General features: G+C 35.0%; 4 protein-coding genes and 1 pseudogene across 7 annotated transcripts; 4 read left to right on the plus strand and 1 right to left on the minus strand.

Moving 5' to 3' along the window:
• The first annotated feature begins 3,514 nt into the window (after positions 1-3,514).
• Positions 3,515-5,665, plus strand: LOC128208684 (uncharacterized). Its single transcript, XM_052912232.1, has one exon. The coding sequence runs from the start codon at positions 3,515-3,517 to the stop codon at positions 5,663-5,665; it is 2,151 nt and encodes a 716-aa protein (XP_052768192.1).
• Positions 5,666-9,962: 4,297 nt separating this feature from the next.
• LOC128208685 (kinesin-like protein KIF16B) lies at positions 9,963-66,892 on the minus strand. The gene is made up of 23 exons (XM_052912233.1): positions 66,846-66,892; positions 64,983-65,052; positions 62,284-62,397; positions 55,498-55,614; positions 51,148-51,180; positions 45,892-46,072; positions 45,244-45,313; positions 44,693-44,765; positions 43,550-43,617; positions 37,238-37,344; positions 31,200-31,406; positions 30,791-30,888; positions 30,224-30,301; positions 26,889-26,963; positions 24,989-25,123; positions 23,454-23,505; positions 23,037-23,174; positions 22,564-22,646; positions 22,064-22,203; positions 18,726-18,779; positions 12,048-12,268; positions 10,808-11,053; positions 9,963-10,204 (listed from the first exon to the last, which is right to left on the minus strand). Exons 1-23 carry the CDS (start codon positions 66,890-66,892, stop codon positions 9,963-9,965), a joined length of 2,649 nt encoding a protein of 882 aa, XP_052768193.1.
• Positions 66,893-70,007: 3,115 nt separating this feature from the next.
• Positions 70,008-99,252, plus strand: LOC128209343 (endoplasmic reticulum membrane-associated RNA degradation protein-like). Of its 4 annotated transcripts, XM_052913341.1 has the most exons (31): positions 70,008-70,111; positions 70,320-70,523; positions 70,930-71,084; positions 71,750-71,851; positions 72,104-72,196; positions 72,451-72,548; positions 72,907-73,028; positions 74,726-74,840; positions 75,086-75,188; positions 75,437-75,466; positions 76,049-76,117; positions 76,276-76,443; positions 77,003-77,083; positions 77,326-77,396; positions 77,936-78,046; positions 78,225-78,312; positions 78,803-78,975; positions 79,441-79,557; positions 80,516-80,599; positions 81,066-81,175; positions 88,732-88,886; positions 89,569-89,625; positions 90,309-90,377; positions 93,026-93,089; positions 93,722-93,802; positions 94,056-94,126; positions 94,801-94,912; positions 95,050-95,137; positions 97,164-97,336; positions 97,716-97,832; positions 98,939-99,252. In XM_052913341.1, the coding sequence occupies exons 2-25, from the start codon at positions 70,352-70,354 to the stop codon at positions 93,754-93,756; spliced, it is 2,442 nt and encodes an 813-aa protein (XP_052769301.1). In that variant the 5' UTR covers positions 70,008-70,111; positions 70,320-70,351; the 3' UTR covers positions 93,757-93,802; positions 94,056-94,126; positions 94,801-94,912; positions 95,050-95,137; positions 97,164-97,336; positions 97,716-97,832; positions 98,939-99,252. The 4 variants fall into 4 exon arrangements, with proteins under 4 accessions (XP_052769301.1, XP_052769302.1, XP_052769303.1 ...); XM_052913342.1 differs by lacking the exon at positions 89,569-89,625 and having other exon boundaries at positions 93,722-94,126; positions 98,939-99,251; XM_052913343.1 differs by lacking the exons at positions 89,569-89,625; positions 90,309-90,377 and having other exon boundaries at positions 93,722-94,126; positions 98,939-99,251.
• On the plus strand, positions 83,165-85,690 carry LOC128209344 (uncharacterized). The gene is made up of 2 exons (XM_052913345.1): positions 83,165-84,373; positions 84,588-85,690. The coding sequence occupies exons 1-2, from the start codon at positions 84,341-84,343 to the stop codon at positions 85,386-85,388; spliced, it is 834 nt and encodes a 277-aa protein (XP_052769305.1). The 5' UTR covers positions 83,165-84,340; the 3' UTR covers positions 85,389-85,690.
• A 10,320-nt stretch (positions 99,253-109,572) lies between the features above and the next one.
• On the plus strand, positions 109,573-113,041 carry LOC128208686 (uncharacterized; annotated as a pseudogene).
• The last annotated feature ends 15,132 nt before the right edge of the window (positions 113,042-128,173 follow it).

Raw genomic sequence — 128,173 nt, forward strand, 5'->3', positions numbered from 1 at the left:
TACTTGTTTGATAACAAAGTACCCTTTATCAACAAGTAGACTTTTTCAACCTTCCAAATGTTTTGACAATACAAAATAATAGTTTATTTTTTGTAAGCTTTTAAATAGGCAAAATAACAATGAGTAATCAGTATTAGTCTATAATATTTACGATATCACGCAATTTATTTTTATTTAGAAATTTATCTCCCTTTCGCTTTTAAGTTTGGTTGGACATACTTTGAGGGGAAAACACAACTCAATTGTTTTGGGTTACATCTTTAAAAACTTAGATGAAAGATCTAATATCATCCCGACCCAGACGTTTATAAGTCTGTGATATCATATAACTAAAGGTCACACAAGTTTATATGTATACATAAAAAGTATAAACTTGTGATAATGACTGTTTTTATTTCTAATTGAATTTCATTGTTGCTTGTAAGAACATTTTTTACATTTCATTTATTTGATGTTAATTTTGGCCAAAAGCATGTATTTCCTGGTATTGCATAAAACACTGAAACCGAAACTGATATTAATGCATTGTGACAAACATTAAGGTAGTTATATCAATACTTATAAATCATTTAACTTGTATGGACATCTGATTCTTAATGGAGAAAGGAAGAAAAAGAGCAAAATCCAGCGAGTTGTAATAATTGATATAAACATCAACTTTTATTGACTTTCGTTACGGAAATAAATACACGTTTTGTTCCCATAATTTTGAGTTATAGACTTTTGATATAACAAATTAACGATGTTATTTAGTAATGATTTATTTTAAAGTTTCGACATAAATAATTTTTACCTAAAATCATTCATTGCATTCAATAAATGAACAAATTTAACGTTAAAGTTGCCTTTATTGCTATGTTTTACCATGTTCCATGTTTTTTTTTTATTTATTGTTTTTTTTATTTTATTTTTATTTTGATTGTCAAGTATAACATTTGTATTTTAATCGTCTGCTTCTGAGTATTTGTCGGAGTGCTCTTACCCACGAGTCTCGAGACATTGAAGCCATAGCTTTATCCCTAGGTGTAGAACAAACATGTACCCAACCTATATATCATGTATACTGGTAGTGGGCGTAGTAATAATAACAAATTAAATCAAACCAGTACCACACCGATAGATTATGTGTACTGGTAGTGGTTGTAGTAATTATTAAAAGATAAAACAAATGAGTACCTTACCTGAATATTGTGCATACTGGTAGTGGGTGCAGTTTTATTACTTGACAAAAAAACAAGAATCCCGCCTGAACAAGTAATATCAGGAAGTCTTCTGTGGAGCAAGCCTCAGGACCGGGTGATGAATGTTGGGGTCGAGGGGGTCATCTCGCTCGTCGAGGAGCGGAGGGGATGGAGCACGTCAGTCTGTACAGATATCACTTCCTCATTCTCCTGGATGTAAACCTCTAGTTGAACCTCTGTGTGGTGAAGGTCAAGGACATGCTCCGACTGGAATGGAGTAGGAAGTAATATCTTAAACCTATGGCAAAAAAGAATAGATTCTTTGTTCTGTAGATTGAAGTCATATCTATGTCTGCTGTAAAAAAAATCCGTCCTTTTGTAGTTATTAAACAAAATCAGTGTTAGTATGCTGGTAGTGCATTGCCAGGGATTATTGAAAATTGGATTAATCTTATTGAAGCTCCTTATCAACATATACACAACAGTGTCTTTCATCTCTTCTTTCATAATAAATCTGATAAAAAACGAGTTCTGACAAAATTAAGATTTTGCATTAATAAATTATACCCTCATTATTCATAATGACTTTTATGACATTTTATGTGGACACTATACAAGGACAAAACACAAACTAATACATGCATGCACCAAACAGCGCAATGTCATCTAAAACCATCAGAACCTCTAACCTTTTTCTCTTGCTGTGATATGAAAAATAAATGCTTTTTGAATTGAATTTGGATTTGACTGACACACTTACAAAAAATATGATGCTAAAGAAGTTACATATGACAAGATATTGCATTGTCCCAGTGATTTAACCCCCCCCGTATAAAAGTTATGTAGAATATCATAAATCTAATGCTTCCAAACTTTCCAAATGAAAAAAATAAATTATCGCTCAGTAAAAACTACATATAGCACATCCCTCATATGAAAATGGGCTAATAAAATTTTATTTTTGGCTTAATAGTATTTCATTCCGAAATTGTTTATTAGTTTCGGTCTAAAACGCCAAGTCAGTAAAACAATGTAACACATAGTGTTTGTCATACCACTTCTTCAATACAAGGAGACGTACTTGAGGGCCATAGGCATGGTAACTTCCATTCCCTTTCATAACATCAAAGAGATGTAAAAATCGACCATCTGTTGCTCATGTAAACAATTAAAAGTCACAATTTGATGCAAAGATCCATTACCATTAACCTAAAAGTTGCCACTGTTTATAAATCCGCGAAAGCCATTTAATTCCAAATTAATACACACACCCCCGCCCCCCCCCCCCCCCCCCCCCGAAAAAAAAATTCATTTAACATGGGGATAAAATAGTGGTCATGAGCAGGAACCTTTACTCTTGTCAATTACACTTGTTATAGTGTAAGACCCACGTTTTGAGACCAAAACATTATGTATTAGTCTAAACATATTTAATTTTACAACCATTGTGAAACAAGCTATTGCAACATCGTTGTCACAATATTGTGCGAAAGTGTTGTCTTGTGTGGTGGGGGAAATCAGAGAAACCTAGAAGCCGGGAATCGAAACTGTGTCGCCTTGGTGAGTGCACTACCACTGTGTTAACCAGACAACCGTATACCTTTTTATAGATTTTTTTTATGGGGGGGGGGGGGGGGGGGGGGGGGGGGGGGGGGGGGGGTCAGGGGGGTGGTGTGTCAACAGTCTGGTTATTATATTCAAAGCAAATAGTGCCAAATAGTATTGAGTATCTTTATCAGGTCATTTAATATGCAGTCAGAAGTGAAGTTGTTGCACTATTTCTTTTTTGGTAATCAAAAAGTACATTTCCTGCTCTAATCTTCACCAAAATTCTATTTTAATTATCTATATGAGAATATAATTCTAACAGAGTAAACAAGAATTGAAGGAATTCTGGAGGTGTAAATGGGTAAAATGAGTTGCTTAAACTACGAAAGTATTTTTCATGAGACTAGGGCCTCGAATTAAGCCAAGTTTATAACAAACAATGTTCAAATATGTATATATATATATATATATATATATATATATATATATATATATACATAAAATTCATTGGGGGAATTCCCATTGTAAACCAGAGGAGTATAATACCTCTAAACTTTAAATACTTTGAATAGCAGATTTGAAATATGATCTCATTTAACATTTATCTTTCGACAATCTTGATTTTCAACACATTAGCAGCTCATAATTTTGAATCAGAAAGGAAGTTAAGTCAACGCTTGGAATACGAAAGTAAAAATTCATTCACTAGAAGTGATATCAATAAAATATACAAATTAAATAAGTTGTAACCACAAACAACTTGTTTTTATAAAGCTCATTTTACTATGGATAGTGACAGGGAGAGTGAGAGACTGTTTTCACTGCGGCTCTCCCGGGTGATGGGGGATATTGGAGTCAGCAGATGGATGATAAGAAGGAGGAGGAAAACACATTTGAGGATTGAACCTATGAACAATGTTGGTTGTTTGTTAAGTGATATAAATAAAACTACATACGTATTTGGTAGTCAGAGTGAAGGCACCACAACACCTGAGATGGAATCTGATACTGACTTCTTGCTTTGTGATAACAGAGAACATGTGGCTCTTAACTTGGCAACCTGGCAGTATGGAAAGCCAAATCTGCTGGTGTTAAAGAATGAGCTCACTCCACCTCAACACTGCTACTTACAGAGACTGAGAGATGACTGCCCACTACCAGAAGTTCACGCAGAAGGTCCTGATGATGTGCTAGATAGAGAGGGTCGAGTTTTATTGGCTAATACAAGGGTTCAGTATCAGGATATTATACATAGTTTTAGTGAGTCTGGTGAACTAATCCTACATGGCCCATCAATGTCATATGATGAAATGTCTGACCATGTCTATGCATACCATTGTAACCAGCTGCCAGAGGAATGCCAGTTCATGTTCCACAGACCACGCCCTGGACACTGGCCAAGACCTGACACACTAGCCAGGGCCAGGGAGGTTGGAGTCTTCCTAGTGCCACAGGGATACACTGAGAGCCCTTCTAAACAATCAATGTGTAGATCCAAAGCATTCATGATTCCTTCAAAGTTAACCAGTTACCCTTATTCAAAATGGCAGTGGAGGATTTCAACTTCATTGATGGAACGATTTCTAATGTTTGATTTTAGTCCTATTCAAGTGAAAACATACACACTGGTCAAAATAATTAGAAAAACTTTATTCAAGCCTGAGTTTGGGGACAGATTTAGTACTTTTCACATTAAAACTGCAATGATGTTTACAATCGAAAACTATCCAGCTGAGATATGGAGGGAAGACAATATTGTAAAATGTGTGTGTCTACTTTTGAAAACACTAAAACGATGGGTTAAACAGAAACACTGTCCTCACTTTACAATCTCTGGAGTCAATCTGTTTGTGGGAAAGTTGAACTTGTGGGAGCTTCCAAAACTGTGCAGCATTATTTCACATCTCATCAACACAAAACTGCAGTGTTTGTTTTACACTCGTATGGACAATATTGGTTTGAGATTGCTACAGAGCTCTGGTCTTGAAAATATATCATATGAGAATGTTAGTACAAGAACCGAGATCTGTATGGTTGTTCTAGAGGAACTACTTTTGACAGAACTTGTTCACTTTACATCAAAAATGACCGAATTAATAACTGATAAGTCAGTTGATGACATTGAAAGCCACTTGTTTATTCTACATAGTATGTTAGACTCCCCAAGTGACATTGAACAGGAAGTAGTTTGTATGCTGACCCCATTCCTATGCAGCACCCTTGCTTCAATCCTGGCTTCAAGGTGCATCTATCTGGGACAACCAATCACACAGGATATCTTCCACTGGTACCAGCTGTCATTTGACTTAGACCTTATGTCCAGTAGGCTGAAGTTTGCCTCCATGTTGTACTGCAGCAGGCAGTATGAGGAAGCTGCAGAAGTACTGACTTACTGTGAAGGGCTGCTGGGACCAGAAGTGTGGCAGAGCTGTACACATGATGGAAGGAAATGCCTGAAATCAAGCACTGAGTTTGAAAACAAGTTGATATTCAACTCAAACACAGAGATGCGGAAGAAATTCACAATGATGTGTATTAACTTCACAAAGGAAGAAATAAACTGTATTCCACAACATCTTGCATTTGAAATGCTGATAAGTATAGAAGGTGAAGACAGATTACTATTTGACAAGTGGAAGAACAATGTAGTCACTGACTGTGTCCCATTCCTTTATTACTTACAGCATCTCACATACTGGGAGCTACACCAACACCAGAGAGCGCAAACAGCGTTACATAACCTATATGAGTATACAATGGGGACGGAACATGGCCACATTGACACAGCCCACAACATGCTGGGCCACTGCTATGAACTTCAGAACAGGCTGGACCTGGCGTGGATGTGCTACAACAGATCAATGGAAATCTATGATACAGACAATGTTTCCATTTGGCATGCAGCCAGAATACTTCATCAGTTTTTACAAAGTTGATATAAACATTGATTGAGGTTTTTGATCTGAGCTTCCAAACAGATGGGACCTGGCTTGTATGTGCTACAACAGATCATTTTGAATTTATGACAGATCCCATCTGGCATGTAGCCAGGATACTTCATCAGTTTTTACAAAGCTGATATCCACATTGAAACAGCCTAAACATGATGGGTCACTGATATGAACTTCAGAACAGACAGGACCTGGTCAGGATGTGCTACAACAGATGATTTTGAATTCATGACAGAGTCAATGTCTCCATCTGGGAAGTAGTGAGGACATCAGTTTTATGTGTATTAAAAGACTAAATGCTTATTTTCAATTTCATGTCTCATATTCCTTTTAACCACACACATACATATACATGTAAATCGAATTTTGTATATAATTATGTGTTTTTTATGATGTATATGGAAAACTTAGTGTGTATATAGTTATGTGTTTTTATTATGTATATGGAAATCTTAGTGTGTATATAATTATGTGTTTTATTGTGTATATGGAAATCTTAGTGTGTATATAATTATGTGTTTTTATTATGTATATGGAAATCTTAGTGTGTATATAATTATGTTTTTTATTCTATGTAAGAAAGAAGAATAAAAAGTGAAAGATACAAAACTTTGCTGAATATTGTTTGCTTAAATCTAAGGAAAGGAATGCTAACTTGGAAATAATTATCTTCCTTGTGGGTAGGTCTTTATGCATGAAGGCAGATGGGGTTAAAATTCTAAACCCATCTTCATCCATAGAGTGAGGAGTTCATATAGTTTATATAGTGTAACCAATTCTAGCGCAACTTCAAATTAAAACAAGACGCCAACGCCATATTAAAGCCGGATTTTTATTTGACGATGAAATTTTGCAAACAGAGGATTTGAGATAGTGACCTAGTATTTTTAGTTTTCGATCTGAGGTGACCCATATTCACAAATGTTTAAGACAACAAGTAAACAAATATTCTGAGCAAGTTTCATAAAGATTTGACAAAAATTAATGAATTTTTATGGCAGTGGAATTCTTTCTCCTAAGGCAGTAACTCTGTAATTAGCTGAAATAGAATTGCAATTCCTATACACTGCACTCCCTCTCATTATGATCTATCACTGTATGAAGTTTTATTAAATTCCATCTAATAGTTTTCAAGTTATGCTCCGGACAAAAAAAGGAAAAAGGGAAATAACTCTGTAATTGGCTGAAAAAGAATTGCGGTTCCTGTACATTACACTTCCTCTCATTATGATCTATCACTGTATGAAGTTTTATTAAATTCCATCCAATAGTTTTCAAGTTATGCTCCGGACATGAAAAAACAAACAAAGGGCAGTAACTCTATAATTAGCTGAAATAGAATTGTGGTTCCTGTACACTGCACTCCCTCTCATTATGATCTATCACTGTAAGAAGTTTTATTAAATTCCATCTAATATTTTCAAGTTATGCTCTGGACAAGAAAAAGTAACAAAGGGCACTAACTATGTAATAAGCTGAAATAGAATTGCGGTTCCTGTACACTGCACTCCCTCTTATTATGAACTATCACTGTATGAAGTTTTATTAAATCCCATCCAATAGTTTTTAAGTTATGCTGCGGACAAGAAAAAGTAACACAGAGCAGTAACTCTGTAATAAGCTGAAACAGAGTTATGGTTCTTGTGCACTTCACTTCCTCTCATTATGATCTATCACTGTAAGAAGTTTTATTAAATTCCATCTTATAGTTTTCAAGTTATGCTCTGGACAAGAAAAAGTAACAAAGGGCACTAACTATGTAATAAGCTGAAATAGAATTGTGGTTCCTGTACACTACACTCCCTCTCATTATGATCTATCACTGTATTAAGTTTTATTAAATCCCATCCAATAATTTTTAAGTTATGCTCCGGACAAGAAAAAAGTAACAAAGGGCAGTAACTCTATAATAAGCTGAAATAGAGTTATGGTTCTTGTGCACTTCAATTCCTCTCATTGTGCTTTACCATTGTATGAAGTTTTAATAAATTCCATCAAGTAGTTTGCAAGTTAATGTCTGGAAAAAAAATTGACAGCAAAAAAACAAATAACTCAGTAATTAGTTTAGGTAGAGTTATGGTTCTTGAACACTGTACTTCCTCTCACTGTGCTTTACCATTGTATGAAGTTCCAATGAATTCCATCCAGTACTTTTCAAGTTATACTCCGGACAAAAAAGTAACAAAGGGCAATAACTCAGTAATAAGCAAGAATAGAGTTATGGTTATTGTACACTGCACTTCCTCTCATTATGCTCTACCATTGTATGAAGTTTGATTATCATTGGATAAAAACTCTTGATTTTATTACATAAAATGAAAACTTTAACGCAAAATTGTTAACGCCGGAAGGCCCGCCCGCCCGGTTTTCGCCATTCTATAACACGTAATTTTTTTATGAAAAATCCGGCTAATCAGTATTCTCGTGTTACATTACAGTATTCAATGCATTCACACTACAAAGCCACTTACATTATTTTCCTACATTCATAGATATGCAGACAGGAAAATATCTCACACACAACAAAGGCTTTCAAAACCATATCTTAACATTTACATCCTTAAACTATTGAATACAAAATTTACATTTCACAAAAACTGCACATAAAATATAACAACCTGCAATGTGTCTGATAGCCATGAAAACAACAGGGACAAGATCTGGCCCCAATATCACGAAAATACTTAAGTCAAATCTCAAACTCAGTCTCAACACATTTTACCATATAGCATCAACATTTATTAATAACACATATGGTTTTTTTACAGTTTTATAAGCGCATTCTATCATAGAATATGCTGATAAAAGCCTTTGGTCGAATTCCAAGGGAAATATATTCTACAGCCAAAAATGTATTTGAGTACAATTATGTAATTTCTTTATAAAATGCTCTAGTGTATTTTTGCTCTAGAATGAGTTTTCTTTGAAATCTTGACAAAGTCTTTTTATCAACACATTGTATAAGAAAATATGCATCTTAAAAGTATAGAACATGCAAGATTTTGAAGAATATTATGCTTTTATATGGTGAAATGAGTTGAGACTTAGTTTGAGATTTGACTTAAGTATTTTCGTGATATTGGAGCCTGTAGTCAATGGCAATGGCAACGAGTACCTGAGTACTACATCAACTGTCTGAGTGCCCGGGTACTATTTCACTACTCGAAAATTCCAAAAATAAGAAGTATGAGATTCACCAAATGCACAATAAATAGATGACATACAGACAATCTAACAGTACTGGTCCAGTGGCAACAAGACAATGGACAGTTCCTCTAATCCCACACACAAACATACAAACCCCAGAAACATACCACACACAAACATACAAACCCCAGAAACAGACCATACACAATCTTACAAACACTACAAATGAACCACACACAAATGCTACATACAGACCATGCACAAACAAACATCACAAAGATACCATACCCAAACATACAAACACCACAAACAGTCCACACACACATAAACATACATTCGCACAGGCAAATAATGAAAAAAATAACATTTTACAATTTGATTTCGGAAAAACAAATTCTTATTTTTCACAAGGTTAATCTCAAATTTTCAATATAGCATTTTAAACTGATTTTCAAGGGCCAATAAATATAATACGTAGTGAATTGGGTCAACGAAAATGCTATCATCCATGAATTAAAGAAAAATATTCATTAATGCAATATGTGCACCAAGAATCATCGTTCTATGTCTAAAACTGTGAGAGTAGCCAAAATGGACAAGGGTAAAAAAGAATTCAAGGGCACACAACTCTATGACAAAATGGTGGCACACCACAAAATATATGCCAGGCACTACTTCACTACTTGAATACTTATGGGAAAACTTCTTTCAATTACTGGTGTCACAGGTTCAGAAAAGAAAGCAGCCAGTCTGGGGACCAAACCGGGGACCCCCCACTTACAGGGCTGGATTATCCCCTTACATTCTCTCTGACCAGTGTGCAAGTCGGTACGTTTACATTCTCTCTGCAAACTGGAAGTTTGTCCTTAAATTTCATGACACCAGTACTAGTGCTAATAGTGAACAATTTAACACTGAGAGCATGTTATGATATTGCCAAACATGCAGTGCTGTCATAGTACCAGGTCAGAAAAGGGAACAGTCAGTCCAGGTCTAGAACCTTTAACCCCTTCTTACAAGTCAAGTGATCAAACCACTTAGTCAACTTGCCCCGATAAATCACATACTTCCTGACCTATGCGAGAAAGTACCAGCACACCGGGAAATATCTACATACATTATCCTACTTATGGAACTATTTTACCTGAGTAGTTATATCCTGCAGATGTGCTTTGTCAAGTTCTTTGTATTCTTCCTCCATTTCCTGTATCTTCCTGATTCTAGCCTGGATTTGCTGCTGCGTCTGACCATAGCTGTCTTCTATGTCCTCCTGTTGAAATGCGAGACTTTCCTCCGTCTCACGATACGACATCCTGCGGGAAAATTCCTCCTGATCAAGTTCAGCAAGCTGTTCTTTAGTTGACACCTTTCTGCCCTCTGCAGAATAAATAACATGGAAACAAACTAAATACATGTATTATAATTAATTAACGAGATCAGAAATTGTATTAGATTTAAAGGTTATATTGTAATTAATCACGTGTTATCCATTCTTTTTACATTATTATTGCAGTAAATAGGATCAAGCAATAATAATTGGCAGCATATTATATGTATGTGTATACAGAGATGTATGTGTACATAGAGGAGTGTCAAAAACATTTTTCTTGAGTTTAAAGCTGCACTCTCACAAATTGACAGTTTTGACATGTTTTAAATTGTTAATTAAGCATCAATGCCTTCAATTCAATCATAAAAGATAACTCAAAACAGAACAGATCTCAGTTGTTTAAAAAACTGTTTTCCTGATTTTTACGCAAAAGTTTGCTCATTCCAAGACAAAAAATAAAAAAAAGTTGTCAAAACACAGTTCAGCTGTGAGAGTGCAGCTTTAAATAATAGGAAAAGTTGGTTACTTTTACCTTGGACATGAACTTATTTCTGCAATATTGGATTTGATGGCTTGCATATAGGCATTCATATTGCTAGTATTAATTTGACTAATATAAAAAATACACTTTAAATTATAGAAGACATTACCTCTGAATACTGTCACATCTTTGGCCAAAATCAGCCCATCTTCTTCATCTACCCCCGGGTTAGGCCCCACCCCCATTTCCTTGTGTCCACTGCTTAGCCCATCATCTGACCCCACACAGGTCGTCGTTGTGCACAAGGGATCTGTTTGTATTGATATCGACCCCTGGGACCCCTGTTGTTGTTGTTGTTGTTCTAGTTTTTGCTGTTCACGAAGTTTCTGACGCTCCCCATCTAAATGTTTCTGAACTGAAAGACAGAGCCAAACATTCAGAAACAGATTGCATTTGGACTGTACAAAAACAGAAATAGGTTCTATTACTATTATTGTTACGACACTATTAAATAGCATACAGGAAATTTGAGTCTTCTGTGATCGACAATATACTGACAACGTCTACTTTGTTACATGTTTTACAGGTCATGGGATTTTTAAGATGATTTAAGTTTCTCTTAAATCTGAAAATTACTACAGGGGTATTTCTGCTTGTTTCAGTTACCTCATAATGACATTCAAAACATCTCATCTTCAAAACTGAGGCCACAACAAGTTAATCATTTGTTTTACTTTTTTTTTCCAGAAAAATAAGGAGTGAGCAAGCAAAAACATTTTTTTTAATTTTCAGCAAATCAGTGGCGAAAGCACAAAGCAAAAAAAAAAATATAAAAAAATATATTTCTAACCAAACATATATAAAAAAGGTTCTCAATTATAAATGAAAGGTTTTGATTGTATTACATAAATATCGCTCTCAATATGGCAATCAGATCCAGTGCTTCACAATCAAGTTTCATTGCCACTGCAACTTAAACACACATATATTGTAAAGACGGCATTCGAGGTGAGTAACTGAGTAACACGCATATATTTAAATACCAAAAAGAACAGTTATTGTATTTATGCCCATCTTAAGTCCAGCCTACTATCACAATAAGCAAAATTAGATAGTTTACGGTTGCCGGATCAGATTTTGCCGGACACAAGGAAATATATTCTCTAAAAGTTTGCTGATTAGGAATGTATATCATGAAAAAACCTCTGAGTAGACTTCACAGGATTAAATTCTAGGTAAAGAAACTAAGAAAATAGGGGAGATTCAGACGTAAACATGCAGCCAATGAACATTGGGAAATTAATAAATAAAGCGTTTACCGAATTTTATGTGTGGCACATCCATCAAACAATTGATCAACTGGTAGTGGTCTAAATGACATGTATAATGCAAGTACATTTTTAACTTACAAGCCTCCCTCTCCTTTGCAAGACTTTCCCGTGCGAGCTGCAACTCTTCCTTTGCTTTTTCACGTGCACGCTCATTTTCCTCCACAAGTCGTAAAAGCTGATGTTTCTGGTCCTCGATATCGGCGCGATGCTGCTCATGCGCTGCGTACATTTCCTCTTCCCGAAGTTGACGAGCCTCTTCTGCACGCTCGTGCTCACTTTTAAGTTGTTCAAGTTCTGTCCTGAAATTGAAATTAATATTTACTTAAAACAAATGACATTTTTACAATAATTAATATATATTCCGATAGTTATAAAAAAAAGAGATTATTATTTGATTTTCAGTGATTAAAATAGATTTATCCATGAAAAAAGAACAACTTATGCTAATGTCTTGCTTATATTCACGTGAAGTCTTGCTTATATTCACGTGAAGTCTTGCTTATATTCACGTGAAGTCTTGCTTATATTCATGTGAAGTCTTGCTTATATTCATGCGACTGTGAGTCAAAATTACTTATTTTTATGCTATAATATTTATGTGAAAATATTGCTTTTATTCATGTGATAGTCTTAGTTATATTTATGCGACTGTGAGTCAAAATTTCTTATATTTATGCAATACTAGTGTCTTGCTTATATTCACGTGAAGTCTTACTTATACTTATGCGACTATTAGTCAAAATTACTTATAATTATGCTATAATATGTATGCAATACTAGTGTCTTGCTTATATTCATGCGACTGTGAGTCAAAATTTCTAAGATTTATGCTATGATATTAATGCGATAGTCTTGCTTTTATTCATGCATATTCATGTGAGAGTCTTGCTTATATTTATGGTTTAATGTTTAAGCGACAGTCTTGCTTTCATTCATGTGCCAGTCTTGCTTTTATTTATGTGACAGTCTTGTTTTCATTCATGTGCCAGTCTTGCTTTTATTTATGTGACAGCCTTGCTTACATTCATGTGACAGCCTTGCTTACATTCATGTGACAGTCTTGCATATATTCATGTGACAGTCTTGATTTTTATTCATGTGACAGTCTTGCTTATATTCATGTGACAGTCTTACTTATAGTCATGTGACAGTCTTGCTTTCATTCATGTGCCAGTCTTGCTTTTATTTGTGTGACAGTCTTGTTTTCATTCATGTGCCAGTCTTGCTTTTATTTAAGTGACAGCCTTGTTTTCATTCATGTGCCAGTCTTGCTTTTATTTATGTGACAGCCTTGCTTATATTCATGTGACAGTCTTGCATATATTTATGTGACAGTCTTGTTTTCATTCATGTGCCAGTCTTGCTTTTATTTATGTGACAGTCTTGTTTTCATTCATGTGCCAGTCTTGCTTTTATTTATGTGACAGCCTTGCTTATATTCATGTGACAGTCTTGCATATATTCATGTGACAGTCTTGCTTTTATTCATGTGACAGTCTTGCTTTTATTCATGTGACAGTCTTGTTTGTATTCATGTGACAGTCTTGTTTATATTCATGTGCCAGTCTTGCTTTTATTTATGTGACAGTCTTGTTTTCATTCATGTGCCAGTCTTGCTTTTATTTATGTGACAGCCTTGTTTTCATTCATGTGCCAGTCTTGCTTTTATTTATGTGACAGCCTTGCTTATATTCATGTGCCAGTCTTGCTTTTATTTATGTGACAGTCTTGTTTTCATTCATGTGCCAGTCTTGCTTTTATTTATGTGACAGTCTTGTTTTCATTCATGTGCCAGTCTTGCTTTTATTTATGTGACAGCCTTGCTTATATTCATGTGACAGTCTTGCATATATTCATGTGACAGTCTTGCTTTTATTCATGTGACAGTCTTGCTTTTATTCATGTGACAGTCTTGTTTGTATTCATGTGACAGTCTTGCTTATATTCATGTGCCAGTCTTGCTTTTATTTATGTGACAGTCTTGTTTTCATTCATGTGCCAGTCTTGCTTTTATTTAAGTGACAGCCTTGTTTTCATTCATGTGCCAGTCTTGCTTTTATTTATGTGACAGCCTTGCTTATATTCATGTGACAGTCTTGCATATATTCATGTGACAGTCTTGTTTTTATTCATGTGACAGTCTTGCTTATATTCATGTGACAGTCTTACTTATAGTCATGTGACAGTCTTGCTTTCATTCATGTGCCAGTCTTGCTTTTATTTATGTGACAGTCTTGTTTTAATTCATGTGCCAGTCTTGCTTTTATTTATGTGACAGCCTTGCTTATATTCATGTGACAGTCTTGCATATATTCATGTGACAGTCTTGTTTTTATTCATTTGCTAGTCTTGTTTTTATTCATGTGACAGTCTTGTTTTTATTCATGTGACAGTCTTGCTTTCATTCATGTGCCAGTCTTGCTTTTATTTATGTGACAGTCTTGTTTTTATTCATGTGACAGTCTTGCTTATATTCATGTGACAGTCTTACTTATAGCCATGTGACAGTCTTGCTTTCATTCATGTGCCAGTCTTGCTTTTATTTATGTGACAGTCTTGTTTTCATTCATGTGCCAGTCTTGCTTTTATTTATGTGACAGCCTTGCTTATATTCATGTGACAGTCTTGCATATATATTCATGTGACAGCCTTGCTTATATTCATGTGACAGTCTTGCATATATTCATGTGACAGTCTTGTTTTTATTCATGTGACAGTCTTGCTTATATTGATGTGACAGCCTTGCTTATATTTATGCTATAGACTTGCTTTAATTTAAGCGACTGTGAGGGAGCGTTGCCTATATTTATGTGAAAGTTTTGCTTTTTATTTATGAGACAGTCTTGCTTGTCTTCATGTGACCATCTATCTTTGATTTATGCGACATGCTTATGTTTATGCTAGCTTGGCTTCATTTGAACGCCAATAATTTCTTTTTCATTATGAAATACATAATTTGTCTATGCTCCTGGAACAAGCCAATACACTAACACAAGAATTGAATTCGTCCAATGTATCCTCCAATTTGGAATTCAGCTTAGAAAACATCCACAAAAATATATTTTTACTGATAAATAGGTCCTTCCACAGCAAGTGATCGTTAAGACACCAGAAAAATATGCCTGGATCTCTGGTTTAATCGATGTCCAAGATTGGTTTTTCCTGGCAATACTTTACTCTTTAAAGGTATGATAGCCTCTCTGTACTGAAAGCTTTTTCTATTATTTCCAACAAGATTGACAGTCCAATTACATAGAATCACAATACACGTTGCAAAAGACATCTTGTATAGAATATTTATCCAATAAAAAATATCAACAAATGACATTTTTATATTGACTTTTTAAATAACTGCAATGTATATAGATGCTAAACACTTTTCTCATTGTCAATTTTTCAGTAAAAGCTGTTGCAGCAATGTACAGCCGCAACAACAACAACAACAAAGCCGATGGTGACACTAAGTAAACAATTATTGACTTGCTTGATAAAATAAGCTAAATTCATGTCAAATCAAGTCACAATACTTCAGGAAATCACTTTTAAGTCCACATGCAAGTATTTCACATCAATAGGATTTCTAATCTTATCAAAATCTGTTTCATTAAGGTTTTATTTCGACACCAATCACAAAACTTTTCACAGGCGTTTGATAAATTTGAATTAACAGATACCTTTCAATCTTTTACAATGTTATAACAGTCGTTCTGTCAAAGAGCCAATTATAGAATCCTGTTTGCATAAACAAGAAAAGCTAATTGTATACATTCTCTTTTCTCATTTCAAATAAAAATCTAACTGAATTAAAAAAAGACAAAAGATGAACAATAATGTTTTTAATCAAAATCAATAAAGAAATATCATATGTACTATAGACTGATATACAAGCAGGGTTGTAGCTTAACCAGAATCGACGTGAAGGGTTGGCTGGCTAGTGGGAGGGAGGGGGGGGGGGGCAATCAGTGGCTTGCTCCAACATGATTTTTTTTAAATGCGGGATGCTTTCTACAATATCTTGGTTAAAAATACACTAAAAAACCCTAAAAAATGCATTCCTTTTTCATAAATATCATTCAATTAAGTGCTGGCCCTGGCCCCAATTTCTCGAAACTTCTTAAGTCTCTTATAACAGGATTAAGCTAAACCCACTATTTTTGTCTTTCAATATTTTGCGTTTTATATACTCCTTTAAATGTATTTAATACTTAAGATAGGAATTGTCATTACGATTATCACAATAAACCATTTTTCATTAATGAAAATTCACTGTAAGTATGTATTTTGGCTGATTGAAATAAGCAACTTAAACCTGTTAAGCTTAAGAAGTTTCGAGAAATTGGAGCCTGGTGTATTGTAAGTGCCTAATGGAGCTACACCAGTGACAGGGTCCCAACATTATTGTCAGCTTTGTAGTTTATGGCTTATCAGCTTCAGTGTAAAAATTTACTTAGAACAATTACATCTTTTGTCAATTTCTAACCTTGTCTCACCCATATTTGAGATGTTAGCTTAATTCTGTACTCAGTAATGGGCATAAAACTTTAATTTCTGTTTCAAAAGTTTACCCAGGTGTTTTAAACAAAATTGAGTAAGTTATCTAATACTTAAGACATTTTCAAAAGAAATATGATCAATATAGTAAATAAACACATAATTTATTATTCAATTTGCATTTCTACAATATCAACCCTCACGGATATCAGCGCAGAAAATTTGAGTAATTTTAAGATAATTTTAAAAGAAATATGATATCAATATATTAAATAAAACTGATTCAATTAGCATTTCAGTTCTACACTATCCACTCCGGTTTTAGTTCAGAACATTTGAGTATTATAGGAATCACACTTACTGAATTGATAATGCACCAGTCAATTGTAACCAGCCCCCCTCCCCCACTGGTCTGGGGAATAGCAGGGTCTTTGATTTTTTGTCCAGCCAAGCCCAGGTAAAAAACCAACCCTGCAGGGACGAACTGCTGGGTATAATCCCCACCATATGCCCCCGCACCCCAGGTAAGGACCATTCCCAGCTATTTTGGCACAAAGACAAAACCACTGCAAAAACAGCCCATTTCCCCATCTATCCCCTGTATACCCCCGGACCTGGGGGGCTGTGGTTACAATTGACATGTGCATAACAAAATGAAGTTGGTTAAAGTTTATTAGTGTAAATTTACCAAAATATGTTGTTATTCGCGATGCATGTCACGTACCATTATTATTTTGCTAAATGCTGCTTACAACCCTCCGTATAACCCTTAAACCTGCATAGTGGTCGAGATTATGTTTCATCTACTGGTCCAGCCTCTGTTTAAATCTACTAATTAAAATTATTAACAGCTTTCTGCCAATACAAAATAAATTATATAATACAGCAAATTTGAGAAATACAGTGCCATCCCATTTGACAAAATATAATTTTGACCACTATTAAAGTAAATGATAGTTATTCATTTTGCACTAGAACAGTTCTGAAGAAATCATGATTATATTGAGGACAATGGTAATAGGCTTTTAAAGCTATAACTATCACTGAATGTGACGCATACTCTTGCCTATCCACTTTTTAAAAGAGTATGTGTATTTTAAAAGAGCAAATCATATCAAATGTTGTAAATATATTACATTATCTTCTTAGAGTAATTCCATTAAGGATCAAGCCATCTATTCTATTATTATCTGTCACCGAAAAAAAGCAAAACGAACGCTCACAAAGTGACGAGGGACATATATATATATATATATATATATATACATTTATATATCATCCTTAAATACAGGAGCATATACAATTACAACTAAAAAGCACTAAAACTTGAAAGTTAATACCTTAAATATTCAGAGTGTGGTGTAAAATATCGTTATAAATCCTGCTTTTTTGCCCCAAAAAATCCAAATATGAATATAATCTGTTATCAACATGTAAACACTAGACAATATTGGCCTTAGCTCAAACATCCTATCTTTAAACACCTTAAATATCCATTTTAATACCAATAAATGAGCTGGTGGATATATGATTCCTGACCCTACAGGCTACATGGAAGATTCAAAACAAATCCATCTACAAAATTATGAACAAATACAAATGACATAGTTCCCCCATTATGTATGATAACTGAACAAGGCACTATCAGGAATAATCTCTGAGCTGTGAACACTGCTTATAGTAGAAGTCTGTTAGACTGCCGATTTTGCACTAAACTTGGCTGAAATATTGTCTGCCATCAATAGAACAATATGAACTGATAATACTGCAAGACTATAAGAACCCGGTGCCAACTGACTAATTTATCAATGAAACATGCACTAAGAAGTTTAACACTATTAGAAGTTAGTGCAAATTGGAATGAATGAATTAAACATTTATTCAACAGCTTTGATTTTTTTTTTAAACGAATAAACAAAACAGTCACCAAACAATTTTATCAGGAATATAACCAGGCGTACTATGTTTTAAAAGTTCCTGAAAGAGAACAACTATGATGACAAAAACAAAACAAAAAAAAACAAAAAAACACCATTACAACAACAATGACCACAATGATGATGGCGGCAACAACAACAAAGATGATGATGACCACAATAACCAGAACAACAACAACAACATAAAATTAATGCTAGTATGACAACACCTCAACTTTTTAAATGAGCACTTATGATGTAATGACACTTCAGAGAAAAAACATCAACTTTCCACAAATTTTCCACAAACAGGGTAGACAATTCAATAATAGTTCAGGAGTTACTGTACCTTGCTTGCTCAATCCTCTCTTGTTCACTCTGGTAACGTCGTTCAAGGTCTCGGCTGAAGTCATAAAGTAAAATAACTTAACACATAAAACCTGGACATATACATCTAAATCAGATTCATGTTAGCTCACAAATGTCCTTATACATTGTGCTCTTAAGCTCGATTACTAAGATAGCTATAAGCTGATATGGTCAGTTTTCTGGACAGAAACCAGTACTGGTGTCCCTTTTAACAGCTGCCATATAAACGTACCTCTGGTGGGACTCAAACCCATGATTGCTTTGGTGAGAAGCAGACAAATATTTAACCACCATACTACTCTTGTATTCTATCAGTTCATATGGGTATGTTAGTAACAAATTTCATGATGCAATGTCATAGAAAAACTGATATTTATAAACCTAAATTCAAAACATATGCTTTTTGATGTTACAATATGCAATTTTTCAACCTATGATACAAAGATAAAGTTAAGTTTTTTCATCAAGAGAGAGAGAGATCGCCAGAGAGAGAGAGAGAGAGAGAGAGAGAGAGAGAGAGAGAGAGCAAGTTTGTTAAAAATCATTAGAAATAATTAGCATTAGGGTTATAACATGCACTAGCGGATGAAGGTGTCCAAATCCAAGTTTATTTTTAATGTCATTATTGGAGAAATAAAATTAATACAAAAAGCTCAAAATGCACCATTTCAAACAAGAAATTGTTAAAATCTTCTTGGGGATTTTCAATAAAAATTAAGCTATTTTGGGTGTGTGTTTTTTTCAATCTTAATGATGTTGAAAAATTATTAGACTGTACAATATGTTGATCTATTAAGCAAGAATTACTTTTTAAAGTTGCACTATCAGCATGCATAGCTTTACTCTTAATTAAATAAACAATATGTATGCACATCTATGTATGAAAAGCATTAACTACATAATAACGTTGGACTAAAGAAATATAAGGTATAAGGGAGACAAATATATCAAACAAATTTAAATATTGAAACATTACTGATAGAGTTAGTGTTAATTACGTTAATCAAACAGGTTTTGTCTCATAGAATAAGAGCATGAATATTGGTATGTCTGTTACTCATGGATGTTTTGTCTAACAGAGTTAGCGCACATGGAATGCCCCTTTATTTAACTCATGCATCTTTCGACTGACAGTCAGTAAGCCCACATGTGCGCTTACTCTGTCAGTCGAAAGATGCATCATACCATTGGTATGATTGTACTTTACTCATGCATGAGTCAATTTTCACAAACTAAAAAAAATAATTTATAAAACAATTTGATGCATTTAATATTATAAGGTTGGTTAGTAGGTGACCCGATATGGGATATATGGGGCAAAGGAAACCATATCGAGTGAGAATGATGCTCGAACCCTTATATATGGTCTCCTTTGCTATACCATATCCGATGGCCTACAAACTCCCTAACGTATATATATCATGTCGACAACCTGTTTACATGTTTAAATGTTTCATTTATTTATCAGAATATTCATTGGAATGTGAAAATAGGCGCCATTTTGGTTCAATATAAATTTGGTAACCCAATATGGAAAAATATGGGGTCACCGCATAACCAATCCTGGACCAATAGCATTGCGGCATTCATGTTAGAAGCGTGATATAGTAATTTATTGTTATATCCTGTCAAAAACTTTTTATTCTAAACATAATTTAGATAATCCTATACTGCATTGAGCTCCTGTACAATATTTACAGTAAATAGAAAAACTGTTCCATCATAATTTACCTTCTCAAAAATGCGCATGTAAATGATATAACCAATAATAGATATTATGGCAAATATTCAGTAAAAAAGAATAGTTCTACAGAATATTAAACAAGTTACACTCCACTAAATATGATAAGAGATGCATACAAAACCAAACAACACTTTATACCCAATACAGCCCCAGCTTAGAAACCTTTCACCAAATATTAATAAAAGCAAAATTATCTACAGAGTACAAAGAAAGCCTCCCATGTTAGAAAAAGTGGGTGGGGTAAATACTCACCACAAATCTTGGGCAGCATAACTGAGGTTAAACAACAAGAGTACAGGGTCATTCACTTCCAAAGTAGCATTCATATACTCAAAATGAACAATAGAATAGCTCATGGATAAAGACCATGCATCATTAATAATTTACTAAGAAGCCTAAGTTTCAAATTTCTTCTTTTGACAGCATAACATGGTCATTTCAGCTCGAACTCAAATATGGTTTCCTGAGCCCTGTATATCCCATATGGGGTCAACTACTAACCATTTTCCCGAGTTTCAATATTAAATGCTCAATTCTTACAATATTAAAGGCCGAAGTTTTACAGGTATGAAATAAATAGTAATGGCTGTTTCTACTTCATTGATTTTTCTTTTAGAAAAATCCCTTAATTTAATTTTATTGAATTAACAAATCCTTCAACAATTAACTCACAGCTACACAAATAATTGATCTAATATAATGTTGGGAAGAATTTTGGAATATGATACACAACAATGGTAAGATTTACATGTCATGGTAACTTGGATACACAGAAACATAGGTTTGAGAGCATTCCTGTGGTCTATAAAGACATCATGCAATAGTCTGGTTGTATGAATATAAAAGGAACAAAAATGTAATTATCAGGCCAAAGAATAATAATATTGGCGTCTGATTACCCAACTGACACTATTATAAGTCACCACCTTAACATTTTTTTAAAAAATTTTTGAGGGGGGGGGGGGAGGGGGGGAGGGAGCGGGTATAATATTTTAGTCATTTGGAAATGATTAAAAAAAATGTCATTATTCCCAAAACACTCATACAGAGTGAAAAATATTATAACATTAATATTATGCTCTATACAGGCATCCATATTAATGACAAATAAATTGTAATTTAAAAATATTGTTTTTTTGTTCCTTTCATATTCTAAGGAAATATACTGAAAACTATGAAGTCTTACATTACAACATCTGAATAGCGCCGCCGACTGAAAACCAATATTTCCTTTAGCATGGTGTAGCCTAAATATGAAACACTGGCGGAAATTTATCATTAGCTAACAGACAAAAAACACGCTGTAAATTTTTACATGGATACTGAGTGACTGTATATTCTAATCTAGCAGAGTTCTTTTTAATTAACTGCATCATATGAGTTTTAAAATGCAAGAAAATTCTTGAAGTTATCAGATCTTATTTTGCTTTCTGTTTTCTTATTTGAATGAAAACTGAGAATGTATTATAATCTTTTAAAGGTAGAAATGAAATTATCTTGCATTCAAACAACTAATTTATACAGACCACTGTAAACTATTTAATTACACAATTTGTTTTAGTATGAATAATTACTTTGGGTAGGACCGTGCCAGTTGAGACTGCGGGCTTAGATAGTTTGAGTCATCTCCGCCAATGGAGCTGTAGCTGCTCGCCCGAGAGAGCCCGCTGTAGGAGGGGTATCCAACACCAAGCGTATTGAGGCTGCCTTGACTCTGAAATAGATACAAATCAACTTTACTTGTTTGTAAAACATTAGTGAAGTTGAGTTGCTTTCACTGCAGTGAAAATAACACCAGCAAATATAACCTGATATTTCACCTAAAGGCATATAAGAATGAGAGGTTTTCTCTTCTTTTAATGCCTCAATCCATACACACATTAGGACTCTGAGCGTTGTAACAAGAGGAAAAAGATATTTGCTGTTCTTACTATTCTTTTTCCATTGCATTTAACAATAAATACAACATCTGATTAATATTTATGCTTAACAATAAACGGAAATAATTGGAATTTGATATTTTACAATAGAAGAAATAAAATTTCCATATATAATTTTGCGCAGAATTGCATACTTGTCTGTTTTCCCTGAGTTTGGCAGCCTCAGCAGGATTATTGAAACGGAAGACCTGATTTCCCCCGAGTATCACATAATCTCCTGAAAACAGGGTAAAATTCAGTGATCTTGCTCAAACTATATACCCGTCTTATAAACGAGTCTAAAAAAAACACCAGATCTCATGGGCAAAGTTAGGGTGTCGTCTTATAAGCTGATTGCCTAATAGTCGGGAAAATATGTTGGTTTTAATTCTAATATTGAAAATTAACATGATTTAATTCACATCACATAAAGTGAAGATTTGTGATTTTTATTACAATAGTTCAAAAGAATAAGCTAAAGTAAAGTAGTATGTAATCTTTTAAAAAATATTGAGGTGATTGCAACTTAACATTGAAGATAAATGCTAAGAAAATTACTTATTTTACAACAAATTGTTCTCTACTCAACAAGCTAGAAATTACTTTCCAACTTATGCGTGTTTCTTACCCTGAGAGAGTTTTGTTGGTTGTGTACATTCCTGACCATTGACAGAACACAGGGCCCCCTGGCCGGGCCTCAGTATTACCTCCCCTGTTGCATTCTCTATCACACAGTGCTCAGTCTCTATGCCAGGGCCCTCCAAAACTGGAATTGAACAGTGGGGTTTAAACTCTTTTATACAATACAACAAAGAATTCCTATCCATCGTAATATGGACTTCTGCCAGAACCTGCATGATCAGTATATATATAGTTATATTACATTCACAATCAAGTATTATTAGCAGCAAGTCAAAGAATTTTGGCTGTTCTATCATGTCAACAACACAGAACAATCAATATGGTGTTAAGCACTTAACACACTCAACACTTAATATCCATCCTTTAAATAAAGATTGCCTTATATAATAACCAAACCACCGACCTATGTCCCTCTCTGCGTCGGCATCCCCTCGACCTACCAACGTCTCTCCCTCCTGAAAAGATTTGCATACTGGCTAAACTGAATTAAATAACCGTTAAACCAAATCCTTTTCTTTGCAGTGTTTTTTATTAAGAATATGGAACGAGAACAAGAGCCCCCCTTAATTAACTCGAAAACTCATCTGTTTTTATCAGACTAACAAGGGGCATAACCCAACAATTATTGAAGTCAGAGTTATCAGCTCACCTAGGTGTGTGTGTGTGTTGTCTCTGGCAACATTTGTACTGTGAATATCTATAACAGTTCTTGAGTTATGGTTAAGATTAAAGTTTTAAATTTCCTAATGGACTGGATGAATTTTCATTGTAATTATCTTCAGGTTCTGAAAACATGCATTGGAGTCATATATGTCCTCCTGAATCGAAAAGGCAGCAGTAATAATAATCATGTTTGTTCAGACTTATACCAATTGACATTCTTACAACCAAAATTTAAGACCAGTTGAAGGTTGTCAAGTTATATATGCAATTATAATAATTGTAAAACTCAGCTACTCATAGCTATATTTGTATAAAAAAAACTCTGTATGATGCAACGTTTTCAAAGAAAATCAATTCCACAGAGTTTATAGACATATTGCAAGTTGATTTCATCCCTACAAGAGCAGACACACAAGAATCAAATCAAATTGTCTCAAAATCTCCATAATTTTGCCCGATATAGACACAGTACTTTACTTCTATCAAAATCTGCTGGTAGACAGACAATATTCTCATCTATCAAATCAGATTCATGAGATTTCTTGAAACAATTTAAATTCTACCACCAGTCTGGCAGATCTTTTTTGTGGCATATGTTATGATAAATTTCATAAAGATAACAACAATACCATGAACATAATTGTCCAAATTTCTTGGAAAATCTTATGCTTAACATGTTTATTTTATTCAGCAAATTTTACAAAACAATAAACAGTTTATCATGATAATCCTAAACATAAACTTCTTTGAAAGTCCTGTTAACAGGAACATATTACACTATTTATACCATAACAAAAATATTGTGCCAAATTTTCAGATCCTGTAATAAGAATTTTAGGACTGTTCAAGGAATAGGTCCTAGAAGATTATTAATACTAATTGTTTTGTGACCAAAATAGATTTCAGCTGATCCATACATGTGAACTCTACCGATGGTAGGTAAAATTTACCGCTTTTGAGAACCTTCTAACGCCATACCGCTTTCCTGTCGAAATCTTCCACTATTAAAAGCTCTTTTCATAAATTTTCTTTTAAAAACCTCAAAATTCTATCAACTATGCTAAAATACCATATTAATCTGTCACTTTAAAGAACATGGTGCAATAAACAACTTGTCAAATCACTTCACCCTTCGGCCGAGATCGTTGCTAAGTAAACAGTACGGTACAAAAGACCACTAATCAGCCTGATTGGTTGTAAAACATTAACTATACAATTCGTTGTGCTCTTTTTTCTGAAAAACATGGGAGTCTAAATACCCGCTATTTCACATACCTTGAGATGGAAGATGACGATGCCGGTGCTAAGAACATCATCGTCCATGCCGACTAGGTATGGGAGCTGAGAGTCGATCATCACGCCCATTGAGCTCGACCGGTTTCGTAATCCTCTGATGCTCAAGTCAGACTCCTGGAGAAAGAGTTTTACAGTAAGCAACAGACAAGTTCATGTTTGTCAACTTGAAGAGATAAGATTTTGGGGGATATACTTTTTTGATGGAGAAAAAAAGGTTGGCATATTCTTGATGCTCAGTATGTTTTAAAGAATATCTTTATCATCTTACCTGTATTTATAAATACAATAACAACTACAGGGACAAGCCCACTGGTCGAAACAAAATGTTAACAGGCACAAGGCAAGGGCCCAAATGTTAATAAGCCTTTTAAACATTAATGTATTTATCTTTATAGAAGCATTAAAGGGACTAGACACCAGAAAATACCATTGCAAGAAAAGAAGAAAAATGTCAAAATCTTGGAATTACTGAATTTTGTGATTTAGGGACCATCTGGTGTTTAGTCCCTTTAAGATCTAAGTCATTGTCTACTCAATGACCTCAAATCTGTAATACATGAGCATAGCTAGCAAAAATATTAACATATAATACAGGTACAGTGCTCAACATCTAAGAATTAATGTTTACTAGAATTCTAGGAATCAGACGTGTCACTAGTGAAGTTAACCATTCATTTTTCTAGTCAAGGTCACCGTGACCTTTGACATTCTTGCCCCATGATAAAAAGGAATCATGCACTCCATGCACTGACCGTGACCAATGTGCATACCAAGTTTAAAGACTCTACAAAAAGTCATTCAGTTGATGTAAAGCCGACACTGACACAAACGGCAAAGCAGACGACATCTGACAAAGTGAAGGCTTCACAAAAAATACTGATTTCCAAACGTACTTCAGATGTCATCTACTGTCCAGCTACATGTATTTATTTTCTACCATAATAAGTGGAATGTAAACCAAATGGATATTTTAGCTTATGGTTGGTGTAAATTTACTGACCTTCATGATATCATGTGTAGAGGACCATTTACCCATCCAGGATTGGATTAGCTGCGCCGCCTACAGTTACCAGAAGCAATATATGATATACACACTAAATGGGGTTATTAAATTACAAACTGGTAGAAAAACTGAGCACCGATAAATAAATATTAGTTCTTGCAATTTAGATAAATGGTATATGGATTTACTCTAAGATTCAATTAAATTTCCATGATTCAATTAAGATTCCATAATTCAATAAAGTTTCCATGATTCAATCATGTTTCCATGAATCAATTAAGTTTCTATGATTCAATTTAGTTCCCATGACTCAGTGAAGTTACCATGATTCAATTAAGTTCCCATAATTCAATTAAGTTTTCAAAGAGCATTTAAGCATTATTAAAGTTTAGTATACCACTGAATATACCATTCTTATATTGTCAATGATAAGATGCAATCAATATCAGCATTGGTATCAATCTGTAAAGTTCTACCTTTTAACACTATATCACTGACCTGGCGGTCTCATAAAAAAAACCTAGGGCCTATTTTGTGCTTAGAAGAGATTTGAAACACTTCAACTGCACTTCTGAAAGTCTCCCCTGTATAACACAATCAAATCTAGAATCCTTGATCAAATGATCCTGGGATATTTCAGAAGCGCAATTTGACAAAAACATTCCCAATTCAAAATTGCAGAACTTTTTTTTTTAATTCTAGCTTTTAGTATAGCACTAAGTCTTGTACAAATAAAGCCTAAGATAAGATCATATATGTATGACTTGTTAAGTGCTTTCTTAGGTATATACAATATAATAATTACTAATCTGACAAATGCATTACCATCTAACTAGATTACATAAATGTAATTCAATTGTAAAAGACGCCACTCACCATTTCCTCATTTTCATGGAGCTTCTCCGCTATATCAGCATTGTCTGCTTCTGGAAGACTGACTATTGTCCCGGCCTGCAACAGATACAATAACAAACTGATCAATTTGAAATTTCAGTCAGTATTTTTATACAACAAGTTGCAACAATATAATCGGTCAAATGTTTTGGTTTTGACTGTTGCTGATGTTGTTGAAGCTTAGAGTGTATCACAGTTGTAAATTACAATTCTGATAAGCCAATAGTGACTTAAGAAAGCTTTGGTCTCTCACTGCCTTCAAGATTTGATTCAATTGAATCTTGTCACTTACACCACATTCTGGTAATGCACCAGTCAATTGTAACCAGCCGCCCCCCCTCCCCCCCAGGTCCAGGGGTATACCGGGAATAGCGGGGGAAATGGACCGTGTTTTTACCCTCCAGTTTGCCACATAGTACCGAGTGATAGTCCACCTAAATGGCCGTCAACGAGTCTTTTGACGATTTTTTTAATATGGCAGACTCGTGACGTCCACCATCCCAGCAAAAAGTAGCAAGCGGTCCTTGCGCAGAGAATCCTTGCGGCCACAATTTTGAAATTATCTCCATTATAAATTCAAATTTCTACGAAAATATTATTGCCTACTATTAAACACATATTAAGATATGTCAGTATGCCCAAAAAACATGTTAAGTTATCATAAAACACTTACAAGTGTCGATTGTTTATCAAGTATCCCGATATCGGTATATCTGGGACAAATCTGACTGGTTGTGTACATGTATAACGGTATTTGTGACCCATAATATATTAATGTGAAAATAACAACTCTAATGACAAATTTAATCCAGTTCAGATCACTGTCGGATAAAAATTGAACAACTTTGTCATTATTTTTCAACATCAATGCATATTATTTCAGTATATCATTTCGCCCGTTGTTAAATGGTAGAGAGTTGTAGCGTTACAGGGATACATAAGAAATATCAAAATAATAAAAAAAAGTATCCCTGATCGCTCATTATTGTAGCTATACCGAGTGACTGCGGTGTTTTGTTTCCACACCGAAAATAGTGGGGAATGCTCCTTACCAAGGATGTCCTCGGGTTGGCTAAACCAAAAGTCAAAGTCCCAGATATTCCCTGGACCTGGGTGCCGTGGTTACAATTGACTGGTGCTAGTGTATTGATGAAATTATGATGTCTTATGTGAAACAGGAACATTTTAATCGCAAATTTTGCATAACTTATATCCAATTAAAAAAATATTGTTTTCACGCAAAAGATGAAACTAAAGTGACCTTTATTTAAGCAGGAAAAAGTGGCATATTATGATCATATTTTGTTTGACTAATTGACAAATAAGTATTGACTGTAAAACAGTAGTATAATGCTCATTTAGAATCAAGTGCACATCAATGGAAAACTTAGATAAACGGTTTACATTTTATGTGCATACTAATTGCATCTACAAACGTTCACAACAAAACCTCTACAATTGTACATATTCACAGCATTCTTCTAAAATAAAAGATTAACTGGAAAAAAGGTACAGTATTTCTACAGTTGTACAATTACTCTTGTAAACAGTAGCATCACATCTGATATTAACACTTGTCTACTCATCACAGTCAGACAAGGGGCATAACCTCGACATATCAATTAGGTCAGAGTTATGGGCCTTGTTACACACATGTGAACAATTTGTTCCATTTCAAGTTTTTTGTAAATTATTAGAACTTTTTTATTGTTGACACTTATTTAAGTCAGAGTTAAGGAATTTCTTACATGTGTGTGTGAGCACTGATAGAAATGTTTCAAATGAAAATTTAACGGTTTAAGTTAATAATATTGAATAAACTAATAAAACGTTATTGTAAAAAATGACAACAATGGTGATATGACAAATTCATTTGATTTTTAAAAAATAAGAGCAGTTCAGAGTGAACGCCAGCACTAAGTCTGTTGTTGATTGTAGTCAAACTAAGGGCATAACTGTCAAACTAAGGGCAAAACTCAACAATAATTAAATCCAGAGTTATGGGTCTTGCCACAGATGTTCTTAGTTCTTATACAGACCGTTATTGAATACCAGCCCAGACAAAAATCTTGACATTAAAAATAAATGCACAGCAGAGCGACAACCAACATTCGTTTAATGTTGTTGTTTTTCTGAAAAACAAGAGATATAACTCAACAATTATTAAGAGTTATGGGTCTTGCTACAGATGTGCATACTGTCACTGGTAAGATGTAACCAAGTTTCATGTGAACATCTTGAGCAGTTTAAGAGTAAAGGCCAAGGTTAAAGTTTTAGCACACCCTAGTGACAATACAAAGGCTAGTCAATAACTCAATTTTGTTGTCATCGAAATTAGACAAGCTAAAAATAATATAAATAATACATTATAACAAACACACAAAAAACAGTTACTGGGTGAGGGCTACATGATATTATGTTCTACAGTGCTACAAAGTGGTTGTTTCCGAATATCTGATAATACACCCAGGTTACGCAGGAATACCTTTTCTGTGTTTTGGTCCCCTGATAAACTTGGGACATACAAAAATATGTCCCCTATTTCATCATGCTGAAAGTTGCTTGGCTGAAAGGTTTAATATTATTTTGTGCATGAAATATTTCCTAAGACTATGCACAAAAAATTCATAATTATATATTTTAGTCCCCTCAGTTTCATAAAATGCTGCCTTCTTTTTTTAAGAAAGGAAAATCATACTGACCCTTAAAGATTATTTTAATAATGATTATTCACTGTTAAAATTCTGCCATTAATCAAGGTTTATCAACAAATACACTCAAGTATCTCTTATAAATATTTACACAATCAGAGAATAAAACTGAGCTGCTCTCACTTACAAAAGAATAACAAACAAAATCATAAATGGTGATGCTTGTTTCAAGGTGTGAAAGCTTAATAGATTCATTGCACGGTCTTTCATGCATCTTACAAGCTTGCAATAAGCAAGCAACAAATGCAAAAAGCTCCAATGTGAAAAATTAACAGATTCATTGCATGGTCTTTCATGCATGTTACATTAGCTTGCAATAAGCAAGCAACAAATGCAAAAAGCTCCAACCTGAAAGCTTAATAGATTCATGCATATTTTAAGCTTGCAATTAGCAAGCAACGAATGAAAAATGTGTGACAATGCATGCAGTCTGTCATTTTTTTGTTGCTGTATTGTATTTTCTGGCAACCTATGTACCAAGTTTCAATTAAATATCCTACAATGTTAAAGTTTTGTGCACGTTCACAACGATCAACTATACGGACACCAACATTAACATGATCTTTTTTTTTTTCAAAAAATATGTGACCATTGAAACAAACTAACCTTCTGAGCTGATGCCAACATTCCATGGAGTCTTCCAATTTCCTTCCTGAGTTCTCGAATCAGCGCTACATTGCTGTCCTGCGACAGAAAATTATTAAAAAGAATTGAAATATTGATTGATTTGTACAGTCACTGTCAGTATGAGTACAACTACATGGATATTTTAGACTGTTTCTGAGTTATAGCGAACAGTAATGTTGTTCTACAATACCTTTGCCGTAAATGCTGAGACATTCATATATGAGAAAAGAGCTAAGAAAAAGTTTTAACCCTTTCAGAGCCAAATTTGTTGTTAAAAGAACGTATTATATTGTCCTATATCAAGTCAAGTCAATATTTGTTTATTGTTGGATATCATATAACAATTAAAACACAAGCTTAAAGTAAAGCATTTCTTTTATCCTCTACATTTCCTAAGCTCTTTACCAACAAAATTATTTAAAACAAATATTAACAGGATTCATCTTAAATAGTAAAGCATGTGTAACCAGACTTTAAAATGTTATCTAACGAATAGTTTATATATATATTTATATAGATATATAAAAACATTATCATCATTATTACCTCGTTTATGTGTGGTTTGTTGATGATATTTTTGGCACGCTGGGCGTATCGAAGTGTGCTAATACTTTCACTGTAATACTGGCTGGCAGGAGTAATGGCTGAAAAGTAGGTAAGGGAGGTAATTTCTGGCTATACAAGTTCTAGCTTATATGGGTTGCCTCCCTTTTGATATTTAGAAACTGGCTATAAAATCATAATTTTTACCAACATCAAAATAATTGTATATGTGTTCTTTTAAACAATCTTGATTTGGAACAATATATAAAATTTAAGATTATGTGTTTTTTAAGAGAATGTTAAACAAGTTTCAGACTTAATAAGTTAATGCCTCAACTTTATTACCAGTAATATCATCTTACCCAAAATATCCTTTAATATACCAGTAATGAAAAACAGACAGCTCACTTACTGGCAATCATGATGGATTTAGCGTTTCCCCCGAGGCTGTCTTTAAGCAACCAAGTAAGAACAGAGTCTCTATATGGAATGTAAGGCATGCGTTGTTTATTTGGTCCTGAGGGGGTGGAGCTAGCCTGGGACTCCCCTCCCCCACTGGCAGAAAAACTCTGGAGTGAGCCCATGTCATCTGTTTCCCAAGACAGGAGTGATCGCTCAGCTGGAATAGAGAGTGGTAGAAATAAAATAATCTAGCTTTGTGTAAGTTTGATAAAGTTTGGCACAGTACAAAATTAACTTTCAATGACTTTATTTCAGGCATAGATTTTAGAATGTATGCACAATTATATGACTTTTGATCTTAAAATGTGGCCTTGACCTTGAAGGTCAGCAAATGAGGTCTTTGGTCTGTATAATTGTGGGAAAAATCACTTGAAATTCTCCAGAACAGGACAGTTTGTTCTACTTAATGGCAAAATTATTCCAAATTCAAAATAATGTTACAGTTTGGGTGTACTGACTTGCTGATCTGAACTTTTATGAAAGCTGATTGAACAATTCTAAAAGCAACTTAACACTGAGTGACCATTAGTCATTCACAGATGGGACAAAACAATGATAATACCGATGTCTGTCAAAGGTCATCAAATATGCTGGATACCATTTGGCCATATCACAGTTGTCAACAAACATACAGCATAATACTTTAAAGCTTAACTCTCACAGATTTACCGTTTTTACAACTTTTTTATTTTTTGTCTTGGAAAGAGCAAATGTTTGTGTTCATATCTACAAACTAGTGATATAAGATTGCTGGTAAAAGATGTGATATAAGATTTTCATATTTCCGTTCGAAAATCAATGTTTTATGGCTTAAATGGTTTAAGAAAAAGGCACAAAACACTATTTTTGAACTTAAATATAAAAGTTTGCGATCTAATTTTTTTGTCAGCAGTCTTATATAACGGGTTTCCATGGATTTTTCGCAAAAATTGGCTCGTTCCATGATCGAAATTAAAAAAGTTGTCAAAACGTTCAATCTGTGAGAGTGCAGCTTTAAGATCAGAAAATTCACTTTAATATTATGGTACTTTCACAGATTTAATCGGAATTTTCACTTGTTAAGTCAATTTTTCTTTGTAAAATATCTTTATCAATTCTCAGAATATATAACATCATTGTAATCAGGGATTATGATAAAAACCAGTGAACACCGGATACAACCGTTAATAGGAGGGTCTCTGACCTCTTATAATGTGACTGTTGTCACTTTAAGACATCATAAATGAGAAAACACCTTTATTTACTTTTATTTCCAAATATTTTTATTCGGACATTTTTAAAATACCATCCATTTATTGTTCTTTGAAGGGACCCCACACTTGGGAGTTGAACACTTTGAATATGACACAATCCATTAAACCCATGTGAAAATGACAGTGTTGTAAAATAAAGCCCATTCACTGTCTGTTTAAAATCTTTCAAAAGTAAACAAGTGAAATATTCTGGCAGTTTTCCTGTCTCAGTGACAATGGAATAAATACTTCAAGAGATTTTGACTTATGTCGAAATGTAAGTGAACTGCAAAGTATGTTAGACATTTTGACTACCAGTAAATCCTACATATTTTCATTAAGGATTTTAACACTAAAAGGTTACAGACATGGACTGAAAATATGAAGTCATTCCATTTTTTATCAATTTCTGTGAACGGAAATTTGGTGGTCTTAAGAAAAAATGGAATTTCAGCACTTTTCCCAAACGATTGAGATCTCTTCTATTGAGAGATATCTTATATAAATAAATTGAAGGCATTGGTAACAAAAACAGCTGATTCTGAGACAAAATGTACAAAAAAAGTCAAAACTATCAATCTGTGAGAGCGCAGCTTTAAAGCATTAGTTAAATACAAAGTGGTCATATTAAGACTAAAAGAATTTTTTCTCCATTTCTGTGGGATAACTGTAATGTTATATTTAACATCTTTTACTCCCTTTCATAAATGTTTTACTTATGCCCCCTACAGGTCCTCGTTCCAACTCCCTGTTGTTAAACCATGACCTTTTTATACATGCCGGATCTATCCCCTTGAGTTTATTACAACGTTTTGTTTAAAAAGTTACATAAATCTATGCCAATATTGACAAAGTATTTAAGACATGGGTTTGTTGGCTTAGATCTATATAGGGACAGGAATGTACGCCAATTGCTTATCAATTTGTAAGTGAAATTTAGCAAACATGAAGTGTTTACTTAAAAAGTTGATACAATGAGAAATAATTGGACTCTTTCTCACCCAATATTGTACATTACCGCATTAAATTGCTTTTATTAGTACGCTATATATCGAGGGGCTTTTAACAGTACATTGACTTTTATCCTCTGCATGATTTTTCACCATGTTAAATTATTGTTTAACTACAACAAGAAAGCCATTAAATGAACACTTTTACTTGCCAGTTTGCTTGATATTTTTGTGAAAGGGGCATTACAAGCAAGTTATTAAAACCAGAGTTATGGGACTTGCTTTACATGCGCACTATTTTCTCTAGCAACATATGTGCCAGGTTTCGTTTGAATGTCTTGAACAGTTTCTAAGTTAAGGTCAATTATGTTAAGGTTTTGCATTTGATTGTGTGAGTGGTATTTTTTTTAAAAAGGTACAAAATATTGTGCAGAATTTTCTCCAGCAACATATGTACCAAGTTTCACTTGAATATCTTCAACAGTTTCTAAGTTATGGTCAAGGTTAAGTTTTTGCATTTAATTGTTGTGTTTTCAATAAAAGGGCATACATCAAAAATCATTCAAATTAGAGTTACAGACCTTGATTCACATGTCAGTATTTTCGGGCAAAATGAATACTGAATTTAATTTAAAACTGAGTCTCATAGACTGGTTGCTTTGACAACTTTTTCTTGGAATGACAATTTGAAATGGAATAGATATTTTGTGTAAATGTCTGGAAACCAGTGATATAAGACTGCTGACAAAAGAGCAGATCATAGTTTTTCATATCTAATTTTGAAAACTGATGTTTTATGGTAAAACACTTTAAGAAAAATGAAATGTTGGCAGATCTGTTGAGTTGTGAGTTATCTTATAGGAATAAATTGAAGGCACTGAAGCCAAAATGAGCTGATTCTAAGACCAAAAAATAAAAAAAGGTTAAAACTGTGAGCATGTGAGAGTGCAGCTTTAAGTTACAGCCAAGGTTAAAACTGTCAGCATGTGAGAGTGCAGCTTTAAGTTACAGCCAAGGTTAAAACTGTCAGCATGTGAGAGTGCAGCTTTAAGTTACAGCCAAGGTTAAAACTGTGAGCATGAGAGAGTGCAGCTTTAAGTTACAGCCAAGGTTAAAACTGTGAGCATGTGAGAGTGCAGCTTTAAGTTACAGCCAAGGTTAAAAAAATGCACTATTCTGAAGAATACAACAACACCAAGAGTATAACAATACCTCAACTTCATTTCTTCACATATCAGATGAGCTGATATATATATCAGGGACTTGTTTAAATCAACAGGTTCCAAAAGACAAAGACAATCCCTCTCCAAACTTCCTCCACCCAACCCCACCCCAATTACATGTACGCACTCCCCCTCCTATATGCCATCCCCCACCCCTACCCTCCTACTCCAAAAATGAACTCGAATGAAAATAAAACTTCTGCGCCAATTATTTCCTTAGGAAAATGGTTATTAGCTTTAAGGTATATACTTTTGATCTATTCTAAAAATATTTATATTTCAAATACTAATTCTTAAGCCTAAAAAGCGGAAGTGAAGAAATTCAGTCTTTTTTTAAATGCTAATATTTTCTACTTAATCACAAGAACCTGATAATAATAACAATAACAACAGGATCTGTATAATTAAGTCTCACTTGAGTCATTCCCTTAATAATCAAACTTATAATGCTTATTTCAAGCCCTTATATATATGCTTAAAAGCCCTCACACAAATTCATTCTTTAACAAAACAATACTCGGAGTGACAATTATACAAAATAAGGTTATTCACTACCATTAAAAATGTATATAAATATATACATATATACAGCTCTTTTTAAAAAATAACCGCCTGCTTAACGTTTTTACAAAGAAACAACTGTGTGCTTTTTGTCAATACAAAGTTTCGACAAGATTTCATTTTTCATATTCGCTATCAGATAAATATATAACAGGCAATAAAGAAAGTGATTTATCATGTTTGATGTCACTTCTCATTCCGATATTGTGTTAAAATATACAGGGTACTCAATATCCATTCATAAGCCCTTTACACCCAGGCATGATATTAGCAGTTTGGAATGGAATTATTATCATTTATTACATGTTATGAAGACATTTCATGGTTTATATTATATCTCTAGGTTTCTAAAGCTCATTTTTCCATTGAGCCATTAAAAGAATCCAGCCCACTTTTTTACAGACTAGCCACCTTTATTTAGCTTCATGAAAAACCTCCTATGGTATAAAAATACATATTGTCCTAACTTTCTTTATATATACTTATTTCATACCATATAAAAAGCGTATGTTAATGAAGAATTAATTATAACATTAATCATTTTTGTATAGCCTTCTGAACGATTATTATTCATGGAGGGAATGGGCTCCAAATGTCTCCAAGGAGGTTATTATTTCTTCAGCTTTTGTATATCATTCTGACCTACCAGATTCTACTAAACTTAGAGATCAGACACTAATTATCATTTTTAGTTATTAATCTATTCAATATTACGAAATAACTTGGGCTCTTAAAAACATATATTGAACAAATATCGAGTTTGAGAGATGTTTGTTAGACAAAATATGCCCACTAAATGGACTTTTGTTATAAATAGGTGGATAATAAATAAGTTTTCATGAACATCAAGGTTGAGAGAAACATTTCGGGTTTTAATCTGTGAACAAATTTTGGTAAGACTCAGCTCAGCATCACAGGTTACCTTAACCATCATCTACTGTTCATCATAGGGCACCCTACTCCTGAAGTTTTACAGTCTTAAGTGACAAGCCAATCTCTCTGTTGCTGTGCAAACAGGCCAATGTCTACAAACTACCAGACCTAAGGACAGACAGAACATATAAAAGCTCAATGAGAAAACAACTGACAGCTCAATGACAGAACTACTGACAGCTGACACCTCAATGACAGAAAACTGCCAGCTCTATGACAGAACAACACCCATCTTAATGACAAAAGAACAGATGGCTCAATGACAGAACTTCTGACAACTCAGTGACAGAACTTCTGACAACTCAATGACAAAACAACTGACAACTCAATGACAGACAACACCCATCTTAATGACAAAAGAACAGAGGGCTCAATGACAGAACAACTGACAACTCAATGACAGAACAACTGACAACTCAATTACAAAAACAACTGACTGCTCAATGACAGAACAGCTGACAGCTCAATGACAGAACAACACCCCTCTTAATGACAAAACAACTGCCAGCTCAATAATAGAACAATTCCCATATATTAACAACAAAAGAACAGAGGGCTCAACGACAGAACAACAGCCATCTCAATGACAGAACAACACCCATCTCAATGACAAAATAACAGATGACTAATTACTCAATGACAGAACAACTGACAGATCAATGACAGAACAACTGACAGATCAATGACATACTTACCAACAGTTCAATGATAGAAGGACTGGCAGAACAACTGACAGCTCGATGACGGACCTACCAACAGCTCAATCACGACACAACAGACAGCTATATAACAAAACAACAGACAGCTCAACCTGACAGAACAAATGGCAGCTGAATTTGCAGAGCAACTGACAGAAAGGCTAAACAACAAACTAACAGCTCTTAACGGACAGAGCAACTGATGTCTTGACTTATCTCTGTATTTCAAAAGTTGACATTAAAAGCTTAAAACACCATCTTCTTCTCCCTTCTGTTAACTCTCATTATTTCATGAACTATTCTTTCTTAATGATTGCCAGTCATATTCAGAACTCAAGAGCATTGTAAGTAGTACTTGAAGTAAGAATACACCCTCTTATAAATTACTAACCTAGAGTTTTGATGACATATCCGAGAGTGACAAGTGACTTGTTGATATTGGCCCCCTCTGTGAGTCGCTTCCTGAAGTCGGGTTTTGAGCTTGGATCTGCACGCTCACTGAAAAATACACCATTACAATATAACAACTAGGTTTGTCTTTTGCATGAAATTTTGAGAAAATGCTTCAATATATGTCCCTTTAAATATACTTTTTACATTAAAGATATTCCACCTGTCACAATGACGTTTAATTCGCATACATTGTGAAAAGACGACATGCTTTCAAAAAATAAAACCAACATTTTTTCTTTCTAATATGGGTTAAATATCTTAAGTAATTGAAATGCAAATGTTTGAACAAAAACTCAATCAAAGCAATTTCACATTCATATTTAAGCATTCGTGTACCTTTACCACATACCAAACTGGCCCTTTGTTACCTAGAACCCCTACTTACACAGGTGTTAAAGGGTACAGAGATATCGCAACATTTCTTTGACAAGTGCTGGCCATTTTAAATATGCTGCCAATTTCACTTTTGTAGCTAAGTAGATTGTATTTATCTGTTTCTGTGTTACCAAGCCACACCATGCTATTTAATATTTCACCCTTGATCCTAATCTGTGGCAATGACAGGCATATCAGAGAGCAGAAACTTGGATGAAGTTGCATTGTTGAAAATCAGAGAAGGTACTTTAAATAATGTGAAAATTTTGACAACTCAAAGTGTTTTAAAACAAGTCAATAAAGTAAATGGGCTTATGGGTTATGAAAGCAAGTGGTAAGTCACATGACTATCTCCCCATACCCTCCTCCCCCAACCACAAAGTAATAAATGATGTTTTTGAAGGAGGTTAAAAACAGGTAACAGATGCACCGTTGCCAGTGCTATACAAAGTACACTAGCCCCAACCCCATCCCCATTCCTCAACTGGATACAACAATGATAAACTTACCCCCTCCCCCATCCCCAATCCCATTCCTCAACTGGTATACAACACTGACAATCTTACCCCCTCCCCCATCCCCATTCCCATTCCTCAACTGGTATACAACACTGACAATCTTACCCCCTCCCCCACCCCATTCCCATTCCTCAACTGGTATACAACACTGACAATCTTACCCCCTCCCCCATCCCCATTCCCATTCCTCAACTGGTATGAAACACTGATAAACTTACCCCCTCCCCCACCCCATTCCCATTCCTCAACTGGATACAACAATGATAACTTACCCCCTCCCCCATCCCCAATCCCATTCCTCAACTGGTATACAACACTGACAATCTTACCCCCTCCCCCACCCCATTCCCATTCCTCAACTGGTATACAACACTGATAAACTTACCCCCTCCCCCACCCCATTCCCAGTCTTCAACTGGTATACAACACTGAAAATCCTACCCCCTCCCCCAACCCCATTGCCATTCCTCAACTGGTATAGAACACTGATAATCTTACCCCCACCCCCCATCCCCATTCCCATTCCTCAACTGGGTTCAACACTGATACACTTACAACCAGTCCCATTCCTCAACTGGGATACAACACTCATACACTAACCCCCACCCTCATCACCAGTCCTAAAATGGGATACAGCACTCATACACTAACCCCCATCCCCATTCCTCAATTGGGATACAACACTCATACACTAACCCCCAGCCCCATCCCCATTCCTCAACTGGGATACAACACTCATACACTAAACCCCAGCCCCATCCCCATTCCTCAACTGGGATACAACACTCATACACTAACCCCCAGCCCCATCCCCATTCCTCAACTGGGAAACAACACTGATACACTATCCCCCACCCCATCACCAGTCCTCAACTGGGATACAACACTCATACACTTACCCCCAGCCCCATCCCCATTCCTCAACTGGGATACAACACTCATACACTAACCCCCAGCCCCATCCCCATTCCTCAACTGGGAAACAACACTCATACACTATCCCCCACCCCATCCCCAGTCCTCAACTGGGAAACAACACTCATACACTAACCCCCAGTCCCATCCCCATTCCTCAACTGGGAAACAACACTGATACACTATCCCCCACCCCATCCCCAGTCCTCAACTGGGATACAACACTCATACATTATCCCCCACCCCATCCCCATTCCTCAACTGGGAAACAACACTCATACACTATCCCCCACCCCATCCCCAGTCCTCAACTGGGATACAACACTCATACACTATCCCCCACCCCATCCCCATTCCTCAACTGGGATACAACACTCATACACTAACCCCCAGTCCCATCCCCATTCCTCAACTGGGAAACAACACTCATACACTATCCCCCACCCCATCCCCAGTCCTCAACTGGGAAACAACACTCGTACACTATCCCCCACCCCATTCCCAGTCCTCAACTGGGATACAACACTCATACACTATCCCCACCCCATCCCCAGTCCTCAACTGGGAAACAACACCCATACACTATCCCCCACCCCATCCCTCAACTGGGAAACAACACTCATACACTATCCCCCGCCCCATCCCCATTCCTCAACTGGGATACAACACTCATACACTAACCCCCAGTCCCATCTCCATTCCTCAACTGGGATACAACACTCATACACTATCCCCCACCCCATCCCCAGTCCTCAACTGGGAAACAACACTCATACACTATCCCCCACCCCATCCCCAGTCCTCATCTGGGATACAAGACCGATACACTAACCCCCAGCCCATCCCCAGTCCTCAACTGGGAAACAACACTCATACACTATCCCCCACCCCATCCCCAGTCCTCAACTGGGAAACAACACTCATACACTATCCCCCACCCCATCCCCAGTCCTCATCTGGGATACAAGACCGATACACTAACCCCCCCCCCCCACCCCCAGTCCTCAACTGGGATACAATACTAACCCACAACCCCCAGTCCTCAACTGGGGTACAATACTAACCCACAACCCCCAGTCCTCAACTGGGGTACAATACTAACCCACAACCCCCAGTCCTCAACTGGGATACAATACTAACCCACAACCCCCAGTCCTCAACTGGGGTACAATACTAACCCACAACCCCCAGTCCTCAACTGGGATACAATACTAACCCACAACCCCCAGTCCTCAACTGGGATACAATACTAACCCACAACCCCCAGTCCTCAACTGGGGTACAATACTAACCCACAACCCCCAGTCCTCAACTGGGATACAATACTAACCCACAACCCCCAGTCCTCAACTGGGATACAATACTAACCCACAACCCCCAGTCCTCAACTGGGATACAATACTAACCCACAACCCCCAGTCCTCAACTGGGATATGACATGGAAACACTTACCCCAACCGCATCCCCAGTCCCCAACTGGGATACAATACTAACCCCAACCCCATCCCCAGTCCTCCACTGGGATACAATACTAACCCCCAACCCCATCCCCAGTCCCCAACTGGGATACAATACTAACCCCAACCCCATCCCCAGTCCTCAACTGGGATACAATACTAACCCCCAACCCCATCCCCAGTCCTTAACTGGGATACAATACTAACCCCCAACCCCCATGCAGTCCTCAATTGGAATATCAAATAAATTCCCCTCACACTGAGAAAAATATAGTATTTAATTCTTAAAAGCATCAGAATATTAGATTTCAAAAAAGTAGAAAACACATGTTTGAACTTAGTTCAATAACCTGATTTCACAAATATTGACATCATTTATTGGGGTGAGTATACCCTATCAAAATAAATAAGGCCAAGTATTGAAAGAAAAAGCTCCAACTTCTTGAGACTAATTCAGTATCAGCATTTTTGATTCAACTTTTTCATTTAAAGAGTGTTTACATTTTTGAGTTGTGCCTTTCAAAAAAATGTTTTCTAACACACAGCTTAGGAAAATAAGCATGAAACGTCTTATTCAAATGTTTAAGAAGACTTCGGCCCACAAAATCACTGAACAAAAAAATCACCGAATGGAAGATATTTTCGAGTACTCAAATACTTTTTTCACTTGAATATTTAGCTATCTTTTAACATGTAAAATATAACTATCATGCATCATTCAGGACTTGACTCTAATCCATATTCAATGTAGGATTCGCAGATGGTAAAACAAATATTTAAGTATTTGCATTTTCAAGAGCCCCAATAAGTTAACTCCTAAGACCATATTACATAAAATATATCATCTACATAAAATCTATTTTATTGAAAACATGGCTGTTATGTCAAAGAGTTATTTAGCCTAACTTTAAATTTAAAATTTATGTTTTCTTTCAAGCACTTAAAATACTTTATCTTTTAATATATATATATACCCGTGTACCATATTGATAAAATTCAGGTCAGATTTAAAACTCAGTCTGCAAACTTCAACTTTTAATACTGCAAAACTGAGATAAAATGCTTAGTACAAATATTTTCCCTTATAGTTAATAAAACGTAGGCCATAAATTCATTAAAAAATAGTACTGCATGTAGTGTATACAGTGATTTTTGGTGCAATTTACTGCCTTCTAAAGGCATAAAGCAGCACTTAAACTGTCTCGATACAAAGCCATCTTTTATAGGTAGGACAGCGGAATGTCAACCTGCTGAGGAAGGGTTCTGAGTTTGATTCCCACCAGATGCACTCAAACATTAGCTATCTTTTATAGCTAGGACAGTGAAGTCAACCTGCAGAGGAAGGGTTGTGAGTTTGATTCCCACCAGATGCACTCAGCCATTAGCTTTCTTTTATAGCTAGGACTGTGGAAAGTCAACCTGCAGTGGAAGGGTTGTGAGTCTGATTCCCATCAGATGCACTCAGCCATTAGCCATCTTTTATAGCTAGGACAGTGGAAAGTCAACCTGCAGAGGAAGGGTTGTGAGTTTGATTCCCACCAGATGCACTCAGCCATTAGCTATCTTTTATAGCTAGGACAGTAGATGTTAACCTGTGGAGGAAGGGTTGTGAGTCTGATTCCCACCAGATGCACTCAGCCATTAGCCATCTTTTATAGCTAGGACAGTAGATGTTAACCTGTGGAGGAAGGGTTGTGAGTTTGATTCCCACCAGATGCACTCAGCCATTAGCTATCTTTTATAGCTAGGACAGTAGATGTTAACCTGTGGAGGAAGGGTTGTGAGTTTGATTCCCACCAGATGCACTCAGCCATTAGCCATCTTTTATAGCTAGGACAGTAGATGTTAACCTGTGGAGGAAGGGTTGTGAGTTTGATTCCCACCAGATGCACTCAGCCATTAGCCATCTTTTATAGCTAGGACAGTAGATGTTAACCTGCAGAGGAAGGGTTGTGAGTTTGATTCCCACCAGATGCACTCAGCCATTAGCTTTCTTTTATAGCTAGGACAGTAGATGTTAACCTGTGGAGGAAGGGTTGTGAGTTTGATTCCCACCAGATGCACTCAGCCATTAGCCATCTTTTATAGCTAGGACAGTAGATGTTAACCTGTGGAGGAAGGGTTGTGAGTTTGATTCCCACCAGATGCACTCAGCCATTAGCTTTCTTTTATAGCTAGGACAGTGGAAAGTCAACCTGCAGAGGAAGGGTTGTGAGTTTGATTCCCACCAGATGCACTCAGCCATTAGCCATCTTTTATAGCTAGGACAGTGGAAAGTCAACCTGCAGAGGAAGGGTTGTGAGTTTGATTCCCACCAGATGCACTCAGCCATTAGCCATCTTTTATAGCTAGGACAGTAGATGTTAACCTGTGGAGGAAGGGTTGTGAGTTTGATTCCCACCAGATGCACTCAGCCATTAGCCATCTTTTATAGCTAGGACAGTAGATGTTAACCTGTGGAGGAAGGGTTGTGAGTTTGATTCCCACCAGATGCACTCAGCCATTAGCTATCTTTTATAGCTAGGACAGTTGATGTTAACCTGTGGAGGAAGGGTTGTGAGTCTGATTTCCACCAGATGCACTCAGCCATTAGCCATCTTTTATAGCTAGGACAGTAGATGTTAACCTGTGGAGGAAGGGTTGTGAGTTTGATTCCCACCAGATGCACTCAGCCATTAGCCATCTTTTATAGCTAGGACAGTGGAAAGTCAACCTGCAGAGGAAGGGTTGTGAGTTGATTCCCACCAGATGCACTCAGCCATTAGCTATCTTTTATAGCTAGGACAGTGGAAAGTCAACCTGCAGAGGAAGGGTTGTGAGTTTGATTCCCACCAGATGCACTCAGCCATTAGCTATCTTTTATAGCTAAGACAGTGAAAAGTCAACCTGCAGAGGAAGGGTTGAGTTTGATATCCACGTGAATCTACACCTACATTCATTTTGAAAAACAGACACTATATTGTTTAGATATGAAAACTTGGGTACCTTCCAGCCAGATCGACAAGGTTGATTTTGCTGACAATCTCACTGGGACGGTTTTCCTCCAGGCGAGCCTGAAATAAACAGTTTACCATTTTAACGATACAACATTTTATAATTTAAAGTCATTTTTATTTCGCAACTATGATACCTTCCCCCAGAACCCTTTCTTTGCTATAAGCATAAGCTGTCACAGGATCATGGCAAATGCCCCTATCGGACTTTGTCAGACTAAAAATCAATTAATCTGTAAGATAAGCGTAACCTTGACCGTTGAGGGAACAATTATTAAGCTAAGGGTGATAAAATTTCCGATATGCTGTACAGTAATATGAAGTTGTATTGAAATTTGAATAAAATTGAATAAGTAAATTACAGTCGATTAGGAAGAGCATGCATTTTAGAGTAAAAAAAGATACTCACAAAATCATGTAAAATGGTTGTTACTGTGTGTCTGGGTGTTTGAAGATAAGTTTTGCTCTCAGTACAAAACAAAAAAATTACTTAAAACACTTATACATAAGTATTTCCTTCGATGCTGTGAGAATGATGTTGCATACTCAATATCACTTTAATCCATTGTCTATGACAATAATTTACCTATAAAACATGTGTTTTACATTACGAAAAACTGAAAATAAACTGTAAATTAATATCGTAAAACAATAACAACGGTGCGTCCTGCTAAATATTCTCGACAAAAAAAATGTTGAAAACAAATGTTAGCTATTTTGCAGTTACTCAAACCAGATTTTGTCTATACACAAGGACAGTTTGCTCAAGAAGAATGTATAGCATGAAAATACTTTCAATAAAAATACAAAGTCGAATTTCCAGGTTAAAATTTTGGTAAAAGAAATTCAGAAAATAGGGTAAATACAGAAGTAATAAAAAATCAATGCAACCAAATTAAATATGACCGAGCGCAAATTGTTTTTTTGTTGTTTTTATCAGTTAATAGGTGCGGTGCGGCAAATCCGATGAACAAATGATCAATTTGAAGTTTTATGCAGCAGCAAATATACGAGATTTTTTTTTGAAGTGCTAAAGATGGTAATGACACCAAAGCAATAAGGATATCTTCACATCCTTGGCAGGATTAAAGAGCTGCAAATGGTGATATTCCTTGTAATTGAAATCATGAAGAACCTGTGTAAAGTTGATGGTAACAATCGCGTGGCTTCGGGAACTCTGGTCATGCATGTACGTCTCTGCTGTGACTCTGAAGGTGAAAAAATAAATAACGGTAAATTAAATCAAAGTTTTGTTTCATCCAAAATCATATTTGGTATGTGATTGAATTAAAATGATTCATTTGAAAGAAACAGAAATAAGGCACTCAGGTTAACCACTAAATGTAAAATTTAACATGTATTTGTGATTCTTTTATCAACTTCATTAAATGCTTGGATCATTTTCATGGTTTCATCTGGTGTCTAGTCCCTTTAAGTGACATTGTCGGCAAAAATGAGTCCACAGTGGAGGGTTGAGTGACTTTTCCAGTGTTTAAAAGGTATGCTGCCTCATAAACAGTCATAGCTATTTTTAAGTATCTTTCAAACATTTCTCTAACTCAATTCATCATATTGTTATTCAGAACAATTGGTTTAATTTCGATGTTTGTTTCTACAGTGAATATTTCCACTGGACTCATTGTCACAGATTAATAAAGCGCACAATTATCACAAACTTCTCGTCACCTGTGTTCATTTCCCTTCTCCAGTAATGCCTGGATTTCTTCGTTGTTCTTCACACGATGCCATGACAACCCTGAAAAGGCAAAACAAGATTTATAAATTAATTTACACAAATAAGAAACTTAATTCCATGACAGGTTTTCATACTCTATAGCATTAAAATTCATTTTCATACTTGTTTATATCAGAAACCAAGCAAAAATTATACATGGTAAGCCTTAATTTATGAAACAGGTTAAGGAGTTTCTTAAAATTGAATAACAGATAACTTAGGTAATAGTTTGAACTAATTTCATTAAACTTGATTGTGACAATAGCTGACAGCTTATAGATTCACGCTCAAGTCTGTTTCCTAGGTAGGAACGAGGGACGAGTGCTGGTGTTAATGGTTGGGAACCCACAACCTCTTGGGTGAGTGTTGGCCACCAAAACCACTAGACCTCTCTCACCATTACAGAATTCTTATTACATTTCAAGTATTTATTTTAGGAAAGATTTGTTTGCAACAAATACAATTTTAAGGCAAAAATGAAAAGAAACATTAGTCTGCAAAGATTTTGAAATAATTTTGCCACAACTATTCCTCTTTTCCTCGAGAAAAAAGCGAATTCTATGGTGTGTTTGTTGGAGAGTTTTTTCCCAAAATACAACCTTTGACATATGGTCCTTCCTTCGGATGTTCCCTGACTTTAAGCGAGTAGTTTTCATTCTGTCTTAGCAGATCGGGCTGGAGAAGGTCCCGTACACGCTCGTTGTAAATCTCAAAGTAGCTGATGTCGATACGACTAGTGACATGGTCATCTCCGCTGTCTTGGATATGCTCAAATAAACCCTGGAACACACAAAATAATTAAAAGTTTTTGAAAATCATTATAAGTTTTATTTTATTTTTATAAACCACTGCTTTATGTAAATATTTCAAATGTCATCCACACTTATCTTAAGAACCATTAGTGAACAATATGAATGTGTTTTAAACATTGAACCAATTGTTCAGAGCTTTGTTAATATTAATGACGTTGTTAACATCATAATTGTTAACCGTGCGATATTTAATGCTTTTGGAGTTTCATGGATACACGTGTGATCTGCAGTATTCTAAACAAGATTTGACTCAATTGTTTCAGCTGTACTTGCTTTGTATGAACATATGATCACATCATCTACAAGTTAACATTTCAAAGTTAACAACGATGCCATTAACGACGTTGTTAATTTTAACAAAGTGCTGATCAATTGGCTCATTATTTATTTAGTTCAAAACTTTTTCAGCAAATTTTGGAAAATATATCAAAGACCATTAATAATATGCAATTAGCTTAAAGATGCACTCTTACTCCCAAATAAGATTTACCACAATTAATACTATTGTTTTAATATTCCAATAAGGATGAATGAATGTCGACAACAATGGTTCTTATGAAGGAAAGTGAGTTTAATTTGAAAGAAATGAGCATAAAACACAGTATTTCTACCTTATGAGACTATAGTAAATCAAAGTAAATCTTTTAGCATTCACCAATCATTTAAAAAGTTTGCGCTTTCTGCTATTAAACACGGTTATAATCTTGTTATAAGTAAGAAATATTTTCCATAAATGCATTATTTAGTTAGTATAGTTAAAGGTTTATCAGTCAAAATTAATGTTTGTTATACATGTGTATGTATTTATTTTGAAATAAGAGTGTTACTTTAAGATTGAAGCTAGAAATAAGATGGCAAAATTCCTTTTAATAAATAATGTAATTTGTTCGATACAGATCAGGTTAATTGCTTCAATTTGACCAGAATATAGTTCTGTTCATTTCACTCTTGGGCAAAATTTTGCTGTAGATAGAAAACAGATCTAAACTTGGTTAACGATAAGTAAAAACTGGAATTTCACTATAAGGCAATTGCTGTAGGTAGGAAACTGATCCAAATTTAGCCCGAATAAATTGAAAGGTGCTAAATAACGAAAATGGCAGATAAAAACTATGTATTGAAAGATTTATTGAAATAGTAATCGCCAATTAGATATCTGTGAAAAATTAAATATGCGAGAGCAAGAGTGATTTAACATTGAAAGGTTTTGTAAACAAACAAGTCAAACCAATTTTCTCTTTTAATACCGTCTCGAACTGATACGATTTAGAACATAATCGGTAAGTTGTGACAAATAGGTGGGTCTTTCGCAACAGTTAAGACCCGGGCTTAATAAAGCTCTTACGGAGTGTTAAGGTGACTTTTGACCAAATTTTAACAAGATTTGGGACCTTAGGGCCTATCACAGATTAGAACTTTAATATTGACTAAAAATTGCTGACTAATTTCACTGACAGTCAAACACAAAATGTGACCATAGATAATAGGCTAGCAAGTATAAGATGTGGGAGAAAATAATAAGAAAATTGGGTAAAGCCGTAATTTTTATATTAAGTACAAACAAAAACAAAACTGAATCAATTATTCCAAGTCCATCAAATTAAATATTATTTTGAATATCTACAGCCAATGGGCTTGCCTATTGGCCCCAAATAAGTACCATGCTCAATCGTTGCCGTTTTACAACTTTACAGACATGACATCATAATTTAGTTTAGCTCCCCACCCGCTGAAAACGTGTACTAATCTAAGCCAGTTAGAACATCATAGTGTAAAATCACAATGACTAACAATGGGCTTGGTCACTTCTAAGCAAGTTAGAACATCACAGTGTAAAATCATAATGACTATAGGAATGGGCTTGGTCACTTCTAAGCAAGTTAGAACATCATAGTGTAAAATCATAATGACTAAGAATGGGCTTGATCGCTTCTAAGCCAGTTAGAACATCATAGTGTAAAATCATAATGACTAAGAATGGGCTTGGTCACTTCTAAGCCAGTTAGAACATCATAGTGTAAAATCATAATGACTAACAATGGGCTTGGTCACTTCTAAGCAAGTTAGAACATCATAGTGTAAAATCATAATGACTATAGGAATCGGCTTGGTCGCTTCTAAGCCAGTTAGAACATCATAGTGTAAAATCATAATGACTAAGAATGGGCTTGGTCACTTCTAAGCAAGTTAGAACATCATAGTGTAAAATCATAATGACTAAGAATGGGCTTGATCGTTCCAAAGCCAGTTAGAACATCATAGTGTAAAATCATAATGACTAAGAATGGGCTTTATCGTTCCAAAGCAAGTTAGAACATCATAGTGTAAAATCATAATGACTAAGAATGGGCTTGATCGTTCCAAAGCCAGTTAGAACATCATAGTGTAAAATCATAATGACTATAGGAATGGGCTTGGTCACTTCTAAGCAAGTTAGAACATCATAGTGTAAAATCATAATGACTAAGAATGGGCTTGATCGCTTCAAAGCCAGTTAGAACATCATTGTGTAAAATCATAATGACTTAAGAATGGGCTTGATCGTTTCAAAGCCAGTTAGAACATCGATCATTGTGTAAAATCTTTATGACTAAGAATGGGCAATTGATGGCTTCATTAACTGCTCCAAACCCCTTAATGAAGATTTTCTGAAGCATTATTTTAAACTTACGACCTAAAGTATAAATGCAAGAACTATAATCATATTCAGGGGGAATAACTCCGTATTACCTCCAGTAGAATTAGGTAACGAGTACAAGAAGTATAAATTGTTGTTGGTGAGATCTTTGGAATGGACCCAATATTCATTTCATTACTATTATAGTTGTATATAAACATTTTTTGCAAGAATAACATATTCACTTAAAATGTTATAGATTTGATACAGGCATTCAAAAATGTTCAAGACGCATTTTAGACAACATGATTGAAAACTTCCAAGTATTAATGTGTTTTTTTTAAAAAAGAGAATATATTTTGACCGCCATTAAACACATATAAGGTATGGAACAAAAGTCTCCTTTCAACCCCACAGTGTATTACCACTCTTGAATGTTTGTAAATAATTTAAACAAATATTTACATTTAAGTTAAAGTTCTCCACAAATCAAAGGTATTTACAACATCTATATATTTTTGTAGTTTACAGAGCTCAAATTTTCAGAAATCAAAGACAGATTGAAAATTATTCAAACATTAAAGTAAAAAAAAACTTCAAAGATTTGTTTGCGTTTTAAGCAACTTTGTATAAATACAGCTGTGGTAAGATTTATAAACTTCATAAATAAAAACATTCATGTTAATAATAGATAAAAAATAGCTACACTTAAGTTTTTTTTAAATGATTTAACAGACTTCCAGCTTAAAAATATAGGAAAATGCATAATCAGAGTAATTTTATACATTATGAAGCCTGTAATTTGGGTTGATTTTAATCAAATGAACCCTAATACTAAATTATTGAAAACATGAGACCTAAATCAGTCAAAATTTTACCAGGTTTTATTTACAGAAGTAATTCAAACTGACCATTGTTTAAACATTTAAACGTCCTGACTTGCAACCCTCACCGAATTTCAAAACCAAGGGACCCCCATTATAGGTGAAAATTATTGCTCTAATCTTGAAACATTTCGCTTGACAGCTGTATTGTTTCCATATTTGTCTAATATTCCCACTTTGCAGTTTGGTGATAAAATGAGTTAAATTAATCTCATTGAATATGCTACATAGGGCACTAGTTCAAAATTATACCTACGCTGCTAATCGAGAAAACTTTGTATACAAATATTGCCCTGATAGCCGACTTTGAATGGTTGAAATGCTATAATCAAATTCAACTTATTCATTTGATAAATTTTGATCAAAGGTCATCCCATTTTGATTTGTTTGGTAACTTGAAAATATTTGATAAAAATTGTACAAGAAAAACACATATACGCCTTTTAAAACCACTATTCCAAAACATAAAACCCTTGGACAGCGTTCTTTTCTACAAGACCTAACAAAATATGTATGTTTCAGGTTTAACAGACTGAACTTACTTTTTCATAGTAAATAAACAGAATAAATAAATCAAAATATAAAAATGATTTTTTGTTTATTTAAAAAATTGGCTCTGCAAAAGAGACGAAAGTGTAAAACAGTAAAGTTCTTGCCTGCATGTATATAAGCCAAATATAGTTATTAACCTAAAATGCCAAAAAAAATCAATTTACCATCCCATCTCACGAAAAACTTCCTATCTCACGAAAAACTTCCTATCCCCCAGTACCAGCCCAATTGTTTGCAGGCTGTTCAACCAGAAAAAAATATAAATATTTTTTAGGACCAATCTATCTTTTTTTTCTCGACAAATGGTAAATGTAAGTATATATATTTAGGATTTTCGCTATACCTTCTACTTAAAATTAATCAAAGGTACTTGACCTTCGCCAACGCCAACATAGAAATGTTCAAGCCCTTGGTAAGATATAAATGTTTCAATCAATGGTTATATGTGTAATTTATTGCAAAATATATTACTTAAGACTTTTCAAAGCGCATCTTATTGACAGGAATGGTATTAGCACAGGTCATTTGTATTCTCCTTTTAATGAAAATGAAGGGTTAAGTCTCTGATATATAATACATATTCTTTTCAATAAAAGATTAAAAGAACCAGCACTTTCTTTAAATTAGTATCATATCTGAAAAACCAAGCCTAAGAGAGAGGCAATATTATAACCCCAGTAAAAATGTCAGTGGATCGAATACCAGTGGAATACCACTGTATTCCAGTGGTAATCATAAATACACTGGAATTCCACTGAAATACCAGCGGTAAACGTTTAGTTCACCAAAATTTACCGCTGGTATACCACTGAAATACCATTGGCTAAATACCACCAGCATACCACTGGTATTCCAGTGGTATACTGCAGACATTATTACTGGGGAACCTATCAAATCTTTAAGGGCATGCACCTGCGTGAATACATGGATATTAAAGTAAACACTAACCCATGTTATGATCGAAGGTTATAATAATTGTAAAATACAAACCTCACAAATTCTTGGAATGAGCCCTACGTCACCCTGAAATCAGAAGAAAAAATACACAAATGTAATAAAAGATCAATGTCAAATATAAAACTATATAAATATCAATTTATTAACTAATATATTGCTTTAAGCTTAAATGTGTCTGGGATTACAAGATGGAAGCTAATTCAATTGTTTAGAAATTAAGGTTTCAATATTGTCATTAATTGATTTTATATTAAGTTGGTAATTTAATGTTCAGTGTGTGAGTAAATAGACATTTTCTGCTAAAGGATTAGATTAAAAGTAAGCATTCTATAGGGTCCACTAAAACAATAGGTCTGCAGACTGGCCTGGGCAGTGTCAGTGCCTACTTAATTGTTCGAAAGACCAGAAATGTAACACTCACTATTAAGAAAAGTGTTGATTAAATTAATATTTTGCTTACGAGAAAATTAATGCTCCAATCTCTAAATTGAATAATTGTCATTAAAAGAACCCTTGACTCGATTAATTATTATAAAAGCAATCATGACTTCATTTGATTTGTAAAATAAATAACTTCCTGTATTAACTACAGAAATTCTATCAAATTATAAGGAAAAACCTCTAATTACTTTTACGCAAAAATGGACTTGGTGATTTGTATAACTGAAGATCGATTATTGCAAACAGACACCGCGTGATTAAATCAGAAGATGAAATTAAACCTTTAAGTCCAATATGAAAGGGTTCGATTCAGCCAAATATGAATGTATTTGCGCAAACTTTACACCCTGGGAATGAATTACAACATCCCCTGCAGATTTATATTATAAAATCTTGACTTTTCACACTGATGTTTTTGATATACACTTATATTACAACTAATTAACATCCTTTTCCGACATTCTTAAAACATACTTAATGAATGTTAAGTGCTTAAGGCAAACATGCTTGCCAAAATATGGTTATTAATTCGCGTAAATATGCAAATATATCAAAACCTTTGCAAAAAGTTTCGCTGTTTTTTTCATCATTTCAATGCATATTAAAGACCCCATAGAATAACTTAAAAACCCAAATATAATTAGTTTGTATATCATTTTAACAAGATCATAAAATTACATTTTAATGCCAATATTTTTAAAAAATTGTAACTTCCAAAATTAACGACTGTTCTAAATGTATAGCAATTTACTATAAATTGTATTCCAGTGTTTGATAGAGATTTATCAGTGAAATGAAATTTTGTTACAGTGAAAATATCAAATTGATTTTTTTCACTGTTTTGAAATTTTAGCCTTATTCTCCTGCGAAAAATGTTCATGAAACTTTTCCAAAATTTTTAAATAAGTTTATGAACTGTGAAAGAATTTTTATGAATTTCATGAACCAAGTATTAAAGTTCATGAACTGTTATTGTGATAATTTATTAGTTCATGAACTTTTGACCAGTTACTTAATAGTTCCAAATCAAACATCAGCACGCCCAGGGAAAACAATTGGCACGTTATACTTACAAGTGTAATTAAATGACTTTTTACTCAAATTTTAGACATTTAATAAAAAAATTGTCTGTTTCAATGTAAGATTGTAATATATTTCATCTCGTGAACTCCAAAAGTCAAAATTTCGGCCACTCGTGAAATATTATCATTTGGTGCTCACTCGGTGAAATACATAACGATCTTACACTGAAACAAACAAATTATCCTCTAAAACACTTTCCATTAGCTGATCAAATAATGTTGCATGGGTAAAGGGTTTCAGAGCCCAGTGATATTCTGGGGGAAACCCCCCTCCCCCTCCTGAGGTTTTATACTCCATAAAATTAACTGTAACATGTAATAATTGTTCTTCCGCAATTAAGCAAAACAGGCACATATTTTGAGCACTGAACATAATAAGAGTCTGGACATTAATACCCTTTTTACACAGAGAGTATGAACTGAGCACTGAACATAATAAGAGTCTGGACATTAATACCCTTTTTACACAGAGAGTATGAACTGAGCACTGAACATAATAAGAGTCTGGACATTAATACCCTTTTTACACAGAGAGTATGAACTGAGCACTGAACATAATAAGAGTCTGGACATTAATACCCTTTTTACACAGAGAGTATGAACTGAGCACTGAACATAATAAGAGTCTGGACATTAATACCCTTTTTACACAGAGAGTATGAACTGAGCACTGAACATAATAAGAGTCTGGACATTAATACCCTTTTTACACAGAGAGTATGAACTGAGCACTGAACATAATAAGAGTCTGGACATTAATACCCTTTTTACACAGAGAGTATGAACTGAGCACTGAACATAATAAGAGTCTGGACATTAATACCCTTTTTACACAGAGAGTATGAACTGAGCACTGAACATAATAAGAGTCTGGACATTAATACCCTTTTTACACAGAGAGTATGAACTGAGCACTGAACATAATAAGAGTCTGGACATTAATACCCTTTTTACACAGAGAGTATGAACTGAGCACTGAACATAATAAGAGTCTGGACATTAATACCCTTTTTACACAGAGAGTATGAACTGAGCACTGAACATAATAAGAGTCTGGACATTAATACCCTTTTTACACAGAGAGTATGAACTGAGCACTGAACATAATAAGAGTCTGGACATTAATACCCTTTTTACACAGAGAGTATGAACTGAGCACTGAACATAATAAGAGTCTGGACATTAATACCCTTTTTACACAGAGAGTATGAACTGAGCACTGAACATAATAAGAGTCTGGACATTAATACCCTTTTTACACAGAGAGTATGAACTGAGCACTGAACATAATAAGAGTCTGGACATTAATACCCTTTTTACACAGAGAGTATGAACTGAGCACTGAACATAATAAGAGTCTGGACATTAATACCCTTTTTACACAGAGAGTATGAACAGAGCACTGAACATAATAAGAGTCTGGACATTAATACCCTTTTTACACAGAGAGTATGAACTGAGCACTGAACATAATAAGAGTCTGGACATTAATACCCTTTTTACACAGAGAGTATGAACTGAGCACTGAACATAATAAGAGTCTGGACATTAATACCCTTTTTACACAGAGAGTATGAACTGAGCACTGAACATAATAAGAGTCTGGACATTAATACCCTTTTTACACAGAGAGTATGAACTGAGCACTGAACATAATAAGAGTCTGGACATTAATACCCTTTTTACACAGAGAGTATGAACAGGAACAGCTGCGGAGTTATTTGTGTGTAGCCAGATGCTCCAAGGAGCAACAAAAAGACTTAAAGCAGTGGAAGCACTAACAAGAGAATGATGATACTCCAGCTACAGGTAAAAAATTCATCGAAATTTGGGAGTTTACGCTTAGAAGTGTTACTAAAGGTCAATGGCTGTGAATGTGGCTATTGCTGTCTAGAATGTTTGTTAAAGTCATTTAATTTCAATTGCTCAAAAGTAACGTTTTCTTGTTATTGATGTTGTTGTTGTTGTTGTTGTTAGGGGCCAGGGTCTTTCTGATTGTCATTTTGATTAAAATTTAGAATTTCAATTTTGCCTAGAAATGAGCAAGAATGCTTTGAAAATTATACAGCAAAGATCAATGAATGTTAAAAAGTTTGATTCTTGAAGAATAAACCAAATCTTCCATTCACAAACGCTTTGGGTATCGAAATCCTTAAATTGAGGGGGGTTGGGGGATTATATCTCACGCTCTTGTACCTTTAACAATATTATGCTCCATTCTGCATGTTTGTTGTCAAAATCACTCATGCCAGTTCCTCGATAAATAACTCCAATCAGTGTAAACTGAGTTACTCTGAGCCAATAATTGGTTCCATGTGAATTTTACATGGCACATATTGTTTTCTGCAGGTATTGGAGATAATTGCTCATTTTTTGAACCCGGGCAGACACACAAAAGCACATTTTAAGAAAATTTTGGCATGTTGCTGGTAAATTTCTGATATTAACCTTGAAAACAGATTATTTTCCAACAGAACGTAATTAAAGGGACTAGAAACGGCAAATACATTATTTCCACAAAAGGAGCCAAAATTGTCAACAGGAGCTAGTATGAGGCCGATAATACATCATTTTTCACGATAAAATGAATTAACTTTGTTGCTGTCTCTCAGCCCGTTTTAAAATAAGAGCATAATGGTTTCCCAGATTATAATGTGTAATTTATTTCGCAAGTAAAAGTCACTTTATTAGTACTATGAGATACATTATACTGACTCTAAAGACTGGGCCACATGTTGGTTTGGATAATCGATGTTTTACTTTTTTGCAATTCCATGATTTATTTTTCCAGTTATGTTGTAAGCTGACATTATTATACCTAAACAAAACATTCTGTTATTTATGCTGTAAGCTGACTTACCGGATATCCCATCATTGTGTGTGTCTTGCCAGAGCCCGTCTGCCCGTACGCGAACACGCAGGCGTTAAACCCGCCGAACGCATTGTGGAGAACCTCTGCACCAAGATCATTGAAGACCTGAAATAGTTTGTAATCACACGTTGCTGAGGGTTGAATATTTTAAAGAGAAATTAAACAATACTTTTGGAATTTTATATGAGTACATGGGCGGATTCAGGAATTGATGTTAGAGGGGGCATAACTTAGGGGCGCAACCTTTTGACATGCGCCCCTCTCTCAGAACCGAAAGTATATGGTATAAACTGTTTGCATAGGGATTTGGGATTACTCCATCAAGAAAATTTGAACAATTTGTAGTCGGAAATGATAATGAGCTTATTACTTTTTTTTTCTCCGATATTGACATAAAAAGTAAACTTGGACTATTTTAGAGGGGTTGCGCGCCTGGTGAGCCCCCCTCTAAATCAACTAGTAGAGTTGATTAAATGTTATTGTTTTTTTACACATTAGCGTGATACAATCCATTTTGGCACTTTTGTTTACCCGTCCTTTACAGGACTCAGTCATGCCTACCATAGGCTAAGACAGTGATTAAAAATTAATTTTGTCAAATGTGAACAAAATAGTTGTAACAATGATAAAACGTCATCACATGTCCAAATAAAAGCTGCGCCGTTTACATTTATAGTAAAATGTAACTTAAAGATGAAATGCTCTATTCTGCCGAGAGGCGTACCGTGTCGTTATATAGTAATGCATTTGAAAATGGAATGATTTTAGCCTTAAAATTACAAAATTCTGTTTAAATAAGTATCTGACAGTTACAGTTTGGGTTTTTGTTCAGCAATTATAGCAAGTCAACTTCATCAATTTTATCAATGTTTGAAAATAAAATTAATTATCTTCAGTATAAAATATGTGGACAAGTCTCTTTTTCATATTTTTTTTTACTAAAAATATATTTACTGAGGACAGTATCCATTCAATGCAGATTAACATGACAAAATTTGCAAAATGTAAGGGCAAACAATTATATACATTATTATCGCTGAAGTAATTGTGCATGATACTGTTTTATTTCATAAAATAGGCTTATTTCCATACAAAATAATTCCGATCTATACAAAAAGAATTTCAAGTAAAGCCTTAATTTTAAGCTACACTCACATCCTGGATCAAAAGATATCTCAATCTGGGATGATCATAGGTGAATTTAAGTCTAACAGTTGCAAAACATAGTCACAGACCCAACATTTTTAGGCACCAGTCAACAGATGAATAATCGTTGGAGCAACATGGAGCAACATGGAGCCAACACTGCGGTACCACCACGGCATCCGGCCGTGTTCATCTGTCTTTTGCCCATTATTAACTGTGTATGGTCCGGAGTGCTCCAGGATCCTTGTCCAACACGACATGCCGGATCGCCAAGGATCAACACTTTGTCACTACGGACCCACCCTGTTCCAACAGGGTTGCTACACGGACTGTCCTGGACTACCCCAAATTGAAAACTCCTCCTGGACAGTCCGTGACGTCTGAATAGCATTTATTTGTAATTTTAATATTACCAGGGTGGTGTCCCAGACCATCCAGGACCAGTGTCAGACAAGCCCAGATCCAATGCGGATCTTACACACTAAACTGACCCTTAGGATTGGCCAAATTTAAGTCAGGGATGATCCTTAACAGTACGGGAGGTCAATGTGACTGGGGCTTTAAGTGTAGAACAATGATATACAAATAGGTATCCCTTCAGAACAAAAGCTACATTCAACTGACAACAAATTGGTTAATAATTCATCAATAATCACCACTGATCAATTAAATTACAACTGGTAAGCGTGATCTCTAAACACAGTATGATGAAAACCTTCACATGGAAAAGAATAAAATTTCAAAAAAGAATACCAAATAATTACAGAAGTCTCATTTTAAAGGCTTTGTAATGACAATACTGAATAGAATATTAAACTGTTTAGGCCATCATTAAAAAAATGTTGGTTTGCTGTGCTCCGACCGACTCATCGAAATTAACCCCGACCCAATCTTTTTTATCGCTACCGCTGCCGTTTTTTGTTTTTAAATTTTTATTTTTTTATTATTTTTTTGTTGTTGTCTCATTTCGTTTCTTTGGGCCAATTTCGCGTTTGGTCCTTTGATGCTCTACAGACCACAACCGTGTTGTACTGCCAATCTGCAAACCCTGCAATGGTTCTCTGGTTGAATTCTCAGTGCTGTTATCTAAAATATGCATGTCCCTTACATCAGACTTAGGGTCATATAGATTTGCCTTTGTCGTCTGTAAAAAAGAAAAAAAATCCCTCCCTTACCTACCCACCCCAAAAATTGTGGGTAGGAGCACCGCAAACCAACATTTTTTTATTGATGGCCTTAATAATACATTTCTGTTCCAACTGAGAATTATGAATCATACTAGGATTGTCATGTTCAATTATGTAATACAATCAATTTTCAATCACATGAAAATATTTATTGATTGAGAATGAGACCAGATATTTTAATGACGTCAAGTTTAAAATTAAGACCTCAATTATTGACGAAAAAGTATCTTTGGTTTTGGGTGTGGTAAATTACAATCACCATATATATATGATAATAAAAACATGTAAAACCCTTTCAAATATGTAATTGTTGTAGTTATAAACGATATTTAAAACATGTGGAAAAAGACATTTTAAACATGCAATTTTCTGTAGACCTTAAGAAGCGCTTAGGAAAACACAATAAACCAGTCTTATTCTGCTCCGTTAAGTGTATGACAATGCTCGAACGGTGTTGTTCCTTAAAGTTAAATAAGGGCCGTAACTAAACAACTATACAAACAAGAGTTATGGGCCTTACTATACGTGTGTATTGTCTCTGGCAATATGTGTGCCATTAGTTTAAATATCTTGAACAGTGTTTGTCAAATTATGACCTTAAAGCTTTAGCACAATGATGTGGAAAACGACACGAAGGCTATGACAATATTCTCAACATGTTCTCCAATAAAACTGACTAGCTGAAAATACCATTATAGTTTACCTTAATTGACCCTTATATTTGTACATGAGTGACATTTTCCGATTATGAAAAAAGTATTGACAGGTCATTCATAAAACAATTTAGTGCTTATCAGCCCGGAAATGCCTCATTAACTTAATGATCACTTTTAACTGGTATTTAAATAAACACTAAATTGTATTTCTCTACCTAGTAGCATATATATATATATATTAACAGCAGTTGACTAAACTGCCCTTTAAAAACTCCAAGTGATTCAGAGCCAGAGGTGAGGAGGGGGGAATGAGGGAAAGGACCAGTTTCACTTCAAGAACAATAACAATAAATGGTTGGCCGGGATGGTTTGTGGGGGTAGTGAAATTAGAAAAGAGAGTATTTGCTTGAAACTCTATGGTCACTGCAGCATCGATTATACTGGAAAGGGCATTCATCAAATGTCAATCAAACATAAAATTCCATCACAAGTTGTTTAATCAATTGAAAAGCGTTTTACAGGTAGTACACTTGTTTGTAAGGGTGGCTTTATTTGCACAGCCCACATCAGTTTCCGATATAAGATATAATTTCGAACAGGTTCGTACCAAAATGCCATATCATCGGTAAAAATGAATAAAAAATGAAATGGTGGTTTTATTATCAAATCTTTAATATTTGTTTTATTTGTTTGACTTTGGATAAGATTTCAATATAAAAGCTTATCAGACGGCGAACACTGAAACTGCAGGAATTTAAAGGCAATGTCAAAGAGAAAGGCTTGACGCCTTTTTAAGTATTTGATTTTCTTATATTGGAACATAACTTAAATACCACTCAGATAAGCCATGGTCCAGAATCTCAGTTTTCAATGATTCAACTCTTCACATTTTCTTGTTGTTTATATATATTAAAACTTTAAAAAATTGAGTATAAAATTGGGGTTAATAAAAAAAAAACATTATAACAAAGTAATCCAACTTTAATATATAATTTGAAGAACGCTAACACTAATTATAAGCACTAAGTCATCCAATTGACATTTTAAAATAACAACTGAAAAAAACTGGCATTATTTCTGTTTTTTTTTTCTTATAGCCATGCAGACAATGATTTGGGACTATTTTAATTATATATATATTTTTATTTAATTTATATTATTTATTTAATTTTTTGAGGGAGGGGGAGTGGAGGGGGTAAACTCTAGCCTCAATTGTGAGTATAATTATGTTCTTGTTTCCAAAAAATGATATGATTTTTTTCATCTTGATTAATTTCTTTCTACAAGATCAGAATAAAATAATCCTGTTCAGTACATATATGCATGCCCTTTGAAAGGGAACTAAAATGTTCCTGTGTGTATAAACATTAGAAGCCTAGTGCTAATAGTCCATTTGTATCACCACTTAATGTCTGAGCACTTTGGAAAAAAAAGATAAAATAAGGTTTTCGTTTATAAGGAAAGAATAAAGTTAATCTCCTTGTTATAAAATCAACTCCCAGGAAGTTTTATGAGTAATCTTTATGTTTGACGGAAAAAATAACCATGTTTCTTAAGTATTTCAAGTGGAAGAAGTCTATTTGTAAGATAAAACATTCATATTACCCCATTTATATGAGAAGATGTACCCCAGGGGCAAATACCCACTGGCTGATTTGCCCTTGTAGGTATGGTTGCCCCAGGGGCAAACAGGTGCACATACACACATATACCCATTGGCAGATTAACTCTTGAGGGTATGGTTGTCCCAGGGGCAACATGTGCACATACACAGAAAATACCAACTAGCAGATTTGCCCTGTTGGGTATGGTTGCCCTTGCACACATACAGACAAATATCAACTGGCTGATTTGCCCTGGTTGGTAAGGTTGCCCCAGGGGCAACATGTGCATATACACAAATACTCACTGGCAGATTTGCCCTTGAGGGTGTGGGTGCCCCAAGGTCAACATGTGCATATACAAACAAATGACCACTGAAAGATTTGCCCTTGTGGGTATGGTTGCCCCCGGGGCAAATGTTGGCCATATAAATGAGGTATATGATATAAAAAAAAATCAATAAATTTGTCTTTTTTTAAGAGTTCAAAACTATGGTTGGTTAAGAACCAATAAGTAACCAGCTTTAAAACATCAACAGCCAATCTTAGGATAGTCTACTAGTCTAGAAATAGTTTTTAAGTGCAGCTGTTTTACATTTTTTTTTCTGTTCCATTTAATGCTTCTATCAAAGGTTGACGGGGATTTTCACATAGAACTTGTTCAGATATTACGTAAGTTGTCTAATTGACAGGTAATTAACGGTTTAGGCCTAAAATCTTAATTTTCGAACAGAAATATGAATATCTACAATCTGATTTTTGTCAGCAGTCTTGAATCATTGGTTTGCAGATATTTACGCAAAAATTTGATCTTTCCAAGACAAAATAGTCAAAAAAGTTGTAAAATGTTATATCAGTGAGAATGAACATTTAAAGTGTTAATTCTCAGGGGGGTTGGGGGTTCAGGAACAATATCTAGTCCGAAATGGTGCATTGTAGGTGTATGTTATATATGTTATTACTTATAGTAATCATGAACGAGCTTGGGGGGGGGGGGGGCGAGGGGGGGAGGGCGCCAGGTCCAATCTTTGTGAAAATCTCTCTTTGAGATTAAAAATTATGTGGAAAAAATATCCTCTGCAATCAAATATGGTTCAAAGATTTCTTTCAATTTTTAATGTCAGTTTTAAAAAAAAAATTGTATCAGTATTATAAGTCTATAATTTTTTTGACTGAAAACTAATATATTGAACATGTCATATGGATCTGTTCCACTAACCTAAAAAAAGAGCAATATTTCTGTCGCTCTAATAAAATTTTAACCTTAAGTTCAATTTTAACCTCCAAGTTAGATTTATTGTTTTGATTTCAAAAACCTGCTATCAATATTAAACTGAGAGTTTCAAGGCAATAGATGTATTGGAAACTGCTTGAAAATGTGTGATCATTATGAAATACAATACTATTATACTTTCCTAATAAGATTTTTAATAAGAAGATAATCTTAGAATAAAGAATTCAATGGAATATTAGACACCTCAACAGTCTTTGAAGTGCAACCCATAGCAGGTTTCTCACACCAGATATTAATAGCATCAATGATATCTGGATAAATGTCTTAATAATAATCTAAATAAATAAATTAATCAGATTAAAACTAATAAAATACATTTAAATGGCCTGACATTTCAAATTGTATGTATAGTTTCTTAATGTATGTGAACTGTGGCAGGGTCGGGGATGGGGGGAATTTCTGTATGAAATGTCACATATTTGCTTCATAAACATTAATAAATGTCTTGATGAAAGTTTTCAATGTTTAACCCTGTTTCACGGTTATACTAAATTGTTCTTGTGGGATATGGAATGGCTGGGATCGGGGTTGAACCGTGATCAGGATTGAGGTCATGCGAAATGGTTTTCTGAATTTGCTTCACGAAAGAAAGTCACACAAAATTCAATGTTTAAAGATCATTCTCATTTGAAAATCTTAGATTTTCTTCAATGGAACCATAAAAACGTTTGTTTTAAGAAAATGACTCATTGTGTCACCAAAATTAGGTTTTTAGGACAAATGTTGTTGTTTTTAACTGCGATATACAAGGCTAGACTGCATTAAAGTTTACCACAATAAATTCATTCAATAGATCTATGCTTATAAAAGTTTGTATAGCCCATTTCGCAGCCCTTATTGCTACAGTTCCTTGCGTAGGTTTTTATGCTACTCTTACTTGTAACACTCACCTGAGCCTGCGATGCGCATGGAGCGTTGCCTTGTACACTGTCGTACACATGGTCGAATGTGAAGTCGCGGGCACGTGCACGAGCTGTATCACCAAACTCTGGAACTCCACGGACCTGAAAAGAGGAAAAAATATTTCATAAGTGAATGAAAGCCTACCCAACCCAACCCCTACCAAAACGGATATAAAAAAAATACTAGGAATTACTTTCACTTACGGAGTATCATTGGGATGAAATATCTACCGTATTAAATATTTACTTCGAATTGAAAACAATTGTTACACTTTCGAAAAATTATTTTGAGAAGTTGTGTACTTTCCACATTTTCTGCTATATATATATCAATTGCAGAAAAATCTGAATGGCAAAATTTTCCGCAGATGGAGCATTTAAGGGACACATTTTTTTATTTGTAAATTCAAAGGGTAAAGATGATCGCAGCCTGAAATTTGGGATTTCGCCCAATAGTTGGTGACTACATGGATTATGATAATGGGTCAAATTTCACAGACCATTTACGGAGGCATGGTTTATTTGTCAAGTGACTTAAATAGTTTGTAAACAAATTGATTTATCATATCTGTACTTTAAAAGGTAAGGCCATTTAAACATTTAATTCAATATTCTCTAAAGGTGTCAAGTTTCCTTAAATATGAGGTCACAGTATGTAAAGAATTATAACCCTTTGAAAAAAAGGTGTGGGGCAAATGCCACCTATTATTTTTCGAGTTTTTAATTCAAATCACTTGGGTTTGAAGTATTTCAAAAACCTTCTCAGACTGTCACTCACATGTAGTTCCTTTTAAAAGTATTTTAACCTCTTGAAATGTACTCACATTTAGAACTTACAGCTATATCTTGGAGTTTCAAATACTCCTTCATAGACTAGCTATCAAGGGCTATTTTAGTCATGGACAATCTATCCAGGGCTCAGTGACAAGGACAAGCTTTTAAGGGTGTAACCCCCTTGAGTACCAAACACTCCTTCATGGACAAGCTATCGAGCGCTATCTTAGTCATGGACAATCTATCGAGGGCTAATTAAGTCATGGACAAGCTATCGAGAGTGTAACCGCCTTGAGTACCAAATACTCCTTCATAGACTAGCTATCGAGGGCTATTTTAGTCATGGACAATCTATTTAGGGATAAGTCTTGGACATTAGCTATCGAGGGTGTAACCGCCTTGAGTACCAAATACTCCTTCATGAACAAGCTATCGTGGGCTATTTTAGTCATGGACAATCTATCGAGGGCTAAGTCATGGACAAGTTATCGAGGGTGTAACCGCCTTCAGTAACAAATACTCCTTCATGGACAAGCTATCGTGGGCTATTTTAGTCATGGACAATTTATAGAGGGCTAAGTCATGGACAAAATATCGAGGTTGTAACTGCCTTTAGTACCAATTACTCTTTTAAGGACAAGCTATCGAAGGCTATTTTAGTCATGGACAATTTATAGAGGGCTAAGTCATGGACAAAATATCGAGGTTGTAACTGCCTTGAGTACCAATTACTATTTTATGGACAAGCTATCGAGGGCTATTTTAGTCATGGACAATCTATCAGGGTCTAAGTCATGGACAATTTAAGCTATCAAGGTTGTAACTGCCTTGAATACCATCTACTCCTTCATTGACAAGCTATTGTGGGCTAAGTCATGGACAAGCTATCGAGATGTTTACCGCCTTCAGTACTAAATACTCCTTCATGGACAAGCTATCGAGGGTGTAACCGCCTTGAGTACTAAATACTCCTTTTTCTTAGAGTTCTCAATAAGTTTAGGTTGAACTGTCTCAAATGGTAAAATAACCGTAACGCTACTACTTAATCTAATTATAAATAATTCACAAAATATTAACCAGCCAAATCGCAATTTGAGCCGCCTATTTTGACCAGCAGCCGGGTCTTATTGAGTACTCTGTAAAGGATCCTTAGTTACTGCATACCAAATAGGGCGTTTCAATGTCAATAAACAAGTGATTTATCAGTTCTGAGTACTCCATAAAAGACCCATGAATACTCAGCTTACCCCCCAAAAAAAGTTTCAATCCTAATATAATATATATATATATACACAGGTGATTTATCAGTTTCGAGTACTCTGTAAAAGACTCTTTAATACTGATAACCAAAAACTGGGGTTTCTGAGTGTCAATAAACAAGTACACCAAACACCAAAAGAGGTTTTTATAAACCAAACTGTAATTTTCAAGTTTAATCAAGGCATGTGATGTATATGCACGTCAAATATTTATTGACTCTATTACGTGGGAGATTTAAAGCACATCCATGTTCTTCCCGCCCCATATTAATTTTGTCATATACTTTTGACATATTGCCCAATATGTGAAAACAAAACAAACATGAAAATCCGCAGGTACCTTTAAATGCTTAAAAAGATGGTTTAAGGCCATTTTATCAAATAACAAATCTTCCTTAAAACAAACATTTTCACATGATAAACTATTTTATGGTACTTCATCTGTATAAAACTGACCTCCCACTTAAGGCATAGCTCAATTTTATCATTCTGAGCTATCTCAAGTTTTTAATTCAATATTTACCCCGATCCTATATAGGTCTATTACCAGAGTTTGTAAAGCATGAAATCATTAGAAAAACACTTTCAAATGGCGTTAAAGAAGTTATGCAAAGTTGACACCAGTTTTTTTTTCTCATGAAATTATTAAAATACCTTAATATTTTCGATCCGGACTACATTTTCATTGACCTGAACTATTTCTTGGCTGCCATCCTCTTGTTCTCTGAAACAAAACAAATGAAGAAATATAATTATATTATAAGTTGCGCACATCTGATTACAAACAATTGTTTAGAACTAGATTGTGAGCAATAATGAGTTTTGAGACTAAAGATGCGCTAGCTGATGTTAGGGCTGGGGGAGCATCCCCGCCCCCAAAAATCGTCCAAGTTAACCTTTTAATTCAATACATGCATGAAATCAATACTTAAGAGAACAAATATATATTAAATATGATCCAAATGCATCACTTTGGACTAAAAATTGATCAAATTTTCTTCAGGGAGTAACCATCCCCCTCCGCCCCCGCACCCCCCCCCCCGCTGCCAGCTTTGTAAACCAAATAAATTTTAGTTCTCATGGAGGAGACGAGCATGTCAAAAGGATGTCAAATGGTTACGACCCTAAGTTATGCAGCCCCCACTAATGTCAAATCCTGGATATGCCCCAGAAATGAGTCTTATAGTGTGCTGACTGTCACCCCAACCCCTTTATCTGCTTTACCGGAATGCAGTACTAAAAATGAATAAAATATAAAAACATAAACAAAGTCGACTTTAATTAAGAATGGTCCCTAATAAAGCTGCACTCTCACAGATTCACGTTTTGACAAAATCTATGAAAACCAGTTATATAAGACTGCTGACAAAATATTGGATAGCAGATTTTTATATTTTAGTTTAGAAATTGATGTTTTATGCATTTTCTTAAATCGTTAGTAACACTTTAAACCATAAAACATTAATTTTCGAACGGAAATATGAAAATCTGCGATCTGATCTTTTGTCAGCAATCTTTTGTCATTGGTTTGCAGATATTTAATTATGCAATAAATGTACTTTCCAAGACAAAAAATAAGTTGTAAAAATGGTATATCAGTCAGAGTGCAACTTTAACGGCAAGATTTCAATATTTCACTATTATTATTTGACTCAATTTTTAAGCTATACTTAATACTTGACATTTAATATTTCAGTGGTATAACTTGACTTTCAATATTTGAATTCTCACTATGACCAGCCAATACAACTGTACTAGAATAACACAGACAGTTCTTTTCACAATTACGGCGTTTAAATTACAGAGTCCAAAGAATAGCAAAATGACTAATTGAAAAGCGATATTGACAATCCTGTCCATTTAAATATTTGAATTGTTTGAAACTTTGAAACACAGCACACATGTACAAACCTTTAACTTTCTAACGGATCTATTAATAAAACAATCAATGAACTTGAAACAGTCAAATTTATAATTAAAAAGCATCTTAAGCGAATGAATTTGATAATTTCATACAAATATATATCTCTTCTATATTTCAAAAATAATAATTTAAGGCTAAATTACTTAATTTTAAAAATATCATACCTTTTAAAACACATTTTTTTTAAATATTGTTCTATAATAATAATAATAATAATAATAATAATAATAATAATAATAATGTTAAAATATAGTTAAAATTTAGTATAAACTCAAAGCATGCAACCAGCATCTTTAAATGATTTGCACACACTGTAAAATACATAGGCATGTAAACAGAATATTTTGTAATAAATGGAGCCAAGTACGTACATACATGTACTTACAGAACTGTACTTTTTCTGCAAATGAGCTAAGTACTTGTGTTTATTTGTCTCATAAAGAATCACAACAAACATGTATATTTATTCAGCCATGTACATGTATCTTTATTCAATCATGTACATGTATACTTTGATGTAAATATCTTATTCAGATTTAGCATGCTGTTTTTGAGGCTTGCTGAATAAACCCAGTATTTAACTTTAAACTTACCTGTTACTTAGTGGTCGAACTCTGATTGCAACACGAATATTTGACATTGCTATCCAGTATCATACATTTTGTAGTTAAAATCCTAGCGAATACACTAAAATATCCATCATTCAAGTATGCCTAAGTTAACACTCTGATTCACAACACACAACTGTCAATATACGCTATAGTACGGTGTAGTATTTAGGCTGCACGCGCGGCTGGGATAAACACATTTATTTTATAGGGTTATCCGATACAGAAATGTGATAAACAATGTCAACATAAACCAATAAACAAGTCAGAAATTAAATTTTTAATTAATATATCGTTTTTACGACTACCAAAAGAAAACTTAACGGAGTTAAAATTCCGATATGTAATTTATGAATTAACCCTTAGGTGGTATAACCCATTATTCTTCCTACATGTGTGTTGGACTGTGCTATGTAAATGGCGGGAAAAGCAAATCATCACGTGCATTTCTTGTTAATGATGTCCAGAATAAATAATATTTCAACGAATGATTCCGCTGCACAATAACTATTGATGTTAATAATAATAATTTAATAAGAAAACTTTGATTAAAGTCATTGTTCAAACCCAAACTATAAGTTTAAAGGGACTAGACACCAGATGATACGTTTGCAAGAGAAAATGAAAATTGTCAACAACTTACTTAAAATCGGCATTGTTGTGTTCAACTAATTGAATTTTACTCACTAATGTATCACATCGCTTACAATACATGCACAGTTTAAAGGGACTAGACACCAGATGATACGTTTGCAAGAGAAAATGAATTTCCGTTTCGAAATTTACTACGGTTGTCTACCACGTAATTCAAAGTAAGTTTTAAAATAGCGTCATTATATTTATCCGAACACATGAACATATATAATTTAAACTGGGAAACCGTTTTGCTCTTTTTAAACGGGGAAACACAGAAGGGAATGTATTAGACGACTTTTGGACCATCAGGTGTCTAGTCCCTTTAATGTCCGGAATGTTATGCATGAGGCCACGGCCATATTAACCATATGTCCGGGATGAGGCTGTTACTCTTCGCCATAAGTACGCGGTATTCAATGGCCTTTTAAGGGGTACTCCGTCTCGGGACGATGGAAGTACGCGGGTTCACGGTATTCAATGGCCTTTTAAGGGGTACTCCGTCTCGGGACGATGGAAGTACGCGGGTACACGGTATTCAATGGCCTTTTAAGGGATACTCCGTCCCGGGACGATGGAAGAACGCGGGAACACGGTATTAATGGCCTTTTAAGGGGTACTCCGTCCCGGGACGATGGAAGAACGCGGGAACACGGTATTCAATGGCGTTTTAAGGGGTACTCCGTCTCGGGACGATGGAAGTACTCGGGAACGTCTCGGGACGATGGAAGTACACGGGTACACGGTATTCAATGGCATTTTAAGGGGTACTCCGTCTCGGGACGATGGAAGTACGCGGGTTCACGGTATTCAATGGCCTTTTAAGGGGTACTCCGTCTCGGGACGATATAAGTTCGCGGATACACGGTATTCAATGGCATTTTAAGGGTACTCCGTCTCGGGACGGTATAAGTTCGCGGATACACGGTATTTAATGGCATTTTAAGGGGTACTCCGTCTCGAGATGATGGAAGAACAAATCAAAACAAAATATCGACTGCCCGCGTTCCGCGGAGTTTGTGTTTTCGGCCCTCGGCAGCTAATCAGTCGACCGAAGCTTTACGATCGCAAATATATGATACCCTTCGTTGTGGTGGTGGTGCTGCTTATCGCGCTTTCGTTATCGTACTGTCGCGTTTTCATCACCGTACTGATGCGTTTTCACCATCGTTGTTTCGTGATTAAGCGTTTTCATCATCGAGAATCGTGTTTCAGATTAACACATTCATAGATGATTGCCCTAACGGCATTCCGTATTGATAATGATAAAACACACACATACAATAAAACGATATTATTTGTGTACAGAAAAACAAACAATCGAATTAATAGCTACATGACCACAACTTTGTATTCATTATCTGGATCAGGAGTAGTGGGGTTGTGGGGAGATGATCGCCCTTGCAACCATATTTTTGTTTCAAGTGAACTGTTTATATCAAAATGGTAAAATGCGAACATTTCACCAGAATGCGCCATGTAAGGCTTATAAAGATATAAAGCGTTTTGGTGTGGTCCCATAGAATATCTTTCACAATTTAGAGCCAATGTTTTTGTCTAATGTGGAAGGGGTTGCACGTCCCAAGTTAAACCAGTCAGAGAGACAAGATGCGCCTGTCGGGTGTTCGGGATGATATTTGGTCACTGGTTTCCAACGCGTCAAAGTATGACCAAAATCGCGGCATTTCGTACTTTTCAACGTACAATGTACCCCAACGTACCCGGTACGGGAATGAAATCTCGACTATTTCTCCGGAACCACAAATGATAGGAGGTTGGTTCTGGTCTTGAAATCTAGCAATCTCGATTAACTACGCTACGCCACCGTCGGTGCATTTCTGACGTCATTGCGTCACCGTTTCCATCCGCCTACAAGCCTATTTCACACTCTAAAATGCAGCGAAAAATGCCTAAAACTGGGTTGGGCGGTGACGAAGATATATCAGCATCCCTGCACTTGCCGCGGCAGGGACCAATTTTGCCATTTATGGGGACGCTCTAACCTACAAGATGCGCCTGTGTTCGGGATGATATTTGGTCACCGGTTTCCAACACGTCAAAGTATGACCATCGAGTCATCTCATTTGGCTAATCACTTCTGACCAGACGGATTCCCGGTTTGAAATCGTGGAATCAGCAAAATAAACTAGCATAGCACGAACCATGTTCGTTGATTTGCATGTATTTATAAATATTATATAGTCAGAAAAGAGGTTGAAGCTCTACACAACATTCCTTTTAGTCCGACAGTTCCGATTTTAAATAGCAGTCATTATATACATTAACGCACGCGCATGCTTTTATTATAAATCTTTCCAAAAGTGATAATAGTAAAAAAAAATATTGTATGTTCGACCAAGGTAAAAACAAGGATTGACCCCTGACTCCTTGTTTTCGGACAACTTAATAAACGTCATTCATTTAGCTGTAATGTCAAGGGGATGTTACTACGCCACGCACAAAATTAGTGGACTGTAATCGTATTACGAGTAGTTACCTCCCGTAATTAAAAAACTGACATTGATATTAGTAAACAAACCACTCTTATAAAGTGGAACAAATTCAATATTTGTTTTATTATACTGTTCCTTTAACTGTATGGAATGTTTTGTAATTTGGTAAGGATGTTTTTAAAATCCTATTTATGTAGTTATTCACTTGTCGCTACGTACAAATAATAAACAGTGTCAGTTAGATACAAAAGTCTAAGATAATAGACGTCCAACATATAACTATGGTTAAAAGGTATGATACTATGTTTATTATTCATTTAGAATATAAGATAAACAGTCTGATTAAAATCATATCCTAAATACACTCATGCAGGCACTGAAGATGGAGTACTTTACTCAGATTGGATGTTGAAGAACATCTCATGGATGGACTCTCTGACATTGCCGGTTGTGGAGACCTGCTTGTCCAGTTATGTCAACAATCTGATCACACAGTTAGCTGTCACTGAAGCATGCGATGATAGTGCACTGAATGAAGGATTTCTAGACTTCAAGTATATCTGTAGTATGCTTCCAGGTAAAAAATAGTTTTTCTAAATTCAATTATTAAAAACATTGGAAATCAGACTTGAAGCAAAATCGGTTTGAATGGGCAAAAGAAACTAAGTGTACCTTTTTATGTACCAGAAATGAATCTTATGAAACTTTGAGAAGTTGTCCACAGGTTAAATTTTGCTCTTAAACATGATTTGATTGGTTAAAAATTGACCAATCAATACACATTTTGGATATCTTTGACCAAACCAAAAACTCAACCATTTTTTTTACAAATGGCTGCTGTAGGCTATAATCAGTATAAGTAATCTTCTTGAACAACTTTAAGGTGAAAAATCAATAAAGTGTTTTAAACGTTGTAAACATTTGCAATATTTCATTGTGTAACGAACTAACACACTGAATTGTAGATTTATAATCACGTACAGGTAACGCAGAGGATGAGCCAAGTGTATACTTTCCAGCCTGTGTGACCAGTTTAGCTCCAATTCTTACATCAGTAGAAAATCTTGTGGGAAAGATTGGTCCGCAGAACTTCCTTGATACTTACCTTCCATATGTTTCCTGGACTGGAAAGCAACAGGTAAGATCGCTGAGCATGGTTATATTAAGTATGTATAAAATGCCCTTGAGCTTGTATCATTCAGAGATCTTACATGTAGTCTGAACTTTTATTTTCTTAAATTCGTATAAATGTCACAGATGGCAACAGTATATTATTCATGATTTCCTAAACTTATTTAATAATGTTCATGTTCAATCTCTTTTTACAAAAAATGACATATAAAGGCTATCCCATTACAAACATAGTACATGTGGCATACATTATATAAACATATACAAACGACAAACTATGGGCTGAACTTCAATAAATACTGGTATACAGAAAAATTAACGAAAAAGTAACACAAGGATCATTTCAATTTACGATTTAGATCTACTTATATCGTTATTAAAGCAGATCCCTGGCACTTGAAATTCAGAGGGCATCCCCATTTTGTTCAGCTCATAAAAAGGAGAATTTTTTTAGGGAGAAAACAAAAAGATTTTAATTTATGGTACCAGGTTATAATCATATCTTTATTAATTGTATCATTTAAAAGCTGAATGATTACACAATTACATCTTAATTTTTTTTAAATGTTACAAAAACTCCAAACAATCTATACTTATCTGAATTATATATAGATTTTAAAATGTAGTTTTATTCTATTGTAACAATATCTGTATCAAACAATGCCATGTCAGGTACTGGCGGAAATATGGCGCGACATGTTTACTCATAACCCTGTGGATGAAGTCACTGCCGTGCTGGTCACTTCATCCGTTCTTGAGAGAGCTCTCGGGGATGTAAGACTGATTAGTAAACTTAATATTCGTTCTGAGTATTATTTATCAATACAGTTATAAGATGAGATGTACTAAACAATGGGCTGTTTATTCAAGGCTTTGTTAAAGTTACAAAGTGATTAAAAGCATAGTTGTTAACTTTAAACGGGAAAAAATTGCTGCATTATAATTCATTTTGTATCCATAATCATCATGTTTATTGTTTGATGTCCAAAGTATATTTTGACTATTTGTTCATATGTTTACTTTCAGGTGTATATGTTGAAAGGGCCAGCCCCGTGTCCGTCCATGCTGAAAGATCTGCTTGTAACAGAGCAGCTTAAGGAAATTCTTGGAGAACACGTGGTAATTTTTTTTACTTCATCAATTGCAAATCACACTATAAGAAATACCATTAAATGTCACCACATAGTAATATAACCTATTGTCAAACCTCCTGGGAATTGCCAATAAACGCATTGTTGTTTTAACGTAACCCAAATATTCAAAGTTTCGAGTAGCCAATAAACAAATGGTGTTTTTACATAATCTAAGTGTTCAAAGTTTTGAGTAGGCAATGCGCCTAGATTAACTGTAAGTAAATGTGTTCTTATTTCCAGATGTGCATACTCCGGCTGGTAATTGGTCCTCCAACCTCTCTTAACCTCCGAAATGTTGCATGGCATGGTTTTCCCTTTCCGGGAGAAATACCAGCAAGGTTTGTGAAAATGTAACATCTGAATATAAAGTTCTCTCAATTTTACCATGATGAATACAGTTATTTTGGTAATCTATTGCAGTTTGGTCACATAATAGACCAAGTGCTCTTTCGCTATATTAACCGGTACATACTATTTTACCATGTGAGTTCCAGCAGTAAAAGGTTAGTATAAAAAAGATTAATGTGGGTGCTTTCATTGTGAAATATTATACGAATAGAGACATTATAAGTTGTCATTTAAGCTTGTCTGCCCTCTAATAAAGATAAGTGTATTATGCGTATGAATTGAATTATTGTACAAGATAAATGAAAAGAAAGAAAACTCAAATGCTTCAACACACTTGTATGCCTCCAGGTGTATTTGGTTCCTGATACTACTGGTACCCAGCATAGGTCGAGTGTTGGAAGAGAGGCTGGTCCCAGTGCTGATGTTACACCGGGAACCTATGGTCTTTTCTCGCACCAAACTTATTACAGGTATCTAACAAGTTTAAGGGACATTTTTTAATTGTAGCACAAAATTCATTTTGGGCATACACTTGTAATGCGAGTATAGGGGATTTTGTAATACAAATAAACATCTTGGATAAACATGAAGAGCAAGTTGAGGGGACTTTTCAACTCAAAACTTATCTCAGGTATACATGTAAAGAGAGCATAGGGAAGTATGTGACCTAAAACTCAACTCAGACATACACGAAAACCATGTTGTGTGGACTTTGTTACACAGAACTCATCTTGGGTATACATGTAAACAGCTCATATAGCGGAATTAGTAAAAAACAACAACTCAGGAATCATGTAGTGCAAGTTGGGGTTACTTTGTAACACAAAACTCATCTCGGGTATACATGTAGAGCAAGTTGAGGGGATTTTGTAACAAAAAACTCATCGTAGGTTTACATGTTGAGTAAGTTGAGGGGATTTTGTAACACAGAACTCATTTTGCGTACACATGTAAATCAAGCTGACAGGTCTTTATAACATAAACCTTTCTTCAGTATAAATATATAACAAGTTGAGGGTTCTTTATAACAAAACCTCATCATCGGTATGCATGTAACTCAAGGTGAGGGGTCTTAAAAACATAAAATTAATCATAAATGTGAAGTAAATTGAGGGGTCTGTATAACACAAAACTCACTGTGGGTAAACATGTAGAGCAACTTGAGAGGGCTTTGAAACACAAAAATCATTTTTGGTATACATGTAAATCAGATTGAGGGGTCTTAAAATCATAAAACTCATCATGGGTATACATGTAAATCAGATTGAGGGGTCTTAAAATCATAAAACTCATCATGGGTATACATGTAAATCAAGTTGAGGGGTCTTAAAATCATAAAACTCATCTTGGGTATACATGTAGAGCAAGTTCAGTGGACTTTGTAACTCAAACTCATCTTGGGTTTACATGCATAGCAAGTTTAGGGGACTTTGTAACATAAAACTGTCTCAGTTGTACATGTAGGTCAAGTGGAGGGGAACTCGTGATGTGATGGCAGATGTTATGATTTAGTGATAATGATTTGACCTGTCTGCCATTACACCCTTCCTAATGGATCTTGGATGTAAATGAGTTTTTAGTTTTAATTATTGTTTTATTATCTGCCATTCTGTATCAAGCTATTCCTTTTAAAGTGACACTCTTATTCAAAATCAATACTTACACATGTATAACAAACAAAGATTTTGAGTAAACCTGAAACTACTTACTAAATAATGCATTTATGGAAAATATTAATTAATGATAACAAGATTGTAAACGTAGATTCTTTAGATGAAAATGCAATATATTAAACGATTAGTGAGTGCTAAAAGATTTCCTGTGAAATACTAGCAATTGTTTTTATTGTTGAAAATATTTTTAGTGAGTAGGTGTGCATCTTTAAGCGAGTTTCAGTAATTTAAATACTTTTCTGTTCAGTTCTCAAGTACGTGCAGTGGTTAGAACACTCGTTTTTCACCAAGAGTTTCCAGGTTGATATTCACTGGTCAAGTGGGATTCCACCGGATACTCTGATTTTTCCAACAACACTAGCGTTACATCGTGCAAATAGGCGTGAATGCTATAATGCTGTAATTACTTGTTTTAAAATCGTTCTGGTTTTGACTAATAATATACAAAGACAATATCTCCTTTGTATTTGAGACATGTTATTGGTGTATTTCAGAGGTTGATATTTTGTCTAGCAAGGACCTCATTGAGGCTGTAAAAGACACCCAATTTGTATCCTGGGACACAATAATGTTTTGGACAAATATCACCAGTTTATATACCCAAGAAAGGTACAAGGAATGGGAATTGCTCTCCTTGTAGTTTATTATGAGCGCTTGGTGCCGAACCTTCTTCATAATAATTATCAAGTCAATAGTTACATGATAGATACTTATAAGATAAAACTGTATGAATGAAGAATCCTTACAATGGCTAAAATAATTTAATACCATTATTGTATGTTGGTTCTTTATCTATAAGTATTATTTACCTTGATCAATACTTAAGTTAATGATTAACGTCATGTTCATCTTAGGTATGGTGAATGTACCGCTCTTCTACTCTACTACCTAGAGCAGGGTCTACGGCTTGTGTTTGCTACTGCCAACAACTGTGAGAACAGAATTTTGACTGCTGAGGTATAAACTAACTTAGTTGCATTTATTGGTAGGCCTAAATATATGGTAAAGTTAAGTAGATTCTTTTTCCATTATTATCTTGTTTATTGTTGAAATAAATTTCAATTTATTAAGAGGTTATAGGCATGATTGCCTGGATGCATTAAAACTTGTTGTAGTTCTTGTTGCATGCAGACTGTTTGAAACATATAACCAATCCTTTTATATATTTAACATACATTTTTTTTAAACTATTCATCTTTTTCCAGGCAACAACATTATACACTACATTTGATGAGGTAATAGAGAATAACATCTGAACGTTTTGTGAGTACTTACTTGTATTGTAACTCGAAACCGTGTACTGGTAATTTGTAAGCTGCATTTGGAAGAAGGCAGTAACTCCTACATGTGCATACAGTCATACTTTAAATTTAGTAGTTCCTCTTAACATTTATACTTGTGAACATCTTCCGTATTATAATTATTTCTAAGCATGAGCATATGCGCCCTATTGAGGCCCTGTGTGATTCTGGCAAGTGTTATAACATTGGGCCAATTGTTGAGAATTTTGTTAAAGTTAACAACCATATTTATGACATCGTTGGTCACTTGAAAATGTGAAATATTAAATGACGTGCTCATATCATTGAATACAAACAACTACAGCTGAAAATGAAAAAGTTTTTATAAATATTGTTTAAAAATACAGCACATCCCAAGTGTTTCCATTAAACCTTAAGAGCAGTAAAAATCTGGAAGTTAAAAACGATGACGTTAACAATGTTGTTAACTTTAACATAGTTTATAACAATAATCTGTCTACGTTTGAACAATATTTAATGAATAAATTTTATGTTTCTTTTTCTTATTTTGTTTAGATGTTAGATCCCTTTCTCCCTGATGGGTCTGAAAACCGACTGAGAATGGTTATAGGAGAAGAGATATTGGTAAGAAACACATGACTGCAGTGTTCCGAAAACTTGTTTTGAGCTTTTTGGATTTTGGTTGGCTGATCATCCTCTAGTTTAAGTTACAAAATATATAAAAAAAACTTTCCCTTACTTGATGTGCATGTGATGATTTTTTTCTTCTTTTCTCCAAACAGGAAATACTCCTTGACCACCTGACCTACCCGGGCGGCCCTAGGGTGAGGGACCGTTTGAGTCACGGTGAAGCATGCTGGGAAAGGTTTCCATGGCAACTAACACGTAACCTGGCAACTATCTGTGTGGCACTGTCAGCCATGTTTGTAAAGGATGGGAAACATATTCATGTGAGTAACAATCCGTTATTAAGTTAATTTTGTTGTTTTCCCTTTATTGTCTTAATGTACCCTGCGTAGCAGGCAGACTCAGAGTGCTTATGTTGTCATTGTTACCTGCAGCATCATCCACGGAGTCAAACATTCATTACAATCTCTTACCTAAACTTTTCTTCTTCAACTTTAATAATAATACAATCTAAGCAGCAATACTAATTATTGGCATAGAATATCTCGACTGAGTTTGATTACCAATCAGATCATTGTAGGCACTCTAAGAGTTATTACCCTTTAATTGTCAAAATTTTACTAATGAATGGTAACAGTCCTGACAGGAGGTGAAGTTTTTGTTTCAAAGTTCTCATGAAAATAACATGTATCTAGCTGACCGGTAGTGATACAAACCGAACCTCAAACTATTATTATTACATGAAATAATACATGTCAAGTCCTGTTGTAAATCTTGCTAGAAATGTTCATAATCACACAACAACATGAATTTTACAATTAAGGGCTCAATGTGTAGTGCATATAAGTATATTGTATTTATAACACAATGTTTTGTTTTCAGAACAAATGTGTAACCATACTTCATGAGGATATTAAGTCATACAGTGTCCAGTTTCATAGAATAAGCCTGTTAAAGAAGGAGGTGCGTTTGTTTTTTGTCTTCATTCATATAGGAAAGGCATGCATTGATAATACATTGTAATTTTAACATAGAAGCAGTTTGCATGAATTGAAGACATGTATAAATAGTGTGTGTATGTTCAATAGTAAAGTAATAAAAATTGATAAAACAAACAATAATAATAATAATACCAAATGAAACTGTTTTAAATTGCTTTGAATATATCATTATTTCACTATGGGCTGTAAATAATCTTTTTTTAGATATCTACCTTCTTTAAGAAAGCATCTGAGACAGATTCCATGATTTTACTGCAGCCTGACCTTAGTGAAAGGTTTGTATATTTGTTATGTTATTAATATATTAGAACATGAAACTAATTTTTAAATAATGTGAAATGTTACTTACCCATAGAAGATAGCTGACTGAAAATTGAATTGTGCTGAGGTCTAGTAGCTGACTGGTTACTTAATGCAGCCTAGGTATAGTAGTTGACTGGTTTCCTTATTTATGCTAAAGTCTAACTAACAGGTAACTTAACTATGCTTAGAACTTGTTGTTGATTTGTTCCTTAACCATGCTAATATCTTGCCTTTGTTTCATCTGGTATTTATTCTGATAAAATCTACCAAGAAACAATTCTATGTTATTTCGACTGCAATTGAAATGTTGCCCAGATAGTTGCATTTATCATCTACAGACAGAAGTGCTTTACACAAAGATAAAAACAAATATTTAAAAAACACATTATTATGTTCCAATGCCCCTGACGGATTGAATATTTAAATATCACTGTCAAGGCGTCCATTTGTGTGCGTGCGTCTGTCCTTTCGTTCATTTTTATCATTTAATAATTGATTTGGCAATTTTCAGAAAGCCAAACGATCCTTTCCAGTCTACAGATGAAGTATCTTCACTTGAAGCAAAGCTCAGGGACATCGTTGCTGTTTTTGATGGACATTGGGCATATGTGGGCTCAAAATGGTAGGGAACTTTTCGACTATCATGTTTTTAATTTAAAGCTATTTCACTTCTTTCAATACTATGATAATTTTACGTCTTCTAGTTCTTGCCAATTAAGTTTTCAGGGTGAGTTGTAATTTTACGTTGAAATCGATTTATAGATACAAAAGATACAATGGCTGTCACATATTTTTTTCAGTTTTCAATATTGTGACCTCCATCATTTGAAATCAACAGTTGATGAAATTTTGCAGCAAAAGATACATACCCTGTACAGAAACTCGAAGGTAAATTATATATGTGTAATTCTGGTTTGAAAATTTACATTTGACAAATGTCTTAGGATTTGTTTAAGAACCTGTGTCCACATGGACTAAAATGTGGTAAGTGTGGTAAGTGCATATAATAAACATGCAAATTGAATCATTTCTTCGACAAGGTGCTAAGAAAATATTATTAATGTAGAAAAGGGTTATTCCAACTGTAATTGTATTCAGAACTTTTAATAATACACAAGAGTCAAACTCCCGAATCTAAACAAAGAACAAAAACGTTTTTAAACCTTACTGGTTAAACTTATTTAGAAGATATGTTCTTGAATGAATGTTACACTTCATTTTGATTTTCATTATTTTATTTTATGACGCCATTTTAACTTCGTGCAATGAAACTTTTTACGATACAACGTTAATATGATGGAATACAGACAAGTTTATTTTGGGATTCGTATTGCCGTTATATTTATGATGGGCGTAATTATAATATGTTCCTTGACAGGGTTCCAACTGTGATATTGAAAATGAGGTGCTAACACTGCTGGACCATATAGTAGATGAGTGTTTGCAAGTCATCACTCAGATGCAACAGTTTGCAACAAACAGGCAACAGCAGATGACGCTAAAACAGCTCAGGTCACGGCAGAGAGAGAACTTCAAGAAGTTCCTAGCAAGGTAGTTTAATTAGATAAGCGTTTTATGTCTGAGAGCTGTCGTTGCCACTCAAGTTAGTATCATAGTACACAAATTAAAACTGTGAGAAAACATTTTTACAACAGGGGCTTGAACCCACGATTGCTGGAACACTAGCATTGAGCACAACTGACTGAGCCAGCCAATCAGCAATATTTCACTCTTTCAGTTGCAAACATAAATCTTAAATAGTACTAGCAATGTGCATATTGATTTGCTGATGCTAACCGAGTGATATCAAATTCTGCAAGAATTCAAATATTACACTAGCTTGAATACTGACAATGAAGCATATTTACGATATGTGTTTCTTGCAGATTTATGATGGGTATATAATCTAAGTTAAATTGAAGCCACGATTTATAATGGTGTCATCTTCAATCCCCATTAATACAATAAATGACAACTTGTGAATTAACATAAGGTTTAAATGTATTTCTATTCCAGTGTACCATCATTGGTTGTGGGGCCGTGCACATGTGTATACATGTGTTGTTGCCAACTATATCAACTTGATGAAATAAAGGCGAGGGAAGGACCTCAATCAAACAACAAATTAATCAAGTAAGAATGTATGGGTATCCATTATGAAAAATAGTATAACAATGCATCGTTCCTGTCACTTGCCTACAATATCTGTTATGACCATAAATACTTTTACCAGAACATGCTTGTTGGCCATGTTACCTGGAACACTAGCATTGAAAGCGATCTTATAAAGATATAAAGTGATTTTTGTTGACAAGTATTAAGTTGAGAATTAACTTGTTAAAAACCCAGTGAACTTGTTGACTGTTCAAACAATTATTAAGATGTATGTAGTGTGTGTCTCCCATTTTTGTCTATCAGGATTTAAACTTGTGCCTCTAAACAGGATCGTTATATTTAGGGTTTTGTTGCTGGGCTTGTTCCTAGATCCCCCATTGTTTGCTTTGTCATATATCTCCACATGGACAGTTACTTTGCAACTAACTTGGCTTTAGATATCTAGACTGTTTTTCTTAGTGGAATGAAAGTCAATATAGAATTAGTTCATCAACCATGCTCTATTTATACCAGGTGTATTGTTCATTCATGTATTTAAAGATTTTCAATTCCATATGTTGCGGTATTACTGGCATTTTCACTTAATCAAAGTCAAAATCGTATACAAAGGGGTTCTTATGTTCAGGATTAATTCTGAAATCAGGATTTAGAGCTTTTTACATCAGACTCTTGTACAATTGTAAGAATAAATTTTGTTCAGACTTTTGCAAAAAAATATACGAATTTCCTTGAAATGAATATTAATGACTTTTGAAACTATTTCAAAAGGGGTCTTCTCACCCTTAACCTGCTTTGGGCATTCATCTCTTATATTCATCAAACAGACCCGGCTATTTTTCAGGATTGACAATTGACAAGTGTTAGAAACCCTGAATATGGCCTACAGGGTACCGTTAATTGGTAATGAATAAAGATAAACCTTTGTTAAGATGATATGGAACAGTTTGTTAAGATTTAAAATTTCATTTCCTTTCAGATTCTGGAAGTCTGTGCTGAAGTTGTGTGAGAATTTACGAACATTTACGCACCATGATAAGAACAAATGGACAGAAGGGGAGGAGTTAGTTTCACACTTGACACCTTTTGTAGAATCTAATTTTAAAACCTTTCATTGATTGATATGTTTGTGCATTATGCAAATATGTGTCTTAAAATTATGAATGATTTTCATAGCATGGTTAATGGCACAAGTCGTTATTAAGGACTTTTTCACCGAGAGTAACATATACACCCATGATGCTACCGTTTCTCTTACACCAGGAGGGTTTGCTGTTAAAAGGACTATATCAATGACCTTATTTCGGTCTACGGGACCTTATAACGGATAATGATAACTCTTAGTAACGATACCCACCCACCAATAATAAATCAAAACACTTTTTTTTCCGAAAACAGAATTATTTTTGTAGCTTGTGCAATTGCATATAATGTACAGTTTACTGCATTGTTTTTCTCTAATTAGTAGGTACAACAACATTAATATAATCTTCTTTTGCTCCATAAAGTTTTGGTAATTGTATTTTCAGCCCAGCCGGAACAATTTTTCAGTCGGCCGATTGTTTCCCAGTATTCGACACTCCTCGGCCATTTTTATCGACAACAACCTCGGCTGTATGCCAGTACATCAGTAGAAGTAGTTCGTATTTTTTTAAAATTATTTCATGAATTTAATGTAGTGTTATAGCTTGTTTAATTGCCAGTGAAGTGTATTATTGCAAACATGATTTAGATTCCCGAGAGTTAAGTAATTAAAAGTTTATCTGCTGAATTAAATTACTACGCGATCTACTTGCAGCGGACTTAAACATACCGATTTCTAAGAATGTACACCGTCCATATACATCAGAGGTTGTTTTCAATAAAAAGGCCGAGGAGTTCCGAATGCATATCAAACAACTCGAGTGTTAAAATATATAAAAAGCGTATATGAAAACAATATTCCCCGTCATCCCTTTTCTTATTTCTTTTTAATAAAAAGGGGATGACAGGGAATATTGTTTTCAATTTAGCGATAGATGCTCAGATGATGCTCTTCAGCTTACTGTAAAGTTAGGGCCGGGTAGGCAATTTGATAGGGGTATATACCGCTACAATAGCGGTGGAGTGCCGCACGGAGTCTGGAGGACGGCTGGCTGCTTGTTATGGTTGACAGGACCTACAGCATTCCCACTTCAACGGGTCTGGGATAAACGACAGTCTCGAAATCTTTGTCGGGAAGCCAATTTGTAACAGGAGGTTTGATAATACCCAACGCTAATCAGAATACTGTATTATTATCCTGTATATGGAAAAGTTACATAAAATAATAAACATCAGACAGACATGTACACAAAAAAATTGATGGTGCAATATAAAATAATACAATACAATACACGAGCCCCGGTCATACAATTTAAAAATACAAATCTGGCTCCATCCATCCAGCTATTACCCAGCAAACAGTATAACATGTATGAACTTCTTAAAAACAACTTATTACAAACTATAACCAAAACATAACATCAGTCCGATGGCGACGTCGGACTGACATCGTGATTTCGACGTTGATGCAACATTTTGTATTTAAGTCGCCGACGTCGTGACCTAAATCCAACCTTTATCCGACGTTGATCCAATGTAATGTGTACAAATGTGCGTGCAAGATAATTTGTAAAACAACTCACCAGACTGCTAAGCAGTATGATTAACAAATATATTTTGGCTCTATGAAGAACTATAAAATGAAATGATCCGACGAAGCGAACCTTACAGTTCGACCTCAGGAAGTAATTTAATTTCATCTAATAGGTTGGATAGTTACTTGTACAGAACTTCAATGAAAAACATGATGTAATTGCTGAATGATTGTCTTAAATATAGATACATCCTGAAGTTGTTGCTGAGATATTTACCTATGTGTGCTTAAATGCAAAGCTTAAATCAGAATTTCTAAGTTGAAGAGTGAAGGCCAATATTAGCATAATATTCAAAATGGAGTTATCTTACTTAATCAAGTTTCAAGTAGTTTTGTGTAAGTGTCTGGACTAAGTTTGCAATTTAAAATATATAAACAAAAGAGATAACTCTGCAATAAAGTGTCCTAAAGGTATAATTATATCTATCTATGTTTTAAGTTTTGAGTACCTTTAGAGTAAGTGCCAGGACAAAATGTACATGATAAAAATGAATAACGGGGATATCTCTGAATGAGTTATAACTCTTGCTATTGGCATAACTTTAGTTAGTAAATTTGGCTGAAGACATAGAATAATAATAATAAGAAGAAGAACAACTAGAGAATAATAATGACAAATACAGTTTATCTCCCTTTCAGTCGAAGGTGAGACTTAAATCATTAAAAAATCTACTTCAATATCATATATTAGAGAGTATTAATCTTACAGCGTAAAACTATTAAAATAATTGAACCAATAAGTGTTTTAACTGGTAAAACGAAAATAATAAATCATTGACTAAACTCTTAAGTATTAAATGCATACAAATATTCATTGGGGAAATTTCGCTGAATACAGATCAATATAATACCACTTTAAATTTGTATAGATCGATTTTACCATTTATCTTTTGACACTCATAATAACAAGTACCTTATGATTCAGATCGGAATAACTTGGAACATGGAAGTTTGGATTTCGAGAGTAAACATTAATTGACAAGAGATATATAATTGTACTAAGGAGAAGTACCACAAACAACTTGATTTCGTAAAACTCATTAACCCCCTCCCCCCACAACAATTCTTAGGATAATAAACTTAACTATGGATAGTGATAGGGAGAGCGAGAGACTGTTTTCCCTACGGTTGTCTCGGGTGATAGGGGATATCGGGGTCAGCAGATGGATGATTGCCAGGAGGAGGAGAACACATCTCATGATGGAGACTATCGAAAATGTTGGTCACTGGTTCAGTGATGTGAATGTAACTTAATACATTTTTGGCAGTCAGAGTGAGGCCACAACAACAACTGGGATGGAATCTGATACTGACCACTTCGAGTGTATGAGAATGATGAGGTGATCCTTCACTGGAGTAACTGGCAATATAGGAAGGCAAATCTTCTGGTGTTAAAGGATGAGCTCATTCCTCCTCAACACTGCTACTTGCAGAGACTGAGAAGTGACTGCCCACTAGCAGCAGTACAAACAGAGAGTCCTGATGATGTGCTAGATGGGGAGGGGAGAGTTATACTGAGTAATACATTCCTGGAAGTACAGGACATTGTGCAGCGCTTTAGTGAGTCAGGTGAAATAATTCGACATGGCCCATCAATGTCACATGATGAAATGTTTGACAATGTCCGCGCACACCATTGTGGCCAGCTACCCCAGGAATGCCAGTTTATGTTCCACAGACCACGCCCTGGGCACTGGCCAAGACCTGACACACTAGCCAGGGCCAGGGATGTTGGAGTCTTCCTAGTGTCACAGGGATATACTGAGAGCCCAACTAAGCATCCTATGTGTAGGTCTAAAGCATTAATGGTTCCTTCAAAGTTACCCAGTTACCCTTATTCAAAATGGCAGTGGAGATTTTCAACTACATTGATGGAACGATTTCTTATGTTCGACTTAAGCCCTGTTCATGTGAAAACATATACACTCACCAAAATAATAAGAAAAACTATATTCAAGCCTTTGTACGGAGACAGATTTAGCACTTTTCATATTAAAACTGCAATGATGTTTACAATAGAAAACTATCCAGCTGAGATATGGAGGGAAGACAATATTGTGAAATGTCTCTGGCGTTAATCTGTTTGTGGGAAAGTTGAACTTTTGGGAGCTTCCAAAACTGTGCAGCATGATTTCACATCTCGTCAACACAAAACTGCAGGTTTGTTCCATACTCATATGGACAATATTGGTTTGAGATTGCTTAAATGCTCAGGTTTTGAGAATGTATCACGGCAGAGTGTGAGCACAAGAACCATGACCTGTAGTGTTGTTCTACAGAAACTACTGTTAGAAGAAATACGTGACCTTACGCTTGTTTTAGATAGATTGATAATTCAGGTGATGACATTAAAAGTCATTTGTTTGTTCTACAGAGTATGTCAGATACCCGAAGTGACCTAGAACAGGATGTAGTTTCTCGGCTGACCCCATTCCTATGCAGCACCCTTGCCTCCATCCTTGTTTCAAGGTGCATCGACTTGGGTCAAACAATCACAAAGGATATCTTCAACTGGTACCAGCTTTCACTGGATTCAGACCGTATGTCAAGTATGTTGAAGTTTGCCTCCATGTTGTACTGCAGAGGGCACTATGAGAGAGCTGCAGAAGTACTGAGTTACTGTGAAGGGCTGCTGGAAAAACTAGAAGTGTGCCAGTGCTGTGGACATTATGAAAGGGCCGGCCAAGAACCAAGCACCGAGTTTGAGAACAAGTTGATCACCACCTCAAATACAGAAATGCTGAAGAAATACATAATGATTTGTATAACCTTCACAAGAGAAGAAATAAACTGTTTTCCCCAACATCTTGCATTTGAAATGCTCAGGGGTATAGAAGGTGAAGACAAACTAGGTACAGCGAAGTGGAAGTACAATGTAGTCACTGACTGTATCCCATTCCTGTACTACTTACAGCATCTCAACTCCAGGGAACTACACCAACCCCGGATAGCACAAATAGCCCTTCATAACCTACACGAGTACACAATGGACACAATGGAGACAGAACATGGCCATATTGACACAGCCTTCAACATGCTGGGTCACTGTTATGAACTTCAGACCAGGCAGGACTTAGCTTGGATGTGCTACAACAACTCAATGGAAATCTATGACAGATGTAATGCGTCAATCTGGCACGCAGCCAGGCTACTTTATCAGTTTTTACAACGCTGATAGCCACATTGACACCGCCTTGAACATGGTTGACCAATGATATGAACTTCAGATCAGACGGGACCTGGCTTGGATGTGCTACAACAAACCATTTTGATTTCATGACAGAGACAATGTCTCCATGTGGCATGCAATTATGATACTACATCAGTTTTTATGTTAGAACCCGAGTCTTCTATTTTCAAATTTTATTTCTCATTTTCCTTTTTACCACAAATATATGTACATGTAAATCTTAGCTTGAATATATGTGTTTTATATATGTTAGAAACCAGAATAAATAGGGAAAGATACAAAACTTTTTAGAATTTGTTTGCGTTAATCTTTGCAAAGGAATGCTGACACGGAAATAATTATTTTTCTTGTGGACAGGTCTTTCTGTGCATGTTGATAGATCGGGTTAAAATTCTAAACCCATCTTCATCCATGAGCAGAGCAGTCCATATAGTTTTTATAGTGTAACCAAGTCTCAGTCAACTTCAAATAAAGAGCAGTATTCTCGTGTTAAATTACAGTATTCAATGTATTCACAATACAAAGTCACTAACATGATTTTCCTACATTCTTATTCAAAACAGATATGATACAGGAAAACAATTCACATAGAACAATGGCTTTCAAAACTATACCTTTACTTTCACGTTCAAAATAATGAAGGCAAAATTGACATTCCACAAAAACTACACATAAAATATAACAACTTGCATCGTGTCTGCTAGCACTAAAAACAACAGGGACAGGATCAGTAGTAAATAGGGATGGCAACGAGTACCTGAGTACTTCATCGATTGTCCGAGTACCCGAATACTATTTCACTACTCGAGTATTCGAAAAAAAATAAGTTTAACAATGACCGAATGCACGATATTCAGACGACATACAAACACCACAATCAGACAACACACTCACATACAATCCCCAAAAACCGACCACATACAAACTTACAAACCATAAAAACAGAACCAGAAATACATGAAACATGATTTTGTCGGCATATTTCCAAATCATTGAGATGTGTTCCATTGTGAGTTATCTTATATATTGGAGTTGAAGGCAATGATATCAAAATCAGCAGATCCTTAGACAAAAACTAAAAGAAATGTCAATCTATGAGAAAGCAGCTTTAACAGTCGTGGCGAAATCCTGAAAGTTCTCACTAGCCCACGGACATGACAGTCATGCGACCGAAATATTCTACAAGTCCGTGCTTAAATTTCATTGTCCGTATGTTTAAGGCACCTTAAGCTGAAAATGTTTAACACCCATATATCAGAGAAAGAAACACCAATACATTTGATGTTATCGTTTCCTAAAATCCCAAAACCACAGTTGCACCGGACAACTAAATATTATACATGTATGTAAAAAAAAAAGATATCAAATGAAGTTCCTTTTTCGATTCAATTATACTCAGACGCTTTATTTACTTTAAATGCAAATAAGATTAATCTTTTAGCAAGGGAAATACGAACTGACATGCAAATAAAACGAACTCATCAGATAAAAAGCATATTGATTTATCCCCACTTCCATTGTTTACACGACCCATAATATACTTTGATAAATGTTTATAATGACGTCCGCCGGGTACCGTACGTCAGCGCGGAATCCATTTAGGCAATCGAACTAATTTAAACAGATCTTTGGCGTTAACAGTTCATCAACCATTTCGCAAGAGTCATAGGGCTTTTTGCGAGATTGTGCCGGCTCAAATACATAAAAATATCGTTTCAGTTGACTTAAACCAAAAGAAATATCATTCCGTCCTCAGGGAGCCCGATATAGAAAAATAACTCAATCGATTTTCAGGCTTATAAATACGCAATCGGAACTCCTCGGCAAGTATCAAGATATGGCTTTCTCGAAGCTTGCCGGAGATGGCCGAGTTGTTACGATTGATAAATACGAAGAGTTACATTCAGAAATGAACCCTCATCGTGCATATAATGAATATTGCGTTGTTCGTTGCGCTGTTGGGTTTTTATGGAATTGAGTCGGGAATTAGTGTAAAAAATCGAATAATACCTGGTTTGTTGACATTTTCATAAAGCACGTGGAATCATCTGCTCGTGACGTACGTTCCTACTATTGAATTAACTACGAAAAAAAAAGAAGAAAAAAGTTAAGGCTCTACATCAGTTCCATTCAACTTGGACATTTTCGATTTTAATTAGCATAAGGGATGCATTATCTATATTAACGCAACAGTGATAAAAGCAAAAACAAACAAATAGGTTAAAACTGACTTTCATGTAATAATGATCGGGTAAAGCTAAGAACGAGCTTAAGAATGACCACAACTGTACATTCTTTTGTTTTTGATAAGGGGGTGTAACTACGCCACGTACAAAAAAAGTGGACTGTAAGCGTGTAACGAGGTGTTACCTCCCGTTATTATAAAACTGACATTGATACTAAAGTAAACAAACAACTCTAAAGTGGAACAGATTCAATATTATTTTGAACATATAACTTATTGAAATGTTTTGCCTTTTAATAATGATGTTTCTTAAACACTTAAAATGTAGTTAGTTACTTGTAGCTGCGTATTACTAAACAGTTTATACATTAGTCTAAAATGGTTGACGTTCAATACGGGATTCTTCTAAGATTTCACTGAAGAATGCTCTGTAGACACTGTGTAATCTAGTCCAAATAATAGTACTTTGACAAAAAAAATACGATTTTTGATATGGCAAATCCTTCACGACGTTAGGGATTAGAACAATCCCGTATAACATGTCTATTCTTTTAGACTACAGTGTGGTGTTGATTACTTTATAATTGTTTATTAAACAATTTTGTATCATTTAAACGGGCTCAAGATATTTCAGTTGTTAAACTTTTTTATTTATCAACCATGGTTTATAGGTCTGTGAGTATATGTATTAGTCATTTACAATATAAGATATAAAATCATATCCTCTAATACTTTCATGCAGGCAATGAAGATGGAGTACTTATATCAAGTGAGATTAATAATTAATAACACTATTGGAAATCAGACTTGAAATAAAATAAGTTTGAATTGGCAAAAGAAAATGAGTGAACTCCATAAACTCCAGCAGAGTATTGTATAAGGCTTTGATAAGTTTTCTTTAGGTTATATTCTGCGCATTAACATTATTTGAGGGGTTAAAAGTTATCGGTTAATAAAAGACCGATCTATACACATTTTTTAACAAATGACTGTTGTAACGTTTCATTGATTTTTCACCTTAAAGTTCTTTAAGAAAGATTACTTGTATACTTAATCAATGAAACGTTATACGTTGTAAACGTTTGCAATATTACATTGTGTGTCGAACTTAAACACTGAATTGTACATTATAATCACGTACAGGTAACGCAGAGGATGAGCCAAGTTTGTACTTTCCTGCCTGCGTGACCAGTTTAGCTCCTATACTTACATCGGTAGAAAATCATGTGGAAGATATTGGACCACAGAACTTCCTTGATACTTACCTTCCATATGTTTCCTGGACTGGAAAGCAACAGGTAAGATCCCTGAGCACTGTAGTATTAAGCAAGTATCAAATGCCTTTGGGCCAGTTTCATTCAAGGATCTTACATGAAGTCGTAACTTTTTTTAATTTTTTTTTAAACTTGTATAAATGTCACAAAAGGTAACAGTATGTTATTATTCATGATTTCCTAAACTTATTTCAATTCTGTTCATGTTCAATCTCTTTTGTCAAAAATGGCATATAAAAGCCTATACTATTACACACATAGTGCTTGTGGTATACATGATATTAATATATACAAATGACATACTACGGGCTGTTCAATGTTGAATATGATGAAAATTAAGGAAACTGTAACACAAAGATCACTTCTATTTACGATGAAAGTCTACTTAGATCGTTATTGAAGCAAATCACTAGTACTTTAAATTCAAAATGCATCCCAATACTGTTCAGTCCATATAATAAGTTATTTTTAAGGGAGAAAATTTAAAGATTTTAAACTGGAACCAGGTAATAAAGAATTGTTAATGATTTGTATTATTTAAAAGCTGAATAAGTAAGAAAAAAAAACCCGGAACAATCTATACTTATCTAAAACTAGATATTTCTAAAATGTATTTTTTTTCCTATTGAAACAAAATCTGTATCAAACAATGCCATGCCAGGTACTGGCGGAAATATGGCGCGAAATGTTTACTCATAACCCTTAGGATGAAGTCACTGCCCTGCTGGTCTCCTCAGCTGTTCTTGAGAGAGCTCTCGGGGATGTAAGACTGATAAGTAAACTTAATTTTCGTTCTGAGTATTATTTATCAATAAAAGTATTGGATGAGATGTACTAAACAATGGGTCGATTATTAAAGACTTTGTTAACCTTACAAAGGCATTGTTGTTTAAACCTTTAAAGGGTTAATGATGAATCATATATTTAGAAAAAAAAACAACTTGTATTGTAACTGATACCGTGTACTTGTAGTTTGTATACTGCAATTGAAAGGAGGCAGTAACTCCTACATGTGCAAACGGCCATACTTAAAATTAAGTAGTTCCTCTAAATCGTACTACGAACATAAACATCCGTATTTTTGTTATTTTAAAGATATACATGTGCGCCCACTGAGGCACTGTGTGATTCTGACAAGTGTAAAACAATACATTGGGATTGTTTAGAAAATCTTGAAAATTTAGCAACACGATAAATATATCTATAAATGGTGAAATAGTTTAAGATGTACTCATATATTTAAATATATACAAGTACAGCTGAAAAAAGTATTGTTAAAACACATCAGTTCTTACAATTTCAAAACCAGTTAATATATGAACGTAAAAAACGATGGCCTTAACAAAGTTTATAAAAGATGGCTCTATGTGAGAATAACATGATAATCTGTATATGTCTGAACAAACAATACTGGATATTGTGTATGTTTCTTTTTTTGATGCCTAGATGTTAGATACTTTCCTCCTTAATGGGACAGAAAACCGACACAGGATGGTTATGGGTGAAGATATATTGGTAAGAAACACTTGATTGTAGTGTTCAGTAAACCGACTCAGGAAAGTTATAGGAGAAAATATATTGGTAAGGAACACTTGATTTCATTGCTCAGAAAACAAACTCAGGATGGTTATAGGTGAAGATATATTTGTAAGGAACACTTGATTTCATTGCTCAGAAAACTAACCCAGGATGGTTATAGGTGAAGATATATTTGTAAGGAAAACTTGATTGCATTGCTCAGAAAACCAACCCAGGATGGTCATAGGTGAAGATATATTTGCAAGGAACACTTGATTGCATTGCTCAGAAAATCAACTCAGGATGGTCATAGGTGAAGATATATTTGTAAGGAACACTTGATTGCATTGCTCAGAAAACAAACTCAGGATGGTTATAGGTGAAGATATGTTGGTAAGAAATACTTGATTGCATTGCTCAGAAAACATACTCAGGATGGTTATAGGTGAAGATATATTGGTAAGAAATACTTATTGTAGTGTTCAGAAAACCGTCTCAGGAAAGTTATAGGAGAATATATATTGGTAAGGAACACTTGATTGCATTGCCTTGAAAACCAACTCAGGATGGCTATAGAAAAAGACATAATTGTAAGAAACACTTGATTGTATTGTGCAAAAAACGGACTCAGAAAAATCATCGGAGAAGATATATTGATAAGAAACACTTGATTACATTGCTCAGAAAACTAAGGAACACTTCCTTGCATTGCTTAGAAAACCAACTCAGGATGGTTATATGAGAAGATATGTTGGTAAGGAACACTTTATTGCATTGCTCAGAAAACCAACTAAGGATGGTCATAGGTGAAGATATATTTGTAAGGAACACTTGATTGCATTGCTCAGAAAACAAACTCAGGATGGTTATAGGTGAAGATATGTTGGTAAGAAATACTTGATTGCATTGCTCAGAAAACATACTCAGGATGGTTATAGGTGAAGATATATTGGTAAGAAATACTTATTGTAGTGTTCAGAAAACCGTCTCAGGAAAGTTATAGGAGAATATATATTGGTAAGGAACACTTGATTGCATTGCCTTGAAAACCAACTCCGGATGGCTATAGAAAAAGACATAATTGTAAGAAACACTTGATTGTATTGTGCAAAAAACGGACTCAGAAAAATCATCGGAGAAGATATATTGATAAGAAACACTTGATTACATTGCTCAGAAAACTAAGGAACACTTCCTTGCATTGCTTAGAAAACCAACTCAGGATGGTTATATGAGAAGATATGTTGGTAAGGAACACTTTATTGCATTGCTCAGAAAACCAACTTAGGATGGTCATAGGTGAAGATATATTTGTAAGGAACACTTGATTGCATTGCTCAGAAAACAAACTCAGGATGGTTATAGGTGAAGATATGTTGGTAAGAAATACTTGATTGCATTGCTCAGAAAACATACTCAGGATGGTTATAGGTGAAGATATATTGGTAAGAAATACTTATTGTAGTGTTCAGAAAACCGTCTCAGGAAAGTTATAGGAGAATATATATTGGTAAGGAACACTTGATTGCATTGCCTTGAAAACCAACTCAGGATGGCTATAGAAAAAGACATAATTGTAAGAAACACTTGATTGTATTGTGCAAAAAACGGACTCAGAAAAATCATCGGAGAAGATATATTGATAAGAAACACTTGATTACATTGCTCAGAAAACTAAGGAACACTTCCTTGCATTGCTTAGAAAACCAACTCAGGATGGTTATATGAGAAGATATATTGGTAAGGAACACTTTATTGCATTGCTCAGAAAACCAACTTAGGGTGGTTATAGAAGAAGATATATTGGAAAGAAATTTGATTGCATTGTTTAGAAAACCAACTCAGGATGGTTATAAGAGAAGACATATTGGTAAGAAATTTGATTGCATTGCTCTAAAAACCAACTCAGGATGGTTATAGGAGAAGACATATTGGTAGGAAACACTTGATTGGATTGTTCAGAAAACCAACCAAGGATGGTTATAGGAGAATATATATTGGTAAGAAACACTTGATTTCGGTGTAACGAACACTTGGTTAGAGATATGGGGCTGAGGTTGGCGGCTCATCCCCCAGACATATATTAACATCACAAATTGAGCCTTATTCCTTTTGTATTTCGGTAAAATAAAGCTATCAGTACTGGGCTTTATGCTTAGTTTTGACTGGAATTTCTAGAATTTATTAACATGTTATTTTTTATTCCAAACGAACTGTGGGAATAAGGATAGTAGAACTTCCATATTGCTATAGTAATATTAATTAAATAGTTTTATTTACTTCAAAATCTCTATTGCTACTGAGGTTTTTGTATTGTTCATGACTCAGAGCTGCCGATATGTTTTTGCTATTTTTTGAAGAAAATAAAATCCAACCTGGGTCACTCACTGAGATTGCCAACACTACACACTAGTCTGGTATCGATGATAATTTGGTATATTTTATAAGATTTAATTTTCTTTAATAAACTAATTATTAATTCGAGAAAATCATATTGAAAAAGAATGATATCGAACAAATTGACATAAATCAACGTTCACTCTAAACAATATTTTTGTTTTGAGTTCAAGACCGTAATAAATCATAAAAAAACTCTCCCTTACATGATGTGCATGTAATTAGTTTTTCTTCTTTTCTCCGAACAGGAGATACTTCTTGACCACCTGACCTACCCGGCTGGCCCGAGGGTTAGGGACAGGTTTAGTCACGGTGAGCCATGCTGGGAAAAGTTTCCATGGCAACTCAAACGTAACCTGGCAACATCTGTGTGGTTTTGTCAGCCATGTTTGTGAAGGATGGGAAACATTTGCATATGAGTAATGATCCGGTATTAAGTGGACTTAGTATGTTTTGATTTTTTCCTCTATATTGTTTTCGTGTCCACTTCATTACATACAGACATGTAGTGAGTACGACGTCAACATCATCTGGGGCATCATCCAACTCTCTTACTTAAACTGTTCTTCTTCAGTTCTAAACGAATGATATGAAACGGGGCAGCATTGCTTAGTGTTTTAATGTCTCGACTGAGTTGGATAACCAGTCAAATTTCTAGAGGCACTCTAAGAGTTAAGGCCCTTTAAATGTAAAAAATTACCTATTGGTAAGCAACCCTGACAGGAAATTTAGTTTCTTGAACTTTTTATAAAGAGTATAAGTATTTTTACGGGAAGTGATGCAAATTAAATCTCAAACTATTATTATTACATGACAAATAATACATGTCAAGTCCTATTGTAAATCCTGCATGTTAATATCACACAGCATGATTTTTACAATTAAGGTTTCATTAGGTAGTGCATGTGAGAATTGTGTATGTATAACATAATGTTATGTTTCAGAACAAAGCTGTAACAGCACTTCATGGGGATATTAAGTCATACAGGGTCCAGTTTCACAGAATAAGCCTGTTAAAGAAGGAAGTATATTTGTTTGTTTTTCTTTATATATTGGAGAAAGGCATGCATAAATTGTTATTTTAACATAGAAGCAGTGTGTATAAATTGAAGCCATTTATGAATATTCTGTGTATGCTGCTATAATAAGGAAATAAAAATAGATAAAAAAAAGATAAAAATATAAAAATGAAACTGTTTTAATTACTTCAAGTATTATTTTTTTACCACAGGTTATAAATTAAACTTCTAATATCACTGTAATGTAATCACTTTTTAGATATCTACCTTCTTTAAGAAATAATCTGAGACAGATTCCACGATCTTACTGCAGCCTGACCTCAGTGAAAGGTTTGTATATTTATTATGCTATAAATATATTAGAACAGGAAACTCAGATTAAATACTGTGATATGTTACCTGCCTGTGGAAGGTAGCTGGCTGGTTACTTTTTTATACTGAGGTATTGTAACTAACAGGTTACTTTATTATGCTGAAAGTTTTATCTGACTGTTCTTAATTATGCTGAGGTTTTGTTGCCAACTGGTTTCCTTCGTATGCTGAGGTCTAGTAGCTGGCAGCTAACTGAATTATTCTTAGAGATTTAGAAGCTGACTGGTACCTTAATTATGCTAAAGTCTAATATCTGACAGGTAAGTATGCTAAGAGGTTTACTAGCTGACTGATAACTTAACTATGCTGAGATCTTGTTGTTGATTTGTTCCTTAATCTTGTCTTTGCTTTATCAAAGGCTGGTATTTATTCTGATAAAATCTGCCAAGAAACAATTATGTTATGTTATTTCGACTGCAATTGAAATGTTGCCAAGGTAGTTGCATTTAGCATTTGCAGACAGAAGTGCTTTACGCAAAGATAACAACACATATTTAAAAGAAACATAATTATGTTCCTATGCCCCTGACGGAGTGAATATTTAAATAGCACTGTCAAGGCGTCCATTTGTGTGCGTGCGTCTGTCCTTTCGTTCATCTTTATCATATAATAATTCAATAGCAATTTTTCAGAAAGCCAGACGATCCTTTTTCAGTCTACAGATGAATTATATACCCTTGAAGCAAAACTCAGGGATATCGTTGTTGTTTTAGACCGACATTGGGCATATGTGGGCTTAAAGTGGTAAGGAACTTCCATGTTTTAAATTCAAAGCTTTTTCACTTCTTCCAGTACTGGCCCATGAAGTTTTAGGATGGTTTATAGTTTATTGTTGGAATCGATTAATAGATGAAAAAACACTCTGATAAAACTTTTTTCAGCTTTCAGTACTGTGACCTCCATAACTTGAAATCAACAGTTGATGAAATTTTGCAAGAAAAGATCCATACCCTGTACAGAAACTCAAAGGTAAATTATATATGTATGTGTAATAATATGTATTTAAAAAGTCACATCCGATAAATATCTTATGGCTTATTTAAGAAGTTGTGTCCACATGTTCTGAAATGGGATATGTTCAATATGAAATATACATAAAATATTTCATGCCAATCACTAGTCCACAGGCAATACATTATGCATGAAATTCGGCCATATCCACTCTGCTGACGTCACTTTATAATTAATATCATTGCTCGATGTTCAAATGGCGCCTTAAAACAAAAACGTGCACCATTAAGGTAGTGAGCCTAACGTGCATCATCTTACACTATGATCAGCTTGATAGTGTCTTAATGTGTATCATTTCCTGGAATCAAAAACAAAATTGAAAGGAAAATAACGTCAAATCACAAATGGAATTTAACTTTACTTACCCTACCCTCAAATTTTCAGATGGTATTAAATTTTACCGTAATATCGACGTTTTAAAGAAAAATCAACAAGTTCTAGCAATATTATGACCTGTTCTTTACTAATAATTAACTTTAACCTTTTGGGAACACTATGCTATAAAAATCAAAATGTTTTACCGTCTTAATTTTAAAATCCCTGTTATTTTTAGCCGGGCCTGTAAGTAATGAAATCTTCAAAGAAGCTAATATTTATGTGTACAAATATTTTTAATTACTTTTTTATTGGAAATACATATTAACTTCTGTAAAAAGTGTAAGCTAATGAAAAACAAATATTTGTGCTTCTGAGTGGATATGAACCTGTACATTAAAAACCTCAAAAGATTTGTAATCCTGAGCCAGTATTCAATATTGATCTTATTCTTATCCGTATACATGCCTCAGTGATTCCATTCAGCCCATTGTCAGCTTAATATACAGGCCAATCAAAACACTACTTAGTTTCTAATCTTAATTTTAAAGATGCACTCTTACTCCCAAATATGATTAACCATATTTAATACAATTGTTTTAATTTACCAAAAGAGATTAATAAATGTCGAAAACAATGGTCCTTATGAATCAATCTATGATGGTTATTGAATACGGGCCGTGCTTTTCAACTAAGACTAAAACACTAAAATTGAAGACTTTCAAGTTGAGGTTTTCATTAGGGGTCTGCTACCTTAAAATGAAATATTTTTTTCCAAATAGTGTGTCTTGATTTAAGCCAATAACTTTTATGAGAAAAGGTTTACTAGGTTTATTTTGATCCAGAATATCATATTTGATTCAAGTCGATGTTTGAAGATTTTGAAAAAAAATCCACTCGAGTCGAATGCAATCGCCCAGATCAAAACGCAGTATTCATATATACATATTTTATTATATGCTTTCCGGTGATTTATAGAGATTGACACTGAAATAAATTTGATATTTCACTGTTTCAATAAGTAAATTAACATTTTCCTCTGTCTTGAAAGTTTATCCCTCTCTCACTTTCAAAACAAACTTCAGCTTGCACAGGGCTTGGAAGTAAATTAAATGATGTAATTTCCAAAATGAATTTACATTCACATACAATATGGTGTGTTTTCTGAAAAACTACAGTTAACGGTTTTTTATATCCGTACATAAAACAAAGACAACTGTTTGTTTTCAGTGTAAAATCAATATGCCACTTGTGAAATATAAATTTTGGTGTTCACTCGTTGAGATATATTACGCGCTTTCATTCAAACTAACAATAATCCTATACATAGTGAAGCATTTCTGAAATAGGGTGCTTATAGATGCTACAAAAAGGAGTATTGGTACTGAATTTATATATATGTGAGCTATAGTTTTACAAGGCCAAGTGTGATCAAAACTTACAAAAATCAACAAAAGTCAAACTCCCAAATCAAAAGGCAGTACCAATAACCCCTTTATTTTGTATCGCTACCTGGTATATTGTTTAGAAGACATGTTACATTACGTTTTAATGTTTCAGTGCAAAGATACTTGTTGTGATGTAAGGTCAGCATAGTGGAATACGGACAAGCATAATTTGTGCAGATTTATGATGCGTATAAATATAATATATTTTGTTTCCTCCGCAGCGTTCCAATTATGATATTGAAAACGAGGTGTTAACACTGCTTGACCATATAGTGGATGAGTGTTTGCAAGTCATTGCTCAGATACAACAGTTTGCCACCAACAGGCAACAACAATTGACGCTGAAACAGCTCAGGTCACGGCAGAGAGATAACTTCAAGAAGTTCTTAGCAAGGTACCTAAGAATAAATATTTCAATAATAATAATAATAATAATAATAATAATAATAATAATAATAATGTATGAAGTATTACTTCTCAAATTAGTATTCAGGTTAAAAAGGTAGACCAGTGAGGAAAAGTTCTCTTAATTACGGTTTGAACCAATGATTGCTGGAACAGTGGCACTGAGCACTACTGACAAAGCGAGCCAATCATCTAAATGTGCGCACTGTTTTAAGTTCTGGAAAAGTTTCTGCAATATAAGGAAAATCTAAGCAAGGATTTTAAGAAAATGAAAATTGTTTCATTAATTATTACCATACCATAACAAAGAAATATACCGTATACATAAATGAAAAACTATCATAGGTTTAAATGCATTTTTATTCCAGTGTACCATCATTGCTGTTGGGGCCATGTACATGTGTATATCTGTGTTGTTGGCAACTGTATCACCTTGATGGAATAAAGACGAGAGAAGGACCTCAATCTAACAGCAAATTAATCAAGTAAGGAACTGCATAATTTTATCGAAATATTTGTGTCATCAGTATCCATCAGGATTTACTATTATAAGTTCATGACCTTAATGTATCTGACCTTATACTTTTGTTCAAAATGAGATAAATGAAAGTGCTCTAAAACTGTTATCATGAAAGGGATGGTGGTTACTACCTTTATTAATTTTGAAAACAAGCTATATAGTGCCATTAAACCGGGTTTATGTTTATGTAAACTTTTTGCTTCTGAGCTTGTTTCTGTAGTTTTTCGCATTAATATTGTATCAAGTGTGAATGAATTTAAATTGACATGATTTGTGATGTTCATAAGCCAAAAAAGCACTCTTGTCTTAATTGTGATTCAGGGTTTGTAAAACTCATTCAGTCACCCTTATTCAGAAACAAGTCACATTGTTGCGCACATTTGTCTAGCCTTGGCTATATTTCCAAACCTATTTGAGATATTCAAAGTGAAACCCATAGATTTTCTAATAAAACAGTTGCACAAAAACACTTTACAACTTGCCACAAAAGGTCAGAATTTTCTTACGAAACTTGGTACACACATTACCAATGACACAATGCAGCAGCACATATATAGCAAGGCCCATAACTTTCGATTTTATCATTTTTGAGTGTTCCTGTTGTTTGGCTGAAACTGGTACATGAAAAATAGTGTTCAAAGCTTTTATTTTGTATCTTGGCCATAACTAAAAACATCGATCTTCACATGAAAACTTTGTGCATATGTAACAAGTGACAAACCATACATGTAAGATGGTCCATTTCTCCCATTTTGATATTTGTCAGGTTATGCCTTTCGATGTTTCTAAAAAAGGTTGTGCAAAATGTAAATCATTGGCCAAAACTTAAAAGCCTTTCAAGATGTTTACATAAAATACAGAACACCGATAAGAAGTAAAAGTAGATAGAATTTTATCAAGATTGTTTTCAGTTGGTACTTTTTACCAACTTAATATCACAAATTTAGTTCAAATGAGCAATCAAACTTGTATTTAATTTCCGGGATATATAAGCATGTTATTCTTTATTTGTCCATTTTTTTATTGTTTAACCTATTTGAATATTTGTTTCTACCTTCTCTGTCCTTACAGATTCTGGAAAAGTGTGATGCAGATTTGTGAAAATTTACGAACATTTACGCGCCATGACAAAAACAAATGGACAGAAGGGGCAGAGTTAGTGTACCAACTGTATGATTGCATCAGATCTAATTTGAAACAATGCTTTGATTGATATTTCGTTTATGGCATGCAAATAAATGATTGAATCAATTGTTATAAGTGTGTAGCTCATAGGGTTGTAGTATTGTTGTTTTTCTTTATCACATGGCGAAGGTTTTATTAAACTATGATTACGTGTATTGAAAAAAGCTTTTATGTTCATACGAAGGCATTACTTTCACATTCATATAACTTGTGAACAGATATTGATGAAAAATGAATGAAGTGTAACTAGATCAAACGTGCAGTTATGCTCGCAGAAGCTTGTTTATACAATTTGCATAAGCCTAGTTTTCATTAGTAATGAAGGGGAAAACATACCTGGAAATCATGTTTACCCTTGTAAGAGTTATCATAATCACAATGGAACTTGTGCAAACTGTATCTTTATAAGGCCTAGATCAAGTTGATTATATGTTATGTTCGGTCATAAAGTAACCAGATCAAATAGCAACAGATCAAAACACTCCACATTAGCAGTGAAAAAGCTTGTAAGAGTATTCTCCTTTGTCAATTGGCCTCGAATCTGGATACCTGCCAGCCGTTGAAGCAACAACTAGAATAAAATTCAAACTGTTATTCTCTGAAAATCCATATAAACGTTTTACTAGGATCAAATAATTGTAATGTGTATACTTATGATAATGAACTTTTGGGAAACCACTTTTTCAATGAGTGACAAAAAAAAGATCAATTGATTAAAACAAATTTATTTCACCTTTCTTAACTATTTCTGGTGATAAAAATAGATTGAGTGGTTGCATTAATTGAAATAGACATTTTATTTCTGAAGACACTATTGTTTTCTCAGAAAAACAAGTTAACAAACATTGGCTTTTTACTCTTTTTTTTCTCATGTATATAGTTTGATATCAACGGAGTTGAAAGTAAAGATGATTAAGAAATCCCCTATTTTTTCTTGAATGTTACAAGGTTTTGAATATATTCTGGTGAGATACCATACATACATTTGTTAGTTTCAATAGCAATGTATCTTACCATACCCTGCTCTAATGTAATTGAACTATATGGAGAATATTTTCGTAAGTTGAGGTGTAACCACATAACAATTTTTAAAGCTCTGTATTGAATCTTTTCCGATTTTTCTGTGTTGGTCTTGCTACAAAAATGGCAAACGACAGGACAGTAGTTGAAATTGGATCTGATAAAAGATTTAAAGATAATAAGCTAAGTTTTGGTTGTCTATTCTTTGCTTAGTCTTTGAAGAATATTCAATTGCTTAGCTGCTTTTTTTTGCACATTTTAGAAATCTGGGCATCAAAATTTAATACACTTTCTACCTCAACACCTATAAGTTTCACTTCATCTTCACAAACAATGGTGGTATTAAGTATGTTAAATTGTTTTATTTCTTTAACAGACCTTGAGCCAACTGAAATCTTTCAGGGTTAGCTTGCATTTGATTGGAAATAAACCACTTTCAAAATGTTACTTTCCTCTTCAAGAGTGGCATTATTGATAAAGTAGAAGATATCGTCTAGGAAGATGTTGAAAACTAAAGGCCCTTACATTGATCCTTCTGGTACGCCTTTCAGGGTGGAGTCCCACTCACTGGTAATTTGACTAAATTTGACACGTTGCTTTCTGTTTTAAGGTACAATATAGCTCTGCATAAGTTTACATGCTGGATGAGATGAGATCATGGGGCAGGCAGTCGAATGCTTTTGAGAGGTCCATTAGAACTGCGCCTACATATTTGTTCTCATCAAGAGCTTTTTCCAGTCTTTGACCAGCCTTAACAGGGTAGTTTGACACACAAATGTTGTTCTGAATGCCACCATGAAAGGATGAAAAATGTTAACAAAATGTTATCAAAATGACTAATCAGTTGCTCACAGCTAAAAATAGATGTGTAATCAATTGTTGATATGCATTCTTATGCAAATTCAGACCAGAATAGCGTACTTGATATTATGAATAACAAAATTAACGATGTCATCCCAGTAACTGTTCTAGGCAAACGTTCCGAAGTATTCATAATAATCAAAATATCTACAAATTGTTGATGGCTAACAAAAAGTAACTTCTTTCTGTGTTTTCCATTTTTGTACAACCAACAATTGATTTTATTATCTATTATCGAATATCCCAAAGCCGCCACAATTCACCATCGCACGACACTTACCTTCTGATATAGTTCACCTATAACGCCTGGGCGATTTAACTTTCGTGCCAAAATACAATGTGACAACATGACAGAGCTATTGAGTCAAATAAGTGCGAACACCAAATCATTTCGAAGCTTTAATTTCTTCCTATTCTAATGGAATTCGGTCAGAATATTTTCCTAAATGAAAACATTGTTTAAGTGAAGTGAGTAAAATGTCTTTGTCTTGCACTCACTATTTCAAGTATCTACTAGCATTTCGTTGTGTTATACCTCCAGTTCTTGGAAAATAATTCACCTTTAAGTCAAATACAACTCAGCAATTCGTTAACACATAACATCTTAACCTAAGATAGATGAAAGGTAATTTTTGATGTTATATATCGTGTCTGTTTACAAAGTATTTCCACTCCTTTAATTGTAGTGACAGTTCTCAGATATTTGACTTATTGGGCCGCGGATTATCAGCTACTGATAGTGCAAGGAAACAATGTAGTAAATCAAGTTGGGTGAACAGAGGATAGTATTTGATAGTATACGGGTGCATATAAATCTCATTCATTTTGCTTTCACCGGATACTTAAAATTTAGTTAATTATATATATAGAAAGTAACAGTGACGCATTTATTAATGGATCAAATCGAATGAAGGTTGACATGGATGCTGTTTGATACAGTTTCTTTTTCTTGTCAGCGTTAGGAAACAAAGTGCTTTAAAATACTTTTTGAATAACCTCTGGGGTGTTGTAAAAATATTTTAGATTTGTTTGTAAAGTTCATAGTCAGTGCATCGATCAGTTTTAAGGAAATTGGATTTAAAAAATAAATAAAGGACAGACATGGTTTAAAGTAGTAAAGCATATGCCTTTAAGGCCTAGTTTAAGCCTTCTATAGGTGACCCCCCCCCCCACCCCAATCGGTGTATAGTACACAACCTCTGTGTATTGATCTTAATCTAATTGCCTGGTGCCTTCTTATCAGATCTCCAATCTGAGACTCATGCTATGCAGTTATGGAGGTTTCATTTAAATATTGGACCCTAAATGGCCCTTAGCCAATAAACCAATATGTAGGAAATTGGCTCCTACTGTGACACCAGTGCAATTAGCAGAAGATGCATGACAGGGGATTGTCATGCCAAACATTCCTTAATCTAGGCATTTAAAAGAAATACTAATTTATGTTAAGATCAAGCCCGATTCCAAAGGCTGACGCATTTCGTCACGCTTCATTCATGAACGCCTAGAAACGGATTGCATCAGCTGTGGGTTGGGTAATATTGCTTATACTATACTCCTATGTTCCCTGTACATAACATTATTTCATGCTCATGAGTTTGCATATTAAAATATCAACGACGTCCGTCCGTTCGTCCGTCCTTCATTTCCTTGCGTGTAATTCCGGTCTTCGGGCTGTCACTTTGTATGGTGCAAAGTGCGATTTTGAAACAACCATCCACATAAATTATGTATACCTATAAGGGCGACGTGTCGTGTGCAAGACCCAGGTCCCCAAATTCAAGGTCACACTTGGAGGTTAATCATTATTATTGATTTTTGCATATATGCACATATAGAATAAGTTGTCGTGTTCGGTCTGTTACTTTGAAGGTGTGATTGCTTATCTATGCACATACATTATAGGTTGTTGTGTATGGGTTGTAACTTTATCGTATTCTAGAGTGATTTTGAAAGAACATTGCACAAGTGTTTGCTTCAAAAAGGCTACGTGATGTTAACAATTAACAATTTAAGGTACATGTACCTACCTCGATGATCAAGATCAAGGTCACACTAAGATATGAATAGTTATAGAATGCTGGATATATGCACATGAGTATAGGTGGCCGTGTCTGTTCTGTAACCTTGGCACGCTTTGTTAAATTTCAAAATGACCTGACACATCTGGTCGACACAAGGTAACATGTCGCATGCAAGACAACCGTCCCTACCTCGAAGATAGATGGCCTTGTCCGAGTCGTAACGTTGTAGTGTTCGGCAAATACAGGTGACGCGTCGAGCGCAGGGCCCTTGTCCCTACCTCGGAGAGAAATGTCTCATACACATGTATATAGGTTTATCTGCACATATAGTATAAGTGCATTGCAGTGACCAGGATATAACTTTGTTATACACAGGGGCAAATAACATTCACCACGTGTTCACGGTTCAGGTTACCTGTGATATAAAAAAAGTCAATAGCAAAGAGGTTGCCCGTGCCGCTGTGAAACCGAAAATAGGGTGTTTTATTGAATTTTACATATATTTTTAACAAATTATTGCAATTTGTATGAATATGATATATAAATGAATACATGTAATGTGTATGGTGTGTACATAATCAAACCAGTGGTTCATTTAAGCTCGCAGAAGATGCAGAGGCGGTGGGCGAGGCAAGACATCGATATTGTGTAGCTTATTTTGGAGTTGCAGTAATTGGAAAGTGGGCACATTACAAAAAAGACATATCCATAACATTCTAGTGTTCCGTGGTATACTTCTTTTGCACATGACATACCTCCTTTCATCAGTAGAATGAACATTAACTGGATTGTTGTCCATCGCCGTTTTGTTTTCAGCAGAGAATGACCGGTGCATGTGTAAAAAGGGTACCGTTTCAGTAGATTTCGCAAAGAGGGTACCGATATGGATACGCACCGTGGTGTTGGGCACACAAAGTAAATGTGTCGCGCAGAAGATCCAACTCCCTACCTTGAATGCCAATGTCATGTTTAAAATATACTCATGATGGAAATCTGCGTATATGCACACGGGTAAAACACAATAAAGGGAACAGTAGTGTTGCACTTGGGGCTGAAAAATGAAGGTGCCTTATTTGACAAAAAAAGTATTTTTTTTTCATTTTGTACTATGTTTAAAGTTTAAGAAACTAAATTATCAAGTAGATTGCTATGCGGGAAATGATGTTTTGCCTATGTTTTACAAATTGCTCTTCAAGAGCTGGTTACGGACTCTACACAGGGATATAACATCAACTAAAGTACTTTAAACTATGCTATTGTTTATCATTTTTACATTTAAGTTAATATATTTTTATATTTGAACTGATATAAAACAAAAACGACGAACAACAATTATTATTTACTTCTCTTTATCGTTACAATATTGTTCTTGCAAAAATATTGACAAAAATACCATTATTCAACTCTTCTCAAGATTTCAATTATTACCTTTAGACACTATAATTTATCAAAACATATAATTAAATAAAAAAATGTTTCATCAGACTCAGTACTGAGTATGTTAATTTAAATTTTGAAAATGAAAATGCAGCAAATTCGGCTACGGATACTACATTAAAAAGCCACTAAGGGAAACATGTATATTATTCGTTAATATGCACTGAACTGTACTTATTTTAGCAGTACATTATGAAATTTTTATGTAAGAAGATCAAATTTCGGTTTATCTGTAGTTTTGCAAAAGCAAATTTAAAATATGCAGATAAAAGTAAGAAAATTATAATAAACTATCTGTTTTGATATGAGTCATACATTCATAAATATACACCTATTTCTATAGGAACAAACATGCAAACTATAAGTAAATGTTCTTTTTTTGAACACAGAAAAGCATTAACATAGATATAAATCAGTTCATGTTCTGGTTACGGACATTACACTTTTCCAATAGCAGAAATAAACATATTTATAGTCTTTCAACAACTTTTGTGAAATGTCCTCTAGTTCCTCAGGATTTAAAGCAAAGTGTGTCCGGTTGTCTCTAATTGATGGCTCGGATATCGAAGCAATCATCTTATCATCATCTTCCCAAGATGTGTCTTGTTTGTCTGGCCAAATGAGTGTATTTCCACTTTTGTTCATGTAATTAACAATCCTTGTTCAACATACCTATTTTTCATATACTATATATGTGATGCACTTTGCTTTTTGTGGAGTTTTGTGCTGTTTTCCATGTTTCTTGTTTGTGATTTTTTGTGTGTTTTTTTGTTCAGTAAATCTATGTCTTTGGCGTTTACCCTTTGCCATTAAACAGGGTTTATGTTCAAACGTTTGGCTACTGGGCTTGTCTCTGTAGTTTTTCACATAAGTATTGCTTTTTCTGCTTCCTGTCGTAGCTTATCCCTAGTTGTTTTCTTTCTTTCTCTATCTTTTTTCTTTATTTCTTCATCTTTTTCTGTATCAAGCTTTTGCTTTTCTCTGCACCTTTTAACCTTTTCAGCATTCTTTTCCCTTTTAAGTTCAGTGTCTACTTTAGTTTTGCTTGTTGGAGTAGATATCAAATCCATTTGTAAAAGGTATGATTATCTATATCATCAATGTAACATAATTGCTAAAGCAATCTTGAGTCATTGTACACACATAGAAAGTGTTAACGAACAGCAAATAGACAGAGTGATTATTTAATAGAACATTGGTAGGTGCCTAATTCATGTTAGTGTATTCAAAAATATTCGTAAGGCTTTTTTGCTTAAAGTAAGTTTCTAATGTTTGGCTTTTTTCTAATGTTTGGCTTTTAAGTGTTTTCAAAGACAATACCAAATGATATGTTAATTCTTTTTTTCATTAATAACTTGATGTGATTTTTTTATATATCTGTGTATGTGTAGTTTCATGTAGTGTCCGTAACCTTCACTTCATTCTTTAGAATCAACTATGTATTTGAAAATATTCTGAGACCATATTTGGAATGGGTATACTGTTTGATTATTTGATACTAAAGCTGATGAAATATATCTGCAATAAGTGGCTGATTCTTATAAAATACTGTAATATGTATCAATGAAACACATATTTAAGAAACAAAACTACCATTTTGACAAAATACCACTTTAGAACTATGTGTCAATGTTGTTCTTAGAATTTGTTACTTTACATGGAAGATGTAACAGAACGTTATATTTTGCCTATTCTACAGCAGAAATATAAATTTAGTTTTATACTAATTTGCTTACGGACTCTACTTCAATGTTCATGATGAAAGAAGGAAAATAAACTTACCTTTATTTACTGACAAACTGGAAAACTTTGGTGTGTTTTTATTCAGGAAACATATTCAGGTGCTAAATGAACAAATTTATAACGTATCACTTCATTAGATCATCTTTGACTATGCTATTCACAATGATGCTACAGAGGAGAAGAAATGGTGTTTATAGATATGATGCAGTCAGGGAATTTCATTGATTGCATCATCAAAGCATATGTTTAAAACAAACATCTGATGTTATATTTAATGAAAATAATACTTTAAAACATGATGATTGATTTTAAGTGGAGCAAAAAAATAAAATTAAAACTTGTGTTTTTTTAAGGTTACGGACACTACATGTTTTTTGTAGAGTCCGTAACCATATTATTTAGTTGACCACTTTATTATAGAAAAAAAATAATGTCAAAGGTATTTTCTGTAGTCTGTGTGTGTCATGACTAAATAATAATTTGATGTGAAGCCTATCTAGACAATTAAATCCACTGAATTTTACTGGGTTACGGACTCTACTATTTTTCAGAAAAGGTATTTTGTCCATTTAAAAAAACGTGAAAAAAAGCATTTTGCTACAAACACTATGAAATGCTTTTCCATGTTGATGAACTTTATCATAGTAGTATAATTCTATCAAAAAAACTAGTTGTATTATGATGTTTTTTATCCTGTAACAAACAGGAGAAATTCAAGAATTCATTTGCATAACATACTACCACATAATCAGTTTTCGTCATATCTTCCACATTTCTTAACCAATTTTAACAAACCAAACATCAAAATAATCCTTGATAATTGTACTTACTGTTGAATTTACCAAATGAACACTTGTAAAAAAAATAAAGAAGTAGTATCAACAGGGAAAAGGGTGAAATTTTAAGTGCAACAGCATAACGCAAAAAGAGCCATTTTAGAGGTATGTTTCATGTTGAATCTCGGAAAACGTAATTGCAAAGGTGCTGAAATTTTGGCATGAGTTGATCAACATTAACAAATGATTGAACATGAGATTTACTGATGTAGGACAACAGTAAATATAAAATAACTTCACATAACAATCAGTTATTGCAAACGCTCCCATGTTGTGTTTTACCCGACAGTATATGTGATTGTTAAGGGTTTATAGATCACCTGCTTATTCACAACCACTTTCATAAATATTTGCATTTTACCTTTTAAAGAAGTGTTTAATACTTTTGTTGTGTTCATGTGTAAGTACTATACATAACACTTATAAGTGTACGCGCAAGAATGTTCTTACGGTGTGTGTAAGGAATGAAGCGTACTTGAAATGCTAGCAGATCTCAAAAATATGCACAAGTCCGATTAGGGAGAAAAGCTCCTGGCACCACAGTTCGCACACTATTGAAATGAAATCGTAGACAACCTGCAGTTCAAGGCTTCGTACACGGTACCACATTCTGGGATTTTCGAACTATGTCCGTTTAATAATATATTGTGAACTTGATAAACAATCAACCATACGCACGTGTATAGAATTAAACAGAAGGCACAGCACTCACTCAGCGAGGGGTGAATGCGAAAATGTTTTAAGTGACATTAAATAAAGAAGCAGAAAAAACTTTTTGCTTCCATCCCTCAAGCTGCACCACGGAAATGTCGACAGCTCATTTTCTTTGCACCACCGATAACGGTGGTGGAGCTGGCGTTTAGTGGTCATGTTATGGTAAAACCTTAAAAATAGCCGGGGGCTGTTTGAGTATGAGGTATCCATGCCAAAAGAAGGGGAAAGAGGCTTAGACCCCTTTAAATTGAATTGTTGTCATATATTTTCATTTCAAGGTACTTCCTTCTGATCTTGATGCAAATGTCAGAGCAAAAAGAAATCTTTAAAAGTTTGCAATAGTCTTTAAAAGGTAAAAAGCTCTTAGTCATTATTTCAGAATAAATTCAGAACCCCGTGTATGCATAAAGTTAATGTTAGCTCTCCATTCCATTGATATTTCCGGCACTTCAGGATCATCCGTCACTTAGTTAGAGTGGCATCCGGGCAATTCTATAAAAATTACCGAAACGCTGTCACTCGACATCGAATCTGAGAATTAAATGAAAGAAAAAGAAATATGCCAATATGTGGTAGCCTTCATATATGGTTATAAACCCTTTAAAGATAACCACAATAGAAATACTAAATATCTAAGTTTGTTCTGCTGTTTTTACAACTTCATCTATGCAGCTATGCCAAAATATGCGTGTCACTCAAAGGGGGTACTTTGACTCCGGAACAAATAATACAATTAATTGTCGCATAAATGCATTTATTTTTCTACTATATACCATTGTAATGTTTAAATCATTAAAATAAAAATGCGTATACAACCCAAAGAACCAATACATTTTAAGAAAATTATGAACTTGTGTTGTAACTAAAAAAACTGTCATTACCGCAACAGACCAATATTTTTAAATGAAAATTCATGATAGGCAGCATTTCACATGTTTTGCCTACGTCATCAATACCTGTGATTGGCGCGAAAAGTTTTGGCGCTGGGTGAAGTTTAAATGAAATGGCCGAACAGTTCCAGATCGTCGGTATGTTTACATTTTTGCAACCGTATGTTTTTAAAGCATCATTACCGAACGTCATATTACAAATGCAAAATGGCCTTTACTATATATTAAGCTTTTTGTATTGAAATCATGTGAGTTAATCATCATATTCAACAACGTTTACAGTGCACACTCTAGTTCATGTAGACGCTTTATGAAAAATATTATTAAAACATCATTACCGAAATGTTCATTACCACAACGTATAAAACGTTGCGGTAATGACAAGGGCGTTTCGGAAATGACAATTAAGTGTTTAACAACTTCTTTAAATATAAGATTATTAACTTTATTTATATATTAGACAAATAAATCAATTGCAATCATAAAACTTAACTTTTAAACTTAAAGGTTTTCATAACGTGATTTTGAACATTGCGGAAACTGAACTCCCATTAGTTTAACTTTCTTTGCAAAAAATACTACAACTTTGATAAGTTTGTAAACATTCTTAATAAATATGGTCTTAAAAATATAATGCATTGAATATGAGGTGTCAATGCATTTAAACATTATTACACAAAGCAATTAAATACTTACCATTTGTTAAATTGGTGCAATGTACACATACTAACAAAGAATTAAAACATGTTTGTAACGTTTCGGTAATGACGAAAATTAGAAGTATTGCGCTTTGTTCTTCCAGAAACACAGGAACGTATTGACAGTGTAAGAAATTTAATCACCAGTCTAGATAATCAAATCGCCCGCACCGAAAGGCTCATTAACCAAGTGCAAATAAGTGACTCGGTCACCGTAAGAGAGGAACTTGAATCCTTAAAAAGTACGGTCGAAGCAAAGAAAGAGCAACGTGATTTGTTTATGCGACAGATTGAACAATGGCTCTTACTTCTGGAGAACGATCAGCGCTGTGGCGTAAGAGGCAAAGGGAAAACGAGACCAAACACGAGGAGTACAAAAGGAAAGAAAGGGAAAGATAGAAAAAAAGAAAAGCGCTCGGGCAACTAAAACCAATAAAAGATCTAACAGAAAGAGAAAAACGTCAAAAGCGTCGGAATTGGAAAACACACGCCAAGAACAAAAGAGATAAAGACAAAAGTATTAAAACTGCCTTAGCATCTATCTGCACGCCACCAAACTCACCCGAAGGGTTGCAACCAATTCCACAACAACAACAACAGCAACAATGTAATAAAGTTAGGGGGCGACGAAAGAAGAATTTGAATCGATCTAGAGCGTATAGAGCACAGTTCAGGTTGAAAATAGAACTAAACAAAGAGCGACGCTTGAAAAATAAGTATAAAACTAGATACTATAGGCTGATTAGGTCCCAGAAAGAGGATGACGTAGAAGAAACTGTTAAAAATATCATGTCATCTCAGAAAACAATGAAATCAACATTGACACTTTACTGTCTCCTTGTCAATAACTTGCGAACAAAATATGCTTCATCCAACCGCAAAACAAAACAAATAATGAAAAGTCTTGTATTAAGAGAGTCTATGCTGAGGAAATATAAAGTGAAAAGTTATACGGGCAAAGCAACAGGGATTTCTATGAGAGAAATAAGAACAAGAGAGAACTAAGGAGAACTATTGAAAGTTTCTTTACAAGAGATGACAACTCCAGATTTAAGGCAGGTAAAAAGTCCACTAGAACAAAAAGAAAGAGAAAAATGCAAGTAAGATTACTCATTGACACTATTGCCAACCTTCACCAAAAATACCTTTTTGAAAATAAATCAAAAATTAGTTACAGCCTATTTGCACGCTTGAAACCGTTTTGGGTTATTCAAGCAAGCGAAAAAGATCGACAAACGTGTCTTTGTAAAGTCCATGAAAACCCTTTAATGAAATTAAACAAGCTCAACTTTGAAAAAGCTATTGAACACAGGGATCTGAGAAAACTTATAAAGGACATAACTTGTAATGATCGGCAAAAATCATGTATGTACCGAACCTGCGATAGATGCAAAGACAACAAAATCAAGACATGCACTGACAACGCCAACATTAACTCTGGAAAAATAGTAACTTGGAAGGTCTGGAAGTCAAGACGAATCGAGAGAAAGGATCCAAAAAATGATACAGGAATCTCAAAGACGAACATTACAGTTAGAGAACCAGAAACTGGAACGATTTCAACATTGGTTGACGAATTGCAAACAGACATTGAACGTTTAGCAAGGCATGAATTTAATATTGCACACCAGTATATCACACTAAAGAAATTGAAAGAAACATGCAAAGATGACGAGTTAATAATGCACGTAGATTTCTCAGAAAACTATCAATCAAAATTAACAGAAGAAATCCAAAGCATGCATTTTGGCGGGTCAAAACGGCAAATTTCTATACACACAGGAGTTGCATATGTCCACAACAAAACTATTTCGTTTGCCACGATTTCAGACACACTTAGTCATGCCCCTCCCGCAATATGGGCCCACCTTCAACCAATCATTTTGAATTTGAAAGACACATATCCAAGGCTTAAGAAATTACACATGATTTCGGACGGACCAACCACTCAGTATCGCTGTAAAAACAATTTTTTATCTGTTTGCAACAAAACTCTTTGACCTTGGCTTCTCGGAAGGTGGTTCCTGGAACTTCATGGAGGCGGGGCACGGTAAAGGAGCCCCGGATGGTGTGGGGGCTGCACTGAAAAGAAACGCGGACGCGCTTGTCAACACACATGACCGTGACGTCATCTGCGCAGCTGACCTCGTCGATGGTAAACTGCAATACTTATAATGAATAAACGAACGACCTGCACTGTCATTAAGACGTCCATTAAGTTCTTTAATTTAAATTTTCACTTTTAATGACAATTTATTCTAATTCACATATAATTATATATCCATACCAATACAATTACTATTGTAGTAAACATTAACTAAAACGAATATTAATTATTATGAACAAAATGAATTGAAAAATAACTATGATTTAAAAACCTTATTGTTAATGGGTAAGAATTATTTAATGTATTACTTTAAATCTTCTTTTCAATTACTTGACGTTTCAGTTAAATATTGTGCTAAGATGAATAATAATCATATTATTCTTAAGTCTTAAGATATATGCATTGTATGCACAGTTATATCGTTTACTACAATGTATTTGTCTGTATTATAGGATTACAGCTGCAAAAAAGTACCATTCTTGCAGTCGAAGTGAAAGAAAACGATGTAATATTACAAGAGCAAACCATTCCGTTAGCTGTCAGCCCAGTTCCACAAACTATGAAGCTACACCACGTATTAAAACTATGATTTAATATTTGATATTTTAAGTACTTAACTTACATTCATGCATATACGCTTTTATGTATTTCTAGGTCTTTATAATATATTTGTAAAATATAAATGATAAAATATAACACAATCATATTATGATTTTATCGCATGTTAAAATTTGCCTACAAGTTAGTTTAAAATAACATATTATTATAAAAACACGAGCATGCATGTTTACAGATTACTTGCAAAGAGAAAGGAGTTGTATCATCCAGGGTCCTGAGCTGTTTCTGTTCAGAGAATTGTTCCTGTTACGATCCTGTCACTACAAGATTTGATGTCAATGTAATCACAAAAATATCTTTGTTAACTTTATACAGCGACTACTTATTTAAAAAACATGTATTGTTTAAAGATGCAAATGTTGGTCTGTCATGAAATTGTGCTAATAATACCTTGTTAGTAAAATTATCAAGCTAAATGTATATGGTACAGTTACTACCTTGCAGATGCATGAAAGTTCAATGACAGAGGGTACAACAGTGTCCATGCTTCCGGAGTCAGTGTCGAATAAGGTACCTTATCAATATGAAGTTCACATACATATATTCTCGCGAGTCCGGTACTTAAAAGAGCATACCCAGTACACTACATGTTTAATAAAAATTCAATATAATTTTTATTGAAAACCTATCACCACCAATTAATGCGCATTTGATAATGGCATACATTAAGGGTATAGATATAAGATTTATATTATTTTCATTGAATAACTTAAATTTTCAATCATTTATAAACAGGATAGTGTGCTGGTCGTTCCTGTGTCTTTGGACGAATCTCTCATCGACCGTTTTTGTGTTGTGGATTATGACGGCCGTCCATATCCAGGGAAAATCGTCGATGTCGATGACAACAATATTGAAGTTTCCGCCATGCATTGTATTGGTGACAACATATTTTTTTGGCCTCTTACCCCAGATGTTATTTGGTATGAGGGAGTTAAAGTGGTCACCTTGCTCAATAATGAACCAAGCCTTGTAACAACAAGGCACCGTGCTATTGACAAGACTGTTTGGGAAGCAATAGTGAAAAAGATGGAACTTTAATACATGTATATGTTATACGTACAATGTAGTTTTGAATACGAGTTTCCCGCTCACATAGAAGCGGTTATTTTTGGTTTTAAACAGTTCATGGCATTTAATCGTTTGTGTTCAGAGTTAATGTGTTTAAATCGTCAATGTCACAGACTTACATTAATGCCAAGAGAATGCTGCGTCTACCTACATTGATAAATCCCATTATATTAAGACATGAGTTTAATTGTATATACATATGTTGTGTGAAATCGTTATTGAAATGGGAAGTTGAGCATTGTTTATTTGTTATTTTTTTGTTCTTTAATGTTCAAATTTTATGCAAGATAAAAACGTGAACACAAGTTTAAATCTTCCCATAATCTCATGTTTATTGCCACAAAGATTTCTAATTAAAAATTATGCCACTTACCTGTCATTACCGAAACAGTATGTCATTACCACAACGATGCTGTTTTTTGATAATTATATTGCAAACAATTCGATCGCTCACGTTACAATTAAGTATTCTTGTTAAACAAGGAAAATGACATTAGTAATGATAAACCTAATAGCACTAGCATAGATGATAGTTTAAAAAAAAATACAATTTGTTAACAATCTTGTTGCGGTAATGACTTCCGTAAAATAAGCATTGTCTGTTTATTAAATATAACGAACTATCAAATAAAACAAATGAATCTGGTCTAATTCATAGGTACGGTGTTCCGTTAGGTCCAGCGCGGTTTCGCGCTGTCGTCCTAAGGGCGAAATCGCGAAAACACGATGGGATAAAGCGAAAACACGATAAGAGATCGCGAAAACACGATGCGAAAAATATCGCGTTATCGCGCTATTAATATCGTGTTTTCGCGTTTTCGCCTCCGCAGTCAGTAGGGCGAAAACGAGAAAACGCGATATCAATGGCGCGAAAACGCGATATTTTTAGCATCGTGTTTTCACGATCTCTTATCGTGTTTTCGCGTTTTCGCCCTCTCAACCGCGAAGGCGAAAGCGCGAAAACACGATGTTTTTATATCGCACTTTTGTCTTCCGGTTGGACATGCGTAAACCACAACAACAAGAGAGATGGCGTCTGAAGACGAGACACGTTAGTGTGATATTTATGTATACTTTGTTTGATCCATTGGCAAACTAATGGATTAAGCTGTTAAATTGTGCTTAGTATTAAGGTAGATCATAATAGTTTGAGATGAACCCGAACGCCAAATTCGGAGCAGGAAAATGAAATATTCATTGTGCTTAGGAAAACCGATTTCGAAAGTGAAAGTAGAACTGTCATTGACAGTGTCAAACACAAAAGAAATTGCTCTTTTTTTGCACGACGCTATTATCATTGCGGTTAAACACTCGGACAACCTGGCTAAGTATATTACACATGTAGTAGAAGCTTTATGCAGTAAATATTTTGTTTGGGCGCATTTTATTTGTTTACACGTGACATGACCTAGTTTAAGTACATGCATGTCAGATCTGTACAAAGTCTCAAACTTCCGTTCAGTTTGTTGTCAATATTTTTCTCCAAATTGTGATCATGTGTGCAATATACTTATCTAGGTAGTTTGCATCATCAGATGTGTGTAATTAGTTAATATGCAGTGCTGTTGTCCTCGAGGGGGTAGGGGCGGGGGGGGGGGCTGCTCTATATGACATCACCGAATCTGTATAAATCTGTGATGAACTATACGAACTTGCGTCTGGATAGACCCTGTTTTTCAGTGCTGCCAATATTTGAATAGGTTGTATTTTCACTGTGAAAATATAAATATTTCGGTCACTTTTCCAATTTAAAATACATGTATATAAATGGGATGCATTGTCACGGAAAAATAAATGAATGGGGTCTATTTTCAGGCTTCAAATATATGAAAGGGTCTTGTTGCAAAGAAATGATATGTAAATTAGGACTGGAGTTTGTTTTCTGTTTCACTTTGTAAACAATCAGGGGTTGAAATAAACTTATTTTGCAACTAGTGAAAATTGCAAGTGGTAAGTTTTCCAAGTAGCAAAATAGTATTTTAACTAGAAATTTTAAATTTTCACATTGAATTCAAAGTTCTTTGCAGCACTTTTGCATGATTTTACATTTCAAGAACAATGAAAACCAACATTGTTAAAAAAGTGATGTCTCAATTCGTCTGTACGTAAAAGATCAGTGTCAATTCCGTCGAATTTTGTACTAGCAAAATATTGCTTGTTGCAGCATTTTCAACTGGCAATTTTCAAAATCAACTAGCAAATTGCCAGTAAACATTCTTTATTTCAACCCCAGACAGGGTTTTTTCTCACTTTGAGGGGTATGGGCCCCGACTGTTCATTTTAGGAAAAAACAGTGTGAAATTAGACATATTTTGGAACAAAGTTTAGAGCTAGGGAACAAGAAGCCTAGGGTAAAAGTCAATTTTAGGGGAAAAGAGCATGATTTTAAAGAAATATTCTGAGGGGAAGACACCTTATACAGGCCGCTACAATATAAAGAAAAAAAAGCTCTGCCCGACAATATCTGAATAGGACGTGTTTCCGATGTCTTTGTAACAAATATGTGAAGGGATATGTTTTCCAAAGAAAGATTTAGAATGGGGTGCTTTTTGAAAAATCCTGACGCACGTCCATATCAAAGTAACATTTAATAATGTTACATTTTCCTTTGCACATTTGATTCATTAAAAATGAACAGAGTATGTTCATATCATTTTCTTTTTTTCAGACAAATTGGTACCTGCCACATTTGGTAAATTATTGTCTTTCATCACAGGATCAGACATTATACCATACCTAGGATTTCAAAAAAAAATGAAATAAGTTCTTCTCCGAACAGGGACGCTTGCCAAATGTGTCGACCTGCAGTTTGGAGCTGTGGATTGGATGCAGAGAAACTAAGAGAAATCATGATTCGTTGTCTTAAGGAATCATGTGGCTTTCTGAAAGTATGAAGCGTTTTCTTTGCATGTCGGATTTATACAGTTAGATGAAAGATTATTTGCCTTATTCAAGTGGACTTGGTTTGTTACACTGGAATAGTGTATCCAGATATACGTGGTACAAGATTACTGGTGACTTAAGTTCAGCATGGTCAAGCTGTATTGTATGGGATACATATATAAAATATGTGTATTGGATGGTATATATGCATTTTTGGTAAACATATGGTTTACATGTACTGTATGACTACCATTTGTTTACATGATGCATTTGTACATTTGGAAGTGGTAAATTTGTTTGTTACAAGATAGAAGAACATTTTTTGGATATGACAAGTGATTCTGCTTTGTTCATGGCATGGAAAAGATATGTTTATATGTTGAATTTGTTTAATCTCATGACATCTATTCTTTATGGCATTTTACAAAGAATTTTAGTGTTCTGGTTGAAAGGCAAAAGTCAATACTGCAACGTGTTAGTTATGTATAGTTTGAAATCGTCTAATGGGTTTTGTAACCTATATACTAGTATGTGGTTGTTTTATGTAAAAAAGACAGACAATTTTATCATGCGTTGAACCGAAAATATTTTTAAAAAATATAACATAGGCCGAAAACCGGCAATGTTGAGAACTGTTTAGGATACCTTATTAACTCCACATTACCTGTCTACACTTGTTAGTTAATCTTACAAGATACCTAGGATATTATTTGATTAAAATCTAAAAGAAACAAGAAAAACTGTGATACAAAGTATCACAGCGGAGCCACAAACCCAGCTGATAAAAAAACAAATTGAAGACAACAGTGCAAAAGAAGGACGGTTTTCACCGACTTTTCGAGTTTGTTAAATAAGACTTATAAATTTTAACGATATTCAGGTCCGCATGTGCAATAGATCAGAAATCTTAACCATATGAAAATTCCTGTCTCAACAAAAGAGCAAAAATGCTGGCATAACTTTCTAGAATGTTACGAACCTCCAGTAAAAACTTAAAAATGTAGATTAAAATCAAACAATAAACGTGTAAAATATAGCTGGGCACGAAGTTTCATGTTGAAATGAAACGGTGACTACCAAATGTATTTTAATGTGGACTCTTCTGTAACTACTTCAAAGTGCACTTCACTGTGAATATTTCGAAGTGCACTCCAGTAAATATTAAATGTTGTACAGCCGTATTCTTTTTGTATCGGCTTTAACGATAGTCTTGTTAAAGTTTATTTCATTGTGTTTAGTTTGTTTCAAAGTTATTTTAAATGCTTTTAATCTATCAGTTTGAGAACGTTGTTTGGTTGTTTTTTAAGGGAATACAGATTTACGATACACGAATTTTTTTTCAATGCCTGAAGTTCTGAAGTAAAGTAAATGATGTACAGATGTGTACTTAACCATTTATTCAATGACGTTGTATATTGAAACAAAATACAGTGCTAAAATATATACACAGATGGATTGAAAAAGTCACATGTACAAAGAAACATTATCAAGTACTCATAGACGTTATTTTGAAAGACATTAAACTGTAGAATTACAAGCCAAACATTTTAGACATACAATTTTAACCTTATTATCAACTTAAAGCAACTGAATACAAATTTGCATTCATAAAAAAGTTTCATTATATAAAGGAACAATATTATGAAAATTTATTTCTGATACACTAATCATACACCAAACAGACACCAACACTTCTAAGCATACATTATTCACCCATCATACAGCAGTATATTAAATTCTGTTCTTACATGTTCACTGCAGTTCACTAAAAGGATGTCTCAAAATTATTATTCAAATTTCCTGAAATAGAATATTTTGAGACTTTTCTGGAAGATTCCTCTAGATTCAGAATTTCTTACATGTAATGGAAGGTTGTTTCAGTTTGTTTCAATGCAAGGTTTAGTTTGTTTCAAAGTTATTTTAAATGCTTTTCTATGGTGGCATAAAACTGCCACATCTTAACTATCAGGTTTCGTGAAAACTTTCATGAAAATAATTAAGGTTTTTACGTTAATAATGGAGGATTTCATGAAAACAGAAAATTATCACTTAAATATCTTAACACGAAATTATGCTAGTTAGTGCTTTGAACTGACACGACTTTACGAAAAAATTCGTGAAAAGTTTCGCGAAAATAATTAAAATATCACGAAACCAGATAATTAGGGTTAAGGTTAACCCTAACCCTAACCCTTTCATGAAAAGTTATTTGGTATCATGAAAACTTTAACTGTTATGTTGTGGCAGTTTGAAGCAGTTACTAGCAAATTTTCATTTCAAGATATTTATCTTGCATTCATGAAATATTTATCTGTTTTCATGATTTTTTTTTTTACTTTTCGCGAAAACCGAAATTGTTTTCGTGATAGTTTTCATGAAACCTAATAATTAAGTGGTGGCAGTTTTATGCCGCCATACCACTTTTCATCAGTCAGTTACAGAACTTTGTTTGGTTGTTTTAAACGGAAATACAGATTTACGATACACGAATTGTTGCTTTTTTCTAGGCTTGCCTTGTAGGCGCCGACGTAACACCAAAAGGTCACTATAGTGTTGGGCCTATGATGCCGTTTTGCTTTAAAGCAGCAGTTAGCCTAAGATGCACAGCTACAAAGGTGTTGCTCTGAACACGTGTGTCGCCTGCTGTGGCATGTTTCTCCTTTTTCGTTTTATCACTATTTCCAAAAAAAGTTCGCCATGACCTTGACGTTTGACCTACTGACCCCAAAATCAATAAGGTTCTTTTCATGACCAACCATCCTACCACGTTTCAGTATCCTAGGCCATTGCATCGTTGAGTTATTGAGCAAAAACGATGATGTGACGACGACGACACCGACGACGACGCCGGACAAAGTGATACCTATGACATTGGGTCTGCCATGCTACGCATTGTCGAACCCTTAGTTAAAAGGTACATACCTTCTTTTGATACATATCATTTGGCACATTGTACCACTGAACCCTTGCGAATAATTCAGGGTATGGGATCACGTGATTATGTAATGATAGAATTTGGATGCCATACACGGATGCAGATGTACTGATACCGAAATACACTAAGCTAAAACACGTGTGTTATAGGTCACCAGAGTGTGTGCATCATTGTATACTAGACGATTACGAACGATATTCAAATCATGGCACCAGGGTCAAATTGGCCTCACCCCAGGGGTCACTTAGTGCTATTATTAGAAAAACTTGTCTTCTTATTGTTTAAATGCAGTGAGCTACATTTTTTCAGGTAAGCGCAGGACCAGTTGGTCCTCTTGTTTATTTATTGCTTGGCGTTTGTTCTTTCAGATAAATCCAAGTCTGGAGCTGTTTTATGCTGTTTCTTTGGGTATATCTCTTTAATCTTAAACGTCCTACTTAGTCCAAACACCTCAAATAGTGTAGGGGCGATGATTATAATGTTCATTTCTGAAGTGTTTGAACGAAGTAGAAAGTTTTAGCCAAAAAGAGATATATCGTCAGAAACAGCATACAAATAGCTCCAGACTGGGACATGTCTGAAAGAAATAAAAAAACGCCAAGCAACAAAAATACGACTTTTACCTCTGTGTTTTTTGGTATCTGTATCTGTGCATTTTAATCACGTGATCCCATATCCTGGAATAAAATCCAGTCATATACAGGAGGAGAATATTTGATGTTCGACCTTAAACAGGTGATATTCCTAGACAGAAGACAAAAAAGATCCGGTTTTCAGATTTAATGAACTAGAATTTTCTAATTAAAATTTATCATTGCTCTGCTAAATCCATAGTTGTGCGTCAGTGTTTTAACGTATGCATATACTGTTTTATATGTTTAAAATATTTCATCATTTAATCGTCTTTACACATTATATAAACCGTTAAGCAAAATATCTCAAGATCTCTTGAAGAGAACACGTATCAAAAAACGGAAGAACATGGAAGTCGTCAAGACTTTGATACTTCATTAATCACACGGAACTGAACGTATAAAACGGTCCTTTTCACATCAATACTATAACAAGTCAACATCTTTAGTTTTTCAAAGTAAAGGACGTGGAAAAAAACATGATAAGAAGACGAGACCGCCTCACTGCCAGTGAATCTTTTAAACGATTGCCTATAATCGAATGTCATTTCTGCTCAAGCAGTTAGTCAAGTTTACTTTTTAACCAGATAAGCAAGTCGATAGCTTCAGCTGATGTTTCTGGCATAAGCATTCCATCCAGTTGCATCATTTGAAGAAATCTTGCGTCTAGTTCTTCCTCTATTCCAGTGCTAGATGGAACGTCGCAATAAGCACCCAGGCACTCGCAGTCTGCCCATCAACTGGAAATTTGTAGTCAAAATTTCCTGTCCGGAAAAAGATAGATGGATAGCATTAAAGATTACTAGCATTAAAATAAGATAAACACCTGTAAATAGCTTTCTCAACACATTTCTCGTCGCATTTACGTTTACTGTGTAATAATTCCGCGCACATGACGTAATGTTACTGGAGTGTTGATAGAGACATTCTTATTTTCCCTTTAAAAGTCCAAGGCATTCCCTGCACTTTCAGTTTATTTTACCCACGTATTTCAGAAAATATGCAGTTGATGGAAATGTCAATTTGTAATGTCGCTTATTTAAGGTACTAGATATCTATGGTACTACTTGCAGGCGCAATTTTATATTGTGGCAAGTAGAACATAATACGTTACGAACTTTTGGAAATTTATTTATAGTAACAATTTTTTCTTTACGAAGGGCGAACACAGAACAATTGCTGGCTGGAATTGTTGGGCAATACTAAATATAGTTCAGTTTTGACCCGTGAGCTATGACCTCTTAGACGATTCCATCCTTACAAGTTATAGATGGTTGATACACCCTTATGCAATTGTAACAAGTTTATCAAATTTTGCAGGCGGTAATGTAAAAGACCAAGAAATTGACCATCTTGGGTTCAAATCCCATTATATGTGCTGTATTTATAGAACAACGAACCCCAATTCTTGTTTATTTAAATACTGACATCTGTTTTCGCATATTTTTTTATCAAATTTGTTAACGTCTGATGTCACGTCTATTCTCCAGTCCAGTCACTTTTCCTACGTACTTGCTCCATTTATTGTATGTTCGGAACATTTGCCGGGTTATTGCACACAAAATCTGTGTTTCTTTTCAGAAGATTTTTCTTCCAGTTGTTAAGCTAATTTGACCTTTTTCTGCACTGTGTGAATACAGGTATACATTTTCTACACTACAATAACAAGTGCAATATAGTCATAAATGTCAGGCTTTCCACAAGGTGTTCCTTCTCGTGTCTGCCTCCTAATATAATGTGCATTCCACTCTGTTCGTACTAAGTCCAATTCCTGCTGAATAAGTTGCATAAAGCAGAATCTAACGCACCTTCTGAAAGAAGAAACAAAGACGAAAAAGTGTATGACTGAGAAAAAGTTAATGCAAAAAATGAAATATGCATGTATTGTCCCCAGCAAATGACATAAGGCTATAAATACATGTACAAAATAAGTTATTTCTGTCCATTAAAGTTATTTATGTAAACCCTATTTTTAGCTTGTGCGGATCCAGCGGCATCCACCCCAGTCGACTGTCCAACGAACATATTTATTTTACAACGATTGCAAAGCAAGTTTTCACAACTAATTGGAAGTACTCTCGTTGGCACCGATATTACGCGAGATTGTTGTCCTAAGGTGTGGGGGAAACCGGATGGCCCGGAGAATCCCACCTTTCTGGTATGTTGACCACCAAGCAAAGCCACATACGCCCAGGCCAGGAATCGAACACGGGACGCATTGAGAAGCAAGTGTTTTACCACTGCGCTAACCGGACATCTTTCAGGCGGGGGAAAAATTAAAAATAAGTAAGGTAATAACCGGTGGACGCCGCCAATGTTGAAAATAAAACTTAACCTTACAGCAATAACTTACATATGAATAGCATCTGCTGTTGAGAAAATCCCTTGCTCCTCCATTTGACAAAATTTATCTTTCCATGTCGCTATGCACCGTTGATGCAACTGTCGCCACCAATACTCTATCCTGCGAAAATAAGGAAACAATAATGTATATGCACGTTCAACTTGGAGACGCCAAATCCTTCCAATCCTTGTTTTAAACAACTGTTTATTCCGGTTTGTTTGTTTGCTTGCTTGTTTGTTTGAATGGAGTTTAATCCGCTTTCAATTATTTCAGTCATATCACGGCGGTCAGTTAATACTTATTTCCTGGGCAGGCTTAGACAGTCGAATCAGTTTACCAGTACTAGATGCTGAATTATTCAAGTAACTGACAACATTCTTTGCAGTAGAATGTTTTTGGCTAATCTCACGCATTTCAATAAAACCCGTCGAAACGCAATGAATGGTATCAAAACCACCCTCCTGCTGGAATCTTGAGTTTCAAAGATTCCAATTGTTAAAGTCAAATAAATAAATAATAAATAAATTTCAAATATGCATGATTGGTCACAAATGAAAGGCTTTTTAGACCTATATTATATAGGTCTTTGTGAAAGGTGATAGGTGTAATTTTATACATACATAAGAAATATGTCGTAAAACATCATAATATAAGAGAATGACAACATTAATAAGAGCACGCTACTTTCCGCACGGTTTTCGTGCTTTTCTCGTATTCTTGATCTCCCGTATTGTCCTTCATCAGGTTTGACGTATTCGCTTACTTTAATTATTAGTAAATACTAGTAGGCATCATAATTTATTCTACGATGGTGTTTTGTACATATTGATGTGAATTGTGTAATGTATTCCAAACAAACTCACTAAAGAAGAAGTTAAATCACATGTAATGGAAAATAGAGGCGAAAAAAGCACAAAAAATATACACGGTTTTATTAATGACATCATCCTCCAATAGTATGATGTTAAATGACATAATTTTGTTCCAATAGTATGATGTTAAATGACATAATTTTGTTTGTATAGCTATAAAACTTACACCCATCACCTTTCATTTCAGACCAATCATGCCTATTTATATTTTGTTTTGACAAAGTTATTACCGTTTGTTCAGTGGACATATATATTCTGGGACACCCTGTATAAGCAACAGCAACATTTCATGACAAATTATACGAAAATATTTAGTATTTTGACTCTGGATTAAGACCACTCCAAATGCCAATTAAAAGGGAACAAATAGAGTTCTTTATAGCGAAGTTTCACTGGCATAACAAATATGGAACACATAAACTGATGCAACCCTCTGACGCATTTAAGATATAAATATAGCATGTTGGATATATTAAGCAGAAAATTCAATATGCCTATTATCTCGTTATAATTTGTTTCAGTGTTACATGGTACAGAGCAGCAATACAAACCTCCCTATCATTATTCCATACTTTGTTCTCAGCCTACTTGCCATGGCCCGACAGCCAAGATTTCCACCTGTACCCTGCACTTCAGTCTGAATAATACATATTTAAAAAAAATCTTTACTCATTAAGTAGTGATGGGCCGAAAGTTGGCGAAAGTCGATTAATTGTCAACTGGAACTCAGAAACACCGATCGGCGACGAAAAACTGCCTGGATCGATTAATCGAAGATTTCCCCCCATTCATTTAACAGCCTCGGGTTGCACCTTTAGCGACTCATCCCTTTGTATATGTTCATTCTTTTCGCCTGATTGCTTTGGAGTACCTTCATTAGTGCTTGTTTGGACCACTAGAATACAAACCCTATCAACAGAGTAGCTTTCAGTATTATAATAACAATTCATGTCCAGGAGTTTGTAGGTACTATGTCCATTTTCCTGGTATTTTGAAAGTCGCCGACATATTCGATTAATAAGTCGACTGTCTTGTCTTAATAATCGATGTTGAAAATCCACCGACTGCCCATCACTATCATTAAGCCAACTAAACGGAAAGTTGCAGTGTTAGTACTAGTTATCACTCAGGTTCGGATAACGATAGCAGAGTTATGCAAATATCCGAACAGTATCTGTTCACCTCGGGTCTCATTGTCCAACATATAGATATTTAAATTGGAATCAAAACTGGTAATCATTGGCAGTATGCTCTGACAACATTTGCCCATTTGGCTTCAACATTAACCCATTCAGAGGTGCGGGCACACCTCCGGTTTGAATAACCTAGAGGGATGTTATTTATAAACTCGATCATCATCATCAGTCCTTCAGTGAACGTCGAGAGCAGTCAACGATGCAATGTCTTCTGCAAAGATGAAATAATTATAAAATAGTTATCTACGGGGTTCCAGCTAGAAACAGCACCCTGAGAAATATACAAGTCATCGGTCTGAAGCTCAACTGAGGACCAAGAATGTCGGAGGCTCAACCAATGACCTTGTAGTTTTCCAGAATCTTCATCTACCAGACCAAGAGCATCATCTAATCATCTTGCTAGTCTCAGGTTATCGTATATCTCGAAGCTGCTTTATGCCAGTACATCATAGACCTGTTTGTGTTACAAAAGTCTCGTATATCAGCCTTCAGGTAGACAGGTCCAGAGCCAAATCGCTGATAGGTACTGAGCTGTGTGTCTCATAACACACACGTTCGAAGCTATATCTCTCTCCCTCGGAACAATAATAGGAGACAAGTCTCCGATCTCTGGCTAGTCCCTTTTTGTGAAAGGTCTTGAGATCATACTATACTCCCAAACCCTATAAGACCCAAACCTAAATACATTATATTCAGTTAAGTGATTCTTTTGTAAGAAGCCAAGCAGCTAGCTTTGGCTAATCATTTCTTTTGATTGATCACCATCCACCCATAGTAGCGGATCAACATCCACCCATAGTAGCGGATCAACATCCACCCATAGTAGCGGATCAACATCCACCCATAGTAGCGGATCAACATCCACCCATAGTAGCGGAACAACATCCACCTATAGTAGCGGATCAACATCCACCCATAGTAGTGGATCAACATCCACCCATAGTAGGGGATCACCGTCCACCCATAGTAGTGGATCAACATCCACCCATAGTAGCGGATCACCGTCCACCCATCGTAGTGGATCAACATCCACCCATAGTAGCGGATCACCGTCCACCCATAGTAGTGGATCAACATCCACCCATAGTAGCGGATCAACGTCCACCCATAGTAGTGAATCACCGTCCACACATAGTAGTGGATCACCGTCCACCCATAGTAGTGGATCACCGTCCACCCATAGTAGTGGATCACCGTCCACCCATAGTAGAGGATCACCATCCACCCATAGTAGTGGATCACCATCCACCCATAGTAGTGGATCAACGTCCACCCATAGTAGCGGATCACCATCCACCCATAGTAGTGGATCACCGTCCACCCATAGTAGCGGATCAACATCCACCCATAGTAGCGGATCACCATCCACCCATAGTAGCGGATCACCATCCACCCATAGTAGCGGATCAACATCCGCCCAAGGTAGCGGATCAACATCCACCCATAGTAGCGGATCAACATCCACCCATAGTAGTGGATCAACATCCACCTATAGTAGTGGATCAACATCCACCCATAGTAGTGGATCACCATCCACCCATATTAGTGGATCACCATCCACCCATAGTAGCGGATCAACATCCACCCATAGTAGCGGATCAACATCCACCATAGTAGGGGATCAACATCCACCCATAGTAGCGGATCAACATCCACCCATAGTAGTGGATCACCATCCACCATAGTAGCGGATCAACATCCACCCATAGTAGTGGATCACCATCAACCCATAGTAGTGGATCAACATCCACCCATAGTAGTGGATCACCATCCACCCATAGTAGTGGATCAACATCCACCTATAGTAGTGGATCAACATCCACCCATAGTAGCGGATCAACATCCACCCATAGCAGTGGATCAACATCCACCCATAGTAGCGGATCACCATCCACCCATAGTAGCGGATCACCATCCACCCATAGTAGTGGATCACCATCCACCCATAGTAGCGGATCAACATCCACCTATAGTAGTGGATCAACATCCACCCATAGTAGCGGATCAACATCCACCCATAGTAGCGGATCACCATCCACCCATAGTAGCGGATCAACATCCACCCATAGTAGCGGATCACCATCCACCCATAGTAGCGGATCAACATCCACCCATAGTAGCGGATCACCATCCACCCATAGTAGTGGATCAACATCCACCCATAGTAGCGGATCACCATCCACCCATAGTAGTGGATCAACATCCACCTATAGTAGCGGATCAACATCCACCCATAGTAGTGGATCACCATCCACCCATAGTAGTGGATCAACATCCACCCATAGTAGTGGATCACCATCCACCCATAGTAGTGGATCAACATCCACCCATAGTAGCGGATCAACATCCACCCATAGTAGTGGATCACCATCCACCCATAGTAGCGGATCAACATCCACCCATAGTAGTGGATCTCAATCCACCCATAGTAGCGGATCACCATCCACCCATAGTAGTGGATCACCATCCACCCATAGTAGCGGATCACCATCCACCCATAGTAGTGGATCACCATCCACCCATAGTAGCGGATCAACATCCACCCATAGTAGTGGATCACCATCCACCCATAGTAGCGGATCACCATCCACCCATAGTAGTGGATCACCATCCACCCATAGTAGTGGATCATCTACCACTGACAGTGGCTCATACCACATCGACATATTTTATTTATATTCAACGCCCAATCATTTGTCTAATCACCAGCAGAAAGCATCTACCAAAGGAATATTCATATATCATTATTATTCAGTTCTGTGCGTCTCAAGCAACAAGACGTAACATCCAGATTAAAAGTCTAGGAAAATGAACTGATATAAATATCTACCAAAAGAGCTGCTTGAACGATAGCAGGATCCCAGTTTGGCCCCTTTTTTAGTCCCAGTCTTTTACAGTGGCGTTTTAGTTGTCGATAGCTGGAATGACAAAAGAATGTCAAATACATGCGTCGCGCTAGTAAGAAAAAATCAACATCACAGGTGAGTAGACTAATGTAAGGAGGTGGGTTCGATCTTACGATCTTTACTTCGTTTGCTGACGAGTCGAGTTCTTGTTTCCGGTAGACTGACAGCTGTTATACATGTATATTTAACAATAATGTCAGCAATGATAACAGATGCAACAAAAGCATGATTTTTTTTTGATTTTTTTTTTGGGGGGGGGGAGGGGGGCGTAAGGGACTATGTTCCAGATTGACTTGCTATCCTAGGTGACCACCCAAGATAAAATGCGAACAAAGCCAATTTTCACTTAAGTCAACATTTAAGTTTGAGTTTCAACGTGTCATATAATTACTTGTGTAAAATTTTAAGTCAAAGGTCATGTTGCTCTGTATGTTCCTAATGCTTGTTGTGAAATTCCAATTTTTATCGATTTTTGATTGTTTTGATTGTTTACATAATAAATTCAGCAAATAATACTATTTTAAAAACATTTCTGCAGTTTCAATTTGACTAAGGCTGTTTCATCAAAATACAACTGGCACGCCCCTGTACATTTACAAAGGCATTCTAACGTTATAGTTATCGTGTTACAACCCTAAAGGTAACAACTGCACTAAAGGTAAAACCTTGCACTAAGGGTAACAATTTTGCGCAACCAAAGGTAACAACCTGCACTAAAGGTAACTTTGTCAGTGACACCAAAGGTAACACTCTGCGACACCAATGGTAACACATTTTACACCTGCACTAAAGGTAACTGGTCTCTGCACTAAAGGTAATTGACTTAAAACTAGTTGCATGATATATGCATTATATTATGCTGCCATTTGATATGTTCCCTGATACATTTTTGTACTGTTATTTCATAACAAGTGGCAGCATTGATATTTTTTTACTTGTGTGTTTTACAGTGTAAATTTATTTCTCCTACTTTCACATACAATGTTTGCGCTTATGACCATTCGAAGAATAAGGAAAGGTATCCTGTTTAACACGGCGTCGGCATTGGTGTCGGTGTCAGCTTTTCCGTCACATCATGATTAAGTTGTTCATACCAGTCCAATTTATCTCTTAAATTTTAAAGACATGGCATTAAAGCTTTAAGTACTTGTTCACTATTATGACACCCATCAGTCAGCTACAACAAAAACAGTCAGCTACAGGAAAATCACAGACACGAGGCATACCACCACCCCAGACCTGAAACACACACATATACAGGCAAGACAACACAAAGACAATGGAGCACACGCATACACAAAGACACCCCTACCCAAACCAAAGAGTAATTGATA

Source organism: Mya arenaria, chromosome 11 (genome assembly GCF_026914265.1).
Source record: "Mya arenaria isolate MELC-2E11 chromosome 11, ASM2691426v1".
Classification (NCBI taxonomy): domain Eukaryota; kingdom Metazoa; phylum Mollusca; class Bivalvia; order Myida; family Myidae; genus Mya; species Mya arenaria.

Excerpts from the sequence above, each read along its gene's own strand:
- LOC128208684 (XM_052912232.1), top strand. The coding sequence starts at position 3,515 with ATGGATAGTGACAGGGAGAGTGAGAGACTGTTTTCACTGCGGCTCTCC.
- LOC128209343 (XM_052913341.1), top strand. The coding sequence starts at position 70,352 with ATGTTGAAGAACATCTCATGGATGGACTCTCTGACATTGCCGGTTGTG. Across the intron at positions 77,397-77,935 it reads CAGCCTGACCTTAGTGAAAG|AAAGCCAAACGATCCTTTCC; the intron begins GTTTGTATATTT and ends GGCAATTTTCAG. Across the intron at positions 90,378-93,025 it reads TTATGGGTGAAGATATATTG|GAGATACTTCTTGACCACCT; the intron begins GTAAGAAACACT and ends TTCTCCGAACAG.
- LOC128209344 (XM_052913345.1), top strand. The coding sequence starts at position 84,341 with ATGATTTCACATCTCGTCAACACAAAACTGCAG. Across the intron at positions 84,374-84,587 it reads TCGTCAACACAAAACTGCAG|AGTATGTCAGATACCCGAAG; the intron begins GTTTGTTCCATA and ends TTTGTTCTACAG.
- LOC128208685 (XM_052912233.1), bottom strand. The coding sequence starts at position 66,892 with ATGTCAAATATTCGTGTTGCAATCAGAGTTCGACCACTAAGTAACAG. Across the intron at positions 30,889-31,199 it reads TAAATCCATCATGATTGCCA|CCATTACTCCTGCCAGCCAG; the intron begins GTAAGTGAGCTG and ends CCTACTTTTCAG. Across the intron at positions 10,205-10,807 it reads AGATGTGACAGTATTCAGAG|AGGGCAGAAAGGTGTCAACT; the intron begins GTAATGTCTTCT and ends TTTATTCTGCAG.